Source organism: Pteronotus mesoamericanus, unplaced genomic scaffold (genome assembly GCF_021234165.1).
Source record: "Pteronotus mesoamericanus isolate MK-2021 breed Mesoamerican mustached bat unplaced genomic scaffold, CSHL_Meso_final contig_101, whole genome shotgun sequence".
Lineage (NCBI taxonomy): Eukaryota > Metazoa > Chordata > Mammalia > Chiroptera > Mormoopidae > Pteronotus > Pteronotus mesoamericanus.
The window spans coordinates 814,744-931,347 of NW_026555001.1; the positions used below are offsets into that span (position 1 = coordinate 814,744).

The 116,604-nt window shown below is 38.6% G+C and overlaps 1 protein-coding gene across 5 annotated transcripts; it reads right to left on the minus strand.

The window, feature by feature from the left end:
• Window positions 1–23,288: 23,288 nt before the first annotated feature.
• On the minus strand, window positions 23,289–88,103 carry SOCS5 (suppressor of cytokine signaling 5). 5 transcript variants are annotated; one of them, XM_054566945.1, is made up of 3 exons: window positions 87,935–88,103; window positions 70,696–70,892; window positions 23,289–27,934 (listed from the first exon to the last, which is right to left on the minus strand). In XM_054566945.1, the coding sequence occupies exon 3, from the start codon at window positions 27,920–27,922 to the stop codon at window positions 26,312–26,314; it is 1,611 nt and encodes a 536-aa protein (XP_054422920.1). In that variant the 5' UTR covers window positions 27,923–27,934; window positions 70,696–70,892; window positions 87,935–88,103; the 3' UTR covers window positions 23,289–26,311. The 5 variants fall into 5 exon arrangements, with proteins under 5 accessions (XP_054422920.1, XP_054422929.1, XP_054422913.1 ...); XM_054566954.1 differs by lacking the exon at window positions 87,935–88,103 and adding an exon at window positions 87,606–87,774 and having other exon boundaries at window positions 70,696–70,887; XM_054566938.1 differs by lacking the exon at window positions 87,935–88,103 and adding an exon at window positions 87,606–87,774.
• Between the last annotated feature and the right edge of the window lie 28,501 nt (window positions 88,104–116,604).

Genomic DNA, 116,604 nt, shown 5'->3' on the forward strand with positions numbered 1-116,604 from the left:
GCATGCCAGCCCCTGGTGGCAGAGCTGTCAGCGTGCCTGCTGCTGGCAGAGGGCTATGTTCCTTGCCCTAGACCTTCATCTCCTTGAAGTATATGAATGCATGAACAGCATTGTTTTTTCTTTCTTTTTTTTTTTAAATGCATGGTATTTATGAGTTTTTTCCCTCCTGGGCCTTACCATGTTCAGAAATGTGAACATGGCAAACAGGATGGATACATTTTTAGATCAGTAAGTACAACCAGATGTGTGGATGGGGCTGAAGAAACACAACAAGCTTTTGTGAGGGTTGCAGAGCCCCATAGATGCAGCCTGTTTCTCTCCTCTCTGGGGAAATGAGTTCACAACTGGCAAAAAGCCACAGGTCTAGGTGTTCACTGAACAGGAGTCCAGCTCCACGCACCCTCCGCCAGGCTGAGCACCTGGTTCTGAACCCAGGCACCCAGCTCTCAAGGATAGCAGATGCTAGCCAGGCCCTTGACACAATTCTCTCTCATCTCACTCCAACAGTCATACCCATGAAACGGATGAGGAGACCGAGGTTCAGTTTGGTTAAGTACCTTGGCAAGAGTCACATGGGTAGGCGGCAGCAGCGCTGAGATTAAGAGCAGGATGGCTGGGCTCCGAAGTCCATTTGCCTTCAGAGCACCGCACTCTCTCCAGCCCAGTCTCCCCCCCACCCCCACCCCCACCCCCACCCCAGCTGTCTGGCCAGGGGAGGAGACCTCTGGGGCTTGGTTCCAGATAACAGACAATGAGAAACACCTTCCAGGCAGTGTTGGAGCAGGTTATAGCAGTGCAGTGAAGGGTTATAGATGGGAAAAAGTAGCACTCATCTTGAGGAATTCAAAACCAAAGGTGAGGCAAGACGCCAGTGCATCCGTCATTGTGAATGACACTGGTCAGTATACAACCCATGTCTGATTCTGGGGAAGCAAGTGGTAGGTGCTTTAAAAGTTCCAAACTGTGCCCTGGAGTAACCTGGAAAACATTCAGGGTGGAGGCGCTGAAGCTGCGCTTTGAAGGATGCGAGGAATTCGGAGAGGCAGAGTGGTGTGAGCAGCACAAGGGACTCAGTGTATAAAACGAGCAGGGCACAGAGGGAAATGAAGGAGGCAAGGTTGTGGAGATGAGAAATAATATTTACTAAACGCCTGTCGCATATCATGAATGCTGCTGGGTGCTTGTATATATTATTTCATTTATTTCACTCAATTCTATTTAGTTTTCATTCATGTATGAGAAAATTCACAGACTTTAAGCGCATAGCATAGCCTCAGTGACCTGTGCGATAACGTCAAGCCGGCTAGCGCTCGTGAAGTTGGAGTTCCAGAAAGATAGAAGAGAGGGTGAAACAAAGTGTTTGAAGAAATTATGGCCAATTTTTCTCCAAAACTGATGAAAACTATAAATCTACAGATCCCAATGTCTTATGCCATGCCACAATATGATCCAGTTTCTGAAAAACAGTGACAAAGAGAATATCTTTAAAGCATCCAGAGGAGAAAAGGCACATTTTCTACAGAGGAACAAAGATAAAACTTACCACAGACTTACTATTAGAAACAATGCAATCCAGAAGGCAGTGAAATGCATCTTAAAGTGTTGAAAGGAAAAAAAAGTCAACCCAGAATTCTAAATCTAGCAAAAATATTATTAAAAAATGAAGGTGAAATGACTTTTTCAGACAGACAAAAGATGCGTTTGTTGCCAGTAGGCCTGAACCTGAAAAAATATTAAAGTCCTTCAGGCCATAAGAAAATGTGCCAGGTGGAAACTTGGATGGACACGACCAGAGATCAGAAAATGGTAAACACGTGGGTAAAAAGGAAAGTCCTTTGTTTTCTCATTTAAAAATTAAAAAATAATAATGATTTAATGCAAAACAATGCATGTAGCGTTAATAACATATGCAGCTGTACCATGTATGACAACAATAGCACAAAATCCAGAGGGGAAGGGAAGTACACCGTTGGGAGGTTTTTATATTATCCATGAAGTAGCGGAATACTATGCGAAGGTGGACTGTGGCAGTCAAGTATGCATATTTTAAACCCCAGAGCGATTACTAAAAAAAATAAAACAAGGTGATATAGTTAGCAAGTCAATATTGGAGATAAAAAGGAATGCTAAAAAAATGGACAATTCATGCCAAAAAAAGACAAAAGGAATGAAAAGGGAACAAAGAACGGATGAGACAAATAGAAAATAATTACATTAAATGTAAATGACTTAAATACCTTCCCTGGATGAGAAGATTTGTTTCAGAAACAGAGGCCCCTCTGCTCCCCTTGAGGTGGTTCAGGGAAGGCGGGGCTTGTGGAAGGAGTGAGGACTTCTAGAACCGGAGCCTGACTCAGTTGGTTCTCATGGGAGCTGGGACTGAGACGGGAAAGTCATTCCAAGCTAAGGCCACACTCCCCATCTTTCCAGAAGCCCGTGGCCTCTAGTCATTGCTGTTGTCAAAGTGTCTGCCCCAGTTTCCCATCTCTTGCTCCTTTGCGTCTACTGCCTGCACGTGGCCATCGTGGTGATCACCTGCTCCTCTCCCCTGTTGTACCACCACCGTCTGCTTTGGCTCCCATTTCCAAATGTCAACAGCTTCTCGGTGTCCTGATGTCCTGAAGGAAGAGGTTCATTGGCCTGGATCCTGTTTCTCACCAGGTCACCGCTCAGTGGCCTTGGGAGAGGCATCCTTAGGACGGAGGCCTGCCTGGTCTCGTTAGTTGTACTTGAGGTGGGAGGAGGGACCGGTTCTCATGGGATTGGGTATGGGAAGGTGAAACAAGTTTGGCCTCTCATCTGACATCTTTGTCCTTAGTGGGAACAGAGGAGACAAAAGCCATTCTTTTGAGAATTTAGAGATGGTTTTCTCACAATACTCTCCAAGGAGGAGACAAATGTCATCTATAAGGTCAGGGTAATTCTGTGACAGCTAGAATGTTTGAGGATTCACAGAGAAAAAGTTTGTGTTTGGCAACCGTGAGACTTAGACTGAAGGTTTGAAAAGGAGCTAAGAGAACATGAGTTTATCACTGCCTTCTTGGAGGCAATGATAAATGTTATAACAGCATATTTATAATTGACTCTCTTATTAAAGAGCATCCTTTTCATCTAATTCCAGAAGAGGAGTTTGATTATTTGTTTTGTTAAATCCTCACTTTTGTGGAAGAAAACTGAGGAGGTTAAAGTGATGCTGGTCAAGACAGGCTAATTTCCTGTAGGTGTTGGACCTGACAGACAGGCAAGGGGTCCAATAGAAAGGGCACTGATCAACATATGCCCCCTTTGCCCCCTCCCCATCCCCCTCAAGTGGGAGACCTATGCCTTCTGGGATCCTGAATTCTCCCATTCAGGAGGAGGCCCCATTCCACGTGGCTTTGCCCTCAGCGGGGATGGGGCAGGGCCTTTACTTCCAGCTCCACAGCCAGCCCTGCCAGGAAGGGCTGGAGCTGCTCCCTGGCCCAGACCACCCCTGGGAAGCAATGGGCTAAAAGCTCAGAGCCAGGACATCAAAACTGCTGGAAGCATCACAGGATTCTGCCAGAGCCACCTCGCCCGAGGTCGGCAGAGCAGGAAGCCCAGCGCTGCTCACACAGCCTCTACGAGCCACACTTTATTATTATTGCTTTCATCATATTAACGCAGGGGATAACAAGCACTTTCAACATCCAAAATCACATATTTGGAAGCCACAGGAGGTTTTAAAAATACAAAACCTACAAAGAGTTGGCCACTGGTCTGGGCTTTAAGAGGTTCAGATGGACTTGAGGCCTGTCACACATGATCCTGAGCACGATCCCACGCCTCCAGGTTGCCCTGCCTCAGCAAGGCCAGGCGGACACAATATGATCGAGTTCCAATGTTCTATCCAAACGTCATCATCTTGGGAACCGCTGGTAAGAACTAAGACTTGGAAATCTGCTCGGAAAGCTTTCTGTTAGAAAGGCCAGCTACAGTGGGGGCCTGAGAGGGCAGGTGCCGTGGGGTCAGGGCGAGCAGGCCTGGCCCAGGCCTCACAGGTGTGCATCCAGGAGCTGGTGTTTGCCCTCAGGAGTCAGCCCTGCTGCCACTGCCACAGTGCCGATGGGCTCCACATGGGGTGCTGCCGTACACCAGGCTCTGGGAGGCCCCACCCATGCCTGTAGGGCGCTGCCGCTTATACCTGGAGGTGATTCTCAGAAGCATGGAGAGCGAGAGAGGGAAAGAGACAAGGAAGGGAGGAGAGCTGCAGAGGGATATGCCCGTGAGCTCTGGGCAACTGAGAGGCCCCGCTGCTAAGACCCGCCAAGGGTCAGTGCAGAACGTGCCCGGGAGCCACCTCATTGAGGGCTCACTGACGGCAAGGAGGCTGGGTATTTCTATCTACTCTGGTCCCTTGTAGATTTAGGGGTGCCCCTGATAGCCATTAGCTCCCTGAAGTTTCAGTCTGACCTACTGGAGGACAGAGCATGCTCCTGGGACCAGAGAAGGCCCTCACATGGACTCTCAGGTGACTGGGCGGGAGGGCATCTGCATGCATATATAGGAACGGTCCTCTGAGCCTACAGGTAACCTCTGGTGGGCTGCAGGTATCTGTGTGGGACGCAGGCCATGCCACATTGGCCAAGATCCGCAGGCTGGCTCTCACTGTAGGCGTTAATGTCATCCGTGCTGACCCAGGAAGCTGGCTCTGAGCAGCCACACTTACCTTTAAGCCTCATTTTCCTCTTCAGTTAAAATTGTTGGGGGTGGGGAGGTCCTACTCATACTGGAACATTGCCAGCCCTGAAGGAGGAAGTGGATGTAACCGCTGGAGTGGGCTCTAGAAATATAAATGATCATGGAGAATAAGTAAGTCCCCAGCACCTGAAATAAACAGCAGGATGTCCTCCACCCTTCCACGCTGCACCCCTCCCCAGCTCGGAATGCCACCGCCCAAACCAGAAAAAATATTCTGAAATGGCATTGCTGTGTAGTTTTTGAGATAAATGACGCATGCCAAAATTTTTATTATTCGGTCCGTTTCCCCATGCTGCATGCACTTAACTGTTATACTCCTGACCAACCATTATGGAAGTTTCAGTATAAATACCAAACGGTGTGGCTATGCTGGTGCACTCCCGCGGCGTAGCTACTTGCCTACATCTTACGTACAGGATCCCCACTCTTCGCCCGGCCCCAGCTCCCTCTCTCCCTTCTCTGTTCTCTCTTTCCTACCAGCACCCTAAAAACAAGAAGTCTCTAAAAGTGCAGTTCCACCCTAGTGCTTGCCTGCTGAAAAGTCAAGAAAGCTTTCTTCATTCTCCTCTTGTTGTACTGGACAATTAATGAGCTGTTCAAATAAGCAAACAAAACAAGACAAAAACAGTTCTTTCAGTAGGGTTGGGGGGTGGGGGAGGGGTGCAGGGAAGCCATTTGTTCAGCTTGCAACTCGCAGCACTCCCTGAGGCTGACCGCGCGGCTGAGGCAGTGCTGGCCATGCAAAGATGGGCAAGATGCCGTTCTCGCTCTTCAGGCGTCCACAACCAAGTGAAGTGTGTGGTGTGAAAAATAAAGGGGCTCTAATGCCAAACAACCCCCACCCAACAACTCCAGTGATAATGGAGGTGCGAACAGACTATTCAGAATCCAGAGGAGGTGGAAGGTGTCAGAGAAAAGAACAGAGAGGAGATAACAGCCGGGCTGGAGCAGGGCTTGGCCAGGCGGATGGGGGAGGGTGGCCAGAGGGAAGGGCAGGCAGTCTAAGGAGAAAGAGCCGTGGGCACGAAGGCAGGGACTGGCGAGCTCCAGGACTGGGAGAATTCCAGAGGGGCTGGAGGACAGGGTGCGTGGGTGGGGGAGTGGCTGGAGGGAGGCTGGGAAGCTGGTCAGTGGTCAGACCACAGAGGCCCTTGTGTGGGGTCAGCCTGAGGGATATGGGTTGCACTTGCGGCCCTGGGGAGTGAGTGGAGCGGTGATCTGAAGGGGTGATGTTAGGGAGCTGTGGTGAGAGGGGCAGGCCTGAGTAGGGGCAAGGCAAAGACGGCCCCTGCTGGCCTTACCGCCAAGCCCAGGGAGGCCCCCCCCCCACCGCCCGCCTCCCCCCACTCACTTAGGTATCATGAAAGGAATGCTTGTTTCCCCTGAAGAATTTTAGGCATGTCGCATTTGCTTGTTGTCCTTTTATATAAGAAGCATTGCCTGAAATGAAATGTAAAAGTCATCATTTAGTAATCGACTTCTCAGGGCCCCAAATAACCTATGGGGCAGCACAGCACAGACCTGAGACCTGGGATGTTAGAATGAGAAGGGATCTTAGGGATCCCCTGGTCCAACTCCTTATTTGATGGCAGGTCTCCCAGAAAAGGATTGACGTTGCTCGAGTTTCCTGCAAACAGATTCGTGCAGTGAGAGGAGGCCAAAGCAGTAATGCCGGGGGCAGGGATCCGAAGGACCTGCCTGCAGGTCCTGGAAGCCCTGCTCTAAGTGAGCATCACCCCACCTTCTGGGCTGCTTTCCTCGCTGTGTCAGATGGGACTTGCAGCGAATGCCCATGATGGTCAGTGAATCCGTTGATTGTATCTGCTTATGTCGCGCCCTATTGTTCTGAACAAATGATGTGTATATAGTCTTAGTAGCTTGAAAATGGGCAAAAGTTGCATTGGTTGGGATTAGTGGGAAAAATAAATTATTTTGCCATTATAAAATTTGTTTGGCAACAAAGATTTTTATTAGAGGAACATAATAGCTATATTTAGAATAAATAAGCCAACAGGTTGAAAATACAGTTTGCTGATAATTGGCGGACAGTGTGCTATTGAATAGAAGAAAGTAATAAATATTTCATTTATACATAAACATATAAATATATATACATACATATATTATATATAAATATGTGTGTTCAGCTCTAGATGAGAGAATGGTCACATGTTAGAGTTTCCAGAATCAGGAACTAAGGCAGAATTTGGGGTGCAAGATATTCTTAAGGATCAACACTTGTGAAGATAAACAGGGAGAAAGTCAGGTGGGACAGAGGGAGAAGCTGAACTGCAGTGAGGCCTCGGGTAACCCAGCAGGAGCTCTCAGTAGTCTTAAATGGCTCAGCCTTTGCATCCCTAGCTGTCTGTCTCTGGTTGCAAACTGCCCAGGAAGAGCACGACCTTGCGCAAGGCAGCTCTTTGGAGTGAGGTGGCTCTTTGCAGCGGAGGCGAACGCTGAAGGAGCTGAGAGCGAGACTGCCGGCTGCCCGCGCTTCCTGCTTCCCGCCGACCGGGCCCAGGGACGGGGGTCTGGGCGGGGCCTTTCCGCATCCACGACAGACGACGGCGCCCTCATCTTTCGGTCATCCTATTCCGACGCTGTCTTTCGGCTGAATGTAAGTCACTCTGGAGTGTCCATCCCACCTCCTGCTGCCTCCCCCATTTCTCTGGGTTTGACTTTTATCCTCTTTCAACAAGCTAAATAAGGTACATTGAGGCTAGGAGGGTGAAGAAGAAAAGAACGATTCCAGACCTCCACTTCTCCAGCTCAGGAAGTCTATGAGGTTAAAACTATTTTATAATAATTAGCTTTTTTTTCACTTTCATTCTCTTACTAGTATACAGTGGAATTTTCCAGAGGCCACATGGCATATGACATCATTGCTCTGGCAACTAATGGGATGCATGTTTTGTGACTTGTGTTTTCAAGAATTTTCTAAGGTGATAGGTTTAAGGTATAAATATGTGCATTTTTAGAGATTAACTCAGTTTGTTCTTAAATTTTTATGCTCTTACTATATTTTATTATTCTTACTATAATTCCTGTAACTTCATTATTGTTCAATGTACTGTTTTAAAATACCCAAGTTTTCCTTGCATCCATTTCCAAACTCAACAAGAAATAAATATCCTTTGTTGTTTTTGCAATATTTTAAACTTTTCCAAAAACTTTTCAAATTTTAAAACTTTATCAAACTGTTATTACTGTAGAATTCATTATTTTATTCTAAAATAAAGAGAAAATTATTTACAAGATATTTTTCATATCTTTAAGGATAGATTATTGACTTAAATACAAGAGAAAAGAAGGCTTGCTTTCTTAATCCATACCTGTAACCTCTATATCCAAAGATGCTGAAGAAGCTGAAACTGAAAGAGTTCCTTGACTCACGGAAAAAAGAATCAACGTCAAGTAAATTGGATGAAGCTACTAATAAGAAATGAAAATACAGCGAAAGCTGCCTTCTCCTCACCTTTATGGATGCTAATAATTCACCTTCGTATGTCTTATGCAACAAAACAACGTCAAATTGTCACTTTGAGACTGATCAGAATCAGAAGAAAAAGGAGTAGTTTACATACAGGCATGATATGCTCTTTAAAAGCTAAAAACTGTTTTAGGTTTTCAAACTAGAAATGGAAAAGAGACTGAGCCATCTCACAGGGTGAGTTATCATATTGCAGTGGCTGGAGAAGTACACACAACAGCTGAAAGAAAAAGCAAGCCTTGCCTAGCTGGATGAAAAGTCAGGAAAGGAAACCAGCACCTCTGCCCAAAGACACAATAACTTGTCACATTACAGATTTCACTACAAACGTGAAGACTAAGTCAATATCTCATCTGTAAGATTGCACTTGTGCCTTAAAAATGCACAGATCTGCAGATGTGGCTAGCTTTGCCGTTTTGTCCATATTGGCCCTGATGAATCACTGAAGATCTTTTATTATATGAATTCTTGGAAACAAACACATGCTGAAATAGTCAAAGCTTTTGAATCTTGGAGTTTATCTTACACAATTGGGTCAAAATTTGCATTGATGGTGCAAAAGCAGTGGTGGGTGGCAATGGAGCCTTCACACCAAGCCGGGCTCCAACCTGTACGAGCAGTTATTGAATCCTTTACCACCGTGCACTGGGGGGAAAATAAATCGAAGCCGGCTTCAGCTAAGAATGTCCTTGATGAAACAATACAAACGGTTAGTTTTTATTAAATTTCAGTTCCTTGACTGACAAAATTGGAAGCGCACCACAGTTTTCTGTTGCACCCTGAAGTAAACGGTTGTCTCCAAGAAAAGCACCAGTGCAGTCGTGCGGAGTTTCAAGCTGAAGTCGCTGCTGCTTAATGGCACACCATTTTACGTGACTGACAAACTCTGGTTCTTCAGACTTGAGTTTGTGGCAGTGAAATTTGAACTCTCAAGCAAAAATTAGAATTTTGGAGTACTCATATCCAATATTACCAGTTGGCCATTACTAAAGATGACATCAGGCGTGCTCTCACCAAATGTGATTTTTTTCAATACTGTATATTGAAATGAGTAAACATTTGGAAGAACTGCATAACTCGGTGAACTAATACTTTCCAAAGGAACGATGCATGGTGCTTCAAATTCAGAGTGCAGGATGAACCACTGGATTTTAATATAATGATTTTAAAAGTTCACTGATAGAGTTTCAGATTTTACTTCTGAAAGAGCCTTTACAAAAATCCCCGTTTGCTGAGTTTTGCTCCAGTATCATTGAAGAGTATTCACAATTATTTGAAAAGTCTATTAAAATACTCCTCTACTTTTACAGCTACATATCTATGTGAGGCCAGATTTTCTTCATATTCTTTAACCAGAGCAACATATTGCCGCAGGCTGAATCCAGAGCAGATAAGAATATCCAAATGTCTTCTATTAAATCAGATATTAAAGAGACTTTCAAAAATTAAAATGATGCTGCTCTCCTCACTAAATTTTATTTTTCAAAATATCACTTTTTCAAAAAATGTTATTTTTGTTCATGTATAATGGGTTTAGCATGATCTTAAGAAATTTTGAATTTGTTTTAATTTCTAATATGGTAGATATCGATAAATAAAGCAACAAATAAAAGTTTTCGGGTGTCATCAATAATTTTATAGAGTGTAATAGAGCCTTGAAATCAAAAAGTCTGAGAATCACTGTCCTAAACTGATGAGAACTTAAGAGATGCTGGGAAATAGACTCCCGTGGCCTAAGGTACCTAATTCCGAACAGAGACAAGAGATCATAGGCTTGTATCAAAGGCCACACAACTGCCATGCCTGACTGCCTGGTGGGGACAGGAGTGTAGCTTTTGTACGTCTGGGCCATGTCCTTTCTTGGAGGATTCATTTACTAGGCATAGAGACTTCCTGGTATGAGAATATTCTTTTTCTAAGATATGAGGTTGGGACATCCCAGGTGGTTATTATTATTTTTAACCACTTAATATATTTAACCAAAAAATCAAATTAAGTATATTTGGGACATTTAAGTTTATCCTTCATTCAGTAACAATAAAATAACCATAGGATCAAAAACTGTAAAGCTTTTAAACCTAAAAAAACTAGAATCACCCAAACAACAGATCAGTGATAAACTGGGATCAGGATTATGGTCTCAAAATTTTTCTAGTTTATGTGAAAAAACAAGACAAAGACACAAACAAAACCCCATGATGATAGCTTTCTTGAACTTAAAGAAGAATAAAATAACTTAAAGTGGAACTGAGCTTCCATTCCAAGAACATGGCCAGAGAAGTTTGTTTTGGAATCGCCTTCACTCACCTTGCCCTTCCTCCCCACACTGCCAGGCTGGGGGAAATGGGGGCGTCTGCACTGAATAACACACACCCTGCTACTCAGACCAGGATCTAAGGACAAGACATGCACTGGAAGTCACAAACATTGAAATCTAAATACCACTTTCTTTGGCTTGATCTACCTATTGTGGGGTTCAGCTACAATCCTTAAAAGGGTAATACAGTTTTCAGAACATTCTGTTAGGAACTGTTGCAGTGCAAGTCCCAAGAACGAGATCCTCAACACTTTGTCTTAGAGAACAGAAGCACCACTCTGGTATTCATGGCGTAAATAAACGCACTCAAGAGAGGCAGCTGTGTGGACTTTTACCCATGTCCCACTGTCTCTTGTCTCTTTTTTAGAAAAAACTTTATGCTAATTAGGCAGAAGCACTTTCCTCCTTTAACTGAAGCACGACAGGTCTTCTGAGCCTTCCTTCAGTAAATGGTAGGCACTTCAGCTTCAAAGCCAAGCTGACATCTTCTAAACCTCCAGCAGTTCTAGAATCAGGGGTGAATGCTGTCTTTTTATGGCTTAAAGGTTAGGGTATATAGTCAGCAGGGTGATGGAACAAGGCCTAAAGATGTTGAGTCTCAATTTGAAAATTAATAAACTTAGAAACTTTTAACTGTAAGTCTGTCAGCTAATTGAGTCATAAGGTTAGAATAAAGCACAATGACTTTCTATTAAAGTGTTTGACACAAGGCAAGGTAAAACTAGCAATTACACAATGCTCTCTTTCTTTTTCTTTAATTCTTCCAAATTGAGGAGGTTTGGGTTTTAGGCCAGAAGACCATGTTTTATCCTTTTTAAATATATGCTTAATAGATATTCAATTACTTCATTTTTGAAAATTAATAATTCTTTCAACCATCTACTGAGTGCCTTTCCTGAGCTAAGCACCGGGCTGGGCGCTGGGCATAGAGCTGGGACCATAATGGTCAGTCTCTCCCCTCAAGAGGCCCACAGTAACAACTTAGCAATGATTTCGTGGGTGAAATTGTGAGTGGCAAACAAATATTATGAAAAGGGATACAGGGAGTTTTTTTCCAGAAATCCCACTCATGAAAGGAGTCACATTGGTTTTCAATGTCTCAGCCAGCAGTTGATAACAATGTGAATTGCCCACAGGGTGACAGCTGACTGTAGCCATGCCCCACGCCGTGTGTGTCTATATGTGTGTGCACACACGTGTGCCCGCCAGGCCAATGGTCATAGCCAAGGTTATAAAACAGAAGGGTGCATTTAGAGAAAAATAAGTAAACTTCAATAAAACTTTTCTTGTGCATTGCCACATTTCTACCAGGATGTTAAAATATGAACTAAATTTATAATCACTATACATCTACTGATTCCAGAGATAAATTCTTTCACTTTATGGAAAAACTAGAACATTTTATGAGCACTGAAATAAAGATTTGAATAGAGTTATAGTTGGCTTTATCCTGCTTCCAAGTAATTTCTGAGCAAGAAATTTTATACATTTATTCCTCATGAAGGTTTAGAGATAATGTTTCAACAGTTTGACTATGTCCTTCAATAAAACTGCACATTAAACCAACAGTAGATGTGGCTGAATTTACTACATCTTAGTCAAGCCTTCACAAAAGAAAGACCAGTTGTGATCAGCAGCTTTAGGTTTCAGTTCTGCATTTCTATTGATGGGACAATGTGCATGACGAATGTCAAGATAAAAAAATAGTGAACAACCTGTATGAAGCACCGACTGTGTGCCAGGCACTGTGCTACGCACTTCTCAAGGATTATTCAATATGGTATTTGCATGCCACAGTGAGGTGGGTAGATGAGGTAGATGAGAAGAGTTAAGAAACTTACTGGCTAATAGGTAGCTGAGCTGAGGTACAACCCGGGCAGTCTAACTACCGCTACACAGCTATGAAATTTGAGTTTATCAGGAGAAAAATGCTATGTAAAGATCAACTTTCTTAGCTTAAAAATTATTTTAAGTAAATCTCTTATATTAACTCATATACACAAATCACAAAATTCATTTTCCTAAATGCCACAGAGTTCTGAAAATGATTGGTGCTATGTCTGCCATTTCTTATCTGAGATGATTTTCAAAATATGACTCTGTGAAATAGGCAGATATTTTCTTTTTGACACGAAGAAACGTAAAACAAGAGATAATTGTCCTTTGACCAAAATGACATGAGTGGTGGCCAAGTCTTCTAACCTGAACCCAAGTTTGCTACTTCCTTCCATATCCCAACTCCTTAAAATCTCATAAAATTTGTACAATGTTTAAGGTCACTGTTTCCCATTTTAAAAAATGACTTTTAGTACCATATAGTTTAGGACCTGTATGTAGTTTCACAATATAATTACCTCCAATGGCATGAGACTGACTGTTGTCATAGTGTTTCCTAAAGCATTCATTTGTTCTGGGCATTACCCATGGGTTTCTCCATTCACCACGGGAAGGCCATCATATTAGTTATGTCCTTGTCTTATTTTATTTTATTTTTTTTAGATTTTATTTATTTAGTTTTAGACAGAGGGGAAGGGAGGGAAAAGGGAGGAGGAGAAACATCAATGTGTGGTTGCCTCTCACGCACCCCCTACTGGGGACCTGGCCTGCAATCCAGGCATGTGCCCTGACCAGGAATTGAACCAGCGACCCTTTGGTTTGCAGGCTGGCGTTTGATCCACTGAGCCATGCCAGCCAGAGCTATCCTTATCTTTTTTAAAACTACCTGTGTAAGATAGCTTTGTACCGAGAGAACGCAGTCTCCATTTCACCCATTCAAGCATGATCATGTGTCCCCTTAGGTCTCTTACCTCATTTAATAACTGAAGAAACAGTAATGCTACACTTGTCCACTAGAGGTTCAGTTCAGTGAACTGAGGCTGTAATCACAACGTATTTGAAAACACGGTACCATACTTTGAGTGTTTCTCCATTTCCGAAGCAGTATTCTTTCGTGACTTTACTAAACGTTCTAAATAGCTTAAGGTGTCAGTATAAAAGCAATTACCTCTATCTATCTATCTATCTATCTATCTATCTATCTATCTATCTATCTATCTATCAATCATCCATCTATCTATCTATCCATCTATCTATCTATCTAATTAACTATCTATCCATCCATCTATCTTCTTTGTATTGGGACTCACTTAGAAGCTACCCAAGAAACTTTGGAAAAAATATGCAGGCTTAAAAAAAATCAACATATAAAGAAAAAAGATGATTTGAACACTAAGTATAAAAGCAAGATTGGGGAAACACATGAAGGGGTTGGGGGAATAGAGATGTGTTCATTTGATTTTATCACCCCCAGGGCCCTGCATTCTGGGTATTCAGGCAGAAAACACAATTTTTATTTTTTTTGTAGGAAATCTACTCTGAAACAACTTTCAAATGTCTCAGATATGGCATATTTCCCATTTCTGCTTTTAATAAAAGACCTAACTCTGCATTCTTTTAAATACAGGTATTTCCAAAGTCCACATTACGCCATGTCGCTTTTATGAGACCCACATTAGTACCTGTTTTTGCTCACTGAAATAAATCCAAAGAAGATTTTCGCTTTTACGATAAAAGACAGAAGGTGAAAAGAGCATTCGGCGTGTATTTTGAGGTGAGCCGCTACAGAGGGAGCGCGCGCCCGGAGCAGGGGGAGTGGTGCCGCCGGGCTCCTTCCCCAGGAACTGCAGTCAGCACCTCAGTCAGCACCAAGCTGTCATGGCGTTGAACTGTGTCTGTGAGCAGCTGTGCTTTATCTCCATATATTTTGTGTATCCGTTAGCAAGACATGTGTTAAGGTAACTGCTTCTTTGCTTTCTTCCATTTTGGCTTGCAAATGGTTTCATAGGATAAGAAATCTTCTGGATAGTAGGGGGAACATGTATCTAGGTGTATTTTTAGCATCTACAACAGTGTTTTTCATTTAAAGTGCAGGTTTTTCAAGAGGAAATATGTTAGTGACCCGTTTTTGCTACACAGCTGTGGCATGTTTGCAGATGCTGATCCAAATGCATTGACAAAGATATCTGGTCTTACAACCAAAAGAAAGTACTTTGATTTAAACACACACATGGTTTGTTTTGTTTGAGGTAAGCAGATGATAAAGAAACAGTCAAGGGTTCAATGGTTTGTTTGTTTGTTACATAAATTAACCTATTTATTATAGGCTAGCAATGTTTCAAATTGTGGAGCTCCTACTGGTCTTCCGTTCCTTCAGTCTCCTGATGGCAGGCTTGACAGTGACGGCGGAAGTGGTGTTGGACGTCCAGTCACCGCCAGCGAACACAGTGCCAAATCTGCACAGCTCGTCTCTTCATCATGGTTTTGCCACAGAAGGAGCAAGTGTACTTAGCCTGCCGGTTGCTCTAAATGTTCTTCACCATTTTCCCAAGGGAGGCACCATAGGGTCCCATAGTTACTGAGCTTTTTGGTGTGTCGCAAACTAGGTCGGAACGGGAAAGGCAATGATACAATGTTAATGGGCCATGGGAAAACTCAGCTACCCCATTCCTGTTACATTTCTATCTTTTCTGAAAAAGGCAGAACAAATGCTGGCAAGAAGGAATCAGTGGTTCAAATGGATGAAAAGATTCTAGAAAAGAGATAGCTGCTATAAGTATATTAAAATATTCCGGCCTAGATTAGTATTTTCCAGAGAATGAAGTCTCCAGTGAGGGTCTCTGAAGGCTGAGTCATCAGAGGGGTTGAGTCCTTTCTTAAAAAAGGGAAGGCAGGTGGTTCCATAAACTGCAGACCAATCAACATGGCATAATCTTGGGAAACATTCTGTGGTGGACCACTACAGATGGGGCTTGTGATAATTAGAAAAGAAAGTGGTGACCTTCAGGAACCATGATGGACGATCTAGTTTTTAGAAGGACGTGAAATAAGGCTGTCATATTTTTGTCAGTAAAATGGAGAAATAAATTCAAGTGGATTATTTTTTTAAATGCAGATTGATTTTATTTATTTTTTAAATGTCAAAATTATAAAATATTAAAAAATTTAAATCCATTATAAAGTCTCAGCAATTAAAACATGACACCAGCACAGAAATAATCAAGATCAGTGAAATAAAATGAGCATAAAATAATCAAGTAGATCAATGAAATAAAATGAGCATTCCCCCTAGAAACAAATGTATATATCTAATAATGTAATATGTGATTAAATTGATATTTCCATTCAATGGGGAAATTAAGTCTTGTTCAACAAATAAAGTGCATGGACCACTATTACTTGAAATAAAACAAATACAGAGCCTTTTTCACATATTATACAAAAATATATTCAGGTGAGTTAAAAATCAATATGAAAAATTTAAGGAGTTTTAGGAGAAAATACAAAATAATATTTTTCTTACCCTGAAGTAAAATATGCAAACCCAGAAGCTATAAAGTAAAATATTGACAATATGACTATATTAAACATTTAAGACTATACAGTAATATACATATACAAAAAGTTAAAGGACAAGTAATAGAATAAGAAAGTATTTGCAACACATCTAAAAAAGGGTTAGTAGCTTTTATGTTTTATTTTTTAGGGAAAAAAATTATACAAACACTTAATCAAAAAATGGATAAAGAATACCAAAAGTCATTTAAAGCTTTTTTAAAATAATAGAAATAGGCAAGAAATATACAAAAACAGGTTTAATCTCAACAAATAATAAGGTAACAATTAAAATAACACATCATTGTCACGATCAGATCAGTAAGTATTAAAACTACCGGGAGTATCAAGTATTGGTGACTGTGAAAGGAACTGGGTATGCATAGACTCTTTTTCTGCATCTTCTTAAAGCAGTCCCTTTAGCATATCTTGCAGTGCTGGTTGGGTGGAGGTGTATTCTTTAAGCCTTCTTTTGTCTGGGAAGCTCCTTTTTTTGCCTTCATTCAAATTGAGAACCTTGCTGGGTAGAGGGGTCTTGGGTGCCGGCCTTTGCTTTTCATGACTTGGAACGTTTCTTGCCATTCCCTTCTGGCTTGTAGTGTTTCTGTTGAGAAGTCAGCTGCTAGCCATGCCGGGGCTCCCTTGTATGTTACTACCTCTTTCTCCCTTGCTGCCTTTAGGATTCTCTGTTTGTCTTTGATATTTGCCATTTTAATGATGATGTGTCTTGGAGTGGGCCTCTTTGGGTTCCTCTTGAATGGGACCCTCTGTGCTTCCTGGATGTGTGTGACTTTTTCTCTCCTCCAGTTAGGCAAGTTTCCCATCATTACTTTTTCCAACAGGTTCTCTATCCCTTGCTCTTCTTGTCCTTGTGGTTTCAGGTTGTCCTGCATTTCCCTAAATGCCTCTTGATTCTTTTTGAGTCTTTTTTCATTTTCTTGCTCTTTCTGGGAGCTTTTTCCTACCTTATCCTCCAGCTCTCTGCTTCAGTCCTCTGCTTCATCTAGCCTGCTTTTGATTCCTCCTACTGTGTTCTGAACTCCTCTACTGAATTCAGAAGTTGCGTTCTTCATTTCCCCTTGCCTCTTACTGATAGTTTCTATGTCCTTTTCCAGGCTGATACAGTTTGCAGTAAGTTGCTCATAGTTTCCCCGTAGTTTTTTGTAGTTCTCTCTGAGCTCGCTGAGCTCGTTGAACTTCCTTAGAACCGTTGTTTGGAACTCAGTATCTGATAGCTTACTTGCCTCTATTTCATTTAGTTCTCTTTCTGGGGGTTCCTCCTTTCCCTTCGACTGGGGGGTGTTTCTTTGTCTTCCCATTATTTGTGAGACTCTTCTTTTTTGCTCTGCTTCTTAAATTGATCTGTCTTGATATCCTGACTTTGTGGTGTAGGAGTCCCTCTGCTGTTTTTTCTTTCTGGATCTGCCTCTGATGTCAGATGTTGACCCTGCCTGACTCTAGGCAGTCTGTTTGAGACTTCTGGGAATCTAGTGTCTGTGGCTGACTCCTTCAGCTGTTAATCTAGTCACACCGCACTCAGCGGTCAGCCTTAGGCACCACAGGGCGGGGCAGAGTCCCTCCTGGGGGTGGGGCTATTGCATCCTCTCCCGCTGTTGTCGCTCAGGGGAGTGGTCTGCCTGAGCAAGATGGCTGCTGCCCGATGGGGGATGAGTCAGCACCGGGATCCCACCGGGCACTCTCTCAGTTCTCTCCCCAAAGCCTCCTCCCCCAGTCTCTCCTCAGGTGTCTGCAGCCCATTCTGCCCCTGCCTTTGCCGGAGACCAGGGCAAGTGGCTGCCAATAAAAATTTATGTGTTAGACCTTTAAAAGGCTCTTTGCGTCTCCAGCGCCTGTCTCTGACAGAGAGCAACCCTGCTGCTTTTTGCAAGCTGGCTGTTATCTGTGTACTTTTTGGGCTCTGGTGCTGTAGGCTGGAGAGCCCCGCTTATGGTTTAGGCCCCGCTCTTCTCAGGCCATTTCAATATCCCTCTGGTGCTGCCGCCCGTGGGCGCCCTGCCCGCCTTCTCGAGTCTCTACTGCACTCCTTACCAGTTAGGTTGTGCTAAAGCTGATTCTTCTATCTGTCCGAGGTTACAAGGCTCCTCTCTCGCTATTGTTCAGTTGTTTGTTCCAGGTGATTTCTCCACAATTTAGCTGTAATTCCAGATTGGTCCTGAGAGGAGGTCAGTGTGACTTCCACTCACTCCTCCTCCATCTTGATTTCTCTTGGAAGTGGATTATTAATTCACTCATTTATAACAAATATTAAGCATCTAGTCTGTGTTAAGCACCTTGCTAAGCACCGAGGATAAAGTAGCAAACAAGATACACATGATCTGCTCTCAGAGAGTTTCTTGAGAGAGTCAAAACCAAAAACCCAAATAAATATTTGCAAGTTTTGAATAAAAACTATGAAAGCAGGGGGCAAAGATAGAGAATAATAAAGGGGAAATCTCCTTTAGATGTCATAATCAGGTCCCTCTGAGGTGACATTTAAGCCTAGCTATGAAGACTGAGAAGAATTTATCTTGCTATGGGGACAAGCGGGAACCTGAGAATTGCAAGAGAGAACAACATGTACTGAAGCTCTGAGGTGGGAAAGATATTAAGTGGTGGAGCCCTTGAAAGAAGGCCAGTGTGACAGGAGAGTAGCAAGGAGGAGAGTAGTGCTAGAGTAGTAGTTGGAGAAATAGGCGGAGACACTCCCCAGGTGACTGGACAGTATGGATCAGAGAGACTCTAATGGCCTATTCAACACTTGCATGAATGTTTAGAAGCTACTTTTATTGGTTGTTTACAACCTATTGTCACCTAGAGATAAAAAAGGACAAAGTGTCAAACTAAATATTAATCTGGCTGACAAAATTAGGATCCAACAAATACAGTGGGTAAGAGCTTACATTTTGGCCTCAGATCTGTATTTGAATTCTACCTCTGACATTCACTTTCTCTGTGACCTTGGACATATTACCTCCAAGTCAGGTATCAAAGACAAGTACAGAAGCACAGGCAGCTCAGGTAAATCTCCCATAGGACGTAATAACCCACGTATGTCAGGATATATATGGTTGGTTTGCTGGGCCATGAAGCCGTTATTTTAGGTAAGTCACCCAGCCTCTCACAGAATTGTTTACAGATCAAATGTAGGTCCCTAGAGATATCTTGTTCATGTCACCAATAAACTATACTGCCTCTCAGATTATCTGTGTGAAGAATGAGTCATTCAGCATAGCCAAATTTTAGAAATTAACTTTAACCTTCTAATCCTAAGGATGGGAATGGCTAAAAGGTTAGAGTATTTTGAAGATACAATTTATAAATTTATATCATTCACAGTGTTGAAACTACTATACTAAAATATTTCTCTATTCTAATGATATTAAAATTCAATCTATCTCAATTATACCCAAGGGCACCTAAAATATTCATAAAATTAGGTGACAAAGCTTTAAATTATTCCAGTTCGATTTTTAAATATATCTTAAAGGGTTTAAGAAAAGTACTATAAATTTAACATCTTTCATCCCAAAAAACAGAAGTGAAAAGTAGATTTAAACACATAATTGTATGTGTTTTAAGACAGGTGAGAAAAGATTAAACATTCTGGGGTGGGTCATTAAATGGTCGATTTACACTGTTTAAAAAACCCCTAAAATTTTAGGTTCCTATTTAGAAAGGGATGCTTAGCAAATACCTAGAGAAAGAATAGTACCAGGCAGTAATACTATCCATTTCCAAATGAAAAATTCAATGCATTCTTCACTTACTGAATTTAAGAAATGAGAAAAACTACAACAGGTTTTCAAATAACATTGTTCTCTTACAATGTTCATGAGATGCCATAGGACCTTAACTCATATTAATTAGCCTATGGTCTAATTGGTTTCTGTATAAGCGACAACTTACTGTACATCAGTCACAATAGGTTTTGGAGGATAAAATTCAAGAACTCCCTCTGAAATCTTATTTTACCACCTTTTCTCAGCACTTTCGTCAAATAAATTTTTTGACATTTAAGTTTTACATAATCTTCCTATTTTCCCTAGGCATAATTAAGAGTGATGTTTTCCTTATTTGATCAACTATTAGGGTTTTTTGGCATTAAAAACAAGACACATATTCACATTAAATGGAAGATACTACTTTGGTTTTCTCATGATTTTCTTAAATTTGAGCAAACTATGACACGTTTAATGAAAAATCTCCTAGGCAAGCAAATGAATTACTTTTCCTTCCCCTAAATTGTGCTATTTTTTTCTTGTGCAACTTCCTACTCAGATTTACTTTTCAGTTCAATTCCAGTGCTACCAATCTGATCCAGGCTTCCTGCCTCCAGTCTCAGCTGGTTATAATCCATTTTGCAGCTTTTGTCATAATTTGTCATTCTAGCTTGCTTAAGACTCTAGGTGAGTCCAGACTCCTTAGTCTTGTGTTCAAATGTTACCAGCAATAGAAATCCTGCCCCTCTTCAGTTGCTACTTAACATGTATTTCCCCTACCATCTTCTGTTAAGTCAAATTTTTAGACATTCTTATAATGAAACAAATCCAAGACACCAAATTACCCTGTCTCCCGTTCAGCCATGTTTCTGGTTTTCCTTATCAAGGCGTCAACCAGTTTTTGCTTGGCCTATTTCCATATATTTGCCTCATTAATACTTTTACATATTTGCCCATGTTCTTACTAGTTTATAAATTCTGTGAGGTGAGGGTTCTCATCTTCTACTGAAATTTTAAGAAACCATCAATGACCAGTCCTTTGCAATCTCAGTTATTCTAGTCCACTGAAAGATCTGCCTCAAAGTCTGAAGTGACCTAAGGAACCAAGGTCCACAATCAGGTGAAGAGCAGAATTTAGAGCACATCTGAGCATACTCTCTAAAAGTGATTCGAGGACCAAGGCTCTCCTGTCTCTGCAAATTAACTGTTAAAATGCATGGAAAAACAGTGGAAGGGAGTAAATGTTAATAGCAGTTACTACTACAAGATTACAAAACGGGAGTTGGGAGGGAAAGGCTGGAGTCGGTGATGGTAGAGAAAGTGACAGTATGGACTAGATTGTTTTCTTTTTTGGTTCTGATTGTTAATTTTTAGTACTTTCTAAATGTTTTATAATGAAATTGCATTTCTCATATAAAAATTTGTACTAAAATTACGCAAGTAAATTTGACATGGAAGGCATGAAAAAATTTGATATGGATAAAGCTTTAAAATTGAGTGCAAGATTTGATTCCAGCATCTTAAAACTTTTTGAAAGGCAAGTCTCCCATTAAGTAGTAGTGCTTAGCCCTAGCTGGTGTGTCCCTGTGGACTAAGTGCTGGCCAAAGGGTCGCCAGTTTGATTCCCAGTCAGGGCACATGCCTGGGTTGTAGGCCAGGTCCCCAGTAAGGGGTGCATGGGAGGCGGCCACACATTGATGTTTCTTTCCCTGTTTCCCTGTTCCCCTCTCTAAAAAGAAATTTAATCTTTTACAAAAAAGTAGTTGGCTTAAAAAAAAAAAAACTTATTGATGCAGAATCTTACATTTACAAGATAAATTGTCATAATTACTTTCCCCAAAGAAATGCTTTCCTCCATGCAAAATCCCTAGCTGTTGCCATCCTGTCCGGTGGTTTTAAATACTATCCATATAGTGACTCCCCATATTTTACTTTTTCCCCTTAACTTTACATTCATACATCCAATTGCCTACTCAATGTCTCTGTTGTGATAAATAGGAGAAATCTCAACATTCAACATATCCAAGGCAGGATTCATACTGACACCCTCCAACTGGCTCCTCCACTGGTTTTCTGCAATCTCAGCTAATGGCATAACCATTCTTGCTCAGGTCAAAAGTTGGCAGCTTTGATTTTTCACATCTAATCCATCACCAAATCCCTTCAGCTTTACCACCAGAAAGCTCTCCTGATTCTGCCCTCTCCCTATGACTAAGACCCCAGTCCAGGCTCCCACCTTCTCCCCAAGTTCCTCTACAGTATTTATTATTGTAAGTGAAAGTAGCCATGAGAATCATGCTTTCACTGGTTTCATCATCCAAAGCAAGGTTCAAGTGTAGCTGCCCCACAGCCTGTTTCAAGCAAGGTATCCTCGTGGAAAGTGAACTCGGAGTCGATTGTGGGCTAAGGGACCCCTTTGCCTTCATCAGCTCAAGAGCTGTGCAATCTTCCCAAGTAACTGAGTGTGTGTGTAACTTATTGGGTAGCCATGCTTGGTTTTTAAAATAAAGATGTGTTTAGAAAACAAAAACATCTTCCTTATTTTGTCTCACTGTAGCTTATTCTCCCTTTATTGGAGGAATAAAAAGCAGACGTCACTCCCCTACTTAAATCCTCCAATGGTTTACCAACGTATTCAGAATAAAATCCAAATTCCTTCCTACGGATTCATAGTCCTCAGTGGTCAGGCCCTTGCCATTCTCTACAACCTTAGAACCTACCATTCTGTGTGGCATTTTCTTTCTCAGCATATAAGCTCATTCTTGCATTGAGACTTTTATTGTTCAACAAAATGTTCTTTCATCTTGGTCATTCTCTTCTCAACCCTCAAGGTCAGTATTCCCCAGTGACCCTATAATTTTTTTTTATAGTCCAAAACTTGTGACTGGCACATGGGTCTTCAATGAATACTTGTTGAATGAATGGATGAGTCTATTCAATCAAGCACCTAGGGCACTAAAACAATTGTTTCAAGTGATCCGTATTTTGCAATGGCAAGAAACTTCTCCACGTACCCCCCGAAACCACCCACCTCCCACAAAAATCCCACCCCAAACCTCCTTTGACCATACCGTGTAGAAAGTCTATATTCTGTATCAGCTGCTGCAAAAAGTATGAAACAAAACCTGAGCCTCATTGATATGTAGTTTTTTATGCATCTAACCAAGTAGTATTGTCCCATTTAAAAACTCTTCTCAAGACCTTAAGTCAGCTTTTATATTTTTTAAACTAATTTCACCTAGTAAAACTGTATGTGTTGGGAGTAGAGAACAAATGAACACACTGGTGTAAATCTGCTGTTAACACACTCCCAGAGATGGGTATAGTCTCTAGTCTTTCCTAGGAGAGTCTTGACTCACTTACAGACTCTTTCTCTCCACCAAAAAGCAATTTTATAGCTGTCTTTTCAACCTAAATAAGTGACCTAAGACCAATCTCAATAAAACTTACCAAACTACTGTTTATTGCCAGGGAGCAAAGGTAGGTTGGGATAAAAATGAATAGCAATCAGATCAAAAAGTCAAATAAAAAGGTTCATAAACTTTGAATTTTATCAAAATGAAGCTCAGAAGTATCAATTTTTATGGCTCAAGCCATTATAAATCTTTTATAAACCTTTTAATAGACCTTAAGAAAACAGATTAGTTGTGGGGTATAATTATTGTATTTGGGCTAAATTTTTAAGACATATCAACTTAATTATGATTCTTAATAACTGTATATAAACCAAGCTGTTTCTTCTTCAAATACTTTACTGTGTTTAGCCAGAAAAGAAAATACTAAGGAATGCATTCTCTTTTGTAAGGTGATTGTATTACAAACAAGACTAGTAGCAAGACTACACTTTAGGTGCAGATAATCAAATTTGAATGGTACAAGGATAATATACATCAAATAAGGCTTCTAAATGATTTTAAATCAGATGGTAATATCATAAATGTATGTCTGTGTACATATATGCATATACTGAGAATGAGTAAGTATGTGAATGAGTGAAAGAATGAGGATGTACTCGTATGAGAATCAGAGCAACCTGTCTTTGGGTAAATTACTTCACTATGAAGATGTGTCCAAACTTAAAAAGAATTTCCTCATTTGTATTAAAATGCACTTCCAAAAGACCATGAAAACACAAATTTAGTTGACATACTACAACAGGATTCAGAAAAAGACACAATGACTATAGACTAAGGTGCAATTTCATGCTGGTGATTTTTCTTTTTTAAAATGTAAGCCACTAATTTTTAAGAAAAAAATTTTAAACTCAAAGTTGCATGTTAATATTACACACAAACATAAGTGACTTTTAGCACACTGTATACATGCTTACATAAACTCAAATATGTACACATTTAAAACAATTTCCACTTAACATGAAATTTCTGAAACACATAAAAGAATTAATACTCTATAAAAACTACAATTAGAACATCAATTTGCTATAAGCATATAAAACATCAAGTGCTTTCTTGGAGTTTCAAGTTACCTCTTTAAAACAAGATCTTGCTTGCATATATAGTCTGTCTCCAAAAAGCAGTATGGACTTTTTATTTTCAAGAGGTTTATTTTCCAGGTACATTATAAGCTCAAGAAAACAAACCCAACAATTATGCAATATAATTATGTCATAACAACTTAATTGCACATAATGCTTTAAAGTAGGTTTGGATGAAGTTCTCGATACTTTGGTATATGTTCTTCAGGGACTTTTATTAGAATAACAAGAATTTTGAGTCCCTTCAATCCCCATTTTGCTTTAAAATGGATACATCTTTGGTTAAAATTCTACATTTTGGGCATTTGTTAATTAAAATGGTCCCCAAACCAATAAATGGTGCTGATATACAAGACTTCATTTAACCTGTTTCTGGTGTAACAGTAAGCTATAGACACTCATTTACTATGACATGTCACTGATGGTTTCAATTTTTCACTTATAAGCAGAGAAATCAATTGGTTTAGTCAATATTTCTCTGTTTATTTTGTTATAATCTAAACTGTACAGTAATTTGCAGTAACTATAGATACTGTCCCACAGTATATGTGATTGATTGGAAAAATGAATAGCATTAAATTTAGTTAGCTTACGCAGAATAAGTCAATATTGGACTGTATAGTGGGTCTGCATTGACTATAGGTTGTCAGGTAAAGCTTTATTTAAAAAACCCAAACCATTCCACTTACAAGAGAAATTGTTGCAAATGTATAAAACAGCAGATATACAAGGAGAACACCAAACATACTTTATTAGCACAAAAAGCAGCCATAACAAGGCACAGCAAGCAGAAACATACATTAGCAGTCAAAGGGTTAGTCTTGCATACAAATATAGCTTTTCTTTTTTGTAGCCTTGGCAATAGCCATCAGGATGTAAAATAACTTTCTGTAGCAGCAGGTAAGGAAACTAAGGAGCACTCACCAGTGGTACAGAGCACATTAACAAAAAGACACAAGAATGGATTCGACTACTTTAGTGCAAAATGTCTAGGACAGAACTGTAAATTCAGTTCAATACTAAGAAGCAAACACTAGAACTTGGTATTACTTCCAAAATAGCTCACTCAAGTAGTATTGCATACTATTCTAAGTGACAAAAAGGTGCTAAGTAAAGTTATTTACAGATACAATGGTTGTACAGTACCTTTTAAATCTGCAATTTAGGTTTCAGATTTTCCATTAAAAATTAACTGCACTGAAATTCTATAAATTGTACTTAAGCAATTCAGCTATGAGCATTTACAACAAAGCAATAAATACTGCCATCCAAATTATTACAGTTTAACAATAATATGAACATCAGCAACCACCGAAGTTTTTATTTCTGACTTGTTTGGGCATCTTCTAGTCTCACTTTCTTCATGGTTCACAAACTCGTTGTGGGCATAGGAAAAGATCCAACATTAACAAATCAACAAGTAGACTGCACATGTCAACTGTAAAAGTCACACATAGGACTACATTGCAGCAGCTATTCCCAACATGTTTTAAGTTAAAGCACTCATTAAAAAAAATTAATGCCTAAGGCTTTAAATAAAATTCTCCTACCAACTTCAGAAGTCTGAAATTTTAAGAACTACTATTTAGAAAAACTGGTTTACTTAACAGTACCTTTTGCAGAAGAGAAAAGGAGACTGACTATGAACTAGATCAACACTTAAGTGAACTGCACTATGCCCTTGTGGCCAGAAAATTGCATTTATTTTTTTCTAAAAGGAAGGCAGTCTTCATTTTTTGGACTTGCAAAGCTTGATTTATAGTAACTACAAACATCACTACTTTTGGAAGGTTATAGAAAAATTCTTAGAAAAAATAATTTCAAACATTAGTCACGCCATTGAAATACTCATCCAATATTAACAATTTGTTCTTCAGTAAGAAATAGAATTCTTCATAGCAAATGCCCCAGAATTGCCTCACTCAATTACTTCAGCCACTAAAAACCAAACAGCTATTCGGCAAAATGTTTTTGTAGCCTTACTGAACACCTGTAGTCCTATCCTTTGTTGTATCAATAGGCACCACATTTTTCTGAGCAAGTAACAGCAGAGAGCATCTGACAGACACTAACACTAAGCTTACATACTGTACTGAAAAAAAAAAACCTAACACTGATACATGTGCTTGCTATTGGTGTACTGTCTGATGCATATAAAAGCAGATCTACGACAGCAGAGTTTACTTTGCCTTGACTGGTTCTCGTTCTAACCAGCGAACTCTAACTTTTTGTTTATAATGATACTCTTTTAAAAAATCCTGTAACATTGATGGTAAAGGGAGGCCATCAATTCCATCATATGTAGTGCATCTGCAGATTACTGCACGGCAGATATATTGCAAACTAAAAGGAAAAGTCCTATTTAGTGAGATAGTAAGCAATGGTTCAAAAAACATGCAAGAACTGGGATCTTTATAATGTTCCAAAAGTCCTGTTACAGTGGAGGAGTGAAATACACATGGGTCATGAGCATCAAAACTAAAGTTGTGATTCCACTGTTCAATTCGGGCATGCAGGGATCTGTTGTAGCGACGGAAGCTCACAGAGAAGAGGTAGTCCTCTTGCGCGGAGTCCCTGAGCAAAAATGTGCCTTCAGGTTTCCCTTCAAGAAGGGCTTCTGCTTCATAGCGGTCCATCACTCCCCAGTAACAGGGATTACCTGTAATCTGAAGCAAATCGGGCACGAGGCAGTGTATGTAATCAATCTGTGTGTGGACTTTCCAAGCTCCCTGTCTGCTAACATGGGCATGGCTGTCTCCAGAGACCTGACGTTGCTTCTGCCTACGTGACTGCAAACACAATGTGGTTGTGTCCTCTTCTGAGTCACAATTAGCTTGTGGAATTGAAGAACTGTCCCCACTTATTTCAGTCATTCCAGGAGCTAACTTTGGTCCCAGTTTATATAACGGATTAACCTGTGCAGTGGCTTCAAATGTATGTATTTGTGCATTGGGAGGGGGGTCAACCCCTTCTTCAATACTAAGACGTCTTCTCTCTCTAAGCCTATCTTCTTCATCTTCTGTAGAAACCAAGGATGGATCAAACGTATCAAAAAATGTTGAATGTGGGCTCACGGGGGCTGTATGCTGTTTAATCAAATGCCACTTTTGGGCTAAATCTGAGCCAGCAGGAAAAGGGCATTTCTCAAGCATTAGTTCAGACAGGTGTATTTTTCTTTTATTAGAAAAAAGAGGCTTTGACTGCTTGCTGTAAGTTCTCATTGGAAAACACAGGCCCACAGTATCCTGCAACCTTTGTCTCAGAGAGCGACTTCCTACAGTTCTGCTGGAAACGCTGTCCATATCATGCACAGAGCTTACGCCGTATCGCCTCTCTCTCCTTTGAAGTCCACTTCGAGTTCTACCAAACTTTTTATCAGTATCCAATGAACTTTGAGTCTTTGTAGAGCAGGAATGTTTCTTCTTCCCACCCCACGGAGCATGTCGAGAGTAGGAATCTCTTCTTGCAAGTCTTGTTCCTGGGGTGACACATGAATCACTATCCTTTTCAATGCTTATTTCAACAATCTGAGGAATTTCAGTGGCACAATTTGGGTTTCTCCTTGAAGAATTCTTTGAAGGGCTTAATCCCAGCTGTAAGGCAACATTTTCTCTTAAGGGACTGCTTTGTTGCTGAGGAGCTGAGTCTCCTACACTGACGTTTCTCTCTTTGATAGATGAACATCTGTTGGAGTTCATGTCCACATTTTCAGTACGGCTTCCTCCCTCATGACTGAAGAGATTCTGACACCTGTATTTGAAATTATTCCACATTTTCCCCACTTTATCCATTGATTTTAAGATCTAAAGACAAAACAGGAGAAGGACAAAAGTAAGTTCAAGTGGTATGTGAAACAGAAAAGGCAGAACCCAACCCCCTTCTCATTGGAACTTCCAGCAATATTGCTCAAGAATTTGCCTTACATTGCTGAAGTGATGGGGCGAACATTGTGTTTGGTAGCTGTAAAGCCACCAGGCCCTTTTATGGCACTGCATCATTATCTAAGCTAGTCCTCACTTCCCATTTCCTTTCAGAGAGAATACTCAGAACTCAGTGGAAAGAAAATAAACCCTCTCAATTAAACTCTGGTTTCTTTTTCCCATGTATCAATCTAATTTCACTACGACATTGCCTCCTTATTTTGAGTAATTTAGGTACTTGCCTCAGGTAGTAAAAGAGAAAATATATTGTGCATTATTGAAACATATCAGCATTCAACTTCTCAAAAGTTATAAGCAGGACTGCATTCGTGTAACACATTAAAATGAGTTCAAAAACCTTGGAGGAGCAATCTTCCCAAATTCATTTACCAACTACTATTTCACTCACCTAGCAATCTAAAGTTTATAGGCTAATCACCTGTAAAGATTCTGTATCTTGCCTCCTCACCCGACCACGTATCAAATATTATCCATGATTTTGAAGAAGCAGTTTGAGTAGAAAGAAAAATAGGAGGAAAAAAAGACAACATAATATTTGGATATAGATGGAAAGGTGTCATTAAGCTTCCTAATTCTTAATCCTAGAAGAGAGAGCAGCAGAAAAAAGTTATGATACAGTTATGATAACTGACTAAAAACAATAAGATATGCAATTCAGTATCTTTATCCTCGCTCCTTTAAAAAAACTGAAAGCAGGAGGAGAATCAAGATGGCGAGGAGTGAGTGGAAGTCACACTGACCTCCTCCCAGGACCAATCTGGAATTACAGCTAAATTGTGGAGAAATCACCTGGAACAAACAACTGAACAATAGCGAGAGAGGAGCCTTGTAACCTCGGACAGATAGAAGAATCAGCTTTAGCACAACCTAACTGGTAAGGAGTGCAGTAGAGACTCGAGAAGGCGGGCAGGGCGCCCACGGGCGGCAGCACCAGAGGGATATTGAAATGGCCTGAGAAGAGCGGGGCCTAAACCATAAGCGGGGCTCTCCAGCCTACAGCACCAGAGCCCAAAAAGTACACAGATAACAGCCAGCTTGCAAAAAGCAGCAGGGTTGCTCTCTGTCAGAGACAGGCGCTGGAGATGCAAAGAGCCTTTTAAAGGTCTAACACATAAATTTTTATTGGCAGCCACTTGCCCTGGTCTCCGGCAAAGGCAGGGGCAGAATGGGCTGCAGACACCTGAGGAGAGACTGGGGGAGGAGGCTTTGGGGAGAGAACTGAGAGAGTAGCCGGTGGGATCCCGGTGCTGACTCATCCCCCATCGGGCAGCAGCCATCTTGCTCAGGCAGACCACTCCCCTGAGCGACAACAGCGGGAGAGGATACAATAGCCCCACCCCCAGGAGGGACTCTGCCCCGCCCTGTGGTGCCTAAGGCTGACCGCTGAGTGCGGTGTGACTAGGTTAACAGCTGAAGGAGTCAGCCACAGACACTAGATTCCCAGAAGTCTCAAACAGACTGCCTAGAGTCAGGCAGGGTCAACATCTGACATCAGAGGCAGATCCAGAAAGAAAAAACAGCAGAGGGACTCCTACACCACAAAGTCAGGATATCAAGACAGATCAATTTAAGAAGCAGAGCAAAAAAGAAGAGTCTCACAAATAATGGGAAGACAAAGAAACACCCCCCAGTCGAAGGGAAAGGAGGAACCCCCAGAAAGAGAACTAAATGAAATAGAGGCAAGTAAGCTATCAGATACTGAGTTCCAAACAACGGTTCTAAGGAAGCTCAACGAGCTCAGCGAGCTCAGAGAGAACTACAAAAAACTACGGGGAAACTATGAGCAACTTACTGCAAACTGTATCAGCCTGAAAAAGGACATAGAAACTATCAGTAAGAGGCAAGGGGGAAATGAAGAACGCAACTTCTGAATTCAGTAGAGGAGTTCAGAACACAGTAGGAGGAATCAAAAGCAGGCTAGATGAAGCAGAGGACTGAAGCAGAGAGCTGGAGGATAAGGTAGGAAAAAGCTCCCAGAAAGAGCAAGAAAATGAAAAAAGACTCAAAAAGAATCAAGAGGCATTTAGGGAAATGCAGGACAACCTGAAACCACAAGGACAAGAAGAGCAAGGGATAGAGAACCTGTTAGAAAAAGTAATGATGGGAAACTTGCCTAACTGGAGGAGAGAAAAAGTCACACACATCCAGGAAGCACAGAGGGTCCCATTCAAGAGGAACCCAAAGAGGCCCACTCCAAGACACATCATCATTAAAATGGCAAATATCAAAGACAAACAGAGAATCCTAAAGGCAGCAAGGGAGAAAGAGGTAGTAACATACAAGGGAGCCCCGGCATGGCTAGCAGCTGACTTCTCAACAGAAACACTACAAGCCAGAAGGGAACGGCAAGAAACGTTCCAAGTCATGAAAAGCAAAGGCCGGCACCCAAGACCGCTCTACCCAGCAAGGTTCTCAATTTGAATGAAGGCAAAAAAAGGAGCTTCCCAGACAAAAGAAGGCTTAAAGAATACACCTCCACCCAACCAGCACTGCAAGATATGCTAAAGGGGCTGCTTTAAGAAGATGCAGAAAAAGAGTCTATGCATACCCAGTTCCTTTCACAGTCACCAATACTTGATACTCCCGGTAGTTTTAATACTTACTGATCTGATCGTGACAATGATGTGTTATTTTAATTGTTACCTTATTATTTGTTGAGATTAAACCTGTTTTTGTATATTTCTTGCCTATTTCTATTATTTTAAAAAAGCTTTAAATGACCTTTGGTATTTTTTATCCATTTTTTGATTAAATGTTTGCAGAATTTTTCCCCTAAAAAGCAAACAAACAAAAAATCTATTAACCGCAAACAAACAAAAAATCTATTAACCCCTTTATAGATTTGTTGCAAACACTTTATATTGTCAATGTTTTAGTTTATAGCTTCTGGGTTTGCATATTTTACTTCAGGGTAAGAAAAATATTATTTTGTATTTTCTCTTAAAACTCCTTAAATTTTTCATATTGATTTTTAACTCACCTGAATATCTGTAGTATAATGTGTGAATCAGGGCTCTATATTTGTTTTACTTCAAGTAACAGCGATCCATGCATTTTATTTGCTGAATAACTTATTTCCCCCATTGAATGGAAATATCAATTGAATCATATATTATTACATTGTTAGATGTAAATGTTTCTCTCTAGAATGCTCATTTTATTTCATTGATCTACATGATTATTTCTGTGCAGGTGTCATGACTGCTGAGAGTTTATAATGGATTTAAAATTTTAAATATTTTAATAATGGGTCTTGACATTTAAAAAAATAAATAAAATCAATCTGCATTTAAAAAAAAAGAAAGAAGGAACTCCTATCTTTTGCGACAGCATGGAGGGAACTGGAGAATATTATGCTATGTGAAATAAGGCAGTCAGTGAAAGACAAATACCACATGATCTCACCTGTAAGTGGAATCTATTCAACAAAATAAACTGACGAACAAAATAAACCACAGGCAAGGAAACATGGAGCAGACAAAGTGACCAGAGGGGATGGGGAAGGAGGACAATGGTGGAAAGGAGAAGGAACTAAACAAAGAGCACGTATGAATGACCCATGGACATGGACAACAGAGTGGGAACTGACTGCGGGAGAGGGGGGCGGGGTGGGATGGTGGAGGAGGGCAAAGGGGGAAAAACTGAGACAACTGTAATAGAATAAACATGATTTAAAAATAAAATTTAAAAAAATTAAAGTACTTTATGGTACTTTACAAATGAATTATTTTAAGACTACAACACTGACAGGCAACCTGTCTCATTCAGGAAACTAAAAGCCAAAGTTGGAAGAAATGGAAAAACCTGAACTGGCTGGTAAAATTCTAGGATGGAAATATTTTACCCTCAGAATTTTGAGAGCATTACTCCACTGTTTTGGTGGCTTTTCGTGTGGCTACTGCAAAGTACAATATCATACAAATTCCCAATCTTCTTATGTGACCTGTTTTGTTTCATGAAAAACTGTAGGTTCTTTTTACCCTTAGAGTGGGCCTTTTCTACACTCACCGTGCTGCCCCTTTTCGATGTCCTCTCCACTGCCCCCTCCTTCTCTCCCGAAAGTCCTTTTTATTAGATACTAGACTTCCTAGATATATCTTTTGATTATCATGTATTTTCTTTTCAATATTATATTTCTTTTCTTTTTCTACTGTCTGATGGATTTCTTTGGCATCACCATCCAACATTTTAATTTAGTTACAATTTTTTCTATCACATTTTTTAATTTCCAAGACTACTTTCTTTTTCTCTGAATGTTCTCTTTAATAATATCCTATTCTAATTTCTTGGATGTAATACCTTATTTTGCTAAGGATACAAAAATTCTGAATGTTTTCTTCTCTTTTTTCCTTTTAACATTTTAAATATTTCTATTTCTTCTCAATACCTTTTTCTCCTTAAGTCTTAGATATCTATCTATTTATTTATTTAATTTTAGCGGCCTTCCACAAACGTATGATGGTCCCTGGCTACCCATCAGCACTAACATGCTAATCAGAAACTCTGTCTACTTTGGGGGGGGGAGGGGACAGGCGGTAGGGGGTTGTTTGTTAATTGGCTGGCTTTACTATAAGGTGATGAAGCAATGAGTTGGGTTTTTATTAGGGAATCCCTCAAAGCACTATCTGTTAAGTCTGTCTTTGGCTAGCTCATCCTAGAGAGAAATGTTCCAATCTCCTCTCTAGGACACACAGGGATGGACAAAAATAGGTTAATAATAATAATATAATTAATAAGTAAATAATAATACAAGGATAACCTCTGTGTTTTGCATGCTCCCAGCTGTAAGCCTACTTTTGCCCACCTCTGTATATACCTGACTGCCATGTTCTGAGACCAGGGCAAGGGAACAATGGGGTCTTATCCTCGATACTCACTCAGACTTTAGCTTAAGTCCATATTTGTCAAAAGGTGTCCTTATTTGTAAAAGATATCCCAACTCCAGCTATGACTGGACCTCTTAGATTAAATTTCTCCAACCTTCAACTTCTAGTTTCATCCAAGGTAAAGGAACAAGTCTCCTAGAGGACTTGTGGGAATCTGATGTACATAGACTTTCAACCATTCCTGTTTTCAGCTCCACACGTTACCCTTACCCTCTGAGGTAACTGTTTCCTCTAATTTCTGAGCCAGCAGTACAAATTGGTTTGCTTCTTAACATACTTGTTTGTAGGCACTTACATCACCTTTCCCAGTTCTGCTAATATCTAGCTACCTGCTTTTACCGAAAACTTGACCAGTCGGGCCTACTTCTGTCTTCTCTCGTTGGTTTTCTACTTCTGACTTTTTTAGTCCTTTAGTTTTAGTGGGGTTCCAGGTGAGAGTAAAGATAAAAATGCCAATGTTCATTCAACCTGACATATTTAACTGGCAAGTCCCCTTTCTGCTCTTAAAGAGATAAATGGTACCAGGCAGAAAATCCCCCACCCAGATCAGTGAGTCTTCCCCATGGAGGAGAACAGCAGATTTTTCTGGGATGAGGGATCCACATAACAACGCTGGCTGCATAATATAATCACCTGGAAACTGTAAGATGCCCAGGTCCCTCCCAAGAGATTTTGATTTCATTGGTCTGGAGTTGGGCGTGGACACTGCTATTTTTAATATAAGTTCTGGGTGATATTCCAATGGTAGCTCCAAAAGAGACAAGTAAAAGGATACTTCTCTGTATTGGGGGTGTGAATAAACTACGTGCCACAATCTCACCACCATGTCTTGTCTTTTTACTTTTGTAATATGTACCAGAGGCCTACAGAATTTTAGAAAAGACCGTCTAGAACAGTGACTCTTAAACTATCTGTAATGAAAAGCCAGTTTCTCTTTAATTTCACAGACCGAGTCTTTTGTAAGATATGTTACTAGAATAAAATGTAAAATAAGACATAAAGTACAAGTGCATTAGATTTAACAGACATAAAATAACTGTCAAATTGCTACCAAATATTTACTTTTAATTTTTATTCCTAACTTGTCACAGACTGGAAATGAACTGTAGACTGGCACCAATTCATGGACCATACTTTAAGTAACTCTGGTCTATAGCTTGTGCTATCGAATATGTGTTACTGAGCTCCTGAAATTTGGCTAGTGCCACCTACTGAAATGATAATAGTATGGGTATAATTGATTAAATATTATTAAAATTAATTTCATCTGCTTTTTACTTTTTCAATGTGGTTACCAAAATATTTAAAAATATTTAAAATATTACATATATGATTCAAATTATATTTCTTTTGCAAGGGTCAGCAAACTATAGCCTGAGGACCAAATACAGCTAGTAGGCTATTTCTGTATGGATCCTACCTAAGAATGGTTGTTAATTTTTAAAGAGATTTAACCTGCCCTCCCCCTCAAAAAAAAAAGAATACTGACAGAGACCACATGTAGCTTGTAAAGCCTAAAATATTTTCCATCTGGCCCTTTACAGAGAAAGTTTGCAGACCCTGATCAACAGCATGTAAGATTATAAACCATACCATGGCAGACATTAGAAAAGCAATTCAAAGATTCCAGAGTTTCTCTTCCCATGTTTACAAGAAAAATTTTGTAGCTACCTAAAAATATTTTTTTGACAAGCAAATTACACCTGAAAAATGACCGTCTATTTTAGAAAGCCACAAAACTGAAAACCACTTATCTCCTCAGAGAGTTGTTTGTAAGTTGAATAAACAAGCGGGACATGTAGAAAACAACTGTACTTGCCAGGTTACAAAAGGCAGTTTCTGAAACTTTGTTTCAGTTTTGTAAAGAGCATAAAATTTAATGATTTCTCTATTTCTAATCTGAACACTGTTAATAGATTGCATTGTCACAAAATATTCTAATTTAAAGAACGACTATTATGCTTCCACACCCTTTGGGGATAGAGAGCGGAATTTTTCTTGATGTGGGAAATGCTATGTGGGCGGCTGTAATACTGGGAATAAAAAAAATTCTGATAATGATTCATAGAAGCGTCCATGTGAGAATCAGGAAGGCATTGCAACTATCTTAATGTTTACAATGTCAGTTTTGAGGTTCTTTTGTTTGTCTCGTTGTTAAACTTTAGGAAATATGTTTGGCTGAAACCCTTTGAGACCTAAATTACAACTCTATTACTTTATATACAGTTACACATGGCATAAAGTGTTAAATTTCAATTGTACTGATTCTAGAATAATGTTACTCATCCATTACAGTCTTTCACATTTCCACACCTGCAGGGCTATCCTGAAATTATCCAAAACAAATTTCTAAAAACTAATTCCTGCCACCAAGGACAATCATAATTTAAAACTGGTTTTATAATGCCGTTGTAAGTTAAATAGCTTTTGTTGAAAATTGTTATTTAACAGGATAAGCTATGAACCAGAATTATGAAAAATTAGGTCAAATTCCATCACCAAAAAATTTATATACATAAAAATATTAATGACTACGGTCTGTGGCCCTCTTAATGCCAAATTGTATCTATTACAAAATTTCCACAAAACAAAATAACTGAAATAGTTTCCAGGAGTTCATTTCAATGAGACTTAATCCACACTTTATTAGAAATAAATTAATTCAACAAGTTTTAAGACTACATGGCACGCCATAGCGGTTAAAGAGGAAGAATATGACTCAACTCAAATTCCTCCTCCACTGTTTAGTCTATCTAGACTACTTAGTCACGATAACACCTTCCCAGCAGAAAGTCCTTCAGTTACAGTAACAAAACGTGGGACACACGTTGCTTGGGACAACATGCCAAAGTCGGGTTACAAGACGCAGTTTATGGGATTCGACTTCTGACTGGTATTTTTGTGGCATTTCACCAAGTTTCAGAAAAAGATAATACCATGTCAAATATTACTGACCCAGAAATCCAGGGATACATGGCTCTCAGCTACAGTTCCTTCAAAAAACCAAGAACTACTTGGGTTAAAAAAAAAAAAAAAGAATTTAATTGTTCCACATTTTACTGTGACTATCCAACTGCATGTTTATTTATCTTTTATATTGCTATTTAATATTATGGTCAACCATATAAAATTACTGTTTTGTGGGTAATAAACTGTCATATAATTCAACCTCAGAGCTCTACTATTACAATATAGATTACATTTATATAGTAGACCTGCGATTTTCAACTGATGTACTGCAAGAATTTTTAAAACATGCAATACCTGACTATTTAGCCAGGGGAACTGACCTCTTTTCCCTTAGATTGTCAAATTAAAAAATGACAACGGCCAACACAATACCTGTCCAGTGTAAATAAATCAAAATTATACCTATTTTGTCAGATGGGTAAAAAGTTTATTTTTTGGTGGGCTGCAGAACTTAGTTTACATGCACTACGAGATGAAAAAGGTTGAAATTGCTGCAGTAGGCCATGTATTGGGTTGGCCAAAAAGTTCATTTGGTTTATTTCCATAAGATGGTTCTAGTAACATTAGTTGGTCTTTAACTTCATTCAAAACAATTTTGTTAGATTGTACTGTGAGAGCTGTTCATATCAGCGTGCATTTCAAAAACAATCAAAACTGGTGACTTTTTGTGTAGTCATTTTAATATTGAAGATGGAAGAAAATGAGCAACATTTTCAGCATATAATGCTGTATTATTTCAAGAAAGGTAAAAACACAACTGAAATGCAAAAAAAAAGATTTGTCCAGTGTATGGAGAAGGTGCTGTGACTGACTAAATGTGTTTTGTGGTTTGTGGTTCGTGAGGTTTCATGCTGGAGATTGTTCGCTGGACAATGCTCCACAGTCAGGTAGACCAGTTGAAGTTGAGAGCAATCAAATTGAGAGATTAACTGAGAACAATCAACATTATACTATGTGGGAGATATATGATATACTCGACATATCCAAATCAATAAAGTTATTGGTGAAAATGAAAAATATATCTTTTATTTTTATGGAAAAAGCTAAGTGGACTTTTGGGCTAAACCGATACATATATACATGCACTCCAAATATGTGGAGCCCACTGATCTAGTACACCCAGATACTTCTGTTCCCACTGGTTGAGTTATATTTTTACTGAGTTAGTTACATTATCTTCCAAACTTGTTCACTTACCTTATTATTGTAATTATGTGACAATTAAGTGTGCATTAACCTAATGAAATGTGGGAGAGTGGGAAAGACTGAGTTCAGTGACTTTGAAATAATAAAAGCTACTTACGCTGCTCTGGTGAATTAGGTACAGGCAAGAAATAGTAAAATTATGAGAAAAAGTACTGCAAAGATCTAAAGAATTCTAAACTCAGAATGCATCAGAATAGTCTAAATTCTTGTTTGATTTAAAAAACTCAAAATGAAAATCTTAGATCATACATTATGGGTATGGTTTCTGCAAGATAAACAATATGAAACTGAAACAGGTGAATCTGTTCTCAAAGACAAGACTTTGGCTCCTTCATCAAAAGACTGACAAATGAACATGCAGTTTTATTCTTAGAATAAAATATTTAAGGTGTGTATTCTTTTTATGATTTCTTGCTTTATTAGACTTTGTAGACTGCTAGTCCTGATTGAATCAGGTAAGAGGTTCCTCAATAACCATTTAATTAAAGTTTATAGTGATGCCAGAGGGATTAGTATATACAAAGTCCTAATGGTAACAGGGAGACATGATCTAATTTAAGGGGCCATAAGCAAGAACCCTCCCTCTGTGAGGTGGTATTTCAAAATTTTGTCCTGAGGGGGTGATTAAAAATTAGGGAACAGCATTTGCAAAGGTCCTGAGGCAGAAATGAGCATGGCATGAATAATGGGTGATGTTAACAATACAGACTAGTGTGTGAGGGGAAGAGTACCGAGATGAAGTAGCAGAGGTAGGCCTTGTAATCCATGATAATAGAGTAGGAAAGGATATTGATACTGAAGTGGAGACTACTGCAGGGATCCAGGTAAAAGCTGGACAAGGGTGGTGGCGGTAGGAATGGATCTGAAATGTTAAGAAGTCAAATCTACAGTATTAATGACTGATTGGTAATGGGTAATGAAAAAGAGGGAGGTATCAAAAACAAATGCCAAGTTTCTGACTTGGGAAAATAGCTGGATAGAGATGCTATTTCAGAGACAGGAAACACAATATAGAGCAGATTTGGAAACTGAAGGATTGGAGATAGTTAATAAATTCAGTTAGAAAATGCTGCAGTTGAGACTGTCACTGAGACATCTAAATAAAGCCTCATTAGTCCCTCAGGGTATATTCATATAATGGATACAGGAAGGATGATAAACTGCAGGTACTTGCATTTATACACAGGAATCTCAAACACATAGTGCTTAGAGAAATAAATCACATAGAATATGAGTATATATATATTTCATTTACTTTTTAAACTGGCAACCCCCAGAATATATTGTTTAAGTATACATACATATATAATAAAAATATAAAAAGCAAGGAAATGGCTACCTATTTGGGGGAGGGATACAGAATTGGGGCGAGGCACTCAGGGAGCTTCTAAAACATTGGTGATTTTCTATTTCTTAGCTTGGGCAACGGGACAGGGTTTTTACTTATAAACTATTCTTTAGACTACGCTTACATTTTATACACTTGTTCCTGTACATGATACATTACATAGTAAAACTTTAAATTATACAGACCATATTTTGACCACAGTGGGAATTAATAAACAAGTATACCAAAAAAAAACCAAAACCAAAACCACCATCCCCCCGCCCCCGCCAAAAACCCCCAGCAGCTACCAGGAAAATAAAAAACTCCTATAACTCTTAGGTAAAAAAGAAATTCAAAATTGAAAATTACAGACTATTTAGAAAATAGCATATTAATATACTGCAATTATTTTCCTACATGGCAATTTGGCAATATTTATCAAAACGCTTTTATTCTTTAACTTGGCAATCATTTATTCCAGACTAGATAGTTACCCTAAAGCAGGCAAAGTTAAAAAAAAAACAAACCAACCAGAAAAAACATGAGACTAAACCAGTTTCTCTAATGTAGTCCAGAGGTCAGCAAACTTTTTCTGAAAAGGGTCCCAGAGTAAGTAAATATGTGAGGCTTTGCGAGCTGTGTGTTCTCTGTGGAAATTACTGAACTCTGCCATTGTGGCCTGAATGCAACCACAGGTAATACATAAAAAAGTAAGCATAAATGTTTGTCAATAAAACTTTACTTACAGTCAATGACATTCAAATTTCATATAATTTCCACATGTCACAAAATATTCTTCTCCTGATTTTTTTCAGCCATTTAAAAATGTAAAATCCATTCTTAGCTTAGGGACTGTACAGAAACAAGCAGCAGGCCAGATCTGGCTTATGGGCCATCGTTCGCCACCCTCTGATAAAGTGTATCATAAAAACTTTGATATTACATTTACTAAAATGAATGTTCATTCTAGGGTACAATTTGTGGAAACAGTACTCTAAGAAGTAAATTACTATATAAACATACCAAATAAAAATCTAACCCTCACCTGAAATCCTACCACCCAGAGTTAGCCACTGTTACTACTTTGGTGACTATCTTTCCACAATTTCTCTTTTATGCAAAAAACTGTATGTAATCTTCCTTTATAATTAAAAAAAATCTTCATGTACGCGATTATATCCCTTCTCATTTCTTGAATAGTATTTTTTTTTTTAGTTAGCTCTGTCAGAGGTGGCATCAGACTAGTAAAAAACCTCTGACAGCTATATTTTTTAAAATGATAAGTAAGTCCAAAAGTATTTGAAGTAAGCAATAAGGCAGATAAACCCTGGGAAGCTGAAGAAAGAGAGTAGTAATGACAGTGACGGCTGCGATGACAGCTCACACTCCTAAACGCTAGCCCTGAGCCAGGCACTGGGATGGGCGTTATACTCCTCCCTCCCTATACCTCTGTAAGTGAAAATCATCTCAACTTTGTACATGAAGAAACCGATACAACTAAAGATTAGTAAGAACCTGGACTTAAGTTTCTTTCATTATTAATCTATTCAGGTTTTCTACCTCTTCCTTTTGGAACTACAGTTTTGGAACTGCATTGTTAATGACTCTAAGTCTGAGTAGCGTCATTAATAAGCTCTTTAAAACCTGAAGGAATACACCATTGCTATATATTTTGAACTGTTGCAGAGCAAAAGAAACTGATGAAACTATATTAAAATTTGGAAAGTAGCACATGCACACTCCAAAAAGTATTACTGGCTTTTGTCCCATATTATTATAATTTGTGAAACAATACTCTGACCAAGAATCCCTTGTAAAAGCTATATTCACAGCCTAAAGTGAGTATTTTGCTGTCTATACTCTAAGTCTATTATGAAAGTGACTCTTTCATACAAGTGTATGACTTGTATATCACTCAGAAATGTTCTGGTATTATTACAACTAATGGATCTATAAGACTAAGCTCTATTTCTTTGCTTGAATACTACTTTTAGCCACATGGTCAGTTAAGAATGTGTTTGAAGCTTATGCTTAATTCAAGAAATAAAGTTCAAGAAGTTCTTACTTTTTTCCTGCATGTTAAGAAAATATAGTAGTCCATTTAAAAAAAGAAAGAGAGGACATAAAGTCAAATTAAGACTCACAGTGTTACATAGACTGCATTAATACCTCTCCAAAATGACAATTTAAGGGCAATTTCTTTTTCTAATAAAAGAAGCACCTAAAATTTGCGTTTCTGTTTCTTAAATTTCACTTGCACCGTTCTAACTTCCAGTGTTGTGCAGGAAGGCACACCGGCCATCAAAATCCCTTTCTTAAGCCTAAATCACCTATGGTGACTCTCTGTGTACTTTGCTTAGGGCATAAGCATAATAAGATGGTCCATCGGGGAAGGAGGCTGAATTCCAGCTTTACCACTTAAGAATACTGTGAGCTTGAATGTATTCCTCCACATCTCTGAGCCTACTTTGTCTCTTGGTAAAATAAAGATAATACCTATCCTCACGGGTTCAATATGAAGATTAGAAACAGCATCTATAAAGCCTTTGGCTCATAGGAAACATTTAAGACAGTGGCTTTAAAAATGTTACCTGCACTATCCAGCATGAAGATTTATGCTTTTCTCCCCTTTAAGAATAATTCTCCCTCTCATCTCTTGTGGGTCATACCCCAAATGTCAATATTGTCCTATGCACAGTATCTGCCAGAGTGAGAGGTCTATTAATCATTGAAACTTTTGTTATTTCCTAGGAACACTATGGGGATTTCAATGTTCCTTAGCAGTTGAAGCTATAACTGATCTATAACCTAAACTAAGCACGGCTCATCTGTATAGTCCCGGGAAAGGTCCAGGAACATAATCCTCATTTTTCCTTTTTTTTTTTTAAATTCAAAGTTCCTTTTTAGTCTATAAACAAAAAAACCAACCCCCCCCCTAAAAAAAACCCAAACCCCAAAAAACCACTGCCACAATTTAAATTTTACCATATAGAGATATTGCACGCAAGTGAAGCATAAAATCCTAGTAAGTTATGCTTCATTTTTGGTGGATAAAGTATCTTATGAATATACTAAGAGATATACTCGTCATTAAAATTTTTCTTATGTGGCCAGTACTACTGGCAGACTGGGATGGAACATAAGGAATATGTGCATTAGCTTCTGAGGGCCCTAAAATCAAATTCAAGTACTCACTAGTTGTGAGAAATCTAAGCCTCAACCTTACCATATAAAAATACAAAAAATTACCCTCTTTTTTACAAAGGTTTTTAAGAGAATAATGTGACATTAGGTAAGAACAGCTGAGTATATAATAGGGGCTCAAAAATGTAGCTTCTGTTATACAATCAATCCAAGGCAGGGGAAGGTACATGTTGGTGCTAGCAGCAAAAAAGCAAAGCTATTTTATATCTAAGGAGAGCTTATTGCTGAGTTAGTCCTGTCTCTATCCTCCACCTCAAGGAAGTCTACTTTAGTTAAGCAAATCAAGCAACTTTACTAAGCATTGCAACTGCATGTGATTACTACTGCAGGCACTACCTCTATGGACCATGCTTTCTACAGCACAGTGCATCAAACCCTCCCTCCCACAAATCACAAACAAACAAACACCAACAAGGGCAAAACAACTCAGCTGAAGAATTTAGTAGATCAAGATACTACACTGGCTAGCCTTAATCCAGGAAAAAAGGTCTCTGATTTGGGGACATGCTTAACAATGAGCTCATTGTGATTCTGCTAATAATTTATAAAGAATATTCAGTTACCAATGGCAAATAAGCAATTATAATCTGGACCATTTCCTTCTCTAAGGAGGAGAGCCATTTTATAACCCCAGCAGTTTCACAGCACAAGAAATACAAAGACTCTATGGACTAAAAATAACTTTTTGTAATACTTTCCTTTTACTTCTTATCTAAAACTACTTAGAATAAGTAGTTTATCATCCTTCTACATACTAAAGGATACTACTCTCTTCTACGCCAAAATTTAGGCCTCAAGAAAACTAAGGGTCTTTAAATAATTTGGTAGCTTGTGGTGAATCCAAGAAGGAAATAAAGAAAATATAATCAGGACAACTTCCTTTTTAAAAGGAAAAAAAAAAAATCTAGGTTTTCCACCAGCATAACAAAATAGAAAATTAAGTATTTCAAAATCAGCCTATTCTTTAGAAAGATATTTTGGAAAAGTACTGGAAGTAGAGGAAATTAAGGATACCTTTTTTTTGTTTTTTAATTTTTAGAGAGGGGAAGGGAGGAAGAAAGAGAGGGAGAGAAACATCAATGTGTCGTTGCATCTTGTGCCCCCTACTGGGGACCTGGCCTGTAACCCAGGCAGGTGCCGACTGGGAATCCAAGTGGCAACCCTTTGGTTCATAGGCCGGTGCTCAATCCACTGAGCCACACCAGCCAGGGCCAAATAAGGATACCTTTTAACCATTTAAAAAAACTAATGCCAAGAGAACCATTTTGACCAAAATTATAGACTAGGAACTCCAAGTGATACACTCCAGTTTTGTGTTATATATTATCATATAACATAATTTTATTGTTTTAAAAATTAGAAAAACAAAAAAACCTTCAGCTTGTTAACATAATAAAACCTCACATATCAAAAGCTGAGAAACAAGATAAAAAGATGATGAAAATGTTCACTCATTTTAACATTTACTGATATCACATGTAAAGTTCAAGTTCTTAGGTGATAATACTTAAAGCCCTTGCACTATGCATATTTACTCTCAACCAACTCATAGTTTAAGCAAATTGCATTCTCAACACTAAGTGCATAGCAGTTTAGAAACTGCAAACTAGAAAAGGTGAGGTGGGGCACAATTAGAGAGAAAAGGAGTGCTAAGAGCAAGTACCCTGACCAAAACAAGGGAAGATCAAAACCCTTTGAAAACATGGCCTGGGGTCACAGACTACCAGGACATATATACTGTAAGACATACAAAAGGGAACAAATAGAGATATACAAAACAGATTTAAAAGATAAGAGACCATATGAACAAGTTTATGCCAATAAATATAAAAACTTCAAAATATGGCTAATTTTTGGAAAAATATAAATTTCCAACACTGACTCATGAAATAAAAAACCAGTAGCCCATAACTCTTAAAGACTTTAAATCAATAACTTAAAATCTTTGCACAAGAAAAGCACCAATCCAGGCATGTGCTCCAGGCAGAAGTCTCTTTGTCTAACGACTATGATTTCTTATCATTGGTGGCTGTAACAAGAGGTTGGTGAAAAGAGAAGCAACAGTGAGCACAACAAGGCAAGAAAAAGAAATGCATACTAACTGGAAAGGGAGAAATAAACCCTGTTGTCAGATGACATGAATGTCTACATAGAAATCTTAAACAAAAATTAAAAAGAAAAGAGAATCCTAAAATTAGCAAATTCAGCAGAGCCACAAAATACAAGATCAATACAAAAATCAAACCATATCTATGTGGAATAAAACATGTGGAAACTGAAATTAAAAGAGATACAATAAAGAATATCACCTTAAAAGGCAAGGAAGTAGACTGAGAGGGTATTTCTTTAAAATAATTCCTTTAGCAGAAGTCCTGACTTCTGTACGCCCGAGAAGCATGAGATTCAGATGGAGGTATGAACTGTAAGAATGCGGTCCACAGTCCACTCCACAGCCATAGCAGGTCCATCCACCCTCTCTATTTCCACCGCCCCTCTCCCAGGTTCAGCCTTCATCATCAGGTGCATGTACAAATTAGTTTTAACAGCTGCCTCAGAAGTCCATCTTCCTCCACTCTCCTTCCCCGCTAGAACATCCTCTATAATACTGATCCCAGGATTTCAAGCTAAGAAAGTCAAGAGACTCTTGAGTTTCACTACTTCCTTCACTTTAAGAACTTGACACTAAAGGAGCAACAGAATAATTCTCAGGAGTATAATTTAGGAATATAAAGATAACATAGTAGAAATTATGTCACCTAGAGAAAATAATGTGACCAAATGGTTGCTTTTATGTATATAAAGAGTCTTTCTGTAAAAAGGATAATTCTAGACTTCCGGTCAAAATGTTGGCACAGGCAGACATGCCTCGCCTCTTTGCACAACCACATCAAAATTACAACTGGAAATACTGAACAACCATCACTCAGAACCGTCAGAAATCGAGTTGAATGGGAAGTCTGGCAACTACGAAATTAGAGACACTGCATCCATTCAGACTGGTAGGAGGGGTGCAGACGTGGAACAGGCTGGTCCCTCACCCATGTGTGGTGATAAAAATTTGGGAGCGAGGAGTCCCAGCCCCACACCAGACCGCCCAGCCCAGGGTTCTGGTGCCAAGAAGATAAGTCCCCACAGCTTCTGGCTGCAAACCCCAGCAGGGATTTTGTTGGTGGAAGAAATTTCTGGAGCCCCAAGCAGTTCCTCTTAAAGAACCCACACAGGGACTCCCCTACTCAGACTCACTCCGTCTGAGCTCAGCACTGGGGCAGCAGCGTGACAGGCAGCAGTGGCACACAGGGAGGAACTGAAGTGTCTCACATCAAGGTGAGCAGAGGCCACTGTCTCTTTTCTAAACTCTCCCCCTATAGAGCTAACAAGCTGGCGCCATATCTGAGACTCCATCAACCTGGCTAACAGTGTTTTATCCACCCTGGAGATCCCCAGAGACTCCACCCTACCCAAACTATGGGTCCACCCAAGCTGCTTTTCCTTATGAATGGTTAGTCTTGGCTCATGCTGCATGGCTTCCTAAACCCTCTCAAACAAGCAACAACTGGTCTCAGTGAACCCCAGGTCCAGCACTAGCAGCAGCCAGACTAGATTCACAGCCTGTCTTCACCTGGGATCTCCAAGACCAGCACAAGTAGCAGCCACCTCAGACTGCTTTATAGCTCAGACAGAGTGGCCCTGGGCAAAACACATATAGGGGCTGACCTTGGTCTGCACCACCTGGGAAACCCCAGGACCAGCACACCCAGTGGACAGCTACAGACCACACTGGAGCACCACCACCCTGCCCCTGCACAGCTCATCCTCCACGGAGGGCTGAGGTTGGTGTTAAGCGGTCACAGCCAGTCCTTGCAGTTTACTGGTCTGGTAGATCCCTCTCATTGATCTGTCATCAGCAACTATGGCTCAACTACAAGAGGAGGGTGTACTCAGCCCACACGAAGGGCACACCTCGAGTACCCAGGTTGGGTGATAGTGAGGCTGTGCCACTGGACCCTACAGGACACCTACTACATTAGGCCATGCTACCAAGACATGGAGTCAAAACAGCCCTACCTAATACACAGAAACAAACACAGGGAGGCTGCCAAAATGAGGAGACCAAATGAAACAGGACCCAAATGAAAAGAACAGATCAAAACTCGAAAAAAAGAGCTAAATGAAATGGAGATAAGCAATCTATCAGATGCAGAGTTGAAAACACTAGTTATAAGGATGCTCAAGGACCTCAGCAGCATAAAAAAGATCCAGTAAGAAATGAAGGATACACTACTTGAAATGATAAACAATTTACAGGGAAATAACAGTAGAGTGGATGAAGCTGAGAATCAAATCAATGATCTGAAACATAAGGAAACAAAAAACAACCACTCAGAACAAGAAGAAAAAAGAAACCAAAAAAAATGAGGGTAGTATAAGTAGCACCTGGGGCACTTCAATAGGTCCAACATTCGCATCATAGGGGTGTTAGAAGGAGAAGAGAAAGAGCAAGAAATTTGAAATCTACTTGAAAAAATAATGACAGAAAACTTTCTTAATTTGGTGAAGGAAACAAACATGCAAGTCCAGGAAGCACAGAAAAGTCCCAAACAAATGGATGCAAAGAGGCCCACTCAAAGACACATCATAATAATAATGCCAAAGGTTAAAGATAAAGAGAGAATCTTAAAAGCAGCAAGAGAAAAGAAGTTAGTTACCTACAGGGGAGTTCCCATAAGACCGTCAGCTGATTTCTCAAAAAAACAAAACAAAACAAAACTTTCCAGGCCAGAAGGGATTGGCAAGAAATAGTCAAAGTCATGAAAAGCAGGGACCTACAGCCAAGACTGCTCTACCCAGCAAAACTATCAATTTAGAATTGAAGGGCGGATAAAGAGCTTCCCAGACAAGAAAAAAATGAAGGAGTCCATCACTAAACCATTATTATATGAAATGTTAAAGGGACTTATTTAAGAAAAAGAAGATTAAAACCATAAACAATAAAATGGCAAAAAAATACAAATGTATCAACAACTGAATCTTAAAAACAAACTAAGCAAACAAGAACAGAGACAGGATACAGAGAGCATTTTGAAGGCTGCCAGATGGGAGTGGGGGAATGGGTGAGGAGGTGAGGGATTAAGAAGTATAAATAATAAATAGGTGGTTACAGAATAGCCATGGGGATGTAAAATACAGTATAGGAAAAGGAGTAGCCAAAGAACTTACACACATGACCCATGGGCATGAACAAGGGTGGGAGGACTGCCTGAGGGAGTGGGGGGTGCTGGGTGGAGGGGTGCAAAGGGGGAAAAATCAGGACAACTGTAACAGCATAAGCAATAAGATATCATTTAAAAAATAATAAAAGTAAAAAGGATAATTCTGACTGGCCACTCATCAATCCTCTGAAGACCCCCAAAAAAGTCTCTTAGAAAAAAAAATATTTTAAGTAGTTAAAAATGTAAATAAACAACCATAAGAGATTTGTGAGGAGTCTTTCATGGAAGACGTTATAGAGGATAAATAACCCTCTGTCTCTAGCCAGCCCGGATACTTCTTCCGCTACAAGAAACTGAATTTACTAACCTTAAAGATCTGTGAGTTTTAAAAATATCAGAATTTTTAAAAACGGGCATACCATTTTACAAATAGACTCAAGTCATTTAAAGGTCCAGCAGTTACAACTCTGATGATTCCTAATCAAACTACTGTCTAATTAAACTGAAGTATAACTATAAGGTCCAAATACAGTGATCTAAATAGTCTGATATTTTATACTCTTCAGCTAGTCATGTTGCAGTCAGGTGGCAACTTAATGTTCAATCTAAACACTACAAGTTTAGTGCCAGCTGCAAAAATATTAGTAAGAGCAATATTGTTCTGTCAACACAAACTTCTCCTTCCTGTCTCCCCCTAAAAAAACTTCCTACACAGTTTAAGGTATAGTTACTTCCTATAAACGCAGCTTTAAAATGAGGATTCTTTTAGAGATGAAGAGAAGTTTAAATAGTTTCAAAGATGAATTAAAGCATAGTTAATTCTCAGTATTCTTTGATAATGAAGAAAGCAGTGCTTCATGAAAACTCAAAAAATTCTAAGACATTCTGTCAGATTTACTATTTACTTGAACAGTTCACTTTTCGATTGTCTGAAATGCGCAGCAGGTAAAAATAGTCTGTGATTGCCTGCAGGTCATCTTGGAAACTCACTTATATGAGATAATTCTCTACCTTGTCAAATAACAATAGGCTCCACTTTTCAGAACAAAATATCTCACTTACCAGTTATACCCTTGGATCTAATGTGAACTTTCCACAATTGCTATTTCTAACTAGAAATCATAAACATAAATCAGAATCTGATTTTGAAAAATTCCTATTATGTTGAAAGGTAGTTTAAGGAATAGCTAACCATCTACAAAGACTTCCTATGCTCTGTGTACCTTGTCGAATTACTCCACCAGAAAGATACCTACGTGGTTTGTAGCATTACGACTTCCTACAGATGTCCTATACCAAAATTACATCTTCATATTCTGTCCTTAACTTTTATTGAGTTTATAAAACAAATGACCTTGGATCATTTCATATTCCATAAGAATGGTATCAAAAACATCATTCCTCATATAAAGACCCACATAAAAAATTCCTATTTGACTTTATTGCTAAGATTTCTCTGTTTAAAAAATGATATACTTCCTTTAAGCAGACAACAAAGAAATGTAATTCATTGTGTTCCTCTTCTTTTTTGCTATTACCAGCAGGAAATCCAAATGAAAGGTCTTAGTTTATAAATTCCTGATAGATTGGAAGATACCCATCTTTTTTCTTCTTCTCTTTGGAAATAGATGGAAATAAAAATAAAGTTAACAGGTAAATTTTCTGAAACTTGAGAACTCTCTACTTTTGAGCTTAAAAATCAAGTAATCTCAAACATCCTATAGAGAAATGGATGAGAATTTCAATGTACTATAGATCAGATAAACCCACCATAAAAAAAGTCATATGTTAGAAGAAATCATATGACCTCCCAAAGAAGAGATAGGAAAGCCTATTTAAGCAAAATGCCAAAGAAAGAAACCAAAAGGAAATCAAAATAACTTATATGAGCTCTGGCCAGTGGGGCTCAGGTGGTTGGAGTGTCACGACATGCACTGAAAGGTCACGGATTCATTTCCCAGTGAGGGCACATACCTAAGATGTGGTTTGATCCTTGGTCAGGGCATGGACAGGAGGCAACCAATCGATGTTTTTCTCTCATATCAGTATTTCCCTCTCCCCCCTCTCCTCTCTCTCCTTCTTTCCCCACTCCTTGCCTCCCCCATCCCTCCTTTCTTCTTTCTAAAATCAATAAATGTATCCTCGGGTGAAATTCAAAATAATACTTATATGGCATAAAATCTTTTGCATGTCAAAAATACGCCACGAACAAATTTAAATGGCAACTAATAAGCCACATAAAACACGTTCGATATATAACAAAGTGTTAATATATTTATAAGAAAAAGATAAAATGCAACATAACAGAAAACAGAAAAGGACGTGCCCAGAAAAGTCACAAAATCAGATATCTACTTGGCCAATAAATGTATGCAGAAACGTCACTCCTGGAATTTATGGAAGATATCCAAATTAAAATGTGATATAAGATTTTTCATTTATCAACTTGGCAATGTTTATTTTTTTCTTTTACATTTTGAAGGTAACATCTAAGCATTAGGAATATCTAAGTAAAGGTACTAAACAAAGGTAATATCTAAGCAAAGGTACTGGGAAACTAGTATTTTCACATATTAATGTGAGAACATAAATCCATGTGGCATTTCAAGAAGGAAATTTTATATTATGTATTAAAGCTTTAAAAAGATGTACATTTTTGATCCCAGATTTCACAATTAGAAATTTATTCCAAAATAATCATCAGATAATGACACGAAGATTTATATATAAAAGATACTCATCATAGCTATATTAGCAAAATATCTGGCAATAACTATTGTTCAGTTAATAGAGGACTGGTTAAATAAATTGTGGTACTTTCATATGCTGGAATAATGAATGGGAAGACATTAAAAACCATGTTTCTGGAATCACTTAATTTTCTGGAAATGTTCATGATATTAAATGAATATGGTTTTAAAACAGTATGTGTAACTGACCTCAACACACATACACATACATACACTTTAATAAAAATATTATGGGTAGGAAATACCACTGTGGTTATTTTGAGTGGCTTTTGATTACTGTAATTTCATTTTTTTCTTTTCTGTATTTTCCAAAACATTGCATTCAAATATATTAATTTTCTAGTTGGAAAAAAAAAATGCTAGTTAAAAAGGAAGACCTTGAAAAAGATCAATGTATCTTCATATTATAAACCCAAAATTATGTGTAAAATGCAGAAGGAATAAATAATGAAGGATTTTTAAAAACTTTTTAAGTAGGCGAATAGTGAGGAAGAAACAGACACCCCCCAAAATGGGGGATTAAAGGGGCAGATGAACACAATGGCAAAAGGGATAACAAATACAGAGATCTCCACTAAAGCCAGCCCAATTTTCTCAAACAGTAGTGAGGATGAGCAGTAAGTAACATTAGATTGGGAAGTAAGAAACACACTTTCCAAAAGAGTACATACAATAGTAAGAAATGTGCATTTTTTTGCCTATGGAGATACTATTTATAGGATAACCAACAGAAATAGATTATGTGATGCTCTAACATTAACACTTCTAGTACAGCTCAGCTTCGTTTCCAAAATGTAATAAAAAGAGAAGGGAAAAAGCAGTGGTAGGAACGTGGGTATTCATTCCATTGTTATAAAAATGTTTTCTATGTGTTAATCAAAAAAAGTAGCACTCTGATATGAATTCAACTCTTATATATGAGTCTTTTGAATTCAACTCTTTCCTTATGTATCAGTCTCTTCTTGTTGCTGGGTACTGACACTCAGGTTGGCAAATGTAGGTGTGTGCAGTGGGGGCGAAGTACTGGTTGTTAAGTATGAATTCAATAAGGGGAATAAAAATTCTCACTGAAATTCAAGAACAAAATCAGTAACACAAAGGCGTTTAGTGAGGCCTCAAGGATACTGGAACTGAGGACCTTAGTCAGGCCCCATGGCTGCTGGGAGCAGAGAGCAGGAGAGTGTGGATCCTCTTCCAGTGCTCCTGCCATTACTGTGACTTGCCACCTGGGTATCTGATTTGCCTCCAGTCATCAGATGGTCTCTCTGCCCCTTCCCTCTATTCTTTTTCTACCTCACAGCCGCCACTTAGTCATACCTTTGGCTAATTCTTGGTTCTCACAGGTCCCTCCTGTCTCTTTCTCTTAACCTTTTAAAGTCTGCTTCCTTCCACTGCTTAACTGCCAAATATTTGTTTCTTTTTGTGAGTTTCATGGTCCATATCATCATGTACTGTATATCCTTACAGTAACCACCACTCCCACCTACTTGTCAATCCTGAATACACCTGGACAGAAGGTTAAAAGCAAGAGCTGTATTTCTTTAACTAGCCAATAAAATCTAAGAGAACCTGATTGGTTCAGCTGTTCCTATTTGGACAAAACATTTTGTGCTAGTGTACCTGGCTGCCTAGTGGCTGACCTATGACTGGTATCTTTGATGTGAACACCCATGCCATTCCAGCCACCTCTGGCCAAGTAAGGGAAGGTCATTCACAATGTGGAACACAACTCCCTCGGCAAATGTTCCCCTTAGATATTTCACTCCCTCAGCAAATGTTCCCCTTAGACATGACTGGGAAAGCAGGAGCTGAAATTACTCGGTGACAACATGTGATAATAAAGAGATGTTTAATGCTTTAGTCCTACTCTGGCAGTTCATAAATCATGTCCCCTGGAATGCTAGTATGCTACAAGATACTAAGAGGTATTCTACAAGTAAAGGTTTCAGTTCAAATAAGTTAATGCCTTAGCTCTCTGAAAAGGATATCCTCCTCTGCATTATTTCTCAACATTACTTGACAATGGCAACCTTTTTAAGATTTCACAGGACACTAATGCTCTGTGGGTCAGGTTGGAAACATCTGTTCTATTGTGCTTCAAATGTCCCCACAATCCAGCATCTACAACAATGTTAGATTCAGGAAAGGAGGGACTTTGTTTTGTGTAATGCTTGGTACATATTAAATGCTCACTATGTGAATTAGATGCTCAATATAGGCATGTTTGTGATACTAAGTCATTAACGTGGAGACGGAAGAAAAAATGGTAAATAAAAGGGTAAGTGGAGAAAAAAATCAAGAGTACTACCGTTTCTGGTAATGACAGACTAGGATTTTTTTCAGACCAACCTCCTTGCTGAAAACAAAAATCCTTAGATCAAAAAAACCGCAAAAACACCTTAAAATAAAAAGCTGACAAAATGGTGGGAACAGCCACACCACAGTATAGGGAACCCAACCCAAAACAACTGGGAACCCAGAGAGGCAGTAAGAAACCCCTAAAGACACTGACTCTGACCCGGAGAGCATCTGCACTTAAGACTTGAACAAATTAGCCTCTTTGGTTTCAGTAGCCTCACAGGATTAGGGGAACAAATGTCAAAGTACAGATTCCTCGAAAGGTGGAGGGTCCAAGGGAACTCTTTCCCACATTAAACTGGGATCCCACAGGCTATAACTGCAGGTAAACAGTAACTAAATGTAAATTCTAATCCCACCCCCAGGAGACGGCAGGGAAGGTTGTTTTAGCCAAGACAGAAGCAAGAGGAAAAAGAATGGTGGATAGAGCATGGAGGACATATTATAGGTTCCTAGGAAGTCTGACCAGCCTAGGGAGGGTTTACTGTCAGGGTTCGCACGGACTCCTTAATCCAGGGAACTTCAAACTATGAAATTCTTTTGAAATATTCCTGGGTTAGTGATACCTTGAAGTATTTTAAAAGAAGGAAAGATTAAACCCTCGCTGAAGGAAGACGACATAATCCTAGGCCTTACCAAATACCCACGAGTAACTTTAAAAACAACTAGCAGTAGGCACAGTCAAATATAAGCACATGGAAGACATGAGTGAAAACAAAAGAGTCCATAGGAGATGAAACTTATCAGTAGTCAAATTCTTTCCAAAAAACAATCCTGGGCCTCGATGGCTTCATTGGTGAATTCTATCATTATTTAAGGAAAAACAAAAAATTCCAATCGTACACAGCTCTTTCAAAGATCAGAAATTAGAAACATTCCCCAACTCATACTAGGCTAATATAAAGCTTATACTGAAGCCTAAGAACACTATGAGAAAAAAGGTTATAAGCCAAACTCAGTCATGAACACAGATATAAGTTTTTTAAACAAAATGATAGCAAGCTGGATCCAACAGTATATAAAAATGGTCAAGTTAGATATAGCTTAGGAATACAAGGTTGCATCAACATTAGAAAATCAATTAACATAACTTATCACACTGATAGTTACAGACCAAAAAATGTATCTCATTACATGTAGAAAAAAGCATTCCATAAAATTCAACATCCATTTGTAGAGAAAATTTTTAGCAAACTAAGTGAAAAATAAACATAACCTAATTTGATAAAGAGCATTTCCAAAAATGACAGCTAACCTCTTCCTTCATGAAGTGCTGAGTTTGGAGTAAGACAGGATGCTTATTATCACTGCTTCTATTCTACATTGTGACAGAGGTCCTAGTAAGTGGCAGAAGGAATAAATAAAAGGCATTGATTAACTTTTATCTCTATAGCTTTGAAAGGCACAGTTATTATTCCTGGATGAAACCATTGTGCATTTTAAAAACCCAAAATGACCTACAAAAAGTGATTAGAATTAGTAAGAATTTGGAATGACTGCTAGATACAAATCAGTATATAAAATATCTATTATGGTTCTATATGCCAGCAACAAAAAATGAAATGTAAAAAATATATACCATTTGCCACAGTATCAATGCTATTAAGTATCTAGGACAAATCTAAGGAAGAAAATCTGCAATCTCTACTGGAACATTAAAAAAAGCATGATCTGTAAAAGAAAAGAATGATGGACTGTATTATGTTAAAATTAGGAACTACTCTATTTATCAAGAACACAGGGTAGGAAACAAAATTCTCAACACACAAAACTGATTAAGAGACTAAAAGACTAATATACAGATAACATAAAGAACTCCTAAAAATGAGTTAAAAAAAGACCAGATAACCACGTAGAAAAATGGGTAAAGGACTCTGATGGGCACTTCACAAGAAGAAACCCGAATGCAAAAATGGGCTCATCCTCCTTAGTAAAACCAAAAGAGACACCATTTTCTTGCCCAAAATATTTAAGTTTGTCAATACTAAGTGATGGGGAGAATGTGAAACAACAGAAATGTTTATATTCTGCTGGGTGAGAATAACACTTTAGGAAACAGTTTGGCATTGTCCATTGAATTAGAAGATATAAATTTACTATGATCCAACAATTCTACTCCCAAGTAAAGATCTTGAGATAGTGGTACTCATGCACACCAAGAAAAAATATACAGGAACAGTCATAGCTGAGTTTTTCAATATTATGAAACAGAGCAAAATACACATATTATGTCTTATTCATGTAGTAGGATAGTATTTGCACAGTAGACTTGCAGGGGTGTCCAACCCATGGCCCGTGGGCTGCATGCGGCCCAGGATGGCTATGAATGTAGCCCAACACAAAACTGTAAATTTACTTAAAACATTATGAGATTTTTTTGTGATTACATGTGGCAATGTATTTAATGTGTGGCCCAAGACAACTCTTCTTCCAGTGTGGCCCAGAGACGCCAGATGGTTGGGCACCCCTGGTAGAGAAATAGAAATGTTATATACACCCCTCTCATATGTATGAAATGGCACAAAAAAAGTCACAAAAGACTATATATCGACGTACATACATATGTCTGTATATATGTGTATGAAAGAGGCAAAAGCAAACTGCATTTTTAGGGATGTACACATAAATGGTAAACTTTAGAGAGATGGGAAAAATGATTATCACTGAAGTTAAGAATATGGTTACTTGTGGGGAATGAGTAGGGTAGAGACAGGTGGGGTTTGACTGGGAAGGGCACACTGCACACTTGTGATATACTGTCAATGTTCTATTTCTTAAGCTGGGCAGTAAATATGCCTTATAATTACCCATTATGACATGCTTATAGATTTTAGAGAGAGGGGAAGGGAGGGAGAGAAACATTGATTGGTTGCCTCTTAGATGTGCCCAACTGGGGATCAAACCTGCCACCCTTTGGTCTATGGGACAATGCTCTAACCAACTTAGCCACACCAGCCAAGGCTGTATCTTTATATTTTATTCACTGTTCTATGCATGTTAGATTTCATCATAAAAAGGTGAAATAAACAGCCTCCCTCCCTGTCCAAAAAAGAATACACATGAGAGAGAACAAAGAAAGCAGAGAGCAGTATTTGTTGTAGGTAACTAGCAAAGTGCTACTTAACAACCACTTCAGGTACCTTCGGTGAAGCCCAAGTAACAGTCCATCTCCCATCGCTATACCAGTCTATTATTTATTTCATTATACCACCATTATCATTACTGTAACATATTATATCTAAGACAATTTCTAATCTAATTGTAAGAGAAATACTTCTTTGCCAAGTTTTTTTTTCCTACTTGACTCCATATGGTTGCTATATATACAAAGAGCCATTCCAAGAGAGAAAGCCATAAACATTTGGCATAGGAGATTCAACTAAATGTTCCTCTAAAAATGACCCATAAAACATTCAGTTACGTAGTGGTAGATTTACTTTAAATGTTACGAAGTTAAACTACAGGTTAAGTATTTAATTCAATAACAATTTACATTGTTTAAGAACATAATTCTCCTTCATAGGATATTTTCCTGCCACAATTTCTATTCAAAGATGTTCTTTATGAGAGAATCTAAATTTTTGCCCCATTCTGAAACTTACTAGCCTATGTAAGGCAACTTGGACTCTGCTTTCTTATTTAAGAGTATGGGAGAACTTCAGTTTCCTGGATGTAATTTATGAATTTTCTCTATCTAACAAATCTAGTTCCTTTAGTTGAAATGAAGCTAATGGGGTAAAAAATTTCATTTGATTTTTAACAGTTTTTACATATATCTAAAAGGTATGTGAACATATGGTCTTGCTTTTACAGTTATAACCAGGTATTTTCTAGAACCAATTTGTTACCTGGATGTGTACAGGAAGCACACTTATAGGCCACAATTTTACCAATTTTTCAGTACACTAATAGCCTAAAAAACCTGTCCCAGTTTGGCTATTCCTAATTGCATCTTAAAATTAATTTTAGGTATAATGAATTAATACCTAAAATTAATTTTAAGATTTTCTCCCAAACTGGAAAAGCAGTATCACATTTCTATGGAATTTCTTAGAAGAACTTATTTTACTCTTTCTCCACTTAACAACAATATACATAATGTTACCTAGTTCAACAGTTTCTTTTTCTAAAAGGGCTCTCAAATTTACCTTTTCTCTGCACTTTCACTGCCAGTAACCTTGTCCAGATTTCTGCTGCCACATTCCTAGATATCTACAACACCTTAGTCTCTCCTTTCTTCCTAGACTCATGACACCACCAGACTCATTTCCTTTCAGCAACATCAAACAGACGCACACATCTGGTGCCTGCCTTTCACTGACTGCTATCCATAACTAGGCCCCATTTTAGCCAAACTTAATTTTCTTTACTCTGAAACATTTCCACCACTAATCTATTTTTAATGTCTACATCAAGTTCTAATTTCTCTAAAAGGGTTTACTACTAACACCACAATTTGTTCTTTTCTTCTGAGTTCATTTCAGGCATGTCAATTTTTAACAGTACTCCTAGGGGAGAGAGGGAAATTTACATCCAGATTTTTAAAGAAAAGACAGAAAGGTATCAGAGCCAAGGTGCTTTTTTCTATTCTGGTCCTTAGATCTTGGCTCAAGTAACTACGTAAATCAATATCTGGTCTGTGAGTTGGCTAGTGAAGTATGACTCATCATTCTGCCAATTGGACTAAGTAAGTAGCTGCAATGGGAAAGTGTCTATGAGATTCTGTTTAAACCACTGGGCATGTATTCTATGTAAATAATTATTTTAAAGCTTGGTCAGAGAATTATAGCAAAACAATTTGATTGCTAATTTGGATATGCCCAGTGGGACAGAGGCCAAGACTCAGAGTTTACTAGGCAATGAAACATTCAATAATTACTGTCACGAAACTAACATATATCCGTCTGATAACAAAAGCAGTCAAGAGACAGGAATGGGTCTAATTTTGCCTACTCCACCCTTTCTTAATCCTTTTCGCTTCAGTGTTAGAGAAATTTTATAAAAGCAAAACCACCAAACTGCAGCTATCATAATTTCTTTCTCATTGTCCAGCCATGGTAAAAACCTCTGTATTTTACCAGGATAGGGATTCATAGATTGTACACTCCTATGTCTTTACCATGTAATCAAGAAAGTCATCATTAAAACAATATCTAATCTTTCCTTGTGAAAGGCCATCACGTCTTCTTCTAATTCCTCTCTTGTACCTATTTTCCAGATTTGACACCAAGATGTTTTTCATAACTTAATTTTTTAATTTATACTTCAGAAAACTATGATGGGGCGAAGGTATGGATTACTTCCCATAAAGATAAGTTCCTAATGTAGATGACTGTTTTTATTGTCTTTGCACTTCTCATGAATTTTCTTATAAAAAGGAATGTAATTAAATGGTTTCTGTTTGGGGTTAGTGGTAGCAAAATTACAATAGAGTAAGACACATTTCTATTGAAAATAGTTGTAGAAAACCTTACAGAAAACAATGTAACACAGCAACACAAGCATCCACTGAGAGATGAAAGAATAAATAAAATATGGTGCATATATATAATGAAACATACTCAGCTTTAAAAAGAACCCTGAATATACTATGCTACATGAAATACGCCAGTCACAAAGGACAAATATTGTCTGATTCCTCGTATACGAAGTTCCTAGAGCAGTCAAATTCAGAGACAGAAAGCAGAATGGTGGTTGCAGGGGCTGGAGGCAGGAGGACATGGGGAGTTACTGTTGAATGAGTACACAGTTTCAGTGAGGAAGGAAAAAAGTCCTGCTGATGGGTGCTGGTAACCGGCGAACAATATGAATGTACTTAGTGCCACAGAGAGGTATAGACAAAAATGGTTAAAATGGCAAAATCTCCCTATTTCAAAAGGATAGGGATTCACAGGTTGTATATTCCTGTGTCTTTACCTGTAATCAAGAGATTCATCATTAAAACAAAATTTAATCTTTCACATTGTGCTAATATTTTACCACAATCAAAAAACCAGTATAACACAGGAAAAATATACCTTTTAAATAATTTGTGTTATATGTGTATGATCAGTCAATTTTGAGGCATTATTGAAAAGAAGAAGCTATGCCCCCTATTGCTGGCAGTGTCCACTTCTATGTAATAGAGAAAACAAAAAAAATAAGTCCAAGAAATCAATGTCTACATAAACAACTACCCTTGTTCACATGGGTATTTAAATATCACTGCCTGCTTATGTCTGATAATTTTCTGCAATCTTCTTGAATGTCTTTATCCATTCACTCAACATTTTATGACCACAGACTAGGTGATAAACTTTACGTAAGGTACTGGTGATTAAAAAAAAAAAGGTCCACAACCTGGTAGAAAAGACGGATTACAATACAACCTAAATGTTAATTAATTAGAGTGCCACGAGGAACACAAAGCACCAAGCAACTACCTCTAGCTGGGAAAGTGTGACACACTGCTGGTTACAGCCTCACTTGTTCTCCCTTTCTTCCATAATAATAGAATTAGCTGGCACCAAGCCACCAAGAATGAAGACGTATTCCTTAGCCCTCCTTCAGGCCAACGAGATGCAAGCAGAAATGTAGTGTGGGAGCTTTAGGGAAATTTTAAGAGACAGATTGCACGTGACCTTAATCCCTTTTTTTTGTTCCTTGGTACTCAAGCTGCTTAAAACAAAAATACCTAATTGTGGACCAAGAGGACAAAGGTCTGAGAGATATGGGAGCTCCTGAAGTGGTGAGCTGGAAATTACTTCCCTTGTGAGTTCTGAATTAGGGCTGTCATTTCAGCCTTACACTGCAAATGCTAAATGTTTATAGGAGAAAAATAAATTCTCTCTTGTTTTTAGGTCATTATTATTTTGTGGTTCAGTTATTTGTCACTGTACATAACCCTAAAGAATGCAGGAGGTCAGGAACGACTTCACAGAAAAGATGATTTTGAGCTAGGTTTTGAAGAGTGAATAGTTACTCGCCAAGTGGAGAAAGGCATTTCAGGCAGAGATAATGCAAAGGCACAGGCTCAGGAAAGGGTCTGGCTTCTCAAAGGATGGGGAGTGGTTTAGATGGCTGAGGCATAAGGCAGGTGGAGTGAAGTCAAACAAAAAGCAACCTGAAAGTTGGGAAAAATAGACTCTAAAGGGTCTTCTTCCATGCCATGCTAAAAAAGGTGCTTTTACTCCTGTACTTGGTCATATTAAATGACTATGAATTCACTGATGAGCCTCCAAATAGTTTAGAAGAGCCAAATGCCTCACTCAGAAAATAATCACAGCAGTCTGGATTAAGGTATGGTAAGGAAGAAAAAGAAAGGCTTATTTCTATTAGAGAAAGGCACACTAATATTATAGTAAATGCTGAAGGCTAGAAAAAATATCTGGCAAAAAGTAAAGATTAGTACTCTTGAGATAGTTAAGGGAAAGGAATCTGGACAACAAAGAAAAGAAGAAGCATACATATAATTTGGCAATGTCTGGCTGAGGTAAAGATTAGAATACCTGCCTTTTAAAGTGAACTGAGATCAATGAAATACAGTATAACTATGAGCATCTAATTATAATACATTTTAATTATATGCCTGCACCTAAGGTTTCCTTTCACAAGTAGCTGTCATAGCTGAACAGCATCTAGTCTATAGTAGGAACCTGGAATCTGATGATTAAATATTTTCCTATCAAAGAAGAGTTAAAAATATGAGTGACAGAGAAAAAAAAAATCAGTGCTCCTTGAGGATGAGTGTAGTAATCTTTTATTTTTCTGCAATAATCATGTATCATTTTTGTAAATTTATGGTTTTATCTACCTATGCCCTATCAGAAAAATTAAAAATGGCAGCAACTATTGCTTCACAGAAGTATCAAAGACAAATTACTGAGAGTGTATATGGCCTCTGTGAATTCATCAACTATTAATTACACTCTCCAAAGTTCTATAGATCAAAAAATTCTTAAAAGGTCTCATAATGTTTCCATTATTTTTGTTTCTAGCTCTTCCTAAATTTAAATACTGCATTTTAGCCTTTTAACAAATATTTATTACATGCTGAACATATCCTAAATACTGTGTGGGATACTGAAGTTTATTAACTAGAAAACTGTAGGAAATGATTTTTTATGTTTTATCCTGATACTCATTTTCAATTAGTTTTAGAAAGTGTCTTTGGTATCTTGAACCAGATCATGAATTTTATTAGTACCCTCCTCTGTTAACAGGCATCAAAACACTTGCTAAAGAATACTAAGGAAAGATTTAATTTTTTACAGGGTGGGATAAATGGTTTTCTTAATTTAGACTTGTTATTCAAAGAATCTAATGTAACTTTTGTTTGAAAAATTGTAATTACATCATTTTTTGAACCCCTGAATCTTAACCTGATGTTACCCCTTACAACAGTTATTTGTATTATAATGGACATAGGAATCCAGTGAATGCAGAGACCTTTGACCCACAAAATTATTTCTCAATGAATGCACATTACAGTAATAAAATTTCTCCAATTATGATTCACCACATCATTTTAAACATTGTAAAAATGAAGCTAACAGTGAAACCACTACTGTGAAAGCTAACTATAAATTCACCTGGCTCATCACCATGTAGAATACTAACTCTCATGGCCCTAGGCCTCAAAATCAAAAAATATTGTTATAGTAATAGTGACTTCTAGGAACACACAAAGGACATGGTTGCTACTAAGCACCTATACCTTTATAATACTCTCAAAGGGGTCAACAAGCCTATAAAAGATCCACACCAGTTCCCTCACTAGATTCCCAGACTCCAGGTTTGGTCTTCTTCAATCTAATCTACCCTTCACACTGTCACCAGAAACTGCCATATAGTCAATGTTAGAAATCATACTTCTCTGCTTAAAATTAAAAAAAAAAAAAAAAAAAAAATTTTTTTCAGTGATCTCTACACGCTAACAGATTAAAATATACATTCATTCAAGTGGCATATGAGGCCACACAAGGCTTATCTCTGCATGCTTTTTCACAGTGCTGCTGTTCCTGTTACCTGGAACGTCCTCCTCCTACTTAGCCTACACCTGGCCAAATCTACACACTCATCCATCAAGTCTCAGTTCAATGGCCACCTTTTCCGTCAAGCTCTCCAAGGCTCCTCCAGGATGGCTGAAGAGCTCCTTCTTCAGTGGTGTGTTGGTAAACCAGCTCTCAGAAGGGGGAAAAAGCCTTAATATAGTCAGTTCTGCTGTGACATTTGTTTTGAAAACTCAAATTTGTTTCAATGTGATTGTTACATTAGGGAACCACATGAGCACAACATAAGTCTATTTGCTTATGTGCCATTAAACGGTAGATGAACACAGAAAACTGTTCCCTAGCTGCACTGAGCCGTGAGCACAGGGGAAAACAGCACGCATACACCTCAAACATCTAGCTACCTCAGTTCACCTCCTGTGTCAGGAGCCACGCCCATCCCTCAGATTTCAGACACCCTCCTTCCACCACTGCACAGTAATTCACAAAAGGCAACCTTTCCCATGCCCGCTTCCACAAACAAACTCTGAGTCTTTTTCAAGGCAAAACATCATATTTATTCTAACATTTATGTTTTTCTTAACTATTTTAACATGTAAACTGTGGTATTATTTTTATTAGCTTTCTACTTTTTTAAAAAAAATGGGTTTCTGAGTAAATTTCTGAGTGTTGTGTCTAATCCCACTTTCCGTAAACTTGGTGATTTTTAGGAATGTACAAGTCCCATTATAGCAGAACTGACTGTAAGTATGTAGCACTTGCTGATTTCTGTGGTGTACATACCACCATGGATGATCTGAAATACTAATAGTTGGGCTCTTTGGTCTGGCCTGACTCCAACAATACCAGGTTCACAGTACTCTGACAAGCTGGGATTTGAACACAGGTATTTCTGACCCCAGGGTATGTGGTTCCAGGACTACCATCATCAGAACCACACGAGAACTTGTTAGAAATGCAAAATCTCTGGGCCTACCTTAGACCTACTAAATCAGAATTGTGGGACTGGGTCCCAGTAATTTGTATTGATAAGCTTGTTATCCTGATACGTGTTAAATTTGAACGTCACTTCTCAAGGTTGTAAGACATCACAAGCACTAGGTATGCCTTAGTTTCTTAACAAAACTTTAATATAAGATGCTTAAGTAACTTCTCATTGTTGTTTGAGACACCTGGGAGTAAGCTAAGAACAATTTTCTTTAATGATGTCGCTAACATGTAGCTTTAAAGTCACACTTTTCTATATTCAATATAACAGTAATTAAAATATAAATACTATGAATTAAAATAATTTAAGTGTGTGTATATATGTATTACATACAGGGGCTGTCCAAAAAAAGTCCAGTCATTGTTAATAGAACGAAAACAGTTTGCGTGACATCAATATAACCTGGCAGCCAAGGAAAGTGGACAGGGATACACATGCATAATAATGACAATTTCACTGTACTAGTCAAAGGGGACAATAGACACAGTTGAATGAGTATGTCTACTGTGTGGCTGTTGCATTCAAAATGACTGAGTGAGTAGAGCAGAGCAGTGAATCTGCATCAAATTTTGCGTTAAGTTTGAACATTCCTCTGCAGAAACCATTTGGATGATTCAGAAGGTTGCAGCTGTGGGCAACTGGTGAGTGCTAGCTTCATCACAACAACGCACCGGGCTCATGTGTCACATCTAGTGCAGAATTTTCTGGAGAAACATCAAATCACCCAGGTGACTCAGCCCAGTGACAGCCCAGATTTGACACCCTCTTCCTTCTGGCTTGTCCCAAAACTAAAATCACCTTTGAAAGAGAAGAGATTTCAGACCATCAATGAGATTCAGAAAAATATGATGGGGCAGCTGATGGCAATTCCGACAAAGGATTTCAGAGTGTTTTGATCAGTAGAAGAGACGCTGGGAGAACTGTGTGAGGCCCCAAGGTGCCTACTTTGAGGGGAAGTGAGGTGTCACTGCCCTATGCACTATGTTTCTTGTATCTTCAATAAACGTCTCTTTTTCATGGTTCATGGCTGGATAGTTTCTGGACAGACCTCTGGTATGTATGAGTATGTATATACACTCATATACACAGGGGTGACATGGATCTCATCCTAAACAGCAAACCAAAAACTTTGAGACTTGAACAAATAGACAGTCACCTATCTTAAACTGGCCAATGAGCAGTGTACACACAGGACAGATCCAAAATGGCAAAGCCCTAGACACCTTGAAACCAAACTGACATTGAAATCACAACACACAGAAAGCTGGCTACACCTTGCAGGCTAAACCCAATAGTGTCGACTGCCTGCTAACACACAAAAATAAATATTCTCCATAGAAATTAAGCAAGACTCAGGGTCTCATAGAACTTCAGGGTGTAAATCAAAACTACTCAGGGAATGAACAATCAGGAAAATCTTAACTTGCATGAGGCAACAGACAGACATCCACACTGGGATGACACAATGTTGGAATTACCTGTTGAAGAGTTTAAGGTAGCTATCATCTAAGATGCTCCAAGAAGGGCAAAAATACTCTTGAAATGAATAGAAGGTCTTGGAAAAGAAAAAGAACCAAATGGAAATTTGAAAAATAAAAATTATACTAATTCAGCTCAAGGCTCAATAAGCAAAATGGAGATAACAAAAGAGAAGTCAGTGAACTTGAAGACTGATTAATAGAAATTATCTAGCCTGAACAACAATGAGAACAAAATATAAAAAGAGCCTCAAGAACCTTTGGGATACCAGAAGGTCTAACATTGGTGTTACTGGCATCCTAAAAGGAGAGTGGAAGAGTGCAGTGCAGAAAAAAACAGTATTTAAGGAAATAATGGCTTTTAAACTTTCCAAACTTGGTAAAAGACACAACACATGTACAGGTTTAAAGAGCTCAGAAGACCAAAATACAATGAAGCCCATGCCCAGACACATCAGTCAAACTGATAAAGAGTAAAGACAAAGAATAAATTGGAAAGTAGGTAGGGGAAAAAAAAGTGATGCATTGCTTATAGGGAAACAGCAATTTGAATGAATCTAAATTTCTCATCAGAAACCATGAAGTGCAGAAGAAAATGGCATATTTTAAAAGAACTTAAAGAAAAGAACTATAAACCCATAATTTCTATATCCAGTGAAAAGTATCTTTCAGGAATAAGGGAAAATAAAGACACTCTTAGTAAGGCAAAATAAAGACACTCTCAGGTAAAGGCAAAATTAAGAGAATTCATTGCCAGCAGATCTGTCCTAAAAAATATTACTAAATGGCAGAAGGCAAATGATGCCAAGAGAAGAAAAAAAAAAAAGGAAAATCAGTAAAGAAGAAAGAACAAAGAAATGATAACCATCTGGGTAAATAGAATAAATTATTTTTCTCTTCTTGAATTCTTTAAACTGGCAGTTGAAAGCAAAAACTACAACGTTTTCTGATGGGATTTTCTATGTATGCAGATGTAATGTATAACACAATAAAACAAAAAGAGAGAAGGGCACAGAGACATATATAGTATGCATATTTCTACATCCCACTTAAGTGGGAAAGTATTTATTTTAACTATAAAAATTTAAATATGAATATTATAATCCCTGAGCAACTACACAAAGACACTAGAATGAGATAAAGTAAAAAAACAGACAAAAAAAACCCCCACAATAGATAAACTAAAATGGAATACTAAAAACTGTTCAAATAACTCAGAATAAGGCAGGAAGAGGAAAAAGAGGAACAAAATACCACAAAGAACAAAAAGCAAATAAGAAAATGGTAGCACTAAATCCAAACACATAAATAATATTAAATGTAAAACACCTAAACACACCAATTAGAAGTACAACATAGGGAATATAGTCAATAATATTGTAATTAAGTCAATGTATGGTGTCAGATGGGTACTAGATTTATTAGGATCATCACTTTGTAAGTTATATAAATGTATAATCAGTATGTTGTACACCAGAAACTAATATAATATGTATGACATATATAATATTATCAACTGTACTTTTAAAATAAAATTATAAAAGTTTATCAGAATGAACTAACAAAGAGGATCCAATTATAAGTCACCTAGAGGAGATTTATTTAAAATACGATGATACAGGCAGTTTAGCAGTAAGAGAATGGAAAAAAAATATAGCATGGAAATACTAGTCAAAAGAAAGCTGGAGTGGCTATATTAATATCAAGTAAACTACAAAGAAAAGAAATTACCAGGCATAAAAAAGGATATTATATGATGATAAAAGGGTTATCACTTTCTTTTCAAGTACAAAGACCATATGATGGGGGTTAAAAACAAATCTTAACAAACTTAGAAGAACTAAAACAACACAAAATATGCTCTCTGACCATAATGAACTTAAACTAGAAATCAGTAACAGAAAAATAATAGAAAAGTCTCTTAAAATCTGAAAATGAAATGATGCACTTATAAATAATACACAGATCAAGGAAGTCTCAAAGAAATTAGAAAATATATTTTTAAAAATATTTTTATTTATTTATTTTTAGACAGGGGGAAGGAAGGGAGAAAGGGAGAGAAGTATCAATGTGTGGTTGCCTCTCAAGCGCACCCAACCGGGGACCTGGCCTGCAACCCAGGCATGTGCCCTGACTGCAAATCAAACCTGCAACCCTTTGGTTCGCAAGCCATCACTCAGTCCACTGAGCCATACCAGCCAGGGCTAGAAAATATTTTTAATTGGAAGAAAGTAAAAACACAGCAGAATTTGTACAATGCAGTTAAGCAATGATCAGAGGAAAATCTATAGCATTAAATGCTTATATTAGCAATGAAGAATATCCTTAAAAGAGTAATCTAAATGTCTACCTTAAGAAGGTGGGGGGGTGGGGAAGAGCAAAATAAACTCAAATTAAGTAGAAGAAAGAGCATCCTTACAGCTAACATCATAATGATAAAAGACTGAATATTTTCCCCCTTTTTCCCCCTCTACTTGGGAACAAGTCAATGGTTATCTACTGCCACCATTTCTATTCAACATTGTACTTGAAGTCCTTGCCAGTGTGAGAAGGGGAAAAAAGCATACAAAGAAAAAAAGGCCTTATTTGCAGACAACATTATTGCCTACACAGAAATATAAAAAAAATCTATGTGGAATCTCCTAGACCTAGTAAGTAAAATTACAAGGTCAAAGGATACAAGGTCAACAAAAATCAGTTTTATTTTTGTACTAGCAAGTAATAATTAAAAACTAAAATGTAAAAATACCATTTACAGCCCTGGCTGGTGTGGCTCAGCGGATTGAGCACTTGTGAACCAAAAGGTCACCAGTTCGATTCCCAGTCGGGGCACATGCCTGGGTTGCAGGCCAGGTCCCCAGTTGGGGGTATTTAAGAGGCAACCCACACATTGGTATTTCGCTCCCTCTCTACCTCCCTTCCCTTCTCTCTAAAAATAAATAATAAAAATACCATTCCAATAGATCCAAAAAATTGAAATAGTGAGGTATAAATTTAACACAACATGTACAAGAACTATATGCTGAAAACTACACCATTATTAAAGAAATCAAAGACTGAAATAAATGGGAAGACATACCACATTTATCACATATCAACATATTAAAGATGTTAATTCTTCCCATTTGATTTATAGATTAATGAAATTCTAATCAAACCACCAGCCCCCAGGATATTTTTTGTAGATTCAAACTTACTCTAAAATCAAAAGCGAAGGAACCTAAAATAGCCAATTTTGAACAAGAATAAAACTGAAAGAATCATGCTAATTTTAAAAGTTACTCTAAAGCTACAGTAACTAAGACAGTATGATATTGAAGAAGGAAGAGACACTTAAATCAATGGAATAAAGTTGAGATCCACATCAAATATGGTCAAACTGACTGTTGACAAAGATGCAAAGAGGCAATTTAGTGAAGAAAGAAGAGTCTTTTATCAAATACGGTGTTGTAACAACTACATATCCATAGGCAAAAGTATATGAACCTCAACCTAAACGTCATACCTTACACAAAAATTAATTCAAAATGGATCATAGATCCAAATATAAAATACAAAGCTATAAAACTTTTAAAACCTACAGGATAAAACTGTTATGACATGGGTTAGGCAAAAAATTTTTAGACATGACACTAAAAGCATAATCCATAAAAGGAAAAAAGTTAATTTGACTTCAAATGAAAAATTTTTGTTTTGTAAAAGACAATGTCAAGAGCTACAGACCGGGAGAAAATATTTACAAATGGTTTATCTGACAGAGAATTTGTAACCAGAATAAGCAAAGAACTCTCAAAACTCAACAGTGATAAAATGTAAACCCCAATTTACAAATGGGCAAAAGACTTGAACAAAGAGTTCACCAAAGAGAATAGATGGAAGGCAACTGACTATGTGAAAGGATGTTCAATATTTTTAGCCATCAGGGGAATCCATATTAAAGGCGTAATGATATTAGAACAGCTAAAAAAATTTTTTTAGGTGGTAACACCACATGCTGGAGAAGATGCAGAGCAACTACAAATCTCAAAAATTGCTAATAGGGATGCAAACTGGGACAGCCATTCTGAAAAACAGTGTGACAGTTTCTTATAAAGTTAAATATGCACTTACCATATGACCTGGCAATCCTTCTCCTTGATATTTATACTAGAGAAATGAAAACTTGTGTTCACAGAAAAACTTGTACATACATGTTTTAACAATTCTATTCATAATTGCCCCAAACTGGAAATAATCCAAATGTCTTTCAACAGTTAACAAATTGTAGTACAGTTTATCAATGGAATACTATTGAGCAATAAAATAAATGAATTGTTGACACATCCAACAGCTTGGATGAATTTCAGCAGCTTTCTGCTGAGTGAAAGAAGCCCGTCTCAAAAGGTCACATACTGCATGATTCCATTTATATGGTATCAGTGGTCATCAGGGGTTAAGACAGGATAGTCAGAGATTAGGGAGGGACACAAAGGGATAGCATGAGGGGGCCCTGGGGGTGATGAAACTGTTCTGAATCCTGATCGTGGTACTGGTTACATGGATCAATACTTGAGTTAAATTTATAGAACTATATGCCCCCTCCAAAAGTCTATTTTACCTTATATTAATTTAAAAGTTAGAAGCTTTTAAAAATATATAGCATAAACTATCTTAGAACTTTCTAATCCTTTACAAATTAAGGCTCAAAAGTGCTTTGGGTATGTGTCTATCAGAGAAATGAGAGCATGAAGACAACTAGCAAACTTAAATTTTTAAAAATCACCTATGAAGATATGTCATAGGTATAAATTCTACACTCAGAAACAATTATATCTTTCAACCAACCCAGAAAGAATTATATCTTTCAATTCAACAGACGCAATTAATATTAACACCTAATATCAACTAAACAAATACTTAATATCGCTATATAAAACATGTAAAAGATAATGAGACAAAACAAATATATAACAAATCAAAAGAAGGTCTAAATGAAGATTCCACATTCTTACTATTCATTTGATCCTTGGAATAGAAATGACACTACTGTTCATTATCACTGTGGTATATGCCTTGTTTTTTCTAATAGTAGTTACAGATTTACATGGTTTATCCATATTTTTCTCATCTGATTTTCCTTGGCACACACTAAAAATACTGGCTGAATGGATAAAGAAAGTGTGATATAAAGGGTGAACAATCTGTAAGTTATATAAATGTCTAATTACTATGTTATATACCTGCAACAAATATATATCAGCTGTAATTGAAGAATAAAAAATTATAAAAACAACAAAAAAGAAAATTATATATAGACATAGCTACATAGTTAGATAATGGAATATTATGCAGCCACAAAAAGGGAAATCCTGCCACAACAACATGGATGAAGCTGGCAGGCATTAGGCTAGACAAAATAAGCAAGACATGTAAGACAAGTACTGCATGATCTCACTTATATGCAGAATCTATAAAAGTCAAATTCACAGAGGCAGGGAATAGAATGGTGTTTTCCAGGGGATGGAGGGGTTGGGGGAAGATGGGGAAATATTGGTCAAATGGTATAAACTTTCACTTATAAGATGAATAATTTCTGAGGATCTAATATATGGCATTAACTATAGTTAATATTACTGTATACTTAAAATTTGCTAAGAGCAGATCTTGAATGTTCTCACCAAAAAAAGGAGGTATAAATTAGCTTGACTGTGGTAGTCATTTCACAATGTTTATATGTTTCAAATCATCACATTGTACACCTTAAGTATATACAATTTTTTATTGGTCAATTATACCTCAATAAAGCTGGGCAGGAAATGCTGACTGGGACCAAGTACTAAGACTGCTTATAATTGCACTATTTTGTAAACCATCCTAAGAAGGCATGAAATACTTCTTTTAACCCCAAGAAATAAACCAGTTCACCAAAAAACAAAGAACTGTAATTTGAGACTATAATTATACATATTTTTGGATGGCTGCCATAAAAGTTGGTAGATCTTAGATTGTGAGTTTTAAGAAACAAAACACAGCCAGATGACCAAAGCCATTTACTTAAATAAGTAACCAACCTCACCATTCCTAACTCTGTCCTAATTTTTAAAGCATTAAATGTAAGTTACCTGTGGGAGCACTAAATTCCTTTCAAATGATAACAGCACTTTCATAACTTTTCAATCTTTAATCTTCTGAGGATATGTGCTTTACATAACAAATCCAGCTCTTTTAGAACTGAAAGTATGTTAATGTGTAAAGTTTGGGTCAATTAAAAAACTGACAACAAAAAGTTGCCTAATGCTAAACAAGTTAATTACTGAGTGCTTAAATATTCCAAGCCCTAAGGGTCACACAAGAGAGATCAAAAATGGTATAGGTCCTTAAGGACTTAGCTGAGGAGACAATACAGACCCATGAGATAGACACCAGAACTGGAGTAAGTATTATGTAGAACAATTAGAGGATAACATCCAAATAGACATCAAAACATTCTTTAACAAAGTTTCCCATATATGTCAAATGGTAACTAAGAAGAGAAAATAATTTCATCTGTGCAGAGAAGCACTGGGATATAGTGAAAACAGTTCACTGGAGTCGAGGCCTGTCTCAGCTCTGCCATTAAAAGCTCTTGGGTAAGTCCCAACTGCTCCACAGGGCATAGTTAGTAGACATGGTACCTGACACAAAAAGGGCATTTGGTTCATTCACCGCTAATTTGGATTTGGCTAAACAAGGAGGGAGGGGCAGGCAGGGGATCCTTCTAGAAGGGACTCACTCAGGATATCTACAACTCAGGACTAGGACAAGCTTGCTGCTTGAATTCAATACTGCCTTCTCACAACCATGTGAAAGAAAGGATGCTGACACCCAGAAGAAGGAGTTCTCCTTACCTCCTCCAGAGCACAAACTCGTATATCAAGGGCCTCTCTGTCCTGGGCCCAGCTGCACTGGCACCTCACAGTCCCAGGGACAACCCCCCCGATTCGCCCCCCGCAACACACACAGTGTGATGCATCAGCTGTCTGGCTTAGTTTCAGTCTGTTGAGCTTATTTGAAACGGAACTGGATCAGGTCCTTTACAACACAACCTATGAATTTAAAAATGAGGAGTATTAACCATAGAACACAAGTGTTACTAAGTTGTCAGCTATGAGTAAAACAGCTTATTAAATTTGTTATCTGGACTTTATGTGTTTGTTCTACAAGAAATATCAAACTGTTTTCGAAATGCTAAATAGGAAAAGCAAACACTACTGAATTCTTCAAAAGGATGCCTTTACCTTAGAGTGAGTTCCTGAAGAGCGCCAGGTCCATATACTTAAGATGCCCAGGATAGAGACAGCAATTGTATTTTATTAAGAAAACTAAAGACTATGACTTCCATTCTTTCTGTAATGTAAGGACATCCACATCTGCAAGGAGGTGGGCTGTAACAGTGGCTGAGAAACCGGGACCGAAATGTCTTTAAAAAACTGCTCTGGAAAAAAAGAAAAAAAGAAAAGAAAGCAGTATTAAATATCTCGAAGCATACAAAGAAGTACCTGATAGAAACTCACACTTTTAAACTATGGAATATGGGACACTGTCTTAGTTTGGAAAAAGTTTAGAAGATATATTACGCATATAGTGTAAGAATAAATGCCTTTCTAAATCTATACTGACAAAGCTCAGATTAAAATATCTGCAAAAATGGAAGAGGCATGGTTAAGATGAGAAAAACGAAAATCACTTAAATCTGTCTTCTGTTATTCTCCCAATCATTATTAATTGTATCAGAATTTAAAAAATTAAAGTAGTTGTTTTTTGGGTGATTATGAGCACTGTACATGCATTTTGTAGAAAATGTGAAAATAAGAAATAGTATACAGGGTGGGGCAAAAGTAGGTTTACAGTTGTTCATAGTTGTGAGTATGCAGTTTATTCTTGTATTATTAATTATTGTATTATTTTCCATATGTACAACTGTAAACCTTTTGCCCCACCCTGTATAATGACTGAAAAATCTAACCACTCAAATTTAGCATGTTTTATTTTATATCCTATCTTTTTAATAAATGTTTCCTTTTTAAAAACTCAAAAGTATCATTTTACTTTTAAATTTACTGTATTATAAACATTTTCTTACATCATATACTCTTAAATATCCTCAAGCTCATGATTTTTACCACCTGCCAATTATTTTTATCATCAGTATACTAAACAAAAATTTAAAGAATGTAATTTTTAATGGTTTTATAGTGGTTATAAGGCTGCAGCATAATTTAATCATTTAAGAGGCTTCCATTTTTTAACATTATAAATATTGTTATGAATAAGTAACACATGCACATATAAATGTGTGTACCTTTCCTTTTTCCTTTTAATAAATTCCAAAAAATAGAATTTTGACAAAGGGTGGGACCGTTGTTAAGGACTCTGAATACTGCCAGACTGCCATTGTCGTGGACTGAATGTTTGTGTCCCCCTACAGTTCATATGCTGAAATCTATCTCCAATGCGAAGGTGTGGGATGTGGAAGTGGGGCAAGAGTGGAGCTCCCATAAATGGGGTTAGTGCCCGTATGAGAAGAGGCTGGAACGCTAGCCAGCTCTCTTTCTGCCCTGTGAAGATACAAGGAGTGCGCAGTCTACAGCCCTCACCCTCATCTTGGATTCTAGCCTCCAGAACTGCGAGAAATAAATTCCGTTGTCTATAAGCCACCTGTTGTTTGTAATACCATAAATTTATGGTAATCTGTAATAGCAGCCTGAGCTAAGATAGTTATTTAGAATGTTGTACCAATTTAAGCTCCTACCAACAGCAAATATTTGTCAACACTTGATTCTTTTTTATATGAGAGACCTATTGAAACTTGTAATCTATGACATAATGATTCAGACTTTAAGAGCTTTTTCCATAATCTTATTTCGTAAGCTTAGAGGAAAATCTTTTAGGAAGAAATATCTCTTGAAGTAAATAAACATTTATCTGTGGTTGGGCAATTTTTCCAGTGTCACTTTTATTTAACAAATTTACCTGTTAATTAATTATGCTTTGAATTAAAAATAGTAATTATTTGCATAGATCCATTTTAAAAGTAAAATTCTGTGTGTATATCTATAATAAGAGAAATTATGAAGATAACCATGGTAAACTTTGTGTTTTGGGACACTGAATTATTTTTCTTTCTTTTTTTCAAATTTTCTTCTTTGAATTTCTCTAAGTCTTGAAAATTAAAATATGAGCTAGCATATTTTTTTAATGAAGTCATACTCTAAAAAGTATGGTATCTCCAAAATTTTACTTTTTAAAAGAAAAAAATTAAAATAAAATTCTACACTTCTGTTTCCAGTTTGATGGAGTAACTGATCCTGCGTTACAACTTTTGCTGTAAATGACGATAAAACTGGGCAGTATATAGCATATATTTTCAGATATTGGACAACAGGCAGCACAGGACGGTAATTTCTGAGACACGGAAAACAAAGACTCATTTATGCCCTGGCTTTCTGCTTCTGTGGCGAGGAAGGGAAATCCCAAAAGAGCACAGGGAGCTGCTCACTGAGTGGGGAAAACAGAGCTCATCAAGGTTTGAGGCTACAAAGTACCTAAAATTTAAGGGACAGAATACAATTAGGGAACTGTGGAGAGAAAAGGTTTCAGAAATCTGTAGAGGGATCTTCTGATTCTTTGCCTGGAGATTAAGCTGCGTATACACAAAGCAAGACTCAATGAAGCCAGTCAAAGAATAAGTGCTGGGGAAAGAACACCTATGAAATGTGAGCTGAACAACTAAACTAACTATCTGAGCTTGCAAAGGTCCAGGAGACATTCAAATTCCTGGCAGCTAGAGCAGAGAGAACTCACTGAATATTACACGTAGTGGACAGAAACCCCAGAAAGGCTATGCTTCTTTATGAGGGCTAAGCTAGTCCTGGAATAAATAAAACTGCTAAAAACCAAAAATAAAAAGAGGAAAAGATGATCTTTAAAGCTGCCAGAGGGCAGAGGGGAGACATACTTCATGAAGTAAGCAAAGGTAAGAATGACTATTATTCTCATCAGAAACAATTTAAGTTGGGGGGGAAATGAGGACAACTGTATGTAGTTGAACAAAAATAAATAAATAAATGAATGAATAAATAAATAAAAATTAAAGCTGGAAAATATTGAAATGATTAAAGTACCACAAGAAGGAAAAAAAAAGTTGTCACCTTAAAATTCAATATCCAGAATAAATAGCCATCCAAAATGAAGGCAAAAGGGAGTAATGACATTCAGAATTGTCCTTCTGACATAAAGAAGTAGAAAACTAAACAAATATGATTGGATGACAGGCAGTGTGGAAGCATAATCCCCGAGAGAAAGGAAACAAATGAGGTGACCCCCAAGACTGTCCCAACTTTGTTTTGAACTACAACACAGGGATGGAGAACCCAAATACAGCCACTGAATTGAGGAGACGGAGTTTAGAGTTATAGAGCCTGGACAGCTAGAATTTTCAGGGCACGTTACAAAAAAGGGAGAAACTAAACAGAAATGCTTCAAAAGTCTGCAAAAGGGGTCTCCTTGAGTTACACACATACACCAATCTGCATATGTGGTGTGTAAATCTATGAGGCTAGACAGAGAAAAACTTCCAAGAAAATAATAAATATTGGGGCTCTCTAAGTCAAACCGCTCCCAGAATTCACACAGTGCCACAATCATTTAGTTTTCACCAGCCGGGGTGAATAAACAGGGCAATCAAGGAGGGCATGAGACGGGCACATCTCAGTAGTAGGCTGAAACTAGCCTCTGAACTGAAAGCTATTCTAGAACTGCTCAAAACAAAAAACAAAAAAAACCCCTTGAAAACAAAACTCAAAAAATCAAGCTAATCCACAAATAAATTAACTGCCTGCCAAAACAAAACCTAATATTCAAAAAAGGAAAAAAAAAAATGAAGAACTTGATAACTCCACAAAAAAATCACCAGACATAATAAAAAACAAGAAGTGGTAACCTATAATCAAAATCCAGAATCGGAAGGGATAAAGAGAATACTAATATAAGGACTTTAAAATAGCTATTATAAAAGAATTTAAAGGCTTAAAGGAAAAGATGAATATAATGAAAAAAAATCTCAACAGAGAAGTGGAAATTATTTTTAAAAACACCAATGGAAATTTTAAAACTGAAAAAAAAGGTCTTATATTTAAAAAAACAAAAACAACAACAACAAAAAAACCTTACTGGATGGACCTAATAGCATTATTAGACAAAGGAAATGTTTTAAAATCAGTGAACTTGAAGACAGGGGAACAGAAACTTTTAAAAATGAAAGAAAAGGGAAAAAAAGAAAGAAAACTTGACAGATCTTCAGTGATCTGTGACTTAATATTAAGTGGTCAAATATGTAACATTAGAGTCTGGGAAGAAAGAAAATACTTGGGAATTAAAAAATTTTAAGATAGAGAACTAAAACTTTTACAAATATGATAAAAACAATACACAGATTCAAGGAGCTCAATAAATCCCAAGGATACACAGAAAGAAAGCCACATCAAGAGGCACCATCATAAAGTTGCCAAAAACCAGTGAGAGAAAAATCTTAAAAGCGGCTAAAAGGAAAAAGAATTGATTACATACAGGAAAACATATGACAAGGCTCTGGTCAGAAACTATACAAGTAAAATAGTGGAATAATACTGTAAAGGTGCTAAAGTGCACGGGGGGGGGGGGGGTCCCTGAATTCTATATGCACTAACAACAATTTTCAAAACAGAAGACAAAATAAGGGGGGGCGGGGAGTGTGTGTGTGGGGCGGGGGGAATGTTCACTAAAAGAAACATAAAAGAAGTTTTTTTCCAGCAAAAGGTGTATGACACCACACACAAACTTGAATCTACACAAAGAAATGATGGTCTGAAAAAAATGATTAGAGTAAAGATAAGTACTAATCTTTCTTCATTTTCAATTGCTCTAAAGGGTTACTGCCTGAGAAAAGCAAAAAGAACAGCAATAGGGTTAAAGCAAACATAAAGTCAAACTGTATGACAAAGCACAAAAGATGGGAGGAATTGGGAGTATACTATTATGTAAGATTCTTGCATCACACATGAAGTGACATACTTTGAGGGCAGACTGCTAATAATTACTTGCTTACTTAATTAATTAATTACAAGGGCCAGCAATAAAAATGTTTGAGATGTTATAAACCAATATAAGAAGTAAAAACAGAATCATAAAAAAAAAACACATTTCATCCAAGAGTTTCTTATTCAATAAAAGTCATATAAAATAAAAATAAAAAACCCATCCAAAAGCAGATAGGAAACAAAGGAAAAAGAATAAATAATAAGAAAGACGTGGTACATTACCTAATGGAATACTATGCAGCTGTAAAAAAGAAGGAACTCTTAACTTTTGCAACAACCTGGAGATTATTACTATGCTAAGTGAAATAAATGAGTCAGAGAAAGCCAAATAACATAAGATCTCACTCATATGCAAAACCTAATGAACAAAATAACCCAGTGAACAAAATAAAACCAGAGGAATGGATACATGGAACGGACTGTATGGAACATGAATACATGGAGGGGGGTGCCACTGGAAGAGATTAGCCAAAGAACATGGATGCATACATGCATAGCCCATGCACACAAACAATAATGTGGTAAAGACCAGGGGCTGGGGGACGCTGAGTGGAGGGAGGTAAAGGGGAGAAAATAGGGGACAACTATAATAGCATCAACAACAAAAACATAAACATGTAAATGGTCTAAACTAACAGTTGGCCAACTTTTTCAGTGAAGAGCCAGAAAATATTTCAGGCTTTGAGGACCATATGGTTTCTGTCCCAATTACTTAACCTTGACACTGTAGTACAAAAGCAGCCATAGACAATATGTAAATGAATGGGCACAACTGTGTTCCAATAAAATTTTATTTACATAAACAGGTGGTAGGTAGAGTTTGTTTAGCCAGCCAGTTTGCCAACTCACAGTGTAAACACACCAAATTTAAAGAAATATTGTGAGAATGTATAAAAAGCAAGATCCAACTCTGTTCTCTGTAAGAAACCCACTTTAACTATAAAAGTATTAATAGGTTAAAAGGACAGAAAAAGATAAAAGAATTTTAGTACCAGTAATAGAGACTTCAGAACAAAGGAAGTTGCCAGGGATAAAAAGGGGCACTTCATAAAGACAGAGGGGTCACTTCATCACCAAGACTTAACACTTTTTTTTTTTGGAAAAAGACTTAACATTCTTAAATGTGCATGCATCTAAAATGCCATAACAGTGCTAGAAATATGAAACAAAATGTGATAGAACTGAAAGAAGAAACAGATAAACCCAAATTTGTAGGTAGAAACTTCTACTCTCCTCTTCTGGTAACTGATAAAACAAGTCAATAGAAAATTAGTGAAAATATAAGAAGATACAGGAAGACCAACCTAACCTGACATTTACAGAACACTCCCCCCAGCAACAGGAGAATATACATTCTTCTCAAGCACATACGGAACACTCACCAACATATACCATATGTTGAGCCATAAAATAATCAGAAAGCTTAAATGGATTGAAAATACAGGGTGGGGCAAAAGTAGGTGTACAGTTGTTCATGTGGAAAGGAACACAATAATTAATTAATAATACAAGAAACACTGTGTTTTGCAAACTCACAACTGTAAACCTACTTTTTTTGCTCCACCCTATATTAAGACTATGTTCTCTGACCACAATAGCATTAAATGAAAGTGCAATTACAAAAGGATACCTGGAAAATCCCAAATATTTGAAAATTATTTGACAACACTCTTCAAAATAATCCACAGATCAAAAAAATTAACAAGACAAATTAGAAAATTCTGAATGGAATGCTAATGAAAATATTTAGCTTTAAATATTTATATTTTTAAAAAAATAAATTTTAAAAACAATTATCTAAGTTTTTACCTTAAAAGCTGGAAAAAGTAGAACAAATTAAACTCAAAATAAGGAGGAAGGAAAGAATGAATGAAAGACAAGAGCTCAAATCATGAAACAGAAAACAGGTGTAAATCACAGGGAAAAAAATTAACAAAACCAAAAGTTTGTTATTTTAAAGGATTGATAAAATTGATAACCCCTAGCTAGACTAATCAAGGAGGGAAAGGAGAAAATGAATCCAATATCAGGAATGAAAAAAGAAGCATCAATACAGCTCCTACCAACATAGAAAGGAAATACTGTTTCATGAAATGTATGATTTACTTTCAAGCTAATAAATTTGACAAGTTAGATAAAATGGACAGATCCCTCAAAAGACACAAATTACCAAAACAGGTATAAAAAGAAATAGAAGATCTGAATAGTCTTATACCCATTCTTTTAAAAGTTGAAACCTTAATTAAGAACCTTTCCACACAGAAAATTGTAGGCCCAGGTGGCTTCATTGATGAATTCTATCAAACATTTAAGGAGGAACATCAATTGTATCCAAACTCTTCCATAAAAAAAAGAATGCAAGAACACTGCTGGTAGAAATGTAAAATGGTAAACCCATCTTGGAATTTGTTCTGTCAGCTTCTCAGACCATTAAACATACACACATTCTATACCCCAGAAATTCCACTTCTAGGTATTCATCCACAACAACACACGTGGCACAAAAAGCCTTGGTCAAGAACGTTCATAGCAACCTGAGTCTAACAGTTCAAAACTGGAAACAACCCTTTCTATACTGATAATAATAAACAAATTAGAGTATATTCATACAATTACATACAGTCAGCAACTAAAAGGAAGTTACATGTAACATGGTTGAGTGTGTATTTTAAAAAAGAGCTTCATATAGTTTTTATGCTCAGGAAAGTTTGAGAATCGTGGTTATGGAAGTACATAAGAAAACAAAGAAAAAACATAAGGGATTTAGGTAGTTTAAATTATATATAAATTGTCATTTTTCATAAGTGTTTAACTGCCATTTAAATCACGTTCCAACACACCTCTGTTCATGCTCGATTTTCTACTTATGTGCTTCAAGGAGTTCAAATTCCAAATTTTAGTCTTCAATCAACTAACTTGCCCTACATTCTCATTAATCCCAACTCACTGTGCATTTTAGATTAGGAATCCTGTTCACCAGTTCCTTTGCTTTTCCTCCTTAATGTTCCATTTCCTTCATACTATTTTTCCCACCTCTTTAATAGTGTTATTCTTACTTTTCGCTACACAGACTTGTCTTTCTATCTCCTTTTAAAACTAAACCAAAAACTCATCTTTTCCACTAAGTGCTAAACCACCTCAGATTCCTTCCAAATTCTCTTAGCACTTGAAGATCTTGGTCCTAATATTTGTATTTGTTTTACTGAATTTGGACATCTCTTCTATTATAATGGACTCACTAACTCCATATCCTGGCTTAGAGAGTAGTGGGTTCAACGAATTAAAAAGATTACAGTCCTCTTCAAGGTTCATTCTCTTGAGCTGTTTTTACTTTTCTCTCTGAAATTCTATTTGCCAGAGGCTTAAACTCTATGGCACTGGACGAGTAAGAGAGAGAGAAAGGCAAAGTCATGGTTGATTAGGGTTGCTCTGGACCAGATTTTAAAGATGAAAAAGCCTTTAGGATTCAGTATGTTGTTCAGACTACCTCACCAGGTCGAGGAAGCAAAAAGAATTCCAAAAAGAGACTTCAGGTGAGGAATAAGGAAGTGTGTTTACCTGCGAATTCCCTGTGTTGTACTGGACGGCCAGAGAGAATGAAGTATTTAGTTTCAAGGACACTAAAATATTTCTGACTTCCTGGCAGCAAACTAATTTTTATGTATTCTTTATAAGGTTAGGCGGTGGCGGTTTCATTGGGGTTGTGCAAAAGGTAAATATTAAAAAATGTCTCTACTCTCACACTAAGTGCCAATACTTTTTGTTCTGCATTATTACTTAGCAATTACTCATCTAATTCTACAACTTTCAATTAAAAAGTATGCTTTCCAAATCATATCTATAAGTCTGACCATGCTCCTGGGCTAGACCCCTATTTCCAAATGATATCTTCATCATGTTATTACTTAACTAAAAAGCATAACTAGTTATCTGAAAGCAAACTCGGTATCTCCCCTCTCTCAAACTTGCACATATTCTTCTACTGCCAAGTCAGGAACCTTAGACTCATTCTCAATTTGCTCTGTCACCTGCAAACACTAACCAAGTCTGAAAGACTTAAACTCCTAAATATCTCTGAAATCAGTGCTCTTGTTTCTATCCCCACTATATATTCCTTAATTCAGACCATCACCGTCTCTTTCCTGAACTAGGGCAGAGCCTTAAATGACGTCCTTGACTGTGATCTACCTACCAGAGGCCAGAGAGACTGCTTCATTCACTCACCCTGCCATACGTATTACTTGATGAAATATCTCCAATCTCTGTTCCTGCAGACTGTTCTCTTTATGGCTGCTAAAATCAATTTTCTGAAACACCAAAGTATTCGTGTCATTTCCCCACCTATAATATAAAATAAAAATCCAAACTCCTAGTATGGCTATTCATAATTTGTTCCCATTTTACCTTGGTTCTAGTCTGACTTCCTAATTTTTTTCTGCTCTCATTTCAGCAGATCAAACTTTACTCTTTTCCTCAATTAAACACATTATGCTCCTTTTTAATGATCCAGAATAAAGAGTAACTGAGTCCAGCTTATTTATTTTTATATGCAACCTTACACTATTTAAAGCCATTAGCTAAACCTGTACAGCAGTAATGCCTGAAGAAACAATCAGATGGTAAAGCCAATCCTCGGTTAGCTTGTTTATTAATATGGTCAGTAAAGACTAAATGGACAAGTGAATGTTTCAACTACCTGCTGAGCTTCTTCCTTACAGTAAATTAATGTTAAAAGTCATTAGTTACAGACTTATTGCCCTCCTTTTGATTCACAGGCACAAAAGAGAACCATATGTAATTCAATTTTCTTCACATCTATCCATTTTCTTTCTTTAAATCTTGAACACCTCTCTTCCTCATTTCTGCTTCTTCTCTTGCGCTTTTCTCCTTTGGCTAAGTTTTCGCTGCATCTTCTTTGTCCACCCTTCACAAGAACATCAGTACTATTCTTCTATCACTTTTAATAGTAGAGCACTTAAAAATTGACAAAGCACTTTCACATCTACTTACTTGGATCTTACAGCCTCATTTTTTGGGACTGCAAAATCAACAAATATAAAATATACATGAGTGTATGTAATATTATATGCAGCAGATGCTGCCCTTAAAAGTAAAATATAAGATGCTTTTCTTACATTTAACTCAAATTTGAGGAAATCGAAGTTCGCAAAGCTCAGTGATTCATCTAACATACCGCTATTCCTCCTGTTTAGAGCTCCACAATGGCTCTTCCCCTGTTCCTCTCTTCAGACACAGCTCCTGCCTTCCCCATCTCCCAGGGCAAGACTGTCATGCCTGTTTCAATGCTATCAGAATGTTTTCATACTGCTATTTCACACCACTAAACAATCCAGGTCTCTCAACTCCTGCCCTAGTTTTTTTTTCCCCCACCAAACCATATTTTCCTTATTAACTGATGCTACCTTTATTAATGTCCATTAATTATCCAGCATTTTATACGGTCAAAAGGAGAAACATTTTATGGGCAGCCAGCACTGATTTACTAATCTTGAGGGTAAAACTGTATACCAAAACATCCCTAGCTTTCCTGGAAAAAACAGGAATTTAAGGAATGTCTAAATCCTCTGAAAATATCTAGATACTATCTCTTGTGGTAATGACATCCAAAGCTGCCACAGCAAAGGAGTAAAACAGCAGTTCATAAACCCTAAATTAAACTATTACATGTTTTTAAGAGATGTCTCTTGGTCCTGGGAAATATTTAGGATAAACAATCAAAAGGCCAGGGCCATAGTCTCAACCCCACCACATATCTGGCTGACTTGGGAAAGTCATTTAACCTCCTCGAGTCATATTTCCACTTTGATAAAATTGGGTAACACCACCTGCCTTTCACAATTATTAAGAGAATTAAATGAAAGAATGACTGCAAGTCACTTAGCCTGGCACACAATAGTTAAAAAAATGGTAACCCTTTTATGATTATTTTTATATACAATATCACTTTTGTTTTCAGAACCATGTGCAACAACCCTTAACATGTTCTTGGACTTTGTGGCCCAGGAGTAGCTACATTAAATGCCTTCAAGGAAGTTATTTTCATGACTTCTGGATCCCCTTCCTGGGTCATAACTCAGGTTCTAGAAATATAATTTGGAATATCTCCTCCTAAATGCATTATCTTGTTCTCCGCCACATGGATACTCATCAAAAGACGTTACTGTGGCTTCTCCTTGCTGGCCTGACTTTTAACTACCTGGAACAGCACACAGAGGCAGCTGCAAATCTGGCAACTTTTACTGCCAGTCTGTTTTTTTAATCACTCGTTTAAAAATGTTAAATCAAGTTGGTCCCACCACTGATCACCTGAAGTTTAATGAGGTTGGACTGGTATCTCATGTTAATAATCAAAGTCAAGGACTAAATAAATAATTAGATAAATCAACTTCCCTTTGGCAACAGGCGTATTTTAACCCTCAAGAAATTACTGGGACTTTTCCCAACAGATCATATGTAATGTTTAGTAAATTGATCCTTTAGCTTTAGAATATCCTGTAGCATGTCCTGATACAAAGACATGCTATGGAACCCAGGATCTATGCCAGGGCTAAACTCCTACAAAACCCTGGAAAACATTTTCCTCTATCCATCCTCCGATTCCTTCCTTAGCTCCCCTTCCTCTGACTATCCACCATATGAGCAGGCTTAATTAAAGTTCAGCTACCAAATCATTTCCATCCTATCTTTCATGTTCCATTTTAAGTACATAGTTTCTAAATAAGCTTCTTTTTCAATTCTTTGAAATACAACATACCATATACTTGATTACCACTTCTAACTGAAGAATCTTGCTCAGAATAAAAAGACTGGATAGTATACCTGTTACAGTAGTCTTCAAATAAAAAAAAAATGTCCTAATGTGCAGAGCAGATAAGCCCACTTCAAAAACAATTTTTTCAAAATGATCTTCAATGTTTCCTTTTATTAATTTTGATAAAAGACTACTGTATATTTCATCAAAGTAAAGGTTAATTTATTTTGGTATTAAACAGAATATAGCCCTGGCTGTTGTGGCTCAGTGGACTGAGTGCTGGCCTATGAACCAAAGGGTCGCTGGTTCGATTCCCAATCAGGGCACATGCCTCGGTTGCAGGTCAGGTCCCCAGTAAGGGGCGCGCAAGAGGCAACCGCATACTGATGTTTTTCTCTTTGTCCCTCCCTTCCCCTTTCTCTGAAAATAAATAAAATCTTTAAAAAAAAACCACAGTATATAAGTAAAATGCTTATGAACTATTAGAGAACCCGTGGACATATATTCTCTATATACTGTATCTGGAAATAGTTTAATTATGGTCTCTCTCAAGTCATTCCTTAGAATTTGTTACCTACGTGTAGAATAAAGCCAGGCAACTAATTCTCGGTTAAAGCATTCAGATGTAAATTTACCTAGTATTAACATGAACCAACAGTTCAGCCATTTACCCTTCAGGATTACTTCTGCTCTAACCAGATTCAAAAAGCCCTTTCCCCCTTAAAAGTAGGATAGTTCGCAAACTCAGCTCAAGAATTTATTAGGTTAGGCAAGGTAAACGATTCACATTTTCCTTCTGTCATTCTCTAACATCTACAGCGAAGCTAAGAAAGTATACAGTTTACATGGTCCGTATCTACCCAGTCCACACATCCATGAATTCTAAATATGAGTACCAGGCAATTTGCAATGTCATAATTATTTTTAAATATATAAAGAAAATTCCAACTTAATGAAAAAATGATCAGAGGTTGTAGTTTATTATAACATGGTATTTCTGATATCTTTTGAAACCACACTTAACTAAATATTTTATTCGTATTAGATAATGTAACAGACCTAAACAAAAGATCTACACGTCTAAATTCTATAGAATTTCTGCAAGCGTGTCATGAGTCCAAAAAGTACAATAAATTGTAATGACTTCATAATTATAATAGTTAATCAAAAAAAGGTTAGGAGTTGGTCACTCTTATACATTAAAACTTTGTATAAATTAAAAAATAATACAACATTGGAAACTTTTGATGACTCCATGTAACTCTCTTAGCCCTGCCAGCATTACTTCTGACTAAAGGGATGACCCATGTATTTATCATCTGACGTAGCACCAACAGAATGCCTTCCTGAGACCTAAAGCAATATAGTAAGAATCTACTATCGCCATAACGAATAGGCTTTTGAGCTATAACTTGTTTCTGATTTTGCTCTCTAACCTATAAAATAAATTCAATTTAATGAACTCTAAAAATATAAGCAATTAAAAAATATTATGTGAAACACACTTAAAAATAACAAATTAATATTTAAAAAGAGGCATAAAAATAAATTCACATGTGACAGGTGGTAAGAAGTTAAATGTTGTTACAGGACGTAAAGATGTTGTGAAAAGGAAAGGCCACAAAGTTTCTTGAAAATCAAAGAAGACTATAAATAGAAGAGCTGCTATAAAAGCAATAGAAGAACCTCCTAAGGTAGAACCAAAGAATATCCAAAAGAAATCTACCACTGTCACCATAAAAAGCATTTGCTAAACCACATGCTCGTGACACTAATTAGACCCAAGAACAGAATGTTACAAAACTGGAGTTATACAAATCTTATCATTAAAACCTAACAGCTTAATGAATGAAGTCTTCAAAATAGTCACTTAATAGACAGCAATGTTCAATGATCTTGTGGTTCCATTGGCAGAGAGGGGTTGCAATGAGTAACAGAACTTACAAATGCCTGGTTTCCATGTGCTAAGGAAGCACTTTTAATTCTCACTAATACCCTATGAGGTAGGTAATTTTATTACTCTCACTTTACAGATGAGGAAACCTAGGTATACAATGGTTAAATCACTTGCCAGAGAGTATAATGTTATTAAGTGGCTGAGAAACAAATGCAAATTTTCTCTATTACAACAATGACAGGAATTATGTTTTCATAATTATCATGTAATTCTACTACTGCTCTTTTTAAAAGGGTACGAGGATCCATTTTAACATAACAAAACCCCCACACTTACTGAAAATATTTTTTTAAATATATACTTTATCTTGAAAATGAGCCTTTTGAAATCTGAAAATCTTTTAAGCAATTTTTAGCATAGAAATTATAGAATGCTAGCCTGCTCTAAGAAGTTTATCTAATATTTTAAACTTAGATGACAGTTTGTCTCTTTCCAATAAGATATACCAGCACTTCCACTAACTGTGCAGCATATTATTTTAAAATTTTCAGTAAAACTCATCCAGTTTTACATCATTTCATGTATAAAAGTAGTCAACTCAAACTTCCCCATCTTTAGAAGAGAATATCACAAATAATACAAAAACCTTTTATAGTTGGCATCTGAATGCTTTAGACATAAACACTTTTCCACCATCTTCCTGTGCCGCCATAATGAGGCACACGAACATACTACCAGATGCTATCAAGAGCATCAGCAATGGTAAAAAAAAAGAGGCAAACTCCATGATCCTTTTTTTAAAATTTTATTTTTACTTACTGATTTGAAGTGGTGGGGGGGGGGGGGAGTGAGAAAGAGAAACACTGATTTGTTGTTCCACTTACTTACGCATTCGATGGTTGCTTCTCCATGCCCTGACCTGCAACCTTGGTTATCAGGACGACACTCTAATCAACCAAGCCACCGGGGCCAGGGCCCAAACTTCAGGTTCTTATTAGGCTGTGCTCCAAAACATCGTCTGGCTTCTAACTATGATGATGAAGCATGGTTACATTGGCAAACCTGAAATCTGTGATGATCACAGAGCTGGGAAAATTGTTGTGAACCTCATTGGCAGGTTCAACAAGTGTGGAGTGATCAATCCCAGACATGATGCGCGTGTAAGAACAACCTGCTCTGGTCCTGTCAGTTTGGTTTCACTGTACCGCCAACCTCAGCGGACTTCACAAATCACGAAGACAAAAACACACAGTAGGGAAAATCCTGGGATTCTTTTTCCAGGGATATAATACATATGTGCAAATAAAATGTCTCAAGGGGAAAAAAAGAACAAAATAAACAGTGTGAATGGGATAAAATTAAAAAACCCTGGACTACAGTCCAGAGACCTGTCCACCGATCCTGGGTCCATTACTAACTAGCAATTTCGTTCCTTCCACAGCTCTGGGCCTTAGTTTCCAGATCTGTAAATTAATCATCTCCATCATCTACTCTTCCAGCTCCAGAAGAAATGTGACTCATACACACACATCTTTGTCCAAGCTTCCCATTCTCCCTTCGTCCTACAAATGGAGAAAACAGCCCATACTAAACAAAGGTGACAGGGGATAGCCTTCCCACCACTGGTTTGCTACAGATAAGTCTCAAGGTGAAAAATGTAGAAGGTATTATAATGTTAAAAGGTGTTAGGTTTCATTATTTTAGGCTACTGTTTTGTGTGCCAGTACATTTTCCCTAAGGACGAATAGTAAAATTCAAGGACAATAGGGAGGAAAAAATGTAATTATCCATTAATTATTCAAGAACTAAGGAAGTGCCAACTGAAAACATTAACTTTTTTGCAGAAATGTTTCCTCTGACCGGTGAGTTGCATTAAAAGGCAAAATCTGATCTGTAAAATTTTCTCAAATACCTTTAAGTACTGCCCTAAAAAAGCTTTCATTTTATAAATTATGAGAAATTACTAAGATAACATATATAATCAAGGAAATATTTAAAAGATTAAAAATCTAGCTGTACAGTTTTTCGCTGCTTCTCAGTGGCATGAAGAACCTCTATGAGCTGCCAGAGAGGTGGATTCTGTGAACTGCCACTGCCTAACCCTGGTATGCATTTACTATGTTCCTAACCCATTCTCAAGAGTGCTATGCAAATACAAGATTCTTAAAATTGAAGTAGGCAACTGTTAAAAAACTCAACCTGATTTTAGTATTGGTTTCTAGATTGCTGGCTTACTAACATCTTCTCAGTTCAACACTTAAAGTTAAAATGTCTTAAAACTTCTACAGAATTTGTGGTTCGATTTCGCATGACCTTGTAAAGAAAACATTAAAAGCAAAGGAAAGAAAGTATGAGATTTATTAATTTTGTAGAGTAAAAGTCAGTAGCAAACTATAATAGCACAGTCCAGTCTAAATGTTAAATTGGGAAGAACTAAGCCACCACTATAAATGGAGAGACCTGCAGAAAGGATCTTCAGCAGATGAGAGGCTGCTACAAGAATTTCAAGGTGCAGTTTCGAGAATTTCCGGTAAAACTAATAAATGGTAAAACACCGTCAAACACATATTTAAAAGTAAAGGATAACTGACAAGGTCTAGCTGTGAGCCACCTCTTGTTCAGAATGCCAAAAGAAAATGTCAAAATCACCTTGTGACTCCAATCCCCCAGCGTTCAAAGTTGAGACCCAAGCCAAGGGGTATACTTAAATTGTTTCTTAGCATCCTTCCTTAAATGCAACTGCCTCGCCAGAAAGTCACTTCGCTTCAGCTGCTTGAACGCCCAAATCTTAGGACTCCAAGCAGTTGCAGAGGGGTCTTCCAGCACCCGTCTGCGCATCCCTTTCCATCTCGGGTTTATAATCCCGGAGGTGCTACAGTCACTCCCCACATCCAAGCGCCCCAGTTTCCCCGCTCATCTCCCAGTGGACCTCTTCTCTTCGACCTTGAGGACCCCTCCGGATCCCCAAGTGAGTTGGCGGGTGCCCCCTTCCCTGCAGCGCCCGCATTGCCCCATAGTCCCCGGTGGCCTCCCCACTTCCACCTCGACCCGAATCCCCGAATCACGAACGTCCTCCTACCAGACCCGGGCGACCCCCTTCCCCTTAGGCACACCACATTCCTCCAACCAAAAAATAATTCCACATAAATGCATCGAGAGCGTACTAAGCACAAGCTCCCACTACGCGCGGCGCGGCTGGCACAGAGCTCGCCGTCCCACGCCCGCTATCTCCTTCCCGGCCAGAGGGACGACGCTGCCTCCGCCCGGGGTGTGGAAGCGCCTGTCGGAGGCGGACTGCGCCGGGTACGGGCACCAGGGACTATAGAGACGACCGCTAAGGGTGGCACAGGGGCCGGGTAGCGGGTGTCGGCTGGGCCGGGCGCGGGCCGCGGGGACACTCACCGGTCGGGGCGCGCTGGGCGGCCTCATCCAGGGGCACCTGCGGCCAGGCAGGATGGGCCCGGACGGCGCAGTCACCGAGAGGGCGAGTCTGCCCGCCCACTGGTCCCGTCCCCTCCGACTCCCCGAGCGAGCGCAGTCTCCCTTCCTCCGGACGGAGCTCGGATACCCCAACTCCGCCGGATGCCCCCGCCAGGCCCCCACCCCCTTCCCCGGCCACCTCCCCCTCTACACCCTTTTCCCCTCCCCCCTCCCCCCAACCCCCACCGGAATGGAAAATACCTCCCGGGGCGGGGGGCGGCGGGGGCACGCCTCTCTGAAGGGCAGCCTACCGTGACCAATAGCAGGCGGGGCTCCGGAGGGGCGGGGTTTCCAGCGGCCAATCCGGAGGCACATAGGTGAAGGCCGAAGGAGGGAGGCAGAGAGCGAGTCGGGGGAGGCCCGGGAGTCAGGGAGGTCCAGCCGCTCGGGTGCGCGCAGTGCGCGGCTGCCATTTTGGAGTCGGGCAGCTGCGACGGCGGCCCGGTCCGGCTCGAGGGGATAGGGAGGAGCCAGTAAGGTGGGAGAGATGTGGTCACGTGAACTTGAGGGGCGGGGTAAAGCGGACTGCGGCTCGAGGGGAGGGGTCGACGGCGGCGAGTCACGGGGACTGAGGATGGTCACGTGGTCGGAGTAGGGCCAACGGTGGGTTTGGGGGCGTTAGGTCAACCAGAAGTGAGAGGAGGAAGAGATCTTGGCCTTGGTTTTAACTCTGTTAAGGAAAAGGAAGGGAAAAATGAATGGATAGTGCGAGCGCCAGCTCGGAAATTGTGAATGAGTTTCCCTAAATTCCAGCATGGAGCCTCCTCATCCTTGCATTATAAGATCTGCTCGAAACTGGGAACTTAATTTAATTCAAGTATTGCTATCCATACTCCCAACTGGAACAAACATGATTCACGGATCAGATGGAGAGGTGTTTGTCTCCCACTTTTTGCCTGCACTAGAAATGGCTGAAAGGATAGAAATATCATAGTTGAGGCATTGTGATGCTGCCAGGACTCTTTCCATCTGGCCTTTTAGAAACCTGTCGTCATTCACAAACTTAACGGCCACTTCTGTGTTAGGCATACCCAATATCCTGTTTTAACGCCTCCAAACATAAACCAAACAACTACAAAAACAAAAACCCTTGCCTATGAGACCTTGTCTAGCTCTCATCCTTATTTCATGCTTCAAATACAGTCAATACTCCCTGCTAGTCCACTGAAAGTGCTCCTCTTAAAGCTACCAGTCTGGCATCCATGTAACTAGGTAAAGGTTCACTTTTTAGTTCTTACTTGATCTCTGTCGCAGTCCTTGGACTACACACTTGAAGCTTTTTCACCTCCCAATGCACCCTTCACCCCAGTTTCCCTGAAACCATAAACCCTGAGATTGTCTTTCTCTTCAGTTAACCGAAAGCATCTATTCTCTGTGGCCTCTTTAAGAGAGTTCCAGGATCTGATCCTTAGCCCTTTCCTCAGTAGTACATAGCCATTCTGCTGCATACTAGGTGGTCTAACCATTTTGATGGCTGGGTATAGCTTTAATGAGGTCCTGATCTGCATATATAAGTGCTTTTGGACTTCTCCACTTCAGCTTTATCATTGGAACTCAAATACATTCAAAAGTCCACAAAATCCTTCTCTGTTCCTAATCTGCTTTGATAAAATCACTATCCATTCACTTAACCAAATTAGGAACCAAGAACCTGGGAGTAATCCTTCCTGCTATTCCCTGACTGTGTAACTCCTCCCTACCCCTTCAATTTTTGTCCTGTTGATTATATTTACTAAATGCCCTTTCCTCTTCATTTAGACAGCCTCTACCTCACCTGGGCCATTTATCCATTAGGCCAATATTTACTAAGCACTTTACTATGTGCCAGGCATTGTATGAGCTGCTGAGGATACAGTGATGAACAAAAATGACAAGGTTCCTGAATGGGGTGAGACATATAGAAGAGTATATCAGTAAAGTAGCAAATAAACAAGATAATTCAGAGGGCGCTAAGTCCTATGAAGACAAAAATCAAAGAAACCACCACCACCACAAAAAAGACAGGGACACCTGCAAGGCCCTCCTGAAGTTGTTGCCCAGCGTTTCACCTCAGTCCTCTCCCCCAACCGCAACACTCATCCTTTCTTCTTCTTCTCAAAGAGAATAAGGCCCAGATCCTTTCACCTGGAGCCTTAATTTCATTCTCTTTCATCTGCCAGAACTTTCCTCTATCTTTTCGTTACAGTTGCCTGAATACAAATCTGCCAACTAGAAGATAAGCTACTTTGAGGGCAGGGATTATAACCTTAACTTATACACCTTTGTCCCTCCTCAGCACCTTGGCTCAGAATAGGAGCTTACAAAATGAGCCTTAAATAATCCGGCGCATCCCCTGACACGTGAATCACACGGCCACAAACGCATCCCCAGCCCACATCAGAATGGAAGGGGAGAGCAGTGAGATGAGAGTGTAGTGGCAGTGCTGCCTCACGGCAGGTGGACAGAGTGATAATGAACTAGGTCACCTGGGTTGGTCCCTTCCAGGCCTGGGATTCCATGATGCTGTGTCCCATGTGTGGCAGTAGTTGTTTCATAAATGCTACTTACTTGACAGTGCCAAGTACAATACATGCGGACAATTTAAAAGTAATCTTTGTTTCCGATGATGAGCTTCCAACCCAGAGCACTTTGGGTGAATTGCCAGAATAGTCTCTGCAGGAGAAGGTTGCAGTTGCCACTTCACTGTGTATTTCCAGGCCCTTGGGTATTGCACCCCAACAGGGAGGGAGATGTTGCCAGTTCCGGCATAGTCATTGTAATTAAACCCAAGTTCTGGCAAAGGGCAGTACATAATTATGAAGTATTATTATGGTTTTTTCATTATTAGGCACCCAGCTGCCCAGCCCAGGAAACCACAGTAGTAACACTGAGAAGCCAAGCTCCTCTCCCAGCTGGCACGAATCGATATCAGGTGTATTGGCTCTCAGGCCTGCAGCTCCACTCATCAAGACGAGTCCTTCTGCGCCCTCTTTTCAGCAAGATAAAATTTTAAATAAGTGGAGAAAGGAAATGTAAGGAAGGGCCTTTGCCACCATCACTGAATTGAGTTCCTTTTTTTCCCCCATCTCCCCAGAATGATCTCATCTATGTATGTATTGTGTAAATCCTTTTCAAATTTAGCCTTGATCTGCCAGCTTCCTAAACATCATTTCCTAATGTCTCCTGAGGATGTATTAGTTAGGGTGAGGGTACAGAGCGCAGGTAAGAGTGCTTTTACTTTCAAAAAACTTACGATACAGACTAAATAATTCAGAAAGTATAGGCAGGCTTGACAAGACATCTTCCTTTCATTAAGTGCCTTCTCAATGCCATACTCAGCATTTCACTTATGCTATCTGACTGAATCCACACCCCGCTGCAAGGTAGATTTTATTATCCTCATTTTCCTTAAGGTCTCAAAGAATTAGTAAATGACAGAGCTGAGATGTGAACTTACTCGTAAAGATACAAATTTGGTAATTGTATACTAATGGTAAATGTGTCCACACTGGTGGATGAATATTGATATCAGGCTTCGCCTCCTTCTGTCAAATTAAAAATGCTTTTTTGTACAAAGTAGATTTTAAGCTCAGCACTGAAAGGACAATTCAGAAGTGATGCTGAGGAAATGGTGCCATACAAGGAGGCCAAATTGGCCTTAAGCCTAAAATCAATCAATAGGGAAAGATTTCTTGTTCAGCAATGAGTCATATATTCTTCAAGTACCTTTATTGCCTCAGCTCTTCCAAATACAGAAGTCAACCCAGGTGGTATAAGGTGGGCTGAGGATGGAGAAGGATGGTTTGGGGAGGGAATACGATTTTGAATGGAGAACTCCCATATGGCCCATAAACGGGCACAGCTAGCACTGGCTCAGGAACAACAGAAACCATGGCAGTTTTCCGTGTTGCCAATCAGTTGTTTTTAACTGATGTGTGCAGAACAATTTCCTATGCTCTTCTTTTTTTCCAAAAACAACCTATTAACAATGAAAAAACAATTTCTTTATCGCTTACTGTGTTGTATAAAGCAGTTCACTTCCATTTTTAAGGGATTTAAGATAAAATAAAATACACCCATGTATGTGTAAGGTTTGATCTGTTTTGAGACATGTATACCCTTGTAACCATGAACATAACCATGAAATAGAACATTTGCATCACGCCAAAAAGTTCCCTTGTGCCCCTTTTGCAATAGGAATTTTTATACGACTTGTAATTCGATGACTCCAAAAACTAGATCTTTAACTTCAACATAGCTTTCAAAGTCTGGGCTCATAATTTTAGCTACCTGCTTAACATAGCTCACTGGACATTATGAACAGGCACATCAAACCAAAAATGAGTAAAAGATAGATCTTAGCTAAAAGAAAACCCCTATGTCCCTCTTCAAATCATTTTTCTGAATTTCTTAAGTTGGTTGAGATAATCATCATGTACCAAGTTGTACAAGCTAAAAATATTTTAAAATAATCTTTACTTCTCCCTTTCTGCCACCTCTCAAAAAGTGATTCTAATTTGCACATTTTCTAAATTGTCCTTTCTCATTTCCACCGTCCTCCTCAGAACTTAAAACTTGTTTGCACGATCACAAAAAAGAAAGAGCAAGCGAGCCTAACTTGTTTCTTCATGCTCCAATTCATCTACCAATCTGCCACTCTCATTTTCTTTTGAAAACCCAGATTTGTCTGTTTCAGTTCTCTGCATTCAGACATTACCCAACTGCATACAGAATGGACTGAAGATCTTTCACAGTTTGGCCCCAACCTTTCCTCCGGACGGCTCCCCACCACATGAACTATGCTATACATTTTCCTCTTTCATTCCTTTTTATCAGATCTCTGTCTGAAATGTGCCTCCTTCTCCACCTGAAAACTCTTTCTCACCTTTCACAGCTCCATTTACGACTTTTCCCTCAGTAAACCCTTCCCAGACCTCTCCAGATAAAAGTCTCTTTGTTATACTTGACCTCCCATAGCAGTTTGCGCATACATTTATCATACTGAATAGACATAGTGGTAAAATAGAACAGGAGAAATAGTCAAAATATCTGTGTCTAACTTAAAAATCTCATTCATTACTTGCTGTGTCACCCAAAGCAAGTCACATAACCTCTCTGGGCCTCAGTTATTTAATATGTAAAATTGTAATAATAACAAGTTATAATAATACTCTACCTCATAGGACTCTTGTGGTGATCAAATAGAGTAATCGTAACTATGAATGTGATTTGTATTATGTAGATATTAGATATTATAATTACAAAGTTACATTTTTTGATAGATTTTGGATTTGAGTGCAAAACCTACATCTGGTTATCTTTTATCCCTCTACCTAACATAGTGTCTAGGCCTACCTGTTGCCTAGTTTGGTTTATGGCATAGGTTGCCATTTTTTGTAGAAGCATATTCTCACAATTAACTCTTTCAGCTTACTATCTACAATGTCTCTTCAAAAGCCAGTATGACATCTTCATTTCTTTTTATAATTATTTATTGCCTTTATAATTAATTACAGTAAAAGATCTCTAAGGAAATGAAATAAATATTCTATCCACGATTACTTTTAATTCGCTCATTTATTCAACATAACTTTTTAGAACCATTATGTGCCCGGCTTTGCCCTAGGCACTGGTCACACAAGAGACTTCATAGAACTTACATTATAGATAGGACAATAAGGACAAGCCACCAAATAAAGATGTTAATCTGTGTTGTTAAAGGTGTTACAAATAGAACAATGTTGAGTTCAAGGCTGATGTAACTGGAGTGGCCAGAGTGGCCTCCCTGAGAAAGTGGCATTTGAGCATCAGCAATGAGAAGGAGGCAACCATATGGAAAGATGGACGGGGAAGAGCACAGACCGAGGCTCTGAGACAGGAGCCAGCAAAGTGGATGTGAGGAGCTAGACGAAGGCCTATGTGGTGCAGAGGGAGTGAGGTGCAGAGGTAGGAGGTGAAGTCAAACAAGCACACAGGGGCAAGAGCAGATCATGTGGGGCTTGGAAGTCCAGGGTAAAGAGTTTAAATTGTATTTTAACTGTAATAGAAATCACTGAAGGGTTTTAAGCAGGACTGCCATAGGATTTGGCTTGTTTTTAAAGAGATCGCCCTAACTGCCCATGGAGAGTGCATTCTGGGGGCGGAGGGAGAGAGGAACAGAAGACAAACTAGTTGCTTTGGTCCACACTGGAGATGTTGGCGGTCTGGATTAGGGTGGTAGTACTAAAAATGGTGAAGAGAAGTAGGTTTTGGAGTGTGTTTGGCAGAGAGAACTGTCAGGTCTAAGTGACAGATTTAATGACAGAGAGTGAGGGAAAGACATTAAAGCTGACTCGTAGGACTATGGTCTAAGCAATTAGGTGGATGAAGTTTCAGCTTACTGAGAACAGACTGACAGCTGTCAGAGGGAGGGGGGTTGCGGGGCGAAGTTAAAAAGGTGAAGGGATTAAGAAAAAAAAACCTCCCTGACCAGTGTGGCTCAGTTGTTTGGGTATCGTCCCGCCACGGGAAAGGTCACCAGTTCAATTCCCGGTCAGGACACATTTATCTCTCTCACACTGATGTTTCTCTCCCTCTCTTTCTCACTCCCTCCCCCTCTCTCTAAAAAAATTATTAAATATATTTTTAAAAAACCACCTCATAGTCACAGACAACAGTATGGTGATTACCAGAGTGAAAGTGGGATAGGAGGAGGTAGAAGAGGGTATTGTGGGGAATAAATGGTGATGGAAGGAGACTTGACTAGGGGTGGTGAACACACAGTACAATAAAAATGACTGTTAGGACTATGGTCTAAGCAGTTAGGTGGGTGAAATTTCAGTGAGTTTACACAGAGGTGCTCTGCTAGGCTCTGATAATGCGAAGCTCAATGAAAAGGACACAATCCTTTCCTCAAAAGCACTCACAGTCTAGTCTAGTGGAGAAGCCTGCCCCCTACCCTGGGATGTTTTTAGTGGAGAAGCCTGCCCCCTACCCTGGGATGTTTTTAGTGGAGAAGCCTGCCCCCTACCCTGGGATGTTTTTAGTGGAGAAGCCTGCCCCCTACCCTGGGATGTTTTTAGTGGAGAAGCCTGCCCCCTACCCTGGGATGTTTTAAGCACAACGACAGATCTATGCGTTGGTTACAATTAGAGCATCAAGAAGGAGCCTCTAGCCCAGTCCAGCTAAGTGAGCCAGGAATCCCATACTCTTGGAGACATAACTAAGGAACCTTCTCAGCATTCGTGAATATGTGCAGGAATCCACATTCTAGGTAAAGCTTTAACTTAACTCTTTATGGATAAAGTATATTGGTTGTCAGCAGCATCTTCCAGGATCTCTGATTTGTTGTTTCTTTTTAAGAGAACTGGAAAGGAGGACATGGAAAAAGAGCCAGGAGGCTAATAATAGGGGACAGAGAGGAGGTGTTCAGTTAACAAGAACAGGTGTCTGCATGGTCTGGGAGTTTGTTGCAGCCCCCTGCTCAAACCCTTCCAAGAGTATGCCTTCCTTTGAGGATGAATTCAGGCTTTTTTGTTTGTTTGTTTGTTTGTTTGAATTGCAATGGTAGCTTTAATAAAATTACCATAGGATTCCTGAATGACTTCTCTCAAGATTTTTTTCTTTCTGGAATTTATTTAATTATTTATATTTGACTAGCTGATACATTCACATGTTTCAAAAGTCAAGTCAACACCCTGGCGGTTGTGGCTCAGTGGATTGAGTGCCCGCCTAGGAACCAAAGGGTCACTGGTTTGATTCCTAGTTAGAGCACATGACTGGGTTTCAGGCAGGTCCCCAGTAGGGGGCACATGAGAGGCAACCACACTTTGATGTTTCTTTCCTCTTTCTCCCTCCCTTCCCCTGTAAATAAATAAATAAGTAAAATCTTTTTTAAAAAATCAAGTCAAAAGCAAAAGGCATACAGTGACTAGTCTTTGCCCACCCTGCTCCTTCCACCCCACACTCCGCACTCCACACCCACGCTCAAAGGCAGAGAAAACTCTCTCATTGGTTTTTCTATGTACCCTTCCTGTGTTTCTTCATGCAAATATAAGAAATTATTATATTTCTTCTCTTTCCTCCTTCTTACACAAGAGGTGGCATATTATATCCCCTGATCTGCCCCTTGCTTTTCCCTCTATCTTGGAGAGCTTTCATATCAGTGCTAACAGACCTTCTTCATTCTTTTAAATAGCTGCCTAGCACTACACTGCAGGATGTGCCATCGTTTATCTAACCATTCCCCTATTGATGAACACTCAGGATGATTCCAATCTTTGCTCTTTATTACAAACAATGCTATACTAAATAACCTGGCACATATGTCTGCAAGTATATCCTTAGGATAAACTACTAGAAGTCTCCTAAACACTTAGTGAAATCTTCCAAAGAGATTTTCTAACATAGTATAATTAAGTTTCCAAATTAGCACTTCAGTTTCCCAAGGATTAACTCTCACAGTCCATTAAGAATGGTCCTCATTTTTTGGCCTATAAATTGTGTCTTTGTATTTTTTACAATGAGGAAATCTTTTTTCATATTTAATCTGCCATTCCTGAAAAATAGTTGAGATGATGTTAAAAATAAAAGACAGTTTGATTATTGCCCCAATTGATTAATGAACTGCAAACTCTCGAAAATACTTGCATTTTCTCAATCCAATATATAGAAACATTTCTAAATTAAGTCTCAGATAGGGGTGATGGATTTGGAGTTTAGAACTTGCAAGGTGTACAGTGCCCCAAACAGCTTCAGTGCTGCCCTATCCCCAGGGCCAAATGCCCCTTGGCTACCTTTTATTAGCATCCCTTTTCATTTTCCTTAGTAATTCTTCATCTTCCCATAGCCATTTTTAGAAAATAGGTTTAAGGGCTTGGTAAAATGTGCTTTATAACTGAGTCATGTAAAATAAGTATTATATCTTTACACTAGTCACCCCCTAAAGACTATTTGTATTAATAAATAAGATTCTGGATACATGAGAACAAGATGGAAGAATCCTGAGGCAGTTAACTTATGAGACATTTGGAATAACATATATGGATACAGAAATATTTACAAGTGACGTGGCAGTGAGAGCTGTCATTTAAAATACATAGCTCAGCTATATTACTATTATTATTAAAAAATAAAATTATCTTTCCACATAGTACTTCTTTTTGGTTTTGTTCCATGCATAGAGGTTTTTTTTTTAAAAAAAAAAAAATATAGCATGAGAGAAAGCGTATAAAAATAAACCATGAGGTTTACAAGGTGTAGCAAATAGCTGTCCAGAAAGTTTTTCATAGCTCTTAAGCCGGGTTCCTCAAGAATCACATCTACAAATTGTAGAACTGTCTAATTTCTCTGGAGAGTAGCTAGCCCCAGCTCTAGTTGAAACTGTTTTTCATTTTTAAAATGTCTCATCTAATAGCCTCTCTTTCGGCCATTACCTTTTTTCCCCCTCAGCTCGTTAAGACTTGGACACCATCCTTAGGATATAGCCGGAATTTCTTCTTAAGATAAAAACTACGCTTGATGAAATTATTTGTGCATCTGGTCCCTGAGTATCTGTAAGAACATTATTTCTACTAACCACACTCTCATTTTGTTCTGGGGACTATGGTTCTCCCTTACTCTCAGTCCATGGGCTTGGGGAGAAGAATGGTCTCCACCCCCTCTTCCCCTACCTCCTTCCTTGTTGGGGGTGGGGAGACATGTGACCTTAGTCTCCCTTGTATAATTTATCCTGTTCCCAGTTATTTATCCTAGACCCACTAGTAGAAAAGTTGTCTCTGGATTTGAACCTAGAGCAAGGGGTGGTTTGCATCCATTTTGGCTCCACAAAGAGAGAGTTTGCCCAAGACTGAAACCAATATTGAAGATGAGGACTAAAGAAATGGAGAGAGAGAGAAACCAGGTCCTGGATCACACGGTTTGAGCCCTGGATCAAGCTTCACCTGAACCAGAAACTCTAAATTATTCAGCTACATGAGTCAATAAACTCACCTTCTTGATTAACCTAGTTTGGATTACATTTTTTGTCTCTGGCAAGCAAAAGAGCTTTCGTTGATGCAGTATCTTCCAACAAAATTAGGCAAATCAAACTCAAATTGCAAGATTTCCCCAGATAATTCCCAGACTCCTCTCTTCTTGCACTTGGGATGACTTTACCATTGAAGCATACCCTGTATATACTGAGCCAGAGATCCCTTCCCCTTCCCCCAAGTTATATGTTTAACCCAGCCCACTGGTGATGTTAAAGAAGGAAGGGAACAGATGGCAACCTGATTCATATTCCTCTTACAGGGAATTAAGCCAATTTATTTTGAGGGTCAATTCCAGTTCAGTTTCAGCAGTGAATGAAAGTTGTTTGACTCCATTTCTAGTTTAGGCCTGTGATCATTGCAGTAATGCAAAGTCCTTCACATGGAAAAATATTTTGGGGGGGTTAAAGTTTTGTTCCAGTTTGAGAAAAATATGTGAAGTGGAATCAAGATGCACCTGTCTTATTAGGCCTTTTGTGCTAACAGAGGTAGCATACGGGCAGGATAGGGAGGTGATTAATAGTATACTTAATGCTAAAATAATCAGCCTAGACTGCATCCGTAATAGGCAGTGGCATAAAACCTACCCTTGAATTTACTTTTAATATTTTTAATCCACAGGAGAGCACATTTTGAAATATCCTATCATATAGTATCAACCAAATTTCTAAAATACAGGTTGAAACATCTTTTGAAATTTTTGCTTCTTTTAGAGAAACAAGTATCTTATATTTACAGCCTCTGTTTGAAAACTGTTTTTAATTAGAGTGCTATTCTGTCAATGTTTTAAGGCACTACGACTTAGTAAGCAATTTTGAGACAGGATTATTCTCTGGAAAATGTTATTAAATATCTAGACTCAGAATATCAACTGGATAATTTTTAAAATACTTCAGGTAATTTAATGGGTACATTCTGATATAAAGTATCCTTTGTTTTATTGCTTCATATGCATATGAAGCAATATATTTATCTTATATAAAATAAATATATTATTTACAATTTAATATATAAATATTATATAATATGTATATATACAAATTTTAAAACACAAAATGCTCAGCTTGTTTCAGGATATTTTGTTGTTAGTGGTATGCAAACAAGAAATAGAATGACAGATGCCATCTACATATTTTACAAAAACAATCTTGTTTATGCACGTGTAAGCAGGAAGTCAATTTTGACACGATGCGAAGAGATGTCTTACAGATGGTTTACGTGAGCGGGACAGGTCTTCCCAAACTGATGAGGCAGTAAAAACAGTTGTCATGAGTGTGTGCATGTCTGTCACACCTGCTCTGCTAAGAAATCCCCACTTGCAAATACGGACCTTCAGAATCAGAACCCAAGGCTAGCTGAGCTTAGTTCAGTTTTTCACTAGTTGAAGAGCAACTATGACCACCAAAATGGATTGCATCCCTTTTTGTGTCGCTTCTGAGACATACATTTCCCTTGGCTCTGTGTTATTTGAAGTTAAAGTTGAAAATTAAAATCCTTTTACTTGGTCCTTGAAGATATAATTTATCTTATAGCATTAAATTCATTGGCAATGTGCTTTGGAGGGAATAAACTCATGTTCTGCAAAAGGGCTTGGATATACAGAATTTCAATGCTTCAAATGATGTAATTTTCTATAATATTTAGCCTGCCATTTTTAGTTGGGTATTCGTATAATAGGAGATTTCGAAGAAAGAGCTAAAGAGGATAATTTGCTTGGTTGTGCTTCTGTTCTTTTGTTCTTTCAGAATCTAAAATTAACCAACATCTGCAGTGTCAACAAGGACTCCATATGGCATTCAAGTTCGTACTTTTCCTAAATAATGCATTTGAGGCAGTGTAATCCGAGAGGAATTCTGAGGTGATAATGACTAGAATGCTTTATATTGTATAACACTTTATAGCTCCAAAGTGATTTAACAATTAGGACCTTATTTGATCCTTACAACAACACTAAGAGGCAAGGAGATCAGGTATTTCTTATTCCTGTTGAAGAGAGGAGAGGACAGGATGGAGGTCCAGAATATAGAAGAGAAAGACCTTAGTCCCAAACCTGGTGAGCAGCAGAGTGAAAATGATACCCAGGCCCTATGGTGCCTAACCTAATGCTTTTTCTACCATATTACTAGGATCGAGTTATTGACAACCCATGGGAAAATAGCATGTTTTCAAAGTAAGAGATCCCACAATCAACTGGAGGAAAATAAAAAAGAACTCAATACCAGAAACTGACTAATAAGCATGCATGTTTGATTTTTAAAGATTAATGAATTTCATTTGCCCAATTAAGTTAGCAGATAATTTCCACGGAGGTTCATAGAGATACTCTTGTGATTTCTTATTTTACCTACAAAAAAGGAGTTTTCGCCAAAATACTTCTTCTACTTGTGAAATCACACCTCATAAATCTTTATTTGTTATATCTAGAATATTTAGCAACTTTCCTGTAATAGATACTGCAACTATAGTGTTTTCCTTACATTAATAAATTATAATTTATGTCTACCTGAGTTTTGAAACCCTGCATTTCACCTCAAATTTCAGCATTGTAGTAATCATTTAGAAATTCTGGGACAAGAAAGAAAGTACTTTGAAGTTAAGGAATGCATTAGCTTCCTTACACAGGTTAGGCATAACTGATACACAGGCATAAATTTAGAAGGACCTCATTTTTGAAAGCATAAATAACATTATTACCAATCCATATAATATTACCATTTTCCACTTTAAGATGCAGAGAAATTCAATTGCTTCCGTTTCTTGAAAGTTTTAGACTTAAAAATTATGAGTGCTGGCATTCTTGAAGAGGAGCACTGTGTGTTTGTAATTTCAAAAAGGTATTGGCGTTCTCAAATATTGACAGGCAAATATATTTCCAACAAGTAGAAACACAGAATTACACCAGCTAAAGGAGCAGCCAAAAAGATTTTTAATCATTATTTGGCTTATTTTATGCTGGTTCTAACTTCACAAAAGTGCAACTTTAGGAGGCACCTCCTACCAAGCAGAAAGCTGTCAGGAAGTGACAGTAGAGGCTGTGGACACCGAAGCACCCAGGGCTTACTTAAAACTTAAAAACATTTTCCCCATTAATGGTTAGATACGTCTCAATGAACCACAAACAAGATTTAAATTTGATACTGTCCAAAATGTTCCTGTGATTCTAATATCCTGACTACACTGTGTTCAGAATGAGTAGAAATGCATTAAATATTTTGAAAGGTCATCTAATCTATGTAGAAGAATATGTCTTTCCACGCATGTGAATACTTAAACATAGGAGTGATAAAAAAGAGAGAGAGAAAGAGACAAGGGGAATGATCTAGAATGTACTTTGCCAGGACGAAGGAATTGGGAAGAATTAAGGAGAGTTGGAGAATTTGGGTAGAAAAGCCTTGAGAGAAGGGAGGTTTAAATGTTGAGGGGAGGCAGTAACTCCAGCTGGCTTGGCATGGGAATCTGGAAGGAGGGAGTCAGGGGGATAGAGGGGGCTGACTGTAGGGGCAGCACTCAGAGGTTGTCTGACTGCAGAGAAGCAGGGAATGCAGAGACAGGGGAAGGCGACAGCGGGAGGAAGGGAAGTGCCCAAGGCACCAGGAGAACCCAAACCCGCCATTGTTTTTTTTCCGCTTGTTGTCGGATCTAGTTTTTCTCTCCCCTTCCCCACCGTCTTCACACCTCTGCCTCTACTGCAAGAAACATCTGTGTTCACAGGCCTGATGGTGTCTAACTTAGTCCTTATTCACCCACTAAATGACTTGTGGAAACTGGGACTGGTAATCATTATTTAGCAATGACTTCAGCATTAATCAGTCAGAATTGGAATGCTATAACTTTGTTCCCAGTCATCTCATTCACAACCACAGACTTTGTTGGCCTCCAGCACAGTAACATGGTCTCTTGGCTATTCTGCTGCTGATTAATGGACTGGACAGAGAAAGACCGGAAGGACCAATGCAACTCCCAATGCTTTTCAGCCAGATTGGATTAAAAAAAAAAAAAGCACATCAAACCATGTTAGCCAATACCTATATTGTTTGCCTGAATTATAAAACACCACAGTACATCTTGTTCTCTCTCATTTTATTGTTAGATAGAAAAATACAAGAAAATGTTAGACCATGCCTTAATATACAAGGTGGCTAGACAATCCTGTGAGCTCCTACACTGCCCATTGGAATATGTTCTTTGCACGCTGATACAGTAATGATTACTCTCAAAATTAGATGTGATGCCACTTCCTCTTCCTTTTCCTGCCCAGATGCAGGTGAACAGTGACTCTCAGAGGTAGTAGAAAAAGGATACTGTCTTGCCAGCTGTCACTGAGAAGGACCAACTAGGTACATATAGCTCATTCATCTGACTCTTCTGAGACATCCAGTCCACATGCATCATTGCTACAGGAGGAATCAATTTCTCCATGGCCATCCTAAGGTTGTCTGTGGAGGGTAGCTGGGCCCATGGAACTTTGCCTTTTCCTCCACAGAAGAACTTTTCCTCCACAGACATCCTTAGGATGGCCTTGTGGGGCCTGTGCACTCTCAGGAAACTGATTTCTCTTGTGCGAAAATACCAAAAGCCAGGAAGGATAGAACACAACATGACTTACCCCTGAATCCCTCATCCTGCTGGATATGTCCCAGGGTGGAGCTATTCTTGCCCTGTGTGGATCAGCATGTTTAAAACAAGTTTCCCAATATGTCTAAAACTCTAGGTGCAGAAACTTAAGTGCCAATTAACAAGGGCAATTTAGAATATAGCAGAGGTTGGAAAGTAGAAAGAGCCAAGAGGTATTGCAATATAGTGGAAAGAGCTAGCTCTGTCAGTAACTAGTTGTATGCCTTTGGTCATTATGCCCATATCTCAGTTTCCTCACCTCTAAAATGATCTTCTTGGTGAGAAAAGCTTTTAAGAAATACTGATTTCTGTTCTGTCTCTCTCTCTGTTTTCCCCTCTCCCTCTCCCTTTCTAACCATGTCTTTGCCTCAGGAGAGACTTGTGGCTGAACTTCCAGGCTTTAGTTCTGAATAAAACCTTCAAGGAGAATCATGGTGTGAGGAGAGTTGAATTCCCCCGGACTGTAAGATCTGTCCTCTAAGAACAGCAAGGATGTCACCCTGCTTCTTGGCAGTACCCCTGTTATGTATGCCTCGGGGAGGCTGTGTCTTTGCCAAAGAGTCTCTCTTTTCCAGACAATAGCAGAGTAGTGAATCCAAAAAGACCATACAGATTGGGACGTGCCCATGTGGAGTAATCATGCGAAGGGCCTCCAGATGTTCTTGTACTTAAGATGCCTAGTGGCTGCCGGAACCCTCAGTGAATGTACACAAGATACCTCAACTGACCGAAGTTGAATTTTCTGTCCACCCAGCAGCGTAGGGCCTCCAAGTTTAAGTTGAATTATCTTACCCTGTAGACTCTTAGGAACCATCAATGGTAAGACGACCTTCAGTTTAATTTGTTTGATTTGCACATACCAGGAAATCTGCCTCCTTGGGGTGGAATTCACCAAGGGTATGATCAGCCATCCTGTGATACTTTTCCTGCACCGGTCCTTTCTGGCCTTCATGTTTTCTCAATTGGGATATTTTATTGAGAAATATTTTCAATGGAAATACAATGGGTGTGCATGTGTTTACACATAGAAGATCATCATAGTATTCTACAGCTTGCTTTTTTTTCACTTAATGATATGTCTGTGACAGATACCCATCTCTTTTTTCTTGGCTGCATAATATTCCAGTGTACGATGTGACATGATTTATTCAATGAGTCCTCACCTAACAGACATTTCCACCACCACCCAACTTTTTAGCAATTACAGACAGTGCTTCAGTGAACACACCTCTACATATATCTTTGCATATTTCATTTTTCAGTGAGTTTATCTTATAGACTAGCTGTGGAATTGCTAGGCCAAAGGATATGTGCACTTAAAATTTTAAAGTCACTTTTTGTTATAAAATAAAACAAATGCAGAAAACCAAACAAACAAATGCAGAGCTTACATGGTGGGCGCCCTTTTAACTGTCCGCCATGTTGGAAGCCCTCATGAGCTCTGTGGCAATCACAGCTGCCCCCCTCCCTCTGGAGGGAACCACTGTATTGACTTCTGCAGAAATCCCTTCCTTCTGATTTTTGAGGTTTAATCAGCCAAGTGGCATTCGTGAATACTATAGTTTAGTTGTGTTTATTTTTTTAAATTTTGATATGTCTTCAAAATCTCTTTAAATTTACAATGCCCCTTCTAAACTTTTCTTTTCCATATAATTTCTCTGTTGAAGAACCCCGGGCATTTGACCTGTAGACTTTCCTGCAGTTTGGGTGATGTCAGCTGCATGATCTTGGTGCAGTTCAGCATGTTCCCCTGCCTTCGTATTTCCTGCACACGGGCACCTGGATTTGCAGGCTTGATGAGACTCAGATTTTGAGTTTCACCTTTGGCAAGATAATGAGTGGTATAGCAGGAGGTACACAATGTCTGGCTGTCTCTCTGTGACTTTAGCATATGTTGATACCCAATGTCTAGATCCGTGCATTTATTATAGGCTGTAGAATATTCTAATTTAGTTATTTATTTTTCATTTATTAGCTGGAATATTTCTATAAAAAGATACTTCCTCCCATCTATTATTTATTTAATTGGTGGCACAATTCAGATAAGAAAGGCAGATAAATGCTTCCTTCCCTTTATTTATCAGTTTTCAGGATAACGAGTGTTTCCCACCATCCTACAAAGGTGACTTTTTATCTTAGTCATTATAAACCCACATATTCTATATATTAAATGGGTTTCAAGTCATTGCAATCATTACCTTTATTGCCACTTAATTTGTCCCACTTTGGCCAGTGAGAGCCTCTTCCCTTAGCACTTGAATCCTTTTGACATGACCCTAGTGGTCTTTGATAGCTTCCTTGCTCTCCGCTATGACAAGATATTCTAGGCTCATCTTGTATATCTCATGCCCCACACCTGGAATCTGCCATTTTTTCAATAAGTCCTGGTTTCTTTTAGTAGGAAATGGTGTTTCAAAACCATAATACAGGTGCTAAGTATGTTTGTCACTTCTGTATTACTTATGGTTTCTAGGCCTGTTCAGTGGACAGAACTAAATAACATATATATTTATATTTATACACACGTATAAACACATATATTTATATAAAATACAAATATACATTTGTATAAATATACAATAAAATACAAATATAAATACATATATATGTATTTATATATATAAAATACATGGTGAGTTCATTTTGACACTTCTGATTTGAATTTAGAACTATAGGTTTAGAAACACAATAAGCTCAGAACAATACTAATACCACCACCACCAATATGATTGCTAAGAGTTACATTTTTCCATTTGCACTCTGCATTTACTTCTATTTTTTTAAAGTAATTTCTATTATATCTACATTATCTGGGTGTATAGCCATTGCATACAATAGTCTCTCCCTTTTATCCCTTACTTTTACTTCTATAAGTAGATATATCTCTTCACCCTCATAAATCCTACTGACATGGTGCGAGTCACTCTGAAGCTTGTTTTCTGGTAGATATACAAGAAAGGTTCACAGGAACAATATTCCCCTGTGTTCTTTGTACCTGAAAGTCAGTTTTTCTGAATATAAAAATTCTTAGCTCACATTTAATTATGATTCTTAAATATGTTACTCTATTTTCTTCAGACATAAGTATTATTGTTGAAACATCTGATGCTAATCTAATTTTCTTTCCTTTATAGTATGGTCTTTTAAAAACTATATGCCCAAAAGGCTACTTTTTCTTAAAATTCAGTAATTTTATTAGACTATGTCTTAGTTCATCAATCAATATTCTTAGGTACATGATATGCTTTCTCTATATGTATTTCTTTTAATTTCAGGAAAGATTCTTCATTATTTTAAAAGAAATATTTGCCTGGTCCCTTACTTTGGGTTTCTTCTTTAGGGGCTCCCATTATCATATGTTGGATCTTTTTGCCTATTGTCAGCATTGGTCACTTTCTCTGCAACCTTTCTATTTCTTTCTTCATTTTATATAGATTTTAAAAGTCTTTCCTTCCTTTTATTTTATATTTATTTTAAAGTATTGTTGTTGTATTTATTTCCTTTTGTGTTCCTTGTAATTTTATTTTTAATTCTGAACTAACATTTTTTTAATTTCTAATTTTTTCTCAGTTATGCCTACTCACTTCTGGTATTGTTCTTATTTTGATTTATGTTACCCTTTTATGTATAATTTTCCTATTGCCTTTCACTTCATTTTGAAATGGTAGGTTAGTTTTTATCTTGCTTGAGGACTTGACTTACTAAAGTGATTTCAATGTAAGCATGTTATTCTGCTCCTTATTCTCTTTTCTCTAATAATGTTGCACAGGATCTGACCGTCATCTTTTTCTGTTGTTCATTTCTATGTATAATTAGTTTTTCTGAACTTTTAGAAAGAGATATGGTTTAGTTAAGAGGCAAGGCTCTGGAGTTAGAAAAGCTAACTCCACAGAGCCCCCCCTCTTGTTATTTTTATGAAGTGCTGAAAAACAAGGGGGCTGGCTTTCTGGGATTTTCTGGCTCTGACGTTCTCCCCATTGTTATCTGAAATTTCCCTTTCTTTGTCTCTATTGTCCTAGTCCAGATCAATTTTGATGCTACTATCCAAAGTTTCTACTCAGGGCGGGCGGCCCTGTCCTGGAAAGATGCCCTGGCTCATCAGTGTCACGATTTCATAGGGTTCACACAGCTCCAAGCCCTTTTGTTTTTCATACTGTGAGCTTCCCGCACTTGCCCACTATAGAGGGCAAAATTGCTCCAGGTTTAGCTACTGTCATCATGTTGGCATGCTGTATTTTCCATTGAATACCCATTGGCTGCATTTGAGCTTTTCTGTTCTTAAATCTTTTGAGTACACTCTTCCTTCCTTTGCTTCTCTCTGCATAGATACTGATAACATCTAGGTCTGTGTCTACCCCGTTCTGCTTGTATTTTGAAGTTCATAGAGATACATTGTCATCTAGCTTTTCCTGTAAATATTCCAAGGGTTTTTGAATCTTACTATCTAGTTACTCTTGTTTTCGTGAAGGAATTTGGCAAGAGTCAAAGCTATGCTTCCACCCCTTCTTTTTCCCAGAATGCCCACCTAATCTAAAAATTTGGTAGATAATCGCCAAACTATCTGGAGGATGATGTGCTTCCAGTGGACATTTGCTTTAAATGAATACACTCCTATTCCTAAACAGCAAAAGGAAAATAGCGAATGTTTTAGGAAGAAGCTGTGCATCCTATGCACTTTTATTCTGAACCAAAAGTCTGTGAATTGGTATCAAACAGCTTTGTAAATAAGAGCTGGCAGGACCTTAAATTCTGTAGAATCGTGACAGAGGGTTTGTGGGCTACTCTGAGATGGTTAATGCAGGTGGAGGATGAAGAACGTACTGACATCCAGAGGCCCATTCAGGAGGAAGATGCACATTAATCCTTCTGTGAGCCATAGCACCTTCGAAGCAGAAACTGAAGATCTCTGCAGGGTTAAGTTTGAACATAAATATGTTGGAGGAACTTATTTGGCTTCTCTCAAACCACAGGTCACATGTCTTGTTTTTTCAGCTTTCTTCAAAAATTAAGTCAGCTGGGAAGAACAGTTGGTTTTTATTATATTCTTCTGTTTCAACAGGCATCTCATTAACAACAGGCAGCTTCTGATAGGGCCTTTTAGTTAGGTTCTCAAAAAAAAAAAAGATCCTAGCTTTTTTTGGATCTCATATTTAGGTAAAAATGAGTCCAACACCTCTAAAATTAGCAACTCACATAGTATTGTCTAGTCATCTAGTACAGATATTTAAGGTAGGAAAAGAAAACATTCTGTATTTGATTTCTCTTTCCAGATTGATGTGAGGAAGAGTTCTAGTATTTTAAAATACTAGACTCAGCAATCTCCTTCCTCGTGCCTGGGTCAGCATTTATTTGTCCCTGTGGATATTATGTTCACTCCCGATTCACCAAAATACGATGCCACCTACTCAGTGGCCTGATCATTTAACGGTGAAGATTCACCTATATTTTCACGCAGACCTGCTGTCATTGAACCTGTCACTAGAAAACTCTGGTTGAAAACTCAGTAGTGGCTTCCTTTGGGCAGCTTTGAGGCCAATGATGATTCTAGACTGAAAGTACTTAGAACGGGTAAGTCAGGGAAAGATGGAAGACACTCTGGAACACCTATACTACCAATTTTCAACTGCTTTTCTAAAAAAATTTTTAAAAAGCTTTTGCTGAATGAATGGGTACAGTGCTGCCTTTTTAAATATACTTCTATGAAACATTAAAAAGCATAAATTTTTAGAACGAATTCATTTATTTAAATGTATATTGCTATCATAGTTGTATTAATTCTACAGAATACTAACCCATAGACTATTTTGAAGGTCCCAAAGAGATCAGTACCCCCTAACAACTTAAAACCCACCCAGTCCATCCATTCCTCGTCAGTCCATCACATGATCCCTATCCATCCATCAAAAATATCAATTACTTAAAATTAGACCCCACAACGTTGGAGTCTAGTTTTAAAGCAGTTAAATTATTACCTAAATGCAACTTTCCCAATTGGCATTCCTAAAGTAGGAAGTGTCAAAAACTGTATATTTAAGTTCCACACACAGAAGATACTGTTAATTGCTAAAATTTATTTGGCTTAAGAGACCTATTTTCTCCTTACTGCCTTGGCTACACATTAGTTGGAGAATGAGAAGCCTTTACTTTTTGCTGTGTTTTTAATGCTTACCCTGTGAGAAACAGATGAGAAAAAACCTCTAGAGGCCAGAAGAGAACGTGGAGTTTACTGAGGGAGTAGAAAGAGTTAAAGAGAAAATGAAGTGTATAGGGAAAGAAGAGGGTTTGTTGTTTGGTATTTTGCAGGAGAAAAGAAGAGTTGTTTTTTTTTTTTTTAAATTTTGAACACAAAGATGAGGGTGTAAGTGTGCATAGAAAGCTGAAATCAGGGAATAGAATGCAGCAGGAGGCAAGGAGTCTTAAAAGAGTGTCGTAGACAGGTATCTACTACAGTAAGGCTGTTTTGTTTGTTTTTGCAGTAAGGAAGTTCATACAGCAAGGCAGAATTTGGGTAAAAACACAGATTGATGACAAATGGTTGTGTGAAATACTGACCTGTTTATTATTAAAGAAATATGTAGGCATCAACCTGGGTATATATAGAATCATGGTAATCAATACCTTACATGCTTATCGCCTACTCTTTTGGAAAGCGTGCACGCAACAATGCAGACATGAAGAACTGGAAAAGTTCCAGAAGGGCCTCAGAAATGACTTGAGGATGGGTGGCTTACTGCAGTGGGTAAAGCACTCAGGAAAGAAGACTGAACAAAAACATGATTACATTTTATGAAAATATGAAGTTTCTATGCTGTGAATCAGGAATGAGTCACCAGATTATCCAACACTAAAACTAAAGGGGAGAGGGAACACCTCAACTCTGAAAGAAGTAATTTTAGGACATGTAAGAGAAAATTCTACTTTATGAGCTATAAAATTGTTATACTAAGACGTGCTAGAAACATGAACAAAATAAATGCTATAGGAATTTAGGTAATTATATAGATAAAGAACACATAATGAGTTGTTAAAGGAAGCTAGAGCTGTTTAGAATAGCTATAATTTTTTAAAAGGTGATGTGCTTATGATTATTTTTATCCTTCTACAGAAACATCTCTAGGTTTGTCTATCCGAGTAATCTTCTGAATGAACCATACTAAGTCTTACCTAGTGTGACATCCAGTACCTAGCGCAGTACTTGGTAGAAAGTTGGCTATTGATCTTTGCTGGATTTGTTGAATCTCTTATACTTCAGAGAGGTATAGCTTTCAGAAAACTGATATTGTTGACTTAATATCTTAATATTTAATTTGGATGAGGAAGTCCTTTGAGCAATGCAGATAATTGTCATTAATAAATAAACAAATGGGATGAATTGCTAATAGTGATGGTATGTTAATGTGTAGGTTGTAATACTGGGTTAAGAACTCCTGAGTTCCATTGTGGCTTCTGCTATTCCCCAGAAATGTTTCATTACCTTTGATAAGTAAAATGACACAGATAAACAAGGCTGGACCAAGACAGACAGCTGCCTTAAGAGGTCAATTTGGAATTGCCTCAAACCCATATTCTCTAAATTTGTGCTTAACATTTATTCAAAGACCACAGGGTGAAGTGAATAGGATCAGTCTCTTCTCTTTTGGCTTGAACAATGTAGTTCTGACCCAAACTTGTACCCTCTGCTCAGCAGAAGACCTCTGTATTTAACCACACTCTAACCCTTTTTGAAGGCAGGTGGGTGAACTCCTGTTGTTACTTCAGCAACACTCATAGGAGTCTCCCACCCTGAGATACTTCCTGAAAGGTCCTGGTAAGCATAACAATCTCTATTTCATTACTCTTCAGTATACTTATTGATTTAGTATGCAGATTGAGTATACACATTTCATGTGCAGAATGATGCCTGGAGTTCCACCCTTAAGTCAACTCTTTAGATAAAACAAAAAGAGGACTGCTACTACTACTAGAGCAGTTGCCATGGTCACCAGATTGGCATTCCATGAGGGCAGAGATTTTGTGTTACTTCTGTATCCGTAACACCTAGCTCAGTGTGGGCAGACAGAGCGTGCTTACACAATGCTGTTGGGAATAGTGCATGGGTGATTGAAGGAAGATAACACGGGGTTATCTGATTCTCCTCTTTTTTTGGCCCATGAATGCACCTTAATGACTACCATATTTTAATATTACACTGACTCATGGTGAGAATCAATTTATGTTTATGAAAGGAAGAGGCATCCTTGGGAGAGAACTACTCATTTTATGCTAGCTGATAGCACAGGAATTTTAGTTTTTCAAGCCCAACCATTTAAACTGTTCTGTTCCATCTGAACCCCTCAATGTGCATTATATTAGTTTGAGCTATATGAAAAAGCCTATTTTCAACCATATTTGACCTTCAAAGAGGTTAATCATAGTGAAAACTGCATTGTTTTCAGCATGGTGGAAAGTACATGGAGATCAGATTCTGGAGTTCTAAGTTCTGCCAAGACTTTAGAAAAACCACATAACCTCCCCATGACTCTGTTCATTTGATAAATATTGAGCTTCTATTATAAGCAAGACTGTGGAGAACTCTGAGATGTGTGCAACAGTTTCTGCTTTCTTTAGGCTCAAAGTTTCCTTGGGGAGATAAAATTTACCTGCAAAATATTATAATCCCAAGCAGTATATATATGGTGGCATCAATTTAAAAAGTTGCCTTTTTAAAATTAACTTCATCCCCAGCAAGAAATTACTTCCTGCTGCAATAATCAGGAGAGAAATATAGGAGAGGACAGTTGAGCTTGGGCTTAAAGGATGATTAAGTTTCATTAAGCAGAGAATTGGAGGAAGGCAGTTCGAGCAAGTCACGTGGTAGGAGCAAAGGTGCAGAGGCTGAAAACACCAGCTATTTTTGTGTGGCTGGACAGATGGTTTGTGTGGGTGGGCTGTGGGAGATAACACTAGAAACTTGTTTCTTCCATGACATGTAGTAGGCACTTTTTCATTTTACTGCTACACTGAATACAGGAAATAAGTAAGATGTGTAGAAAGAGCCCCAGAATGGGAATCAGGAGACTAGACATCAGTTTTGTCACCAATCCTCTAGACTCCTTCAAACAAGTCACCGTGAGGCTATGTCGTTTTCAGCTGTCAAAGGGAAGTAACTTGTCTAGTCCCTACGAGATTCGGAGAGTGACAAGGGTGAAATGTACAATGAGAAGGAAATCTTCTAGAAAAGGAAAACGGCTGTGCCTTTTCCCCTAACATAAATTGCTGTGGATTAAAGAAGTAAATTTAGATACTCTTGGTATCAGCAAATCTCTGTACTTTCTTCCTAAAATACTTATTGCAGGGTAATCTCACTTCTCACAAGTGAAGGAAGCTGGGGAGAGGAGAAAAGCCCAGACTGTGTTCACCTGGGCCAACCAAGAACCGAACAAATTCTCTTAGATGGAGGCATGGACAGACCGTGGGGAAAGAGCCCCTGAAAGGCCCATCATCTCACCTGAGAAAAGCCAGGGGAGGGAGCCTCCCAGAAGCAGGAGATCGGATGGAAGAATTCACTGAGCCCAGGAATATCATCAGATTGCAAAAGCCTTCTGGTGTCCTTCCAATTTTACACCGTGCCCTTGCTCCAGAAGCTCATGACCCACGCACAGGTTTCTGATGCAGAGCAGGGAGAAATATTCTCTTTGCCAGTGACTTCTCTGGAGCCAATCTACTTTGGCAGCCAGCCACCAGGGCAGGATGGGTGTGCCTCCATCCTGCTTATTGGATGAGTCTTGCTGTTTTCAGCCAGCTTTCCTCAGCCCTTGGGCCCCAGAATGGACTCTACCAGGACAGCGTCTAAGAACAGCTCCACATTACCCCATTGATATCTGGTTTGACGGACTTTCCTCTGCTGACTCAAATCAGGTCAAATGCCTCCCCTCCCCCCCGGACACTCCCTATGCAGATCTCAGGGAACGTGGCTTCTTTTCGTGCTTACACTCTGTGGGTGTGAGAAGGCTACTGATGGACAGACCCATCCGTGTGGCACTGCCACCAAAGCCACAGGGAGGAGCAGCAATCTTCTGGGGAGTTTTCCTTGGCACTCCTGACCAAAGTCATTGCCATCTGTCAGGTCCATGACCAGATGAGCTCATTCCCCACAGAAGAGTGAGTTTAGAAAATCTAAACCAAACCCTCATAGAGCGAGTCTCAAGGACTCTTGTTTTCATCACGGAGTAGTTCCCCAGGTATCTTCCTCTCCAATAAACACTGGAGCCTCCACGGTGAGTTGAGCTTATGGGCAGTTCCAAGAAAGGAAATGAGGGCAGGGTGGCTGTGAAATTTGGAGCTAGGCTGAGATGCTCTGCATCTGCTGCATCTGTTCCTTGGGCAAGCCTATCTGCAGCCTTTCTCGGGTGTCTTTGATTGGGACAATCTTGAGCTCCTCCATTCAACCTGTCATTGAGAAGCATGAGTCACAAGGGGAGAGGTCTAACCATGATGGGAAAGTACCTAACATCATGCTGAAGAGCAATGCTGCTGGCTATCAGGTATGGGCAAGATGAAAACCAACATCGCTCCATCTAAAGAATTAGAGAAAGTGTCTCTTGAGAAAGTTTCTCTTAAAATTCACGTGAGCAAGAAACATTCAGACCAGAGAAGTTCTCCACCATGTCAGTCTCTTGGTCTGGGAAACAATATCAAACATCCCCATTTAAATCAGGAGGTAAAAATACGTGTCATTTCCTTGTGCGCCTGTCACTTACATCAATATTATTCCAGAGGGACTGACCGGTGCTCATGATGTGTGTCAGCTCCCACAAGATGGACAAGTTGCAGAAAATTATTGGTTATGGCATTTGAGAATCTGTCAATGTCCTAAATTTGTAAAAGAAGGTAAAGGTTAGGCCTGAGGTATGACTCCAAAAGACATGCACAGAGCCCGATGCTGAGCTATTAACAGGACTGGCATTTCACAGCAGCGCTGCCGTGAGCGACATCAGCATTAATAATAACACCTTGGAATGCAGCAGGGTGTTGTTTGACCGCCCAGAAAAATCCCTGTCAAGACAGGCAAGGATCTGAGCCTCAGGTTGTAGAATTGCATGCTGAGGCATCCAAGACGACCAGGGTCAAACAAGGTCTCTGAATAATAAGAAGAAGGATCCTCTTGTCTGATTCCTGAGGACATCATAAGAAAAAGCAGTGAGGGGCATATAGATATGCTCTGTGGGGGTATGTTCCCAGAAGTTTGCAGTCTATAGATTTATGTATTTGATTATCCATAGCTTGTTTTGTAGGATGAATTATATTTACAGATTTATGTACTGAATGTCATTATTTTTTCCCCAGTGTGGATTATGCTGAAAGTTTTTGGAAGCATTTCCTTCACCATCAGAGGTAGTTCATAGAGTCGGGAGATAGATGTATAAATATATACAAAAGACGTCTCCACTCCTCAAACAAGGCAACTTTGGGGCATTAATTGGATGTGTAAGATTTTAATTCTCTGATACTTACTTTCTAGAAATGCGTCCAAAATAGTTTCAGTAAAGCACAGTTCCAAAAGCAACACAATAGACACTGGAATGCTTGGGCAGGATCTGTCCCTGGACTTCCTTTGTGTGTGACTATTGGACTGAAAGGGGTATTCTCTTTCAGCAACTCTTCTTCCAAATAACCCCAGCCTATTCTCTTCACTCCTTCCCTGTGTCCCCTCAATATGTACAGACTCATTTCCTTCGGAATTGTTAGCCCATGCTGCTCTGTGATAATTCTTCTCTAGTAAGCCAGAAGGTCTCCAGCTCTGGGGCCTGCTGTCCTGTTCACCAGGATTTCCCCAGAGCAGGGACCGGTTCTCCCCTATCCAGGCTGGGACACTCACAGGGCAGGCGCACGCTCTTCGCTCTTCGACTCCTGTCTCCTCCCCAGGCTTCTTGGAGAGAGGGGCTGCTGTTGGCTGACTGGCCTCACATTACCATCCAACCACGTGCTTACAAACAGGACCATAGGCAAATAAACCTTTTCTTCGCAGTATAAAAATTATCGTAGCTAAAGCTACTTCACAGACCAGGGGGCCCACCAGGGATTATCAGGGGGCTCGCGCATCACATCTGCCCCTTCTCTCTGTTCTCTCATGAGCTCTCCCTGTCCCTACTGTTCTCTCTAGCTCATGCTTATTTTTTGTAAACGAATCGGAAAGCCTTGAAGGTGGAAGAAAGTCGTCTACATCCGTCTTGTACATTTTGCACAAGCTAAAATAAAACAAAAGTAAAACAGCAAAATATCCTGCGAAGCCCTGACATTGCCCTTAAGTCTTTGTAGTCAGTGGGTAGCGTCATTGCTCGCAAGCTGGTGAAGTTGGGAGGTGGGCACGGACGCCTGGTAGAGAATGTTGGAGCCCCTCTTTGAGCTTCACCATATAGGATAGCCTGAAATTATTTGGATCCGTTTTGGGGCAACTGCTTGGCCTGCAACTGTCCCCTGAACGTGTTTTGTTTTGTTTTTTGTTTGTGTTTTTTTTTAATGAATTGGCTGTATTTAGCAGAGCAGAGTTAGTGTTTTTAATAGCCCAAAAAATGATATCCAGATGCTCCACACAAAGGAGGGGGCCCTTCCTCTAATTCTGAGCCTGCTTTACAGTCATCCTGAACCTAGTCCCTCCCACTGGACAGTTGCCCTGAACATTCTGGGGGTCGACCTTGGGAGACCGCCTGGGAGCTCTGTCTGGTCCCAAACCCAAGGAAAGAAGGCAAACCATCTGGAATGCATTGGCCAGATCGGCTCCACATTGCCCAGGCACCCTGACGGTTCTTGGGACTCTTCGAGGCTTGGATTTAGTCCATCAGCCTCTCTAGTCAGAGGCCTCCAGACCTCTGTCTCCTTCCAGAATTTGGATTCCACAGAGACACAATTAGGCCTCTAGTCGCTTCCAAGTTTGGCTTTCTCCAGAAAAGGACCAAGGTGTGCTCAGAGAGACACTTTCCAGCAGCTCCTGGACTAGAAACAGATCAAAGAAAGGGAATGGCTTCAGCAAGAACATTTTCCTCTCCTCTCTTTCTACTCCCACAGCGATATCCTACCCATCAAAGCCCCGGTGACTGGCACTTACTTGGAGAGGAGAAAGAAAATTTGTCCCATTCCAGGCTGCTTTGGGGAGCCTTTAAAAAAGATAGCAGCCTGGCTCCCCATATCATCCCCTCACTGTACAAGGTCTGGTTGGCAGGAGTACAGGGGAGCAAGTGCTTAGGGGGAGGTTTGGAACTCTCCTCAAACTAAATTGTAAACAAAAGGATGGAGGATTTAAATTTGCTTTCTCGCAAACCATAACCCCCTATAAACTATCAATGCATATATCACAAATTATTTTTTCATAGGGTGATAAACAGAGTGCAAGAATTACTAAATCGTTCCTTTACAAAGGCTAAACATTCTCCCTACCACCTTCACTCTATTTCTGAATTGTTTTCTTCATAGACAAGGACAAGATAACTTTCCCCGAACCTCTGACCAAGGGAGCACAGATTCCAAGTTAATTGGAACCAAATTAAAGAGAATCTAATTCTCTCAAATGGTTAGAGTGCAGGGACAGTGAATCCCAGAATATACCAGCACCCCCACCTAAGAGCTGCCTTTGAAGCCTGGGGTATGTTTAGCAAACAGGGGGATATGTTGCATGTCTCTGCGTGAGTTGTCTGCCTGGCAGTTGTTTCTGGGTCAGGCACCCTCCCTGCTTCCCCTACCCCCACTTTTAGCCACTGCTCACCGAGAACTAGCGATGACAGCCTGGAATCGAGATACAGTGCTGCTGGCTCCCCAGGAGTCTCCGCAGAGGCGAGCGGAGCGGGCCACACTTCTGTACATTGTCCTGCTCTCTCACCCCCATGTCACCGCCACAAAAGCTGTACAGGTGTATCAAGATCTGGAGCAAGGAAGAGGTCATATTGTCCCACAGCAGAGAAGTTAAAAATGAATGGCAAAAGTCCATGCTGCATATGGAATCTCTTTGGCTACTTTTCCCCTAGGTTCCAGCTTCCTGTTTTATCGTTCATAGTACTCCAACATCTTCCAGGGCCCTATGTGTATTTGCTCCTTCACTTCTAATGTCTAGAGATTCTTTCTGCAGAATAATTTAGCCAATTCTTTGTCTCATTTTAGACCATGCCTTTGGAACATCACTTTTATATGAAAAGAGGCCTCTAAGGTATTAGCTAGATACGTTGGTGTATCATTTCCCCATGCTGAGGAAAAACTGAAAGTGCTTGCCTTCTGTAGGACATCTCTGTTGCGGTCTCACTGGATAAATGAAGGAACGTCACTAGGGTGAGATGGGGCTGGGGAATTGATCC

What these genes read in the sequence shown, in the direction of transcription:
- SOCS5 (XM_054566937.1), bottom strand. Translation starts at nt 87,632, where the DNA reads ATGAGGCCGCCCAGCGCGCCCCGACCG. An exon ending in CGCCCAGCGCGCCCCGACCG is followed by an intron (nt 27,935 to 87,605) that starts GTGAGTGTCCCC and finishes TTTTGTCTTTAG; the next exon opens with ATCTTAAAATCAATGGATAA.